The sequence below is a fragment of the Vitis riparia genome, chromosome 16 (assembly GCF_004353265.1).
Source record: "Vitis riparia cultivar Riparia Gloire de Montpellier isolate 1030 chromosome 16, EGFV_Vit.rip_1.0, whole genome shotgun sequence".
Classification (NCBI taxonomy): Eukaryota; Viridiplantae; Streptophyta; class Magnoliopsida; order Vitales; family Vitaceae; genus Vitis; species Vitis riparia.
This window is the reverse complement of record NC_048446.1, coordinates 9,810,028-9,954,206: the sequence shown is the minus strand read 5'-3', so window position 1 is coordinate 9,954,206 and position 144,179 is coordinate 9,810,028. Positions and strand designations below refer to the sequence as shown.

At 36.4% G+C, this 144,179-nt stretch overlaps 5 protein-coding genes across 5 annotated transcripts; 2 read left to right on the top strand and 3 right to left on the bottom strand.

Annotated features, from left to right (window-relative positions):
* Nucleotides 1–6,538: 6,538 nt before the first annotated feature.
* On the bottom strand, nt 6,539–14,143 carry LOC117933774 (C-type lectin receptor-like tyrosine-protein kinase At1g52310). The gene is made up of 6 exons (XM_034855304.1): nt 14,033–14,143; nt 13,597–13,696; nt 13,465–13,507; nt 10,979–11,386; nt 10,166–10,736; nt 6,539–7,307 (listed from the first exon to the last, which is right to left on the bottom strand). Exons 2-6 carry the CDS (start codon nt 13,675–13,677, stop codon nt 6,782–6,784), a joined length of 1,629 nt encoding a protein of 542 aa, XP_034711195.1. The 5' UTR covers nt 13,678–13,696; nt 14,033–14,143; the 3' UTR covers nt 6,539–6,781.
* A 12,507-nt stretch (nt 14,144–26,650) lies between these two features.
* Nucleotides 26,651–29,896, bottom strand: LOC117933018 (pentatricopeptide repeat-containing protein At4g30825, chloroplastic). The gene has a single exon (XM_034854363.1). It carries the CDS (start codon nt 29,765–29,767, stop codon nt 27,065–27,067), a length of 2,703 nt encoding a protein of 900 aa, XP_034710254.1. The 5' UTR covers nt 29,768–29,896; the 3' UTR covers nt 26,651–27,064.
* Nucleotides 29,897–41,466: 11,570 nt separating this feature from the next.
* Nucleotides 41,467–43,495, top strand: LOC117933489 (non-functional NADPH-dependent codeinone reductase 2). Its single transcript, XM_034854867.1, has 5 exons — nt 41,467–41,663; nt 41,770–41,945; nt 42,048–42,291; nt 42,793–42,972; nt 43,071–43,495. Exons 1-5 carry the CDS (start codon nt 41,508–41,510, stop codon nt 43,296–43,298), a joined length of 984 nt encoding a protein of 327 aa, XP_034710758.1. The 5' UTR covers nt 41,467–41,507; the 3' UTR covers nt 43,299–43,495.
* A 3,327-nt stretch (nt 43,496–46,822) lies between these two features.
* On the bottom strand, nt 46,823–137,773 carry LOC117932986. Its single transcript, XM_034854327.1, is given in 17 exon segments — nt 46,823–47,314; nt 57,785–57,877; nt 60,861–60,935; nt 70,401–70,466; nt 79,185–79,241; nt 89,334–89,449; nt 89,596–89,761; nt 89,764–89,883; nt 92,172–92,227; nt 92,493–92,590; nt 92,955–92,992; nt 93,217–93,331; nt 120,503–120,561; nt 136,030–136,063; nt 136,183–136,256; nt 137,438–137,521; nt 137,640–137,773. Coding segments are annotated over 16 exon segments (1,344 nt in total). The 5' UTR covers nt 137,766–137,773; the 3' UTR covers nt 46,823–47,314; nt 57,785–57,817.
* LOC117932985 lies at nt 65,172–65,924 on the top strand. Its single transcript, XM_034854326.1, has 2 exons — nt 65,172–65,384; nt 65,564–65,924. The coding sequence occupies exons 1-2, from the start codon at nt 65,354–65,356 to the stop codon at nt 65,902–65,904; spliced, it is 372 nt and encodes a 123-aa protein (XP_034710217.1). The 5' UTR covers nt 65,172–65,353; the 3' UTR covers nt 65,905–65,924.
* Nucleotides 137,774–144,179: the final 6,406 nt, after the last annotated feature.

Sequence of the window (144,179 nt, the reverse complement as noted above, 5' to 3'; positions counted from 1 at the left end):
TTTGCTTACAAAATGGTTTCGTCAGTAATTATATTATTTCCTGACAAATTGAGTAATTTTGTCACCAAATAATGTTATTAAATTGTGATATTAATAAAGAATATTAATAAATAAGTAGATTATTTATACTATGAAATAATACAATATATATTTGTTGACACTTAATATTTATACTATAATATTTTATTTATATAAATAATAATAAAAATTAAGGATCCACAAAATTAAATACTAGAATGTAGATTTATTTAAATTTAAATGTTCTATTATGAAATAACAAAAATGTAAATTCTTTAAGCAATTAATATTTATAGTGTAATATGTTATTTATATTTATATATATATAAATAATAACAATAGATAATCCAAGATATGTAAGATTACATCCTATGATATCAATTTATTTAAATTTCAATATTATTATATGGTGCTACACATACATAAATACTACTAAATGATTTTTATTATATTAGGTAAAAGTTATCCATACAAGTCCAATGTAGTATTAAATTTATGTTAGCTATGAATAAGTAAATTTATTCAAAATCATACCTTATCCACTCAAGAAGTAAATTTATACTAACATTTAGTTACCTAGTTTAAATTAATAATTTTTTTTTAATTATTACTTGGTTTTTAAATAATTGATCAGAATTAACTTTCTCAAATAAATTGTCTAGTATCTATAAAAACATTATACCTACATAAAATTCCAAATATTATTTATGTGTACGAAGATATCATATATTATTAATAAATAAATAAGTATAAGTTAAATATTATATGATATAATATATTGTAAGTACTATATGCCTAGCTCTATTTTCATATTTACAAAATAAAAAATGTCTGATATATATAGCACATATGAAATTCTATATAAATATAAAGTTTTTTTAAAAGTTTTCAACCACATCTTTATTAATAATTGGTTATTTTATTTTTTATTGATCAATTATATATTTATTATTTTTAATTATTAATTACTAATTTATCAAAATTGATCAGTTATTAAGAATAAAATCTTAAATTATACCGCAAAATAGTAACTTCTATGGCTACTAACTTGTAAAGGAGTTTTTATACTTGTATGCATTTTTAATCAAATATTTAAAACAAATGTAGTTATAAAAATAATTGAAATATATCATAAATTATTATATGATTTATATTTATAGTGTTTCATTATGTTTGATATTTTTGTTTGGAATAGATGAGAAAGGGAAAGAAAAAAAAATGATGTAGAATCCTAATTTCATTTTGATCATTATTTTATTAATGTCAATATGAGTATTACACTTTGGCATTCTCCTAACATTGTCTTTCAATTATACTTTTATTTTATATTTCAAATTTATCACTTTAATCCATAAGTCTGGAATTGAATTTATTCTAGCTATTAATAAACTATAGTCCTCTAATTTGTTCTCATTCAACATTAGGTTTGTTTAAAGGTGACAAAATTTGATATGACTTGTCAATATGACTTGAATCTAACACCCTTTCATGATTTTGGGTTGAGTATAATTGAGTTCAAGTCAAATTCATGTCGACTATGGAGAGTGACCTTAAATAATATAAGGTCCCAATTCTGATCACCAATTGGTTTTCAGAACAAATGGGGGCCTTGTCATAAAATACTCTGTGGTTAAGCGTGCTGCAGTCAAAGAAATCTTAGGATGAGTGACCCACTGGGAAGTACGGAGCACCTCGATTTACAAGTGGTATCAGAGCTTGGTCACATGTTTGATGGGTGAGCTAGCATTGTGGGTGAATGGCGAAGGCCTGGGGCATGGCCAAGACAACTAACAAAGATGGTAGACTATCACCGACGAAATTAATTTGTTACCAAAAATATTTGGCAATAAAAATAAAATTCGTCGGCATTAAATATTGACGACTTTTGGGACAAATTTTATTTTTTTCGTGACAAAAATTCTTACTTTTGTCGATGAAATATTTCGTTGGAAAACACCTTCAATGACAAAATTTTATTTCATCAAGGAAAACTTTGGGCGACGAAATAAGATTTTTGTCATGAAACTTTTAGCGACGGGTCTAGGGCGACGAACAAGGCACGAAAGAATTTTCGTTGGGGAATGTTTTTGTAGACGAAATTTAGACTTTCAGTGACAAAATATTTTGTCGCTAAAAGTCAATTTTCTTGTAGAATTATCTTCTTCTTCTTCACCAACCCCAACTGCAATGTCAAGTAAATCGAGGTAATCTTTCTCTACAACTTTGTCATTTTTTGCTTCCATGTCACGTATCTTTAGTTTCATGTTATAACAATAGAAAACTAATTGTTGGAGCATCGGGAAAGCAAGCCAATTTCTTTGCTTTGTATGAATTAAGGCAAATGTGCTCCAATTTCTCTCACAAGCTGAAGACGATGCAATTTGCGATAAAACCTTGATGGTCAACCTTCTTAATGTAGGAGTATGATTTCCATACATGAACCACCATTCAGCTATAACCAAATAAATGATATCAATACTTATATTGGAAAGCTACAATAATATGCTAATGAAATGAATTATTAATTCACAAATAATACTCATTGGGAACCATTTCTGACCTCGAAGCAATCGTTTGTCAATCATCGAATCCTCTTTTTGCATCTCGGAATAGTATAATCTACATATTAAATAATTGAAAGTGAAAAAGTTGAGTAAATGAAATTCAATTATTTAATTTATATTATAACTCTAATAATTTACCTCATTTCCAAATTGACTAAGACCTTCTAATGTAGGATCTAATTTCATAAAGACTTCATGAACAGCTTGACGTAGATCAGGATCAGTACCAACTCCACGTTTATATTGAAATCTTGGATTAAGAAAGAATGCAACAATAGTAAAGTCGAAAGTAAAATTAGAATGTTATGAAATAAACATATTAAATACCAATAACTTTCGAAGATGAATAATACTTACCTGTTGCATGAAAATGATGTTTAAGAGTTCTATCCCAACGATCTGCGATTATTTCCAACACCCATTCTTTAGCATTAAGTCAAATGAGGTTCTCTTTCATAACTCGAATCAATTCGTACACAAATGGTATTGTAGAAACAACTTCTGAATCGACAATGCAAAGAACCGTGTATAGTGCCTCATATATTGACACTAGCTTTCCCAATCTCTCCCAGTACGCATGGTCAAACATAAGTTTTTCAACTTCTTTGCCAATTAATGTGCGACTTAAGTTGTGTTGTGCTCATTCATCACTGATAAACACTTTCTTCAAGTTTGCTTTCTTTTTCAAAAGACTGTCGAGGGCAATATAATTGGTTGCAAATCTTGTTGCTCCAAGACGAACTATGTCTCCACCACACACCTTCTGTATCTGCGCAAGCAACCAACTATGGTTATTAATGAAGTTGGTTATCTTTCGAGCCTTTGTAATCACATCTGCAACACTCATCCTTTTACCGATGTCTTCGAACATTAAGTCGATGCAATGTGTTGCACACAAAGTCTAATAAAGATTGTATTTCTTCATTAACAACTTCCCTGCCTTCACGAATGCCGACCCATTATCTATAACTATTTGTACCACATTTTGTTTGCCAACTTCCTTGATCACATCCTTCAATAAACCATATATGTATTTGTTGTCTTTTATATTATTTGATGCATCAACATATTTGAGGAAGATTGTGCTACCTTCTGAATATACCATGAAATTAATTATGCTTAATTTCATGGGCCCAGTCCATCTGTCACACATAATCGTGCATCCATAAGCCTTGCACTTTTCTTTTTGAATATAGACATAAGCTTCCATGTTTTTGTACTCCATATCCAAATACTTGTGTTTGATTTCATAAGAGATTGTGGTTCTATACCCATACCTACCATCCATATATAATTAAAGCATATAAGAACATTTGTGGCAATATACTACATAAATAGTAATGATATTGTTAAAATGAATACAACTTTTAAAATTATAGTAATTACCTGCTTGTTGTGCACCAACAATCATGTTTTTGAAGTGGTGAGAGTCTACTTTACTAGGCAGAACACTCTCATATATGAAGAACTTACTAATCAAACGTCCCATGGTTTCCTTGATGGCACCACATTTAAAAAGATTTTTCATATTTTTCTGTCTTGCTACTAAAGATTTGTATAATGAGGGTGCATCAGGCAGTGATGGATCTGAATATCTAACACTTTGCGATTTTCACATTTGCCTTGTTGGATTGGTTGGATGTGAAGACTCACCTATTATAATTATTAAAATTAAACATATATGTTAATTTAATATTATTGATAAAGTTGATAAGAAATAGTAATAATTCAAATTAATATTATACTTATTTTTCTTTTGCCTTTTACAAAATGTTCTTCTTATTGTCGATTCCATTTAGTAGCTTTTGATGCTTGAATCGCCTCTCTATAAGCATGCCACTCATTAGGGTGCATGTCAGTCGGATACATATACACATCATCATCATCACCACCAAGGTTCTCCTCATTGTCCTCATCAGTTACATGCCTATGTCTTCTTCCCATTGTGTCTCGCAATTCAAATCAAATATCTTCTATATCTACAGCTTTCTTCGCTTTTGTCTTATTTTTTTGCTCTAGAAGTCGTCTTATTTCTTGTTTCACTTCTGAAGGCACGTTAGGACACTTTTTTGTATTTGAATTAGGACCTGTATGTGATAGGTGAAATTGAAAACGAGTAATCCCACCACTCTTTATTGCCAACCCAGAGTAATTGCATACTGTTCCATTTTTGTTCCTTTCCATAGGTGTACAATATTTCCAACAAGGATCTCGACCCATGATACTGCTTCCACTAGCCATTTTCTAAAATTGAATTATGAAACTAATATCAAATTTAAAATTATTAAAGATAAAACATGTAAGAAATTTAATATTTATGAAATTGATAAGAACTAATAAAAATTGAAATTAAAATTAAAATTAAAATTAAATTACGCATATATGAAATAGATAAACATTACATTAAAATTTCAATATGAATTAAATTAAAATTAAATTAAATTAAATTAAATTTACATATTCATGAAATTGATAAGAATCATTACTAAAAAAAATTAAAATTAAAATTGAATTATGCATATATGAAATAGATAAACATTACAATTACATTTCAATATGAATTAAATTTAAATTAAATTAAATTAAAATTGCATGTTCATGAATTTGATAAGAATCATTATTAAAATTGAATTATGCATGAATTAAATTTTCATATGAAACTAAATATGCATATATGTCAAATCAATTTCCATTCCATATGAAATTTAATGTTAATATGACAAAATTTCAAATTAAATAATATCAATTAAACTATATATAACAAATAAAATTGAATTATGCATAATAAAAATAAATTTTATGAAAGGTAAGACATACCTTAATTAGCCTTGACTTAGAGTTAATCCCCTTCACCACCAAATTTTCAAAATTAAAAATTTTTGCTAGAGATCAAAAAAATAAAAATTTAGAGCAATAGAACAAGATCAAAATTTGATGTATGAAATGGAATGGAATGTGGGTATTTATAGGAATTTTTTTTTTGTCAAACTAACCGTTGGATGGTCAAATAGCCGTTATAAATTAATTTTAACCGTTGGATCAAATTTTGGTTCAAATTTCACCATTAGATCTTCATATAACCGTTGGAAACACTTCATAGCTGTTGGATCAAGTGAAGATTGATTTTCCACCATTGGATCACAAATCTGACCGTTGGATGCCTTTACAAATACACGAGTAAAATCTGGGTCATCAGATCCTCAAAAATTCAAATATGGTCGTTGGATCAAATTTCATAAGTTTTTTTAAATAAACAAAAAATCGTCGATTTTTCAAAAAAATCGCCAATTAATCGCGATTCTACCAAAAAATCGCCGATTAATCGCGATTTTATCGGCAATATATGGAGAAAATCAGCGATTTTTTGTACTCGTTCTCCGACTTCTCTACGCGTTCCACCACTCGCGATTTATCTTCGATTTATCGATGCTTCAACGATATTTTGTCAAAATATCGACGATTTTGCCAATTTTTTTACGATATTCCCGAGAATCGATAATCGGGGGCGAATAACGTATCGAGGCCGACCGATATCCAAAATTTTGACGAAATATCGACGATAAATTCCGACTTTTCAATCCGTGGTCTTCCCATAGTTGTGAAACTTCGTTTCTATAAGACCAAATAACTTATTTGTTATGTTTTACTTCAGCATATCATCCAAATGCAATGATTTCCGATAAACCAATTAGAGCAGAAGCCCTAGATTGCTTCTTGGTTCTCATTCGAGACCTTTTTCTTTTTTGCAACGCCAAGGTCCTAATTACTACATCACAAGGTCCTTATTTGATGACCATGATACGAGTCATCAAAATCGCTTTTGTCACAATTGTTTAACTACTTACCAAGCTCCACTTGATGGACGGTGTTTCAACTGATGCTACCTATACTTTCTTACCAGAAGCCAAAACCATTCTTGAAAATGCAGAACATTTGGGCCGATGCTGCACCAAAGCTGCTCCATAAGAATACAAGTCTTTCATATAATTACGTCAGCATTGAAACCATATTAGCATCTCAAACTTGTTTCTCGAGATTGTACTAAGTAATCGGCCCAGCTGAACTACCCAGCTTTGTTTCTTTAATATTTTCTAATTAACATGAAATGCTATGAATAAAAACTGGGTAGAAAACCCAGTGAAAAAATATTTCCAGAGGAAGGCATACAAAACAACAGGTTCAGGTTAATGGATTGAACTTTACTTGGCAATAGGTGGCTGAGCCAACTGTTGCAGTTGATGGACGACGTGGGACATTCTGGGACGCATAGATGGGACATGCTGTGTGCAGGCATACACAAGGTCCACTACCTTCTGAATGACACCAGCTTCTGGAATATCAGCAGAAGAAGAAGATATGAGAGGGTCCAAAAGCTCGGGATAGCGGTGAGACTGCACCAGAGGTGTGGCCCATTCAAATATACTTTGCCAACCTACTGAGTCAACTGCCTGTGCAGGCCTACGTCCACTCACAATTTCAAGCAGCAGCACTCCAAAACTGTAAACATCACTTTTGGTTGTAAGCTCATTTCTGTACACAAATTCTGGAGCAAGGTATCCATACGTCCCACCGGCCATTACTGTCCCCTGATGCATCACTTCCCAAGAAACAAACTTTGAGAGGCCAACCCCCATTAGGTGTGCACCAAACTCTTCATCAAGCAGTACATTACTTGCTCGTATATCCCGATGTACAACATGTGGCTTCACCTTGTCATGCAGAAACCTATTTTGAGACAAAAGCAGGTCAGTTGCCAAGTGAAAAACACAGGTGCGGTAATTAAATCACTACATCAGTAGACCTTGCTTTGCAATCACATGTATCATGACTTTGAAAAACATTAGAAAAGGGACTAACAATGCAAAGACCTCCACAATAATAAAATTCATAGTGGTGAATTTGAGTATGGTCACACTCCATTGCTTCATCATTTCCTTCTATTCTGGTCAAGGTTGCTATGCCTGCAACAATTAATAAACAGATTGGGAGCAACTTTTATTTATTCCATATGTCGATACATCAAACCTTTAGACTTGAACGAATTATGGTGCTCTTTTTCGACATGCAGAGTTACCCACAAAACTATTGCCAACTACAATAGCTTCATCAGAATCAAACCTTATTTAGCTCAAGGAAAAGGATGAAACATGTTGGAAATTTTGTCAAGATTATAAAGATGTTAGCCATAGGTTATTAAATTTCATTTATACCTATCAAAAAAAATTAAAGATGTATGCTACAGGTTAATGAGCATAATGCATCACCATATAAGTTGCATTCAACTACTTGGCAACTCTAGGAATGCATGAGGTTTGACTTGAAACTGATTTTTTTCTTGTGGTTGGGGTGGGGGAGAATGGGGAAAGTTGAAATTTGATGGCTTCATTTTAAAATCCATACAAATTGATAAATTATGAAAAAATTCAAATATTCTTAAATCTATGGGTTGTATATGAAATGAATCAAATATCTGGAATTGTGATTTTCCAATCATATGATTAACTTGTTATGAAAGTTCAGCTATTAGAGTGCTTATTAGAGAGTGACAATCAAGTTTTTCCAGATAATTTAGAATTGCCTTAAGCTGACTTTCAAGCGAACTTTTCTTTTTTCATACATAAACACACAATGTGCATGCTAAAGCTGTAAAATGGTTTGAGACTTACAAATGTGGTTTTCCACTCTTTTGTAAACTTGAGATGGTTTCTTGAGTTGGAACACCTTTCAAGAGAGAGAGAAGTTGAAAAGAGTAGGAATAGTTGAATAAGCTACTGCCTGAGTCATTTCTCCTAAGGCAAAAGTCAATATTTGGGTTTAAAGGGAATGGTCTTGAGGTATGCATCTGGTTTAAGTCTGCTTAGATTTCTTTAAAGTTTGGAAGTGACCCCTCAAGGGTGCTATCCCACCCAGTGTCCTAAGGTGAACTGGTCTAAGAATCACAGGCTAAAAGCAATTATTATATAAGCTGAGAAGTGAATGCAGAACATTGACTTCCCACCGGGAAGAGAATATGAAAAAGACAAGTTGGTAGACAGAGATGTGTTCCCAGCCAAGTGCTATGACAAGAGTGTGCAGGGGGATGTTTTAATCTGGTTGGAGGAGCAAACTAACATCATTACAGTTGAGGGGTAGTCAAATTAACACTTAAGTTCAAAATGGAGAGTTTCGGCCAAATGGACTTGTTAGAAAGTTCTTTTAGACCCTTTATTAACTTAGGTTGTTTTCTAATTGGGGAGTTAATGGTTTTACTGCAGCTATAGGAGTCTAGTGATTCAAAATTCCCTTATCAAATTCTTGAAGCAAATCATATACACCCATGCTTTGGTCACCTGGTTTTTGATTACCCTGTTGTTTGGATTCTAGTTTTAATGCTTTTATCAGGGACTAGTAAAAAGGCTGGTTGGAGGTATAACAACATTCAAACCAAAAATGATATAATTCAAAGAACTATAGGGAAGTAAGATACCCTTTGGGATGATCTTATCGTTAAACAGACCTTCAAAGACTCTTATCCTCACTCACTCATCTACACTTTTTATGGCTTTGTCCACATATCAAATCCCGTTCCTTTCTTTCCAACCAAATTTCTATGGAAATACAAAGTTTCATCTAAGGTCAAGATCTTTGTTTCGCTAGTAGCGCATAAGAAGGTACAATGACATGCCGTAGTTGAGACCTTTTAAATCCCTTAGTCCAAATTGATACACCTTATGTATGGGGAGTGGAGAAGCAATTGACCGTCTCTTTCTACATTGTGCAATAATTCAGGGGCTATGGCATAGATGCTAGGATGGATTAAATCCCACCTAAGAGCATATCTAACATCATGATCATTTCATATAAGGGTTTGGTGAGCTCCATTAGAGATAAACCCTTTGGCATATCACTTGTTTCACGTTGCTTTACATTATTTGACAAGAGAGAAATGCTAGAATCTTTGAGGATAAGTGGAGGATGATAGACGTGTGGGATCTACTTCACTTTTATTTTTGGACCTCTTGTTTTGTCACTTTTAAAGGCATTCATCTTAATGTTATTCAACTCAATTGACATTTGGTATGTAGACCCAAAGGGTTTGGATAGCAATGAGAGGAGCTTTATCCAGGTTTGAGAAGAGTATAGTTATATTTTGATAAGGTTTTTGCAATTGTGGGGAGGACTCTTCATCCTTCTCATGTACTTTTTATCTATAATTGATACATCTTTTGTTTCTAATAAAAAAAAAAAGATACCTATCATGGTTAATCCAATATTATGGAGATATTAAAGCAAGATGTTCTTCACAAATTCTCATCCCTAAAGTAAGGCGACTTAAAAATAAATGACCAGAAAACTATTTGAGCTACATGATTGGATCATCCTCCAGAACACAGTATGATTTACACCATATTAGAAGTTCCTTTTTAAGAATAATATAACCCACAAAAGTAAAAAAGAATAATATTTTATCTTTATATGAATCTTTTTCAGGAAAACAACATAGCTTCAAAAATGAAAGATAGAAGCAAACAGCATAAAAAGAATACCAGCTATTTCAGATCTATAGCTTGTTACTAAAGAGAGGTTTAAGGATTTATACGTACGCAATTCCTTGTGCAAGAGTTGTGGCAATTTTCATTCTCATGGCCCAATCCAAACTTCTGCCTCCCCTTGGTATGTGGTGTAGCCACCTGTCCAAGGGTCCATTGATTATAAACTCATAAACAATGTAGCGGTCACCATGGTCATAGCAGCACCCTTTCACAGCAACCAAATTTGGATGGTGTAGCCTAGCAACCCTTCCAATCTCAGAATAAAACTCCTTTTTCCTCTGGAAAGTAGACCTCTTCAGCCTTTTAACCGCCACCCTTGATCCATCAGGTAGAAGCCCGCTATACGTGCCACCTGTTTTGGCATCTCCAAGAAGCCGGTTTCCTTCACTGAAATTCTTTGTAATTGACCTCAGTTCCTCATTCGTGAAAACCTTCCATGAAGGGGGAACTAATGCAGATGCTGCTGGATTAGAGAGTTTGCGAGATCTTCTACGCCTCTTGCTACGCCTATATGCAAGGAGCCAAATCACAACAGCTAATGTCGTGCTGAGGATCAACCCACTAACAACTGCAAGGATAATAAGATATTCCTTGTGGCAGTGCATGTGGTAACATTTGTTCTCTGAAAGAAAATGGTAAAAAAAAATTCTCACTATGGATGATAAAATGAATTGAACAAACAATGAAAGACCAACACCTCAAGAATCTGGAAAATGAAATATCAACATGAACAACAATAACTTGGTTTGCAAAGGGAAAAAGAGAAAAATGAATTATATGGTAGCAAGAAGTTATGTAAAGCGAAACATGAGAATGTGATGGAGATGAACAAAAATCTGACTGTGGTATAAGTCAAAGGCATACCTATATCAATCATGCATATAGAAGCATGAGACATGTTGCATCTCTCACCAATGAGAGAAGTGGATCCATTTGTCACCAGTGTACAAGAATCAACTGAATTTTTTATGTGGCATGAAGAGTTGGTGCAATTGGGAAAGATTGATTCATTCCAATGTGATGTATTGTCAGACCACTTCCAACCAGCACCAAAAGTAGAGTTGACACGTCTCCCTCCAACCCAGCAGCCATTGTTGCTCTCACCACATAGATTTTGAACAGAGCTTAGTTCTTGGAATGATGTCAGTGCTGCCAAGTGTCCCCCTAAACTTTTACAGTAGGCCTCTGATACATCCCATGATTGAGGGTTTCCTATATGCCTAAAGCACTTATTCTTATCTGGGCCAGTGATCCAATCAGGAGGGCACAATGCTGTTGACAAAGGAATCAAAAATTTTCAATGATAATACTTGGAAATAACATGAATGATAAAAGATCAATTTCTATGTTTTCAGACCATCATTTCTGAATCAGTGCAGAATAATAGAGAGCAATTTCAGGTTTCTTCTGACAGATGTAAGTTTTTGGACACGCAATACCAGAAAAAGTTGCATCCAATAAGAATTTCATAGCTTATATTGAATTGAAAAACAAAAATGTAGGCAGAAAATGAGGGAACAATTAAATTCCACATTCCTTTAGATTCTGTAATCCAGTTGGTTTGTCTCAGGTGAAATTTGAAAGGAACAAAGGAACACTGACTTTGGCACTCTTTCTGAATCCCCTAAAAAGGCATTTTGGAGCAAGGGCATGCATAAACATCCATAAGGCTTTATCCAAGCTTCAACATCCAACAAGAGTTCCTTAAAGCAAGGAAGTTTAACTGCATTCTTTCAAAGCAGTGAGATGAACATAAGAACACCAAAGAGGCTGCTGTTTAATCCATCCAATAGGGATTTAGAGAAAGTTATAGGAGCGTTACAATAGCTAGTATGTCTCAAAATTGCACTAAGATGTGGGCTTTTTATTTGCACAAGCAAAAAAGGAAAAAAATGTGGGCCATAGTTTGTGATTCAACTGTGATAAGACATTCAAATTGGGCCATCGTGTCAAAATGACCTGACAAGAACATGTGTTCACTAATACAACCCTTCAACTCATTTAATAAATGAGGTAGTTCAAATTGTGTGTGAATTGACATAGATAGCCAGTTAATACTATTCTAACTTGTTAAACCCACTAACATGATTTTAACTCATTACACCTATTAGCACGATTATAACCCTTTTAGCCTATATAAAATTTTAAATATATAAAAATATTATTTTTAAAATACTGTTCAAGTCTTTTAACTTTCATCTTTTAATTTAAAATTTTTTTAAATCTTAAGTAGTTTAATTCTTTAATTTAAATTATAATATATTTAGTAATATAGAAAATAAATTTTAATTTTAATTTTACACGTGTTTATTATTTGATTTAATGGTTTAATTATAAAATATTTCTTTACAATGAAATAGTAATTTAGTTAGTTATTTAATTTTTTAGCTCTATGATATTTATAATTACAAAAGCATTTTAAATTTTGATAAATTTTAAATATATAAAACAAATGAATTTATATGAGTTGAACGGGTTATAAACAGGTTGGGTCATAGACGGGTTGGATTATAAACAGGTTATTTTGACACGATTAAGTGAATGAGTTAGACAACTTGAAGAGTCAAACCTGAGCAAGACCCAATCATTAAACAGGTTAACACAATTATGGCATGAACATGATTACACCTACCCTAACCCCCCAAAATTAGCAACATTTTCTAGTTGTATCATATCAAACTTGTCATCCCTATGGTACAAGACATGTGTTCTCCACTGGTCCTTGGTTCATCAGATTCTCAACCCTGAGTCCTTACTCTTGGATTATAACCAGTACTTTAGGCCTTCACATTCTCACTCAAAGCCCTTCAGCAAGTCAGGCACATGAACACACCTCCAGCAGTTGGGATCTGAATCGCAGACCATTTGGTACCTTGGCTTTCCTCTATTTTTTTTTTCTTTCCCAAATAAGAGCACTGATCTTTCCAATGATCTTTCCAATGGACTACTATTTTCAAATTTATATAGTATATTTTAAAATGAGGGCAAGGGCCTCACCCTGCAGTGCCAATTCATATGATGGTATCCCTTCAATCTGTTTCCAAACCTTAAACCATCACCTCCATCTCAAAGTAAAAGCTAAGCTAAATAGATTAACACCTTTTTTGTGCCAGTGTCCAGTTTACTGCTAGTAAAAAAGTGAAGGCTAATCAACACAGTACCAATATTCTGTGTTGCAAGCACAAACGAATGATGGCTTTCCAAGTTGTAGGATCTACTTTTGCGGCTTTGCCACACCCCAAAACAAGGAATTACTCTATAGAAGAAATATAAGTAACTACAACTTATATTTTTCTAATGTACCAAATAAGAAATACTAAAACAAAGAACGAAATAAGGATAATTCGTACCTTCCTTCCTAGACTCAAGTGACCGCCGTGATTCATGCAAGATCTAAAAGCCAAACTCAAGTTTCAGTATATAGTCAAAACAAGAGACGGAAATTCATGAACTTGCACATAAACCACATCCAATTTGCTTACAGCATCTGAGGCACGGAGCTGGAATACAAGGCAAGAAATCACCAGCAAAGGAAACTGCAGACGCACCAGCTTCCCTTCCATGAAAACAATTTCATAAACCCTAAAAGTAGAAACCAACAGCAACTAATAAGGTTGTACACGGAAAGGAAAATCAAATTTTCGGTAAGGATTAACAGAGAAAAACAAAAATAAAATTCTCAGTTCTTGCTGAGAACCAAGGAGATGAAAAAGAAAATGAAAAATTGAGCATAAATGTAGAAATGCCATTTCCTATTCTACTTTGAGCAGTTGATAAACCTAGAAGGATAAATATGGTTGATGATCGTACACAAACCCTAACACTCTTGTAGTTGTAGGACAATTTCTATCAGTTTTCACACTTTTCTCGGAAAGCAAACGGAAAATAAAAGATGTGGTCGGGAACGAGTATTCTGACCGTGTAATGGCTCAGCCCGGTCTCATTCCTCTTTGGAATTCGGTGACCCTCCGACTTGGGGTCTTGACCAACTGAGTCACTCCCGCAAAATATATTTGCAGATGCTTCAGTTGAATTGGGCTGATCGAGGCCTATTTTTGTCTTCTTATTTTTCCTTTCCAAGCCCAAATCCACCCATCGAAAAGAGTCCGAAATCAGTTATTCAGATTGGTACCAACATAAATGTCCTTGTGTCAGCGCGTGTCAGAGTTTGGTGGTGAATATTTATTTAGAGGATTTCAGTCTTGTTTCGTAGGAAGAAAGACTTTGGATTTACTTAATTTTTTAAAACCTAATTAATCCTTTTTTTAATCTATTTTTTTAGATGACTTTATTAAATAAAAAAAGAATATAATTTTAATATAGAATTTACATAAAAAAAATTTTAAGAAAAACCATTTTTTTTTTACTTATTTTACCTTATTTTTGTTTTTTAAAAATTTGAGGAATAAGGGTAAGAAAATATAATAGAGAGAAAAATAAATAAATAGATTTAAAGCTAATAAATTTACATATTTATTTCAAGTATATTTAATTTATTTTTCTTTTCATATAAAAATTCAATAATCTAAAAATATATAAATTTTTAAATAATTTTTATTATATATTTTTTTTTTGGTATTTTTAATGGTAAATCAAATATGAAAAAAATAATTTTCTTTCATTCTTTTTTAAATCAAATAAACTTAAAGTTAAATTAGAAAAATTTTGGGAATTTTAAAAATATTAGAAAATTTTATTTATTTAGATTTCTTATTGTAACTAGTCAAAAGAAAAAAAAAAAAGTAAGGTAATAAGAAAACCACTTCGACGTGGTAAAGTCTCATCTTGTGTGGTGGCCAAAGTGACAATAGTCACATTGAACCCTTGAATATGTTCAAAGATCTCAAATATGTGTTGAAGATCTTGAAATGATCTTCCAATTTTGGGGAGTAAAAAGACATAGGAAAGGAAATAGGTTATAGACATAGGACGATTAGAAGTACTTATTTTGATTCTTATGAGTAGAAAAAGAATTTCAATATTCGAAAAGGAATCTAATTTACTATTTACATTCTAAATAAAGGAGCCTTAGACGTGAGTTAGACGTGAGAAAGCACTCGTAAATAACAAGCAAATATCAATGGTGAATGCATTTACATTCATTATAATATATTCTTATTCCCTTTGGGTGGTAAAGAAAGGTGGTTTATCTCGTGAGATGGATGAGGTAGCATGTCTAACTAATCTAGGAATTGCATAATAGACTAATGTTCCAAGATGGCTTGCGAATTTTTAAAATATTTTATAAAGAGTTAAAAATATATATATTATATTTTAAATCATGACTATCATTTGTTTACATAATATCAATATTTATGTTATTATTATATTTATGTATTTTTTTATAATAAATAATTATTTTCACTCTTTCATTTGTTTCTATAATATTAATATTTAATCTTATTATGCTCATTTATTTTGATAATAAATAATTATTTGCATTCTCTATTTTTTTTAGATAACATTAATAAATGATATTACCTTTAGAAAATCCCTAAAATACCCTTTACTATTAAATGAAAAAGCTAACTAGTCATCCCACCTTTCTCATTTTTTTTTTCTCTCTCTCACCCTTCTCTCACCTATTTATTAATGGGACCAAGTTGAATCATTTTTCTCCATCAAATTGAATATGAAAGAATTTCTCAATCATTTTTCTCCATCAAATTGAATTTGAAAGATAAATGGTTAAAAATTATTATTGCGAAATGCATGTTTGAAGTAAATAAACTTTTAAATACCCCATCAAATATTATTCTTTTTTTCCAAACTTACATAATATATATTAAATATTTTTAAATACCTTGGAAACTTTCATAATATATAATAAATATTGTTATTTATTTCAAACTTATATTATTTCTCGTATATATTAAACAATTTTTAAACACCTCATAAAATATTAGTATTCTTGGTTTGTTGTAATTTGCAAATTAGACATCATCAAATATATATATATATATATATATATATATATATATATATATATATATATATATTTTGCAAACTTATAGAATATATAATAAACACTCTTTAAATACCTTAGCAAATATTTTTTTTGTTTCTTACTTATAAAATAATAAATATGTTATAAATTATTTCTTATATATTAAATAATTTTTAAATACCTTGTAAATTTTATTTTTTTTCTAACTTGAAAATTAGACACAGTGTTTATTACTTCTCATATTATTTTCGTGTTTACATTATTTCTAAGATTAATTTACCAACCTTCCAATAATTTTGAAAGTGTAAATAGAGTAATGACATAATTAAAGTACATTCAAAATTTCTCCATTCCAAAATTACTTCATTGCTCCCCACTAATCTTAAATATTTTTTAAATAGAGATTTAAATATTTAAAACCATTAAAATAAATATTTTCTTATTAAAACAATTTTTTAAAAGTAATAAGATAAAAATCATGAAATCTTCAAAACTATAATTACAACAAATATTTTTAATTTTAAAACTAATTTCATAATTTAAATTAATGATTTAAAAAAATAAAAATGTTACTGTGGACCCCGCATTTCGGCTCATGCGTTTCCCACTCGACGGCGAGCTCGATTTTTGTTTCGAAAAATGATTTTTATTGGTTAAGAAAAATGACTTGGAGTCGCCACTTATTTTTGTTTTATTTTTAAAAGGGTAAACAAAATAAGAAAGAAAAACTCTAAGTATGACTCCTTAATTTGGAAAAGGCAGTCTACGAAAAACCGGATTGGGTTCGGGAATTAGGTTACTTATCGGGAAGGTACGGTAAAAACCGTAACACCCCTCTAAGCCCCTAAAGTCAGGTCTCTACTAATAAAATGAAGCAATCATGACAATTGATGAGGGAATTAATGAATACTCAGAGTGATCATGCACATGTGAGAATCGGGACATGCATAGACAACAATTAGAGGGAAAATGGGTACATACCTGGGCAACGATCCGCCATGCGCTATCAATAGAGGGGTTAGTGCACAATTTAGGAATAATTTCTAGCATGCATGTCAGAGGGCAGGATAAATCAATCATGTATCATAATCAAATCGATCTATTAGTCAATCAATCGATCAGTCACATATGTGGGGCCCCCACCAAAACCCGTTTATTTTGCATGAATTAATATCACAGATTCCATTATTCCGGAATTATGAAGAAAAGATTCATGCTTGTTAAAATTAAGAGGAGTACAAGATTATTTGAAACCCGAATGGAATTAAAACAGTTGGAGAGAAAACTAGATTTTCTTGAAATTTATTTGAAAATTGGAATATTGGGAATTGAATTTAAGAATTGGAATTTTGGAAATTAAATTTGAAAGAAATTGAAAATCTTAAAATTATTTGGGAAGTAAAAATTGTGAAAGTTAAATTTAAGAATTTAAGTTTTAGAAATTAAATTTAAAAGAAATTTGAATTTTGGAAATTATGAGAATTTGAATTTTGAAAATTAAATTTAAGAATTGGAATTTTAAAAATTAATTTTTGAAAGAAATTGGAGTCTTGGAAATTGAATTTAAGAATGAAAATTTTGGAAGTTATTTAAATGTTGAATTTTTAAAAATAAACAAATAAATAGGTGAGTAAAATGATAATGATTAAATAAATTGATATGAAAATTGAAATTTCGGAAATTGGAATTTAGATTTTAAAAATGGAAATTTATACGATTATTTGAAGATAAAAGTTTTGGGAATCAAAATTTTGGAAAATTAAAATAAATAAATAAAGATAGAGAATTAAATTGGAATGTTGGTGCACACGCGTGAAAGGAAAAAAACAAAGGCAATTTAAGTGGAGGAAAACAGTAAAAAAATTAAATTAAATTGGGTTAGGTGGCTGCAAAAGAGAATGGGAAGAATGGAAATGAGTTGACCAAGTTGGGGCCCTCATTCCAAGCTTCACTTCTCCACGTGTTCAACTTCCTCTTGTTCTCCTCCCTTCCTCTCAGCTACCACAAAAATGAAGTGGCCTTCCTCTTAGCTTCTTCTTTCCCCTCAAAACCGCTCATCCATGGACATAACCCACACGAACCAGCAATAATAATAAGGGAATTCACAGCTCACTTTTAGTAAAGGCCACTCAGCATTTTCCGTTCTTAGCCTCACAACCCAACAATGAACTCACCAATTTAAAATAACATGTATGGCAGAAAAAAAAATGTAGGGTAACATGAAGCATATGAACCCATAAATGTTATAGCCTCAAGTGAAATCACAGAAAATGAGAAAATGGCATAGCAATCACATTCAAATGGTGAATGAAAGCTAAAACAACAAGGCGAATGCATGAATATGAAAATATAATGAAAAACATGAACAGAAGAAGAAAGAAAAGAAAAAAAAAAAAAACCACAAAGCACGCACCTAGAAAGCTCTTTTCCAGCAAAAATCTGTGAGAAAACCCTTGAGTTCTTCCCTTCTCCCTTTCTCTTTTTCCCTAGCCGGTTCCTACCTTCTCTGACAAGTCATCACCTGCTTCCTTTGCTATTCATCACATCAGCAGCATGGCTTCTCTGTCTCTTGTAGCTGGTCCCACGCATGGAGAGGGGTCCCCCCCACACTTCTCGGGTGCTGCCAGCTCCTCTAATGCTATATATATAAAAAAACTAAATACCCCTTGGCTCTTCAAAAGAGGGTCTACAGATTCATAACACAAAGCAAAAGTATCTCACTGTAACAATCTACTACAACACCTTGAAAATCTTGTGACAAGAGTTAGATCTTCATCAACACTTTGAGATGGAAGTGTCATATTCTTATGTATGTAGTGAAGAAAGTAGAAGTGTCATATTAGTACCGAACTCTTAAGAGAATTTTGCCCTTAAAGTTGCTTAGGACGATAACCCTATTAATCCTATTGGTTCCTTCAAACCATGGTAAAAAAAGGTTGGACATAAAGATAATAGATGGTGTGATTATTGCCATAAACTAAGACACACAAAGGTGACATGCTGGATGTTGAATGGAAAGCCATCAGTTGGTAATAAAGGAAACAACTAGCCTTTTAAAAAGACTTATCAAAGTGTTATTGAGAACTCAAAACCAAAAAGTGCTACTCAATCCTTGGAGAAGGCTCTTTTCACTAAGGATCAATTAAAGCTCTTGTATAAGATGATGGGATATACTAAGAATTCCAATAACTTATCCTCCCTCCTCGCATAATTAAGTAATATCCATGCAACCCTTAATATTCTTGAAAAATCTCCATCTAAGCCCTAGACCATTGATTCGGAGGCTTCAAATCACATGACCAATGAAACACATCATTTTCTAACCTATATAATCCATGCCCGAAAAAAAAAAAAAAAGGTAAAGCCACAATTGCAAATGGATCTTCTATCCACATTAATGGCAAAGGTTCAATTTATCTTTCTCCTTTATTGCCTTTAAACTTTGTTCTTTATGTACCTAAGATTGCTTGCAATTTATTGTTTATTAGCAGGGTGACAAAGTCCCCTAATTGTTGTGTAACTTTATATCCCACTCATTGCATTTTTTCAAGGCCTAGCTATGAGGAAGAAGATTGATAGCGTTGAATAGAGAGAAGGATTGTATTACTTAAGTCCTAAAGCCAAGAAAACTACGTAGGTTCATCTTTCAAAGATTGCTAATAATAAAGAAAAATAAGTTAGGTTGTTACATTATAGATTTGGTCATCCAAACTTTGTCTCTTAAATTACTATTTCCTCAATTATTTATTGATTTTGAACTTTCCAAATTTCGATGTCAAGTTTGTGAGTTGTCTAAGAGTTATCATGTTCCTTTTCCTTTGAGCAATATAAAATATGAAATTCCTTTCTCTATGATTCATAGTGATGTATGGAGACCATCTTAAGTTGTTTCTTATTTAGCCAATAAATGGTTTGTTAGTTTTGTTGATGATTGCACTAGAACGACATGGATATACCTTCTAAAGGAAAATTAAAAATTTTCTCCTTTCTTCAAAACATTTCATAAGATGATCTAAACCCAATTCCATACCAAAATCCAAGTGTTAAGGATCGATAATGGCAAAGAGTATTTCAATACTATTCTAGATTCATATCTTCTTGAAAATAAGATTTTACATCATTCTTCTTGCAATGATACATCCCAACAAAATATAGTGGTTGAGAGAAAAAATAGGCATTCATTTGAGGTAGCTAAAGCTTTGATGTTTACAAGAAATGCACTCAAAATTTACTTCACTGATGTTGTGCTTATTGTTGTCTATCTTATTAAGCGTATGCTATCAAAGCCATAAACATGAAAAGTTTTATCAATGTTCTTAAGTGCCATTTTCCCGATGTTAATGTTTTTGGTTCTTTTCCTCTTAAAATATTTGGGTGTGCTACCTTTGTTCATATTCATAGTCGGAAAAGGTTTATTTGTGGGAGATACTATAGACTAGTGGGAAAGTTGATTTATTTGTTGCATACTAAACCCGTTATAGCATACACAGTAAGTGTGGTAAGCCAATCTATACATTTACCAACAAAATGCCACATGTATGTTGTTCAAGGGATTCTTAGATACTTAAAAGGCTATTCCTAGAAAATGATTATTATTTAAAAAAAAATGATCATCTTCTTGTTGAAGCATACACAAATGCAAATTAGGTATGTTACAAAAAAGATTGAAGATCAACATCAGGTTATTACACTTTTTTAGGAGGAAATCCTGTGACATGGGGGAGTAAAAAATAGCTTGTTGTAGCTAGATCAAGCATTGAAGTTGAATTTTGAGCCTTAGCACGAGGCATATGTGAAGTAATATGGATTAAGATCCTATTCAAAGAATTGCATATGGAACTTAAAGACCCTATGAAGATTTATTGTGATAATAAAACAACTATTAACATTGAAGATAATCCAATTCAACATGATCAAAACTAAACATGTTGAGGTGGATAGACATTTCATAAAGAGTAAGATTGAAACTTGAATGATTTCTATACCTTTTGTGACTACTGAACAATAGTTAGCATATATTTTCACAAAAGGGATCTCAAGTATCACGTTTAACTATTTTGTTGGCAAATTGAGAATCCATGATATCCATGCCTCAACTTGAGGGGGAGTGTTAGAATATGTCATTGATTTTATATATTTTATTTTATTTTTATTTATTATATTCCATATTTTATAGACAAATATTAGATTTAGGAATAATTTTAGAAATGGTATATTTTTAGGATCTGATTTAGTTTCTAATTTTTTTGTACAATTTGTTTACATATTTCCTTTTAATCTTTCCATTGGAATGTGAATTGAGAAAATTTATTTTTCTTTGCAAACTTAAATCTCAATATTATTATTTTTTATTATTCCATCCCGTTACTCCTAACAACTTTTGTACTAAATCTTCATCGATGGCATCAAAAACTCCATCAAGTTGAAACCTTCCTTTTATTTATTGCTTACGTTATTATATTCTACAATCTCACACGCACAACCGTGGAATACATTTTTCCCCCTTTTTCTTTATTGAAATCTCACACATATAGCCATGGAACACATTCTTTATTTTTATTTTATTTTTCCGTTCACATTTTTTTCTACACCTAGCACTACCTATGCATCATGCCGCCATCCAATGAGCATTCATTTTTTTTTTTAATTTATTTAGGAATATTTAAAATTTTCCATTCTCCATCAATAAATTTACCCATCTTCATATATTTTTCAAATTTTTATAAAATAAATAAATTAAACCCTAATTCAGATTTATATTTTCCCAAAGAATATTTAAACTATTCAAAATTGTTTAATAAATCCAAACTACTAGTTTTAGAATCTTACTTAGAACAATTGATATTTAAATCCTAAATTCTCAAATCTTTAGTTCTCCATCCCTTTTGCCAAGAAAAATATAAAAATAGAAAATAGAAAATCTAATTTATATTTAGGGTTTTTAATGTGAAAAGACTTTTCTATCATTTTTAAATTAATTTAATTAATTTATTTATTTATAATTTATGATCTTACCCTTGCAATTTAAATTAGGGCATTACATTCTCCCTCAAGTTTAGTTTTCTAAACTTCACATACCTAAGTTTCAAAATAGGTGTGACCACCTATCCCTCATCTCTTCCTCTAATTCCCAAAGAGCCTCTTAAATACTATGATTACTCCACAAGACTTTTATTGACTTGACAATAGCATGACATAATACCTTGTCCATCACATCGATAATTTGAATGAGTACTTTTTCATAACTAAAATCCTTTGAATTTGGATTAAGCTCTAACTCCACGACATGAGAGAGATAAAAAACATAAAGTTGATACATGGAAAACATTATGGATCTTAGACAAGCTTGGGAGTAAAGCCACTTTATACACCAAAGTGTTGATCTTTCCAAGATTTCAAACGATCCTACAAACTAAAGATTGAGCTTCTCCTTTCTCCTGAATTTCATTATAGACTTCATAGGTGAAACATTTAAGAAAACATGATTACCAACCTTAAATGTCAAATCTCGCTTGCCATTATCAACATAATGCTTTTGTCTATTTTGAACTACTTTTAATCATTCTTTAATTAAAGTAACCTTTCCAATAGTCAATTGCACAAGTTTGGCCCTAAAGTTTTTTCTTTGACATCATCTGGCATGCCCCAAAACCCACTCTAAGGGTATGATGATCATTTCACACCTCAAGCCTAAAGGCTCAAAGTGGAAATGACACAAACATTCATATTGTATGACAAACATTGGTAATTACTAATTACCAAATTCCTATTTAGAGTAGTATGACAAAATTCTAAAATCTCTAAGTATCAACTTTTAAAAAAACCAATACATCAACCAAAGTGTTATTGCCCAAATAACTCTAAACTCAAAATAATTCAAACGAGAATTAAGTTTTAACATCTAAACAATGTCCAAAATAAAAATAATTTAAACAAATGTCCTAATAAAGCCAAATTTCCCTCATAACGGTCATTCCTCACCTAAACTGAGGTTACCTGAAAGATTATCAACAAAGGGAGGATGAACTTAAAACCCAATAAGGAACATTAATACAATTTCATGGATCAAACATTTTCAATCATGCTTGCAAATAAAAGATATAACATATACTTATTTTCATAAAAACTTTTGAGTTCAAAATACTAATACATTCAATTTTTTCAACAAAATTTTCTCATATCCATTTCAAAACAATTTCTCATATCCATTTCAAAACAATTTTTCATCAAAACCAAATCGAATACATTCAAAATATTTTTACTTTGGTTATCGTATGACAAATGGTGACTAATTAGGTGAGATTTCACAATTGAGTAACTAGTTTCAAATTTGTTCAATTTAAGGTGAACAAAACCAAATATCAACAATTATAACCCGTTGACTAGGGTCATAAGGTCAACTATTATAACCTGTTGACTAAGGTCATATAATATCAACGATTATAACCCGTTGACTAAGGCCATATAATATCAACTATTATAACCCCTTGATTAGGGCAATATAATCCAGAATCAAACATTTTATTTCATTAATTTAAACTTACAAAACAAAATATCATATCTCCTCAATTTTTCATTTTTTATAAATAAAGAAAATTCTCAAATATACTTTCCATACAAAACAGATATTTGATCCATGCGTAAAGATAAAACTAATATTTTTACACATTTCAAAATACAATATGAAAAGAAAATTATTTTCTTTTATAAAAATCTATATTAATTTCCTTTACATTGAAGAAGCGCTAAAAAATTTGAAGTATTTAACTTGATGAATTTACTCATCACCTAACATAATATCATACACAATTATCTAAACGTAAAAATTTGACAATCCTAAAAATATTTTATTTAGTATTAGGGATCCTAATTAATTTCTCATGCTTATATTATTACTATCAAATATTATTTTTAACTTCTTAAACAATAATAATATAATTTAATGAATTTCCAAATTTTTTATAAACTCATATTTCTTCCTAATATTATTTTAACCATTTATTTCTTTTGTATACTTAAACTAAATTAAAACTTTTATTAAAAACAATTACTATTACTATTACTATATTTTTTTGATACCTTACAACATCTAAACAGTCCTACTGTACGTCACTCACAAGCATCCAAATCACACAATTCTTATTATTATTATTATTATTATTAATTTCATTATTATCATTATTCTTATTAATCCCAACTATTATTATTATTATTATTATTATTATTATTATTATTCTCACATCACTTACAAGCATCCAAATCACACAATTATTATTATTATTATAATTAATACTAATATCGTTATTATCATTATTCTTATTAATCCCAATGTCTTCTCTTACTTAACAAAATATCTCATGCACTTTTAACAACTCCAACAACCCGACCAACTCTACTCATTATTATTTTAATTTATTCCACTACCACCCTTTGCCTCTCACAGTTATATATAATTTTTTTTTGTCACCCCAACACAGTGCCTCAAATCTAAAATCAAGAAACATGTAATTCTTCTTATTATTTTCTAATCCCTTAAGCCACATATAATCATATATGTATTTACTCATTTAATTTTTAAAATTTCATTGTTTAGATCTATTCATCTAAAAAAAAATTCGAATTTTCCTATTTTCATCAATGAAACAACTTATATCCATAATTTCAATTTTTTGATTTTAAAATAAATTAACTAAACTAACCATAATCTAAATTAAAATTTTATAAAGAATATCTAATGTGTTCAAAACTAATTGACGAATATAATATATTAATTTAGGGTTAGAATCTTACCTAGAAAAATCTAAACTTCAAACTTTAAACCTTCAAACCTTTAGCCCTACGTTTTTCAATTATCTAATTTTTGGTTAATAGAGTTTTCTGAATAAAGAAAACAAAAGGAAAATCTAATTTATACTAAGGATTATTAATTGTAAAATGACTCTTTTACATTTAATGAGTTTAATTAATTAATTTATAATTTACAATTTTGCCCCTAAAATTTATTTTGGGGTGTTACATCATCCCAACAAATAGGAGACTGGCATTTTCTATCATACAACCCCTTAAAAGGTGTTATCTCAACACTAGCTTAAAAGCTATTAGGGCAAACTCTACTAAAGGTAAGTAATCATCCCAATTACCTTTCAAGTATAAAGCACAAGCTTTAAACAAATCTTCCAAAACCTAAAATTAAAAAAGAAAAAAAAAAGTCAAAGTTGAAAAAAAAAAAAAAAAAACCAATTACGTGGCATCATGACTTGCAATATTGGGAAGTATAGTTTCAGACCCTTGTAAGGGTGTCTAAAAATATAGTTAAGGACCCCTTAAAGATGTTCGGAATTATAATTTTGAACAATGTTAAACTTTAAAAGTATTATGGTTATTTCATTAAGGATTAATTTTATCAAAAAAAAAAAAAAAAATCTAGATTCTCATCCATATATCTCTATATTTGGAGTTCGCTTGATAATGATTAAAGAAAGCGCTTCTAACATTTTTAACACTTAAAATTTTTTATCTTTCAAGTATTAGAAAAACTAAAACTACTTACAAGAATCACTATCAAACAAACTCTTAATGAATACAAATATAACCTCTCCTAAAAAGGAACTAAAAAACACACACAAATGTTTGTTCAGACATTGCTCTTTGTGCATCTCATTATATACTCAGCTCTCTACTTACTATGTGTCTGCAATCGAAATATGCTGTTTAACAATAATATTGATTATGGCCTGTGTAATAATTTTTTTAGCCTAACGCTCTATAAAACATGCTAATACAAGAAATTTAACATTCCTCTGACATTATAATTAGGCAAGCAAAAAAGGAAAAAAGTTTGAAGATATAAAAAATGTCTGAGAAACTGTTGGTTTTTTAAAAGATATTTACTTAATTTAAGAGGTTTTTGGTTTTTTGTTTAGTTGTCTATACCAAACTCAGTGACAGAATTTTTTCTTTTTAAGTTATTTATTTATTTGTGATTCGTAATTTTTTTGTCTTTAACTGGCTTTAATCCTCTAATTTATTGGAATCTTTTTATTGATTATTTTTTATATCTATTTTTTGTTTCAGTTTTATTTGTTTTTACTCATTTTATATCTATTTTATTTTCATTTATACTAACAAAATTCAAGAAGAGAAAATTTTATAATAATTTTATTTTTTATTTTTTTTAAAAAGGTGATTATATATTATACAATTTTAAATTCTATTATTTGCTGAAGACACAGCTCTGCCCATTTGCTATAGCCTTATTCATGACAGTAAAATTTGAGCTTAAAGTTTTCTTTTTTAATGGTATGTCATTATTAAGATGGGAAACTCTGGTATTTTTCAATTTTCAACACATTGATCATCATTTCTATCCTCTTTGTTTTACAGATTCTTCCGGTTTCTGATTTTCAACATCTATTTTTTCCTTTGTGTGTGCAGAAAATCAGTGGCCATGCTATTGTTTGTTTCATTTACTATAGCTTTATCAACATTGTTCTACCTAGAAAGCAATTAACATGAAATAGCTTACAAGTCCTTTACCTGCAAAACAAGGAAAACAAAAGGATGAACAAGAAATAGGTGATACAACATAGAACTTTATAGCTTACATGGCTAAGAATACAAAACCCAGTCTCATATGAACTCAAAAGAGGCTCTCTTCTTTTTACAAATATTTTTGGCCAGGATTGAGGAATTCAAGCTATGAGTTCCAAGTTGTAGAATTACACATCTAAAATAGTATTTATGATGCATTTAAGAACAGAAGGTCTATAAACAAAAGTTAGAAGAATATTATGGTATTACTATCAACCTTTATCATGATACAAGTTACCAATAGACATATAAACATTCAACAAAAAAAAAAAAGGGGATAGAGAAAGGGAAAAAATCAGCTTCTCTAGATACATACAGAAAATACAATACCTTGAGTAGCAAAATTTCCAGGGATGTTTGAGTAGGAAATGTTCAATCTGCTTTTCGATATGGAGGCAAATTCGCTGAAGATATCACAATCCCATCTGCTTCATCCATAAGGACCACTTAACAGCCTCTAAAAACTCATCGTTTTTGCGCAGTGCATTGATGAGATTAATGTAGGTTATTCTGTCAGGTTGGATCCCATTTTCTCTCATTTCCTTAACCAAAACCACAGCATCTTCAACCATTCCTGCAATTCCGTATGCCTTTATCAATGTGTTATAGCTGCACAAATCAGGTCCCAGCCCAGATTCTTTCAACTCTGTCAGAACATTAGCAACTTCTTCAATCCATCCTTGCTCTCCATAAATATTGATCATAATGTTGTAAGTATAGTGGTCGGATGCACAACTTGATTCCTTCATTCTCCTCAAGACACTTCTGAAACTCTCTATTTGGCCTTCTTTCCCGTAGGAATCCAACATGCAATTATAGACTTCAAGGGAAACTGAAAAGCCATTAAATTGCATTTGTCGAACAGTTGATAACATTTTCTTTAAGTCTTTGCTTTGCCCATAGGCAGCTATAATGGTATTGTAAGAAATAACATCAACCAAGCCTCGTTTTCTGGCCAGCCAAAGCACCTTCCTAGCCTTTTTGAAAAGCCTGGATTTTCCATAAACATCAAGCATAACATTTAAGGTAATGGTATTGGGAGCAAACCCATGTAAAAGCATCTCATCAAAAAGCCTGGAAAGTTCATCAACTGGCAAAGCACGTGCACAGCAGTTTATGACACAGTTGTACATTTCAGAATCCCAAGTGACTCCCGTCTTCAAGATTCTATAGTACAGATCTTGTAATTTATCCAACATGCCACATTGTTGATAAATTCGAAGCATATCACAAAACAGGTAGATGTCTGGAACAATGTTCTTTTGTTCATCCATTGTTTCTAGAACAGAGCAAGCATCTTTCAAAGACCCAGATTTTACATACATCCTTACAACAATGCTAAAGGCAATCATGTCCAAGGAAATTTCTGAAGATTTCAACTTCAGATAGAGGTTCTCTGCATCAGAGAATCGACCCAGGGTGCTGTAAATGTCAATCATCGTGCACATGATGTGCAAGTTTGGCTTCTTGTTGGGCATTTGACTGTATATCTTAACAGCATTTTCAAGACGACCCAATTCCTTACAGGAGCAAATTACCAAATGGTACAAGTTATCCTCAAAGATGGTATCCTTCCACTGTTTTTCCTGTAGGACTTTTATAGCATCATCCACCAAACAGTGTTTCACATATGCCATGACAAGAATTGAGCACGATGTTTGATTAACAAGAACATACTCATAGAAGGAACCTTTCAAAATTAGAGGCACTCTGTCAATCCTTCCAGCTCTCTCATATGCTTGTAAAAGGGTACCGAGGACAGAAGAATACTGGCAACCTATCCTCTTCATATCATCAAGAGTTCTGGCAGCATCCTCTCCATCTGCATACTTGGCTTGCAAGTTTATCATTGTATACAAGTTTGATGAGTTAGGTTTGAATCCCAACCGCTTGAGTTCATTGTAATACCATTCTGCCTCCTTATAATTTTCAGCACGACCCCAACCTTCAATCATGGACCTATAAGTACTTTCATCAGGCTCTAGTCCAACATTTTTGAGGTTCCTGAATATATGTTGAGCAGCATCCATATTGGATGCTTTCCCATACCCAGTAATCAACATGTTGTATGCAACTATATTTGGTGAAAACCCAGCATTCTGCATTGAGAACAGTACCCTTTCAGCCTCCTGTAGCTTCCCTTGTTGACTATAAGCATTAAGCAAAACCAACCAATTCTCCAAATTCAAAATCACCTTATCTTCTTGTATGAAGTCAATAACCTCTTCTGCTTTATCATACAAACTCATTCGGGTGTAAATTGTTATCATTGCTGAGTATGCAGACTGACATGTAATTCCAAAGCTCCTCATTTGAGAAAAAGCGTACTCTGAATCCGCAACATTCCAACCCTTCTGGTACAAACTCATGACCATACCAAAGGTTGCAACATTAGGCCGAACCCCATTCTCCAACATCAATCTGAACCACTTGGTACCCAACTCCACATGCCCCTGTTTATAACAAGCATAAATAAGTGTGTTGTAAACTTGAAAATTGACTTGACAATCTGAATCACCATTCATTTCCCAAATCATCGTCTCTGCTGCATCCCAATCTCCTCTCCTACCCAACACCCGGAGCGCCAAATTATAAGCACTCACATTCCCTTCCAATTTTCCATTTTCCCTCATCCACTCAAAAAACTTCATGGTCTTGCTATCACTACACCTCTCTAGCCCTTTCAAGATGGCATTACAACGCTCAACGCTCAACTCCGGCCCAATACCATATTCATTCACATCTATTTCATCATCAAAATGATTCACAGATTTTTGCTCTTCATGTCCATTATCATTCCTTATAGACCTAAATTTTGAATTTGGGTCTCTTCTCCTTACTCTCTTCACACCCTGAAACCGCCTCCAGATGTCATTTCGAAAATTTGAGCTTTCCAGAATCAAATTCTCACTACCTGAATCCTTATTCCAAGTTTTTATATTATCAACAACGGAGTTAGAATCCGAAGTGTCCCAAGACTCGGCCTCTAACCGAGAAAGATTGATGGGTTTAACCCTAGCGAAAGAATTGATAATGGGCAGAGATGGGTTTACAGAGAAATGAAACTTGTTGGAATCATAGGTATCAACAGAAACGGAAAACTTCAGGGAGGCCATAAATTTGGGTAATTCAAAGGAAATGAGAAGGAAATTCAGAAATTTAAATGCAATGATTTACATACCTAGGGTTCCTAGGTTCAGAAGATAACGGAGGTGTGAAGCAGTGGAGGAAAATTCTCAGCTTTGTCCCACTGTCTGTCTTCCTAATTTAGATATTTAATGGTCCATTCCGGACTTTCGTAGATAATGTAATGTTTGTGTTAAATTATTTACACTATTCTTATATTTGATTTCTTTTAACATTTAAAAAAAAAAATTGAATTATACATAGATATTGAATAATAAGCTTATGCTTCTCATCAATTTTCGAACAATTTTTTATTTTAAAAAACAAAAGAGAAAAACATGTTTAATAATAAAAAAAACTGTTTTCTATTTTTTATTTCCTATTTTTAAAAGCATTTTCATATAATATTTTTTATTGTTTTTAATTTTCAAGAACTATTTTAAAAAATAATTATATAAACATATAAAATGATTAAAAATAAAACGTTAGATGTAAAAATTAATTTTAAAACATATTTAAAAATAGTAAAAATAGGTTTAAAACATTTCGGTTCCTAAATAGGCTATTATTTTATGAAACTTCAAAAAATAATTTTGAAAAATTGTTCTCCAAAACTGTTTTTAGCACTATTTTTTATATACAATTACTAAATATGGCTGAATTTGCTCTAATAGAGTCGACTTACAAATAGAATGAAGGCTTCTACTCCCCTATAACAAAACTATTAACTTTTATCAAGAAACTAGGTTTGTTTGAATACATTTATTTTTTATTTTTAAAAATAAAAATTTATATAATTTTTTTTATTTATAAAAAACAACTTTTATGCACAAAAATACACACTTAACTTATGTGTTTACAAATTTTAAATTTCGGATAGTAAAATTTTATTAATATCTCAATATTTTTAATTATTTTAAAAAAAATACTATATATTGCAACATAAGTTTTTAAGTACATTTTATGTAGAAGTTCTATTCAAAGGAAAAAGGGAAAAAAAAAAAAAAAGAAAGTGCATCTAAATAGATACTTAATATCGAGCGGTTTGTTAGCTTTACAAGACAATAAGTTGGTGGATGATGGAGGAAAACAAGAGGATGAAATGAGAGAAATGAAAGTGCTCGATGACGACGACCAAATTTGTGATCATCTTTAGTAAAGCTCCTTTAATACCATCTTTTTCCTAATCATAGAATATTTTGTATTAACTTACAAATTGACTAGAAGAATAATTTGAGACAGAATTTAATAATTTCTCTCAAAAATCAAGGATTTTTTTTTTTTTTTTCAAAGAGTGACGTATAAAGTCGATGAAGTTTTTTTTTTTTACTTAAAACATATAGCATGCCGTGATAACATAAGGATAAAATATAAGTTTAAAACTAAAGATAAATCTTTTTAGTTTTATGAACATATTCCCACAAATACCAGAATGAAAAACATATGAAAAAAATATCCAACACTTAAATGTCCACAAGGAATGTTTGAAAGTTGAAAGAGGAAAAGTTGTCCAACTCCTAAATTCCTACAAGGAACATTAGAAAGTTGAAAGAGGATGATGAAACGTTACTTGGTGAGTGTTTGAATGTCTTGAAGGATATTTGAACATCTTGATGGACGTTTGAACATTTCCTTTAGGCATTTGAATGCTTATCCCCACAAAACATTTGCAGACTTCGTTTTCTATGCATTTGTCCAAACCAAACCCAAGTTATTTTTAGTCATTCCTTAAACCTTAATAAGTCTAAATATTTACAAGCCTTAAGATTTATTAATTCCAAAATTTCTACCGTTGATTGAGAAAGGAAAAGACCCTTGGAAGAATGATGGATTTTTCACACTAGCAAATGGAACCAAATTGCTAACCTAAAACTAATGCATTAACAATCTCTCCCTTTAATAATTTTATAACAAATTAATTGTACAATGAGGCACCCATACTCTCATAACAACCTCAGTGGACCAAATTCTAAAGTAGTGTCTTAAACACTTCTTATGTAGCAAACTCTTATCACCTATAAGCTGCATACACATAAACAACACATCATGAAGGATAATGCATGAAAAGAGAAAAAATTCTCTACCTATAAGCTACAAACACACACACACACACACACATGTAAACAACACACCTGCAAAAGGCAATGTGAGGCAATCTATAGTAAATTCTCATATATTATATCATGTCATCACTATACCTCACCAAAAATGCTTAATAATGTCACAATATCCCTACTTCCCCTTTTGGTCACAAAAATGACAAATAAGAAAAAGAAAAATTAGAAATCTATAATAGTAATGAAGAGTAAGACAAACAATAAAGGAAACTAAATAATATAGTATAAATGGAAAATTATCCAAGGACATCATAGTATCCAAATAAGAAAAATACACCACAAATAAAGAGAGTAAAAGACATCACTATGAAAAAAAATCTCTCTCACTTAAAGCAACTACATCAAAATATCAAATCCCCTATGCTACTTCTAGTGGTGGAAATGGCCAATAACTCGATCTAGGCTATGAAGCAACTCATGAATCAATCACAGTGAGGCATCCCTCCACACCTTTCATCTTGATCTCTATCGAGCCTAAATAGGAGTCAATGGAGGTTGTAGTAACAACAATAACATCCACTATGTGAACTATTGACATAGCATATCCAGGATGGAGGGATTCATAGTCGGTGATGTGGGAACTGCAACTAAAGCATTAGTAGAACTTAACCAAGTGAAAAAAATACATTGCTCCTTGACCATATCCTCCAACATGAGCAAGTGAAGATTGAATTAGTCTATTAGAAGGTTATATCTCATTAGACCTTGCTTGAAAACTTGGATCTCATCCTCCTCATTTGCCTTAGCCTCATGTGCACTATATGACTCAAATGCTTAGACTAAGAGATATGATTGATGTAGCTGGCGAAAAACTACTAGTTCATGTTAAAACTCAAGCACATGCTCTAAGAGAATGTAAGATATCAAAATAAAAAAAATGATAATCTACCAACACGAGTGTCTAAGTTATTTGACCCAATAACATCTAAAATAACACCCAATGTATGTCTCTCTCCTTATAATAACATAGTGAATAAACCAAGCAACATGGCAATAAACTTGGGTATAATGAGAATTATGATATAGGATATTGCACCCAAATGTACCTAAGAACTAAGCTAACTTGACCACATCAATCGAGGGAATATAAATAGACAAGAGATGAACCTCCTTATAAAAAGAATGAGCCACAACCTCACACTTAGTGGGTGAGAGAGTTGAGACATGAAGAATAATGGGTTAAGGAATCCCTTGGTAAAGTTTAATACCTAAGATCGAGTAAATCATCCCTAGAGTCACTATGAAGGCTAAACTATACATTGAGATGCTAAATTGGACTTTGAGAATGTACTCACAGATTTGGCATAGAACATCTAGGTATAATAAGGTTACATAACCCTCGAATAAAAGTAAGGGCTCCAACCATTTCTTATGATAATATAGGGAATAGTAGTATTCTCTACATAAAAAAATGTCATTTGGAACTCTCACTCATCATATTTCTTGAAGAACCAATCATAAAAAGCAGTCTTATACACTATGGAGCTAAATTAATGGATTGAAAGTGTTTGAATATCTCGAAAAATCCATTCTAAGCACTACATCACAAGGTTGTATGCAGTTATCTTCCTAGGGACACTAGATCTAGATAATAGAAGAATTTTTTTCAAAAATATTTTAGATCTACGTGCTAAAAAATATCACATTTGATGTGAATGTTTTCAAATCAATTCCAATTGATAAAGATGATCTTCCATTCAATGGTCTCTTTTGGACCTTAGCACTAGAGAATTATGGAATTCTCTTTCTAAGAATGGAGGCTCGGGCTTTCTTTCTAGAAGATGGAATGGTTGGAAGCCCTAACCCTAAACTCGAAGGGGTTTATATAGACATTTGTTTAGGCATAAGTGGCTTAAACCCATCTTACGCTTGGGTTACTTAATTTAGCCCATTGGGTTCTAATTATTTAATTAGCTTTGTTATGCTTCAATGAACTAATTAGTTTAATCCACAAAGAGCATTCATAAGTGTGAAACCAAGGTTTGGTTAATCTCGGTTTTGATGATAAGAAAATAAGGTTTGAAACTAATGATTATATTTTAAGTATGATTAGGCAAGAAGATTTCCAAAGTGACAATCACAAAAACAAAATCAAGGTAAAAGGAAATCCATAAGAAGAAAAAGACTTTAAAGAAAAGTATTTTTCAGGACCTTAGTTTCCTAAGGATCTCTTTGTAAGGTTGTTGGTGCACTAGGTTTTTCATGCATTACTTTATTTATTTATGCACCAAAATCATCCAACAATTATTTTGTTTTAAATCTTTTAAAATTGGATGATTCCATGTTTTCAACTAAAACCTTGTGTCAAATGTTTTTCAATCTTGTTTAAAAGGTTTTAAGTTGAAAAAGATGGTTGTTGAGCCAAAGATGGTTCAACCGATTGAACCGGATGAGGAATCGGTCAATCAGTTCAGCTCAACCAATTGAAGGGTGCAAAAACTTTCTCTGTCTTCCAGAACACTTGTTCAACCGATTGAGGTTGAACTTCAACCGATCAAGGGGTTGTCGAGGTCCAACGATCACCTACCAAGCATTAAATGCTAACGACTAGCCAACCAGTTGATCCCCAACTCGACTGGTCAAATCCCCAATGGCTAGTTTGGTTGTTTTCCTCTATAAAAAGGCTCTAATCTTCATTGTTTCAAGAACTTAACCTTCATAAACATTTCTTGAATATATTTGAGCCTTGGGAAAGTGTTTTTGAGTGCACCATTATTCTAAAACTTGCATATCTTTAGTGCACCATTCAATCCTAGTTTTTCTTATACATTTGAGTTTAAAGTTTTGAACTAGGATTTTGTGAGAATATTTCCTATCTTCATTTGTAAATCTTTGAGAAGAAAAGTCTAAGTGTGAGGTATCACTTAGGGAGTCTCAAGTGCGGGGTATCATTTGATTGGTTGTTCAAGAGTGAGGTATTTTTTGGAGATTGTAAAGGGTGTTTGAAGCCAAAAGTCCAAGATGATTAATTTGAACCATAATCCAATTGTATTACTTGAAGGCTTGGGTTGGAAACCATGAATTAGTGGAACTTCAATCTTGGGATTGAAGTTAGAAGAAAGTGGATGTAGGCCGAGTTACACTGGACCACTATAAAAATCTTGTATTTGCATTCTTTCTTCCCTACTCTTTTACTTTATATGCAATTGTTTTTATATTGTTTTATTATATATTTGCATATAATTGTCTATTGCATTCACATACTTTAAATTTGCAAAAATAGACCATCACCCTATTCACACTCCCTCTAAGGTGATTACCTTAGGTTGGATTAGCATAATTTTTCTAACAATAAGCTCTTATGTAATCTTATAAATTTATTGAAATACCATTATACACACATGAATAAAGAACTTATATATCTTTCAAATAATATGCCACTAAGGAAGAGTAGGGACTACTAAGACCTGTAGGAAAATTCTAGCTTCTTTAGAATTCAATTTTGAAATTGACTCAACATTTTCCTATGAAGAGTCAATTGCACTCCAATATCATATTCTATTAAATCAATATATAAAGCTTGAGTTTGTAACCTACTAACCACTACATGCAAGCTCCTCATTAGTTGGTGTCGGTAGTATTGGCATCTTAGATCTAAGTAACAGAAGCAATACCAATTTTCAAAATTTGATCTTTAGTGTTAAAATACTAACCTTTAGGTTTTGGATGTTTCCAAACCATAAATTGGAAGTGTTGAAGATGACCTTGAAGTTGTTGGAAGTCTCGTAAACCCATGATTTTCCGCCCGATGACTCAACCTTGTTCTTTGCACCCTTTCGGTGGGGAGGAAGAAGAATGAAGGCTATGGTTATCTTTTTCTCTTTAGTTGATAGAAGACTAAAAGTGTTGGAAACCCTAACCTCTAAGGGGTATTTGTAAGGTTCCTAACTTGGCTTAAGTGACTTGATCGCACATGGGCTTTAGTCACTTAGTCTAACCTAAATTGGGTCCTAATTGATTAATTAACCTAACAGGGCCTACCAATTAATCAATTAGTCTAATTCAAAGACCTTATTTACTTACCCCTATGCGGTTAACTAGCTTAATTATCAAAATGTCCTTATGCATAAAAGTGAACCTAGAACAAATTCGACCTTCATAACTTGTACTACAAGGTATGTGAGCTCAGAGCGGGGACCACTAAGACTAATAGAAGTACTGGCTCCCTTAGAATCCAATTTTGAAGTTGATCCAATATCCCACTATAGAAAATCAATTGAACTCCAACATCCTATGCAAATAGCAACGAGACACTATGTGCTCAAGTTTATGACTTACTATCCATTGCATTTAGTCTCGCTATGAACTTATGTCCATAGTTAATAAGGTGAAAGTTATCAACCTTTCAAGACTGCTTCTATTATCCATGAGTTACAGATTTTCCTATTATGTGTTCAATTGACATGTCTTAGTTCTCAAAGAGCCTATATTAAGTTTCACTCAAGGAACTACTATGACCATAGTTTTCATGAACACACCTCCTTAGGATTTCCTAAGGGGACACTTTGTCTCAATCTCATGAGATATCATGGTGTCTCTATTGAGAATATCTATTGTTACCGATTTCCATCAATAGTGACTTAATCCATTAGGAATATGTGATCAACTTACAATCTCACCTGCAAGTCAAAACCACTAATAACTTAACACAAACTCAAATTTTTCTCAAGGTTGAGAGAAACAACATAATGAAGCAGCTTGGTGAGGTCATGACTACTTGATAGCCTTAAGTCATGACTCACTGTAAGTCTTATCCAATGTGTAATAATACACATTAGTGCACTCACCATCGGAAACCTATCCCAATAGCCAAGATTAGTCATCCCTCAAATTAGGAGGTTGTGCATTACAGTCTCTAATGGGTTGCTTAGACCTACAAATCGGCTATGAACAAGTCATCTATTTATAAGGAACCTAGACTTGGATCTTTCGTGCAACTCCTAATGCACCAAAGTCATGTATAATGCAAAAAATGCAGACAAGAATGCTTATAAAGCATAATGCAGACAAGAATGTTTATAAAGCATAATGCATGAAATAAGGATAAATAAAAGGGAAACTGAAATATCATTAAATAAAAAATTCTAAATTTTATTAAATTATGTCATACTTTTAAGAGCTCTATCCTAACACATAATTTAACGAGGTAAATGATATACACCTCTCAAGATTATCTCTATGACCTTTAAGTATCAAATACTTCATTATATAATCAATTTACATACTTTAACCCACTAAGAGCATATGATAAGTTTAACCAAAGGAATTACTATGACCATAAATTTTATGATTACATGCCCATAGCATCACCCAAGGGGGACACATTGTCACAAACCTATGAAATATCATGGTGCCTATCTTGAGAATTCCTGTTGCTACATGCAGTAATTAATAGTGACCCAATCCATAAAGAATATATGATAAGTTTAAGGTCTCACTTATTGGTTAAAGCCACTTAAGGTCTCAATACTACCTCAATATTCTTTCAAGGTCAAAGCTTATACAACATAATAGTTTAGTAAAGTCATGACTACTTGATAACCAGTATTATAACTCACCATAAGTCATGTCTAATGTATGATGATACATATTAGTGCACTCATCATGGGAAATTCATTTTGATGACATAGATAATTCGTTCCTCCAATTAGGAGGTATTGCATTATAATCTCATATGGATTGCCTAAGTCCATGAACCAACTATGAATTGTTAGGACATCGTCCCCTTTCTATCTCTTTTATGTATTGACATTGATTTGATCGTTCAGCCCATACCATCTACATTATATATGAATTGGGTGCATTAGGAGTTGTACAAAGGATACAAGAGTCATGAGTTCCTTACAAGATGATAAGTTGTTCATAATCGGTTTATGAATTTAGGCAATCCAGTAGAGATTGTAGTGCACTATCTCTTAATTGGAAGAATGACTTGTTTTGGCCATTAGAATGAGTTTTCCATGGTTAGTGTATTAGTGTGTATGGTTACATATTGTACATGACCTACTATGAATCGTGACATAAAGTTATCAGATTATCATGATTCACCAAACTATTATATTGCATGGACTCTCAATCTTGAAATGATATTGAGTTTGTGTTGAAATCAATATGAGACTTTGACCTATGAGTAAGACCCTAAAGTGGTCATATATCCCTATAAATTGAGTCACTATTGGTAGAGTATTATGTCAATTGATCACATAATATGAGAATTTGTAACTCAAGCATTGAAGAGGTAATCTTGATGGGTTGATAACACTAACATGCTAGATTATAAACACTAATTCATAGAGAGTTTGCATGCAATGAATAGTAGGTCATAAACCAAACTTGGTCTCATTGTAATGCAATAGGATACTGGAGTGTAGTTGACTCTTTTTAATGGAGTGTTGAGTCAACTTCAAAATTGGATTATGAGGAATTCAATATTTTCCTATGGGTCCCAATGGTTTCCACTCAAACTTCTATTTTATGGTGGCATGATTATAAGGGCAATTTAATAAAAATGCTAGGTTTCACTAGATCTTATGAATTGTCCTTTTGAATTAGTAGGTTGGGTTAATTAATTAATTGGAACTCATTAAGGCTAATTAATTAGGACCTAAGTGTAACGATTAGGCGACCTAAGCCCAATTTGGGCTTAAGTCACTTAAGCCCTCAAGGACCTCTATATAAACCCCCTTAAGGATTTAGGGTTTAGGCTTTTGCCACTTTCACCATTGTCTTACAAAGAGATGAAGCCTAACCACCATCTAGAGAAAGAGAAAAGTTCACCATTCTCTCATGCTAAGACCTATGGAGGGAGAGATTAGTGGAAGATAATTGGGTAAACAAGTTCTATGATGACCACCATGGTTTCAGAGTCTTCATTGGAAGGAAATCGATATGAGAACATCCAGATACCAAGTTTAAACTTTCTCCTGTAAATCTAATATTCTTTTTGGTTTTTGAAGCCATAATATTCTAATATGTTAGATATAGAGAAACTTAGGATAGATGCATGCAACCTTCAAAATCCAAGACCAGGGAGAGTACAACCAAGGGAACTACCTTAAGTCTTATGAAGAACTTCCTAAGCTAAACGACTTTCTTTTCAACTTTAGAAAATGCAACATATTCGACTTCTATAATAGAGTCAACAATGTAAGATTGCTTCACACACTTCTTTAATTAACAACCACACCATTTTATGAAACATTATATTCATTGTTCAATCTATTATGTGATTAGGACATGTTAGTAATGTACTTGATTGGCACACATATATGTTCACCATATTGTTGGGATTGTAGATGAAAAGGTATGTGAGCAGGCAAAGGAATGGATCCTTGGTTCCTTATTGTGTGGGTTCTTATCGATCATATATTATCAGTTTTATGGCCAATGTGACTTTTGAGTATATCATAAAGTAGAGGGTTGGTGTATGCTATCTTGGTGAGGTCACTTGGTCATGAATAATTCGACCTAAAGGAACATGTTCAGAAAGCAATTAGACAAAAAGGCTAAATGACATGAAGGCAAGAGAACGATCATTTAGTAACAGATCCTAATCTTATGCTCATTGTCAACAATTATGTTACACCAAGGGTATTGCAATATATCATCATGAGCAAATCGTTGAATGCATGAATGAAATATTTTTTCAAATGGATCAAAAAAGATGTTTCATCCGGAGTGACTAAATAGGTGCAAGGCATAATGAGACTCTTTTTCAAATGAACTATATTGGTTTCATGAAATTTGGTATAATACTCCCACATCTGTATTCTCTTAGTCATTGTAAGTGGAGATGAAAATTGAATAGCTAAAAAAGATGCATGACAATATTGTGGCTACAATGAGGGAGTAGAGACGTTAATGATCATATTTTGAAGGGACACTATTCTTAGTGAGAAAGTCACTGGTTGAGAGCCAGAAACTAAGTATCATCCTAGTTGGATGAGAGTCCCAAATTTAAAATCTTTAGATTTTTCTATAGATATTAGAGGTGGAGCTTGTCAGGCAGTATTTGAGTATGTCATGAGGAGTTCATCCTTATTTCATAGGCTCTATAAATAGTAATCTCTCTTTCTCTCTAAAGCATGAAAAGCTGTGACCAAATAGAATAGCTAGCTTTAGGGGGTGAGTCTTCAGCAAGAGAGTCCCTTTGTGATTTTCTTTGTGAGGGCTTTTAGGTGGTGCAAAAACAGTGCATGAACCATAGCATCAGTGGTCTGAGTATTATTGACATCATTGGGAAAAGCGGCACAAACGGTTCAAATTCTAGGAATTTGCTTTTCTTAGAACCTTCCTTAGAACATTATGACTAGTATTAGAGATGATGCCAGAGGTGTACCTTGGTGGATGGATGATCTATTCAAGTTTAGAACATAAAGCTCAATATAATGTTGGATCTGGGGTTGCACAGCGCAGGACAAGTGAAATACCAATAGAAGCACGGAAGAAGCATCATTTGTTGGCATGGGAAACTAAAATATAGACAAGACTAAGAAATTAAAATGGAAGTATATAGGGCCGGTGCATATGATTGAGATGATAGGAACATGCTAAAATCCTTCTTCCACATGATAGGATTTTTTGGGTTCCCAAGTCTTCCCAATCAATTTTATCATAATTGATTACAAACTTACAATTGTATCTTGGAGGATTTATCTTGAGGTTAAATGATGGACCTCACTTGAGAGTTGTACAATCTAAAATGCAAGTGAAATGATGAGATCTCAAAACAAATCTTACATATCCAATACAATATAAGATTTGAGGGTAATTTCATATGAAGTTGCAGACAAATTTAACAGTCCACATGGAGTGTAAGGTTGTTAGGCGACTAGTATGAGAATCAAGCCCTAATCCAGTGAGATCCATAAGAGATGATGGGCAGAGATACAAAAATGCAAGGACAAAATTGGTCCTTCATGTCCTTCCCGTGTACCCTTTCCAAAGTCAACGTAGTGGGTTTTAAATAAGAGAAACCATCCTAGCTAATTCAATGCTCATTAGAAAAATTATCAAAAGTCAATTGTGCAAAGTCAACCAAAAAAGAAAGTTTGGTTTTGAGGAGTTATACATCACAATCACATTAGTTACCAGATATTAAATATTTTTCTCTTCATAATAGACCTTTCAATAGCTTAAAAAATGAAAAAGTCGGTCCTTAGTCTATTTGAATTCTAAAAAAATATAACCATAACAAGAAAATACATGAATTTGACCAATAGGGGGAGTGTAGTTGCCATTACTGATATATACCACCTTCATCCTCCTCTCTTTCTCTCTCTCTCTCTCTCAACCAGTTGACTTTATTGATGAATTTTGAGTAATTTAATAAAGAAAAAAAATCAAAAAAGAAAAAGAACCCCTGGTTTAATTATAAAGGAATCCTTTGAAGGAAGGATAGAGGCATGCCATGAAATCCCAGGGGACATGGAAGATCCCATGCCTTGATACGTAGACTTCAATAATTTAAACCTCCTTCAGTTCTTTCACGATTATAATGCAATTTAATCAAATGTTCTGTATAATGAATTGTCTTGAGAAGACAGTTATGTAAGTTGACTTTTTGTAGGTGTATATATATAGACATGTAATCAAAGAGAAGAGTCATGTGTAGATGCTTGGTGGGTTGAAAAAAGAGAAACTGAGGATGAGGATGAGCAACGAGGTGCAGTTGAACTGTGGGATAAAAATACCCATCATTGGATTTGGCTCTTACAGCTTCCACAACGATAGAGAGAAAACTGAATTAGCAGTCCATATGGCTCTCAAGGTATATAATCTCATACAATGCCTTCTTTTTTTGTCTAGGGATTTTTTTTTTTTTTTTCCTTTTTGGAATGAATTAAACTGAATATATGGTTGTGGCACACGTACAGATGGGTTACAGGCACTTTGACACAGCAAAAATATATGGGTCTGAACCTGCAGTTGGAAAGGCTTTAACAGAGGCGATAAGGGATGGAAAGATAAAGAGAGAAGAGGTCTTTGTGACATCTAAGCTTTGGGGAAGCGACCACCATGATCCTGTTTCTGCACTGAAGAAAACCTTAGAGTAAGCTAATGCATGCATGCATATGTTTACATATATATTAGAGAAGTAAGAAGTAAGAATGGATGAAATGTACAAGATTAATATAAATGTATGGGTTTGCAGGAGGCTGGGGATGGAATATTTGGACATGTACCTAGTGCACTGGCCAGTGAAGTTGAAGGAGTGGGCATGCTACCCTGTGCCAAAGGAAGATGACTTCGAGCAATTGGATTTGGAGACAACTTGGAGCGGCATGGAGAAGTGCTTGGATTTGGGATTGTGTAGGGGCATTGGTGTCAGCAATTTCTCCTCCAACAAGATCCAACGCCTTTTGGACTTCGCCTCGGTTCCTCCCGCTGTCAATCAGGTTCCTCCTCTTTCACATTTCATTTTAGCATGCATCAAGAACCATGCCAAATGATCCCATATAGATTTTTGTTCCATTCATCACGAATGAATTATTGTGAGTCTTTGAATTTTTTTTTCCCTTATGGCTTTGTACATGCAACTAAATAAAGAAGCTTTAAAATTATCAAGGTCAATTTATAGATATAAATTAAATAATATTGAATTTGAAAATGACAATTTTAAAAATCAGATGTAACATAGGATGGCATGAAGCATTGACCAAGAGATAAGTCAACGGAAACAGCCAATAATGATAAATCACAAACCTTACGTTATATACATTCCCATTAATTTTTATGAATTGTCTTGATAAAGTTTCAAACTGCCAACTGTTCCTTCATGTTTGGTTACAAAACCACCTCTTCAAGCCAGCAAAGGTTAATGGCATGATATTGTTTATTATTTTTATAATCTTGGTGGTAGAAAATATGATGATGAGATGAATTGAATAATAAAACAGGTGGAAATGCATCCAATGTGGAGGCAAACAAGGCTTAGAGAGTATTGTGCAGAGGAGAAGATCCATGTGAGTGCATATTCACCCTTGGGTGGCCCTGGCAATTTATGGGGTTCTACTGCTGTGGTTGATAGCCCCATTCTTCACTCCATTGCCCTCAAACACAATGCCACTCCTGCTCAGGTACTCTCATTACAAATTTACAACACAAGAAGATTTCATCACTCTTCAGTTCTTACTTACATCTCTCTTCTCTTCATCCTACTCCTGCATCTATGAAGGTTGCCCTAAAATGGGGATTATCTAAAAGGTCAAGCGTGATCGTGAAGAGCTTTAATCAGCAAAGGATGGAGGAGAACATGAAAGCCCTTGATCTCAAACTGGACGCCCAGGACTTGCTTGATATAGAGAAGTTGGAGGAGAGGAAGATCATGAGAGGAGAGGTTTATGTTAATGAAACAACTAGCCCATACAAGTCAGTTCAAGATCTGTGGGATGATGACATTTGATGACACAAACACCTGCTATTTCACCATATATTGTTTTCCTTTTCTTTCATGAACTTGTCATGTAAATGTGGTTTCCCATCCCAATCCCATTAGGTTGTGTTGCCTCTTAAGGCTGTAACTATAACTACCCTTATTTTTTTTTTTTTTTACTCAAGTTATAATTAATATATAAATGGTTATCCCAGTGGCATGAACAATTATACTTTTCCAACAAACAGGAGGAGGGTTACGGATTAAGAGTTGGATGTCTCATGGCATCTTTCACAATTACAGGGCTCTCCATGATTGCTTTCCTTATCCCTCAGAGATTGTGGAAGGATCCTCAGGCCACCATGGCAATAATGCATTAGAATTATTAGAAAAGCAAACACAAACACAAAATAACAAATTTTGGGATCTGTTTTGTAACTGTTTTGAAAAATAATTTTGAAAAACGGTTTTTAAGAATAATTTTTGAAAATTGTTCTTTAATGTTCTGTAAAATAAAAATATATTTGGAAACTTAAAATATTTTTAACCTGTTTTTAATATTTTTAAATATGTTTTTTTTTAAATAATTTTTATGTCTAGTGTTTTATCTCTAATCATTCTATTATAATTATTTTTTAAAACAACTCTTAAAAAATAAGTAAAAAAAAAAAAATTAAAAATATCATCTAAAAACATGTTTTTTGTTTTTAAGAACATAAAATCGAAAATAATTTTTGGTTACCAAAGATGTTTTCCTATTGTTTTTGTTCTGAAAAATAGAAAACTGTTCTCTGTACCAAACAAGCCCTTAGCTAATTTCAAAGCTAACAAATGATATATGTGCATGTATGTAGCAGTAGCTAAACTAACCACAACTAACAAAGCAATAGCTTACTAAATTAATTCTAACTAACAAGCTGCCTTAACAATCCCCCTCAAACCCAGAGTAGTTAAGCTCTGTACCTTGAGTTGGGCTCTAATTTTGTAAGTGCATCAATGGTCTAATCAAGCTAAGGAACATGTCATATATCAATCTTTTTGTTTTTTGTTTTTTGTTTTTTTTTAATAAACTTTTCTCTCGGTCCAGCTCCATATGTTTTGTTCTTGTACGCAACACTGGGTTTGGGTTTAAAGATTGGGTCTCAGGACCACATTACTGGTGGTCTTGAAATTAAATATTTTAATTCTGATAGCAAAGACTTCTGATAGTAAGACTTCAATATTTGGCGTCAGTGCCCAATCTATAGATTGTGAGCTACTTCTTAGAGTGCGAGGAAACTAGGTTTGAACCAAAATAAACACATAACCTAATGCAGATCACCTATCATCTGGGTTTGAAGCTCAATCAGCATCACCAAACCCAGTAGGATCAATAATAGGTGATTTCCTAAAATGTAATCCATATTCCAAAATCCCTTCCAAGTATCTAAGAGTCTTCTATTAACATTATATGCAATTTCAAGTCAAGTGATTGATGCATGATGAAATGCACCAAACATGGTCCTATTTATGCAACCACACATCTTGTACTGGATCACTTCTAACAGAAAGTTTTAGCCCACTGATCATTGGAGTGTTGGGACCCCTTGACATGAGGTGACTTTATGTAATCTACAAACCAGATGAGGTGTAGACGGATCAACAAACCCCTCTGGTTCTTCCATGGAGACCTCTTCCAGTAAGGCCTATTCAAGAAAGCATTGTTTACATAAAGTTGATGTATAGACCAACAGTGTGAACAAGTTCAAGTGAACATAATTCTGATTATAATATGATTAACCATAGGGCTAAACATTTCATTAAAGTTGAATCTTGCTTACTGATGGAAACCCTTTGCGAAAAACCTTGCTTTATACTTCTAAATTGGATCCATCTAAATTCTCGTTTACTTTAAACATCCATTTACTGCTTTTTTTACCAGGTGTGGAGCAACCAAAGACCAAATCTAATTTCATAGAAGAGCTAAGAACTCATCCATCACTAGAGCCCCCCAATGCTCTTGCTGCAAAACATAAGAAATACCTATAGGTTTTGTTGCTGCAAGTAATACCTTAGGCTTAAAAATCCCTGACCTAGATCTGGTTATCATAGCATACCCATTGATAGTAGCAGCTTGCTTTTGTACCTTAAGATTAAGAGCTAATTCAATAGAGTCAGTAGCAAAAGTAGGAGGATCTAAAGCATAATGATAAGGAACAGAACTTATATGAACTGACATATTTTGCTATTAACGAACATATTGGACATTTTGAGAAGGGAAGGGAGAGCAAATAAATCTGAAATAGGTGTTGTTGGAACATCAATAGATTGTGACTGTGACCAAGATTTTCTTAGTGAAGCAACTAAGGTAGGAATAATAGTGGGTGGAACACCTGTAAGTCCAGGAGTAGTCATTGATGTATTATGAAAGCAAGACTGCGAATGTTTAACAAAAAGAAAATGAAAACTCGTCAATATAACATCCCAAGATATAAATAAAACGACCATTAGGATCAAGACATCTATAACCTTTGCAATTCAAAGCTATAACCAAGAAAAGTACAACAGACTGATATATACCAAAGTTTATGTTCATTAAAAGACCTAATACCAAGAAAGCAAGCACCCAAACACTTTTGAGCATCAAATAATACGGTTGTGTTTTGAATAAGACCTGCAGGGGAGACTTGTTACCAAGGATTGCTTTAGGAAGCCTATTTGATAGAAAAACAGTGGCACGAGAACCCTCATTTTGAAATTTAAAGACATACATGCAATGACTAAAAGAGTAAGTCCAAATTCAACAAATGAGGATTGGGTTCAATGCCTTTTTGTTCACGTGCATGAGGACAGGAATTCCTATGTATAATGCCATGAGACTCTAGATAATCAATGAAAATATGATATTCAACTCTGAAATTAATTTGAATTGACTTGATTTTGAGGCCAAGCTATAACTCAACTTGAGTTTTGAAATTCACAAAGGTTCGAAAGGTGTCTAATTTATTTTGCAAGAGATAACCAGAGAAAGTATCAGTATAGTGAATTTTTGCAACTTGTAACCCTTAATTGTTGCAAAAACTTGTCAGCACCAAATCAAGAAATTATTATTATCGAGCTTCACAGAAATAGAATGCATTAAGGAAAAACATAAACATAAAAGAACCTGAAAATGGACTTTTCATTGAATTGAAATACAGATTACAATCTGACCTTAAATAGCTCTTTCAGTTGTAACAATCTTTAACCAATTTCAAAGCTAACAAATGGCATGCACATGTGGTAGTCGCTAAACTAACTCTTAACTACCAAAGCAACAACTTTCTAAACTAACTCTTAACTACTGCCTTTACAAGAACCATTGCCAAGAAGGTGGTCTGAGGTTCTTTCAGCCTACATCCCACTGCCAGTTTTAGGCATAAGGAAAGCAATTCTGAAGGTTCATTTTTGTGTCACATTTCAAATAACACCAGATGCCCCAAGGGCTAAAAAATGCTACGTCTTGAATATTGACTGATGTTAGAAGGGCTAACAACTTATACACCACTTTGAATCTCTTTTAGTGATAATGCCAGTGATTATAATTCTATATGTTTGTATAAATTACTAATGAAGAGTGAGCATAATAAAACTAAATGCATTTCAAGGAAAAATGCAACCAAGTCATAAACATAATATGAAGTTAAGCAAAAATGCAGTCCTTCAAAAAGTGATAATTTATCTATCCATATTCCTAGGTCTTCTAAAATCCCCCTGAAATCAGGGATTTGGTCTGTCGAATGCAGCAGCTGATAAGTTTGTGAAGTTTCAGGTTTTGCTGTTAGAATAGTATAGGGAACAATCAGTGTACAATGGTCTTGCATTATGGAACACTCCTTCCAAAAGTAGAGACTTCCAGTTGTACTATGGAAGTCAATCTTACAAGAGGCGCTGGCCTGGTCCTCCAGTTTAACTTGTTTGGGGATTGGCTTTCTGGAATTTTAATCCTTCACGGTTGAGCAGGTTCACCCACATGGTTGCTTTCAGCACCCTCACTGGTTTCAGAATACAGAATTCCAAAAGCTTATCTACATGGGGAGAAGGAAAATATCAGAGAACAGATGACAAGAAAGAGAATAAAATTTAAAAAGTTGGTGACATGCTGGCCTTGCCAAGTTGGATCATAATTAGATCATGTTGAAGATAGCATTGATAGCAAGATTGAGGTGCCCAATTTAAACAACAAAAAGCTGCACAGGTTGGTGGGTCTTGGTTGAAGGAAAAATAATGGTTCTGGTGTCCTGGTACAGTTTATTGTTTAGGCTCACTGAAGGGTGCTACTACCATCCTTTCATAGGTAATCTTTTCTTTCATTTTTTTTTTTCTTTTTCTTTTCCTCTTTATCCCTTGTAACATGGGATTGTATATGAAAACTCCCTTGTCCCGAACCCAACCCCTTGCTTCTTGAGCCAGGCCTCAAGCTGCTGTCTGGCAACATGTCAAACCAAACATAGTTTCATGCTAACTGATGGGCCTGCTTAAATTTTCTTGTTCTTGTCAACTCTAATTCAATAACTACTATAACATAACATTCAGTAACATCATATTCAATAGAAAATGGGTCTTGTTGGTCAATAGCATAGATTTTAAACTCATAAAACATATTGTGTATCATTTTTCTATTTTTCCATATTATGATCTTATCATATCATGTATTATAAATGAACACACACACACACACAATGAAAAATAAATAGAAAAATTATGCATAACATTTCTCATCTTTCTTTCCTTACCGAAAAAAATCTGCAAAAAACTAATATATTAAGTAAATGCATTACTTACCATCATTTTCAATGCAACTTTTAAATTATCCCAATGATAATTCTCCAATATCGATTTTTAAAAACTGTTTAAAAATGGGGTAGTAAAAGATTTTTACTGCTTCAAATTTTAAATTTTTTTTAAAGTAATTTTTAAGAACACAAGGTAAACTAATACTTTTTGTATAAGAGTTTCTACTTTTTATATAAGAGTTATTACTATTTTCCATTTTTAAAAACAAAAAACAGGAAGTGTATTCAATCAAGCCTTATTTTCAATATTTCATGTGATTTTAACAACAGGTATATAGCTTGTATGTAGGATTATTTGACCCTTCTCTCCATTTTATAATCAATTTCTAATCTTAAATTACATTTTAAAAATTAATATAATAATTCTTTAAAAAAAGAAAAAAATTGAATTTGGTTTTCTACATAAACCATGAAAAATAGTTAAAGGTGTATGTCTTGTTATATCATTGCATTATAGTACCATGTATTGTATTGTATATCAAATGTATTGTAGATATGCTTTAAGATAAAATAGGGACTGACCACAAGTATTAATTTCCCTAAAAAAATGTATTGCACTATTGTATTATATCATATATTGTACTTAACAACTATGGTCCATATCACATAGTTTCTAAGGTAGAGCTCATTTGAAGTTGTTTGCTTGGCATAAAAGGGTTTGATTTGAGCCTTGTTGTATTTTTTCCCTTTTTTCTGGAATGAATCCTCTTTTATTTATTTGCTATTTAAAAAAAAAAAAAAAAACTAACATGCAGTCGTAAAGAACTTAGACTATGTTTGGCTGATTGGATAGGATAAAATAGGATATGTATATCCTAAGATATCATATCCCATTGGATAGGATATGCATATTCTAAGATATGATTTCTGTTAGATAGTGTACAGTTATTTAGGTTATTTACTTTTCCTTTTCCTTTTCCTTTTCTTTCCTTATTGTATTGTGGGTCCCACTAACATGTATATATATACCCAAGTCTAATATATATTATGAACTGTTTTTCAATAACAAAAATTAGGGATTCTCCCTTTTCTCTCTTTTCACATGGTATCAGAGCCTAGTGTCACGGACTTAGTCGTTCACTAAGCTCATGCGGCACTTAGGCAAGTCAAGACGCTTGATCTTGCTAAGTCAGCCTTGATCCCCAATGCTTAGCTTGCTCGGCTAAGACACTTGCGACTCGAAAGCTTAAGAAGCTTAGTAGGCAACTCCTTAAAGAATGGAAGCTCTTTATTATTTAAAGAAGTCTTTACAAGTGCTTGGAAGCTCACTTGCTTGGTTAGGAAGTGATTTGGGTGGTGCCTTGGCCAAATGAGGGTCTCACCTATTTATAGGCACCAATGGAACTATCTGGAACCTTGGAAGGTTCCTTACAAATCAAGAATATTCTAGAACATCCTACCCTATTCTATGTACAACCCTATGTACAAGAATATACAAGAGATCTTTAGAATCTTCTAGAAAGCCTTGGACTCCTCTCATGCCTTCCACCATAGTGTAGAGATGTGTGGACATCTCTAGGCATTTCTAGAACCTTCCACACTCTTCCCACCAATGGCTTAGTGTAGATGGCTCTAGGAGTCTTCAGAAGCTTCCCTTCTCCTATATAAGCCCATGGGGAGGGTCATTTGAAGCATCCTGTGACACTCTCCCCCACCGATGCCGTCGACGTCCTCGTCGTTGCCTCATTCTGAAACCTCTCGATGTGTTTCCAAAACTTTCTCAAGGCATCTGCATGTTCTCAGCTTACCTGCCTCTTAGGTAGTCCTTTCCATCGGACTAGATACTCTATCACAGGAGGGACCCCTTGTCTCCTGGTGACCCGTTCAGCTAGGATATTCTTCACCTCCTTCTCCCGTGAGGCTCCATATGGATGCAGACCCGTGCGCTTTCGATGCTTAGAGTGCTGCTTCCTCTTACCCATTGAGTTCACCTTTCCCTTGGTGACCTCTTCCATGTGTGTGCGGGCTACCTCAGCTCGCTCCCCTTTTTCCTCCTTTACTTGCACCCCTGCTAGTAAGGAGGTCTTAGGCGTACTAGGCTTCGGGTTGAATTGGAGGGCACCTAGTAGCTGCATTGAGCCCATATGTGCTTCGTCCTCCTGCTCCCTCTCCTCGATCATGGCACTAAGCGCCTTCCTCTTTGGACAATCTCGTGCCCAATGTGGACCGTCACATAGGAAGCATTTGATTTTAGGCGTGAATTCTTTCCTTTCTGCCTTACCCCTTCCTCCTCGGACGTTAGACGTCTTGCCTGATCCATTTTTAGGAGCATTGTGGTCCCTTGGAACCTCGTCTCCCCCACCCATGGCATGGCTATCCTCCAAAGACTCATTATTGGAGGAGTTTCCCCTCTTATAATCCGTTAAAGACTCTGCTACTGCCATAGCAGTGGCTAAGTCTTGAACACCTCGGCGTCTTAATTCCTGCTCGGCCCACCCTTGCAGGTTATCCATGAAGTTGAATAATAACTCCTCCTCAGTCATGTTAGGAATCTCAAGCATGAGCGAAGAGAATTCCTTGACATAGTCACGTATCGAGCCTGTGTGCTTGAGACGCCTCATGTTTTTCCTAGCCAGGTAAGCCACGTCCTCGGGGTAGAACTGCCACTTGATCTCCCTTTTGAAGTCCTCCCACGTCTCTATGGTGCAAATGCCTTTCTCCATATCGGCAAACCTTCGACGCCACCATAGAGTAGCTGTGTCAGTAAGGTAGAGGGTTGCAGTTCTTACCTTAGCCGCCTCATCCGTCAATACGATAGCCTCGAAGTATCGCTCCATATGCCATAAGAAGTTATCCAACTCTTTGGCATCCCGTTTGCCACTGAACCCATGTGGCTTCGGCACCTCCACCCTAGATGCCTCATGTGTGGCCATGACCCGTGCCGACACAGCAGCCTTGTAGATGGCCAGCTCTTGCCTAACCTCCTGGTCTCGGGACTCCATTCGAGTGGCCAAGGCCTCTATCCTTAACTCCATGCTAGCAAGCATGCTCAAGACCTTTCCTTGGAAGGACATGAACTCCTCGTGTGACACTGGCTGAACTTGTGAGACTTGCACCCCCTCACGAAGGTCTTGGATCTGCTCCCTTAGATCCTCTAAGCCCTTCTCCATGCCTTGCTCGATCAAGTCCAACCCCTCCCGAGTGTCACCCATGGCTAGCTCCACCTTGGCTAGCCTTGCCTCCATGTTAGCAACGGCATCACGAGATTTATCCTTCTTGCCTCTGCCTCGTGCAGCAGGCTCGGTCTCCCTCCCACGGGTTTGCTCACTAGACTCATCCACGTTGGAGCCTGACATGCTTCCTTTACTATGCCCACCTCGTAACCGCGCTTTGATACCACTTGTCACGGACTTAGTCGTTCACTAAGCCCGTGCGACACTTAGGCAAGTCAAGACGCTTGATCTTGCTAAGTCAGCCTTGATCCCCAATGCTTAGCTTGCTCGGCTAAGACACTTGCGACTCGAAAGCTTAAGAAGCTTAGTAGGCAACTCCTTAAAGAATGGAAGCTCTTTATTATTTAAAGAAGCCTTTACAAGTGCTTGGAAGCTCACTTGCTTGGTTAGGAAGTGATTTGGGTGGTGCCTTGGCCAAATGAGGGCCTCACCTATTTATAGGCACCAATGGAACTATCTGGAACCTTGGAGGGTTCCTTACAAATCAAAAATATTCTAGAACATCCTACCCTATTCTATGTACAACCCTATGTACAAGAATATACAAGAGATCTTTAGAATCTTCTAGAAAGCCTTGGACTCCTCTCATGCCTTCCACCATAGTGTAGAGATGTGTGGACATCTCTAGGCATTTCTAGAACCTTCCACACTCTTCCCACCAATGACTTAGTGTAGATGGCCCTAGGAGTCTCCAGAAGCTTCCTTTCTCCTATATAAGCCCATGGGGAGGGTCATTTGAAGCATCCTGTGACACTAGGGAGAAAAAAACCCTAATTATTTCTGGTTTATCCGTGAATCCATTTTGGGAAATCTTTCAGTGACCGTGTTTCATTCCGGTCACCTTTCCCATCTCCTAAAGCTTTCCGATCAACCGTATCGCCGTCAGAAAACCCTCACCGCCGGCGACTTTTCCGGCGAAGTCCTTTTCCGACACCGACCATACCATCAGGTGCACAAAGAGGAGATCTTCAAGTTTTCTCAAAGCACCGGAGGGAGATTCTCAGCCATGCGCCGGCCACGCGCGTTTCTTCTCCGACGGCCTGAATCTCACATGTTGGCGCGTGAGGGTGCGTGGAGCACTTTCCGGCCATGTGCTTCCACCTCCAGCCTCGCCTGACGTCGTCTAGCCACTCTCCATCTGTGCTTGTGCCATTCGAGCCCTGCAAGTGCATTTTTTGGGTTTTCATTGTCTTCGCCGGCCCTCCAAACAGCCTTTCCGGCGACCTCTGGTGACTTCCTCTCCACCCCGAGCCCTGCATGTGTCTTAGGAAGTGTTCTTCTACCCTTCCAGTAGTGCCACATTTGTTTTTCTTTACTATTTGGTCTATCACAACTGTGGATCCTCGGTTTTTCTTCTTTTAGCCGCAATCTGAAGTCGTATTAGGGCTCTCTTCGATCCAAACATATTTCGTTCTCCAGATAAGTAGATATGGCTACTAAAAGTTCCACTTTCTCCTCTGTCATATCTGGATCTCCTATGATTATTTCGGAGAAATTGGTTGACAATGAAAATTATTTGTCTTGATCTGCCTCTGTGGAGCTTTGGTTTATGGGTCAAGGTTATGAGGATCACCTTGTTACGCAGGAGGCGGATACCCCTGAGGTTGACATATTACAATGGAGGAAGATATATGCACACTTATGTAGTGTGTTGTGGCAATTAGTTGATCCTAAGATTCTGCTTCATCTTTGAGCTTACAAAACATGCTTTAAATTTTGGAATCAGGTGAAAGGGCTATACACGATATCCAACGTCTTTATAAGGTGGCTTCTTCTATTGTCAATGTCAGACAACAAGACATGGATTTATCTACTTATATTGACCAAATTGCCTCTCTTAAGGAGGAATTCTTGACCGTGATGCCTCTTACTACTGATGTTGGGGATCAACGAACACAGATTGACAAGTTCTTCATGGTTCTTACGCTTATTGGCCTCCGTCTAGATTTTGAGACCGTCCGCGATCAAATTCTTGGCAATTCCTCTGTTCCATCCTTGGATGATGTGTTTGCTCGCCTCCTCCGTATCTCCTCCACTCAGACTTTGCCATCTGATAACACTTCAGATTCTTTTGTGTTAGTTTCTCAACCTAACTCTCGAGGAGGACGCAGTGGTAACCGAGGTAGAGGCCAACATCCTCATTGCACCTATTGCAATAAGGTTGGCCACACTCGTGATCGGTGTTATCAATTACATGGGCGGCCTCCCCGCACTGCCCATGTGGCTCAGTCATCTGATCCTCAGTCGCCTCAACCTCCCAGTTCCTCCACATCTCAGGGTATATCCCTCATTGACAGTGAGTATGATGACTATCTCTGCTATAAGGCCACTAAGTTAGCTTCTGTTGCTCCTGTTGCCCAAATTGGTAATGCTTCTGCTTGTCTTACCCACACATCTTCTCTTGGACCTTGGATTCTAGATTCTGGCGCTTTTGATCATATATCTGGTAATAAGGATCTTTTCTCTTTTATTACTACTACCTCTGCCTTACCTACTGTTACTTTAGCTAATGGTTCCCAAACTATGGCTAAAGGTTTTGGTTTAGCTCATCCTCTCCCTTCCCTACCTCTTCATTCTGTCCTTTATGCCCCTGGTGTCCTTTTAATTTTATTTCCATCAGCAAAATAACTCGCACTCTTAACTGTTCTATCACTTTCTCTAATAAATTTGTGACCTTGCAGGACCGAAGTACGAGGAAGACGATTGGCATAGGACGTGAGTCTCAAGGCCTCTATCACCTCACCTCGCCTTCAACTCCTGCAGTTTGCATTTCCACTTATGCTCCCCTCCTCATCCACAGTCGCCTGGGCCACCCTATTTTATCCAACTTCCAGAAAATGGTCCCTCGTTTTTCATCTTTGTCGTCGCTTGTGTGTGAGTCCTGTCAGCTTGGGAAACATAATTGTGTCTCGTTCCCAAAGCGTTTGAATAATTGGGCAAAATCTCCTTTTGAACTTGTCCACACTGATGTTTGGGGTCCTTGTCGAATCGCGTCTACTTTAGAATTTTAGTATTTTGTCACTTTCATTGATGACTATTCTTGATGTACTTGGTTATTTTTAATGAAAAATCGAACTAAGTTATTCTCTATTCTCTAGAAATTTTATGCTGAAATCCAAACCCAGTTCAATATTTCTATTCGTGTTTTGCGTAGTGACAATGTCAGGGAATATTTTTTTGCACCATTTACTTCATTTATGTCCCAACATGGGATCCTTCATCATTCTTCTTGTGCTCATACTCCTCAACAAAATGGGGTAGCTGAACGTAAGAATCGACATCTTGTTGAGACAGCTCGTACTCTCCTTCTCCATAGTAATGTTCCTTTTCGTTTTTGGGGGGATGCTGTTCTTACAGCATGTTATTTGATTAATTGTATGCCCTCATCTATATTACACGATTAGATTCCTCATTCCCTTCTTTTCCCTGACCAACCACTTTATTTCCTTCCTTATCGTGTTTTTGGTTGTACTTGCTTTGTTCATATTCTCACTCCTAGACAGGACAAACTTTCTACTAGAGCCACAAAATGCATCTTCTTGGGATATTCCAGACTTCAAAAGGGTTATTGTTGTTATTCCTCTGAGACTCATCGCTACTTTCTCTCCGCTGATGTTACTTTCTTTGAGGACTCATCATTCTTCTCCACCTTTGAGTCTCTTCCTGTTTTTGAAGTCTTACCCCTTCCCATTATCTCCCAACCTGATGCAGTGCCTTCTCGCCCACTTCAGGTTTATCATCATCATCATCGTGTCGTTGTTCCTCCTTCTTTGGCCGAGGTACCTGCTGACTCACTTCCTATCCCTTTGGCTTCTCCTGCCCCGACTCTGCCTCCTTCTACTGACTTACCCATTGCTCTTCGGAAAGGTAATCGATCTACTCGTACTTCTCATCCCATTTACAATTTTTTTGAGTTACCATCGATTATCTTCACCCTATTTTGCATTTGTTTCTGCTATATCTTCTGTTTCTCTTCCCAAGAGCACCCTTGAGGCTCTTTCCCATCCAGGCTGGCGACAGGCAATGGTAGATGAAATGGCTGCTTTACACTCCAATGGCACTTAGGATCTTGTTGTTTTACCCTCCGGTAAATCTACAGTTGGTTGTCGTTGGGTCTACACAGTTAAGGTTGGCCCTGATGGTCAGGTTGATCGCCTTAAGGCCCGCTTAGTTGCTAAAGGCTATACTCAGGTTTATGGTTCTGATTATGGTGACACTTTCTCTCCTGTTGCCAAGATAGCTTCTGTTCGTCTATTGCTCTCCATGGCTGCTATGCGTTCTTGGCCTCTTTATCAATTAGATATTAAAAATGCTTTCCTTCATGGGGATCTTGCTGAGGAAGTTTATATGGAGCAACCACCTGGTTTTGTTGCTCAGGGGGAGTCTGGTTTAGTGTGCAGGTTACTCCGTTCTCTATATGGCTTGAAACAATCTCCTCGAGCATGGTTTAGTCGTTTTAGTACTGCTGTTCAGAAGTTTGGCATGTTCCGTAGTACAGCAGACCATTCCGTTTTTTATCATCATAACTCTTTGAGGCAGTGTATTTATTTGATAGTTTATGTGGACGACATCGTCATTATAGGCAGTGATCAAAATGGTATTCAGAAACTAAAGCAACACCTTTTCACCCATTTTCAGACTAAAGACTTAGGGAAACTCAAGTATTTCTTAGGGATTGAGATAGCTCAATCCAATTCCGGTGTGGTTCTTTCCCAAAGGAAGTATGCTTTAGACATCTTGGAAGACACCGATATGTTAGACTGTAAACCGGTAGACACTCCTATGGATCCAAATGTCAAACTTATATCAAGACAGGGAGAGCCTTTAGGAGATCCTGGGAGATATCGACGACTTGTAGGTAAACTGAACTACCTCACCATTACTTGTCCAGACATTTCTTTTCTTGTAAGTGTTGTTAGTCAATTCCTACAGTCACCATGTGATAGCCATTAGGATGCTGTAATCCGCATTCTTCGATATATCAAAAGCACACCAGGCCAAGGTGTGTTATACGAGAACAGAGGTCATATCCAGGTTGTTGGTTACACAGATACAGATTGGGCTAGCTCACCCACAGATAGACGTTCCACTTCCGGGTATTGTGTTTTTATTGGAGGTAACCTAATATCCTGGAAGAGTAAGAAACAAGATGTAGTGGCCAGATCTAGTGCTGAAGCCGAGTATCGAGTTATGGCTCTAGCAACATGTGAACTCATATGGTTGAAACATCTTCTTCGGGAGTTGAGATTAGGAAAGGATGAACAGATGAAGCTCATCTGTGACAACCAAGCCGCTTTGCATATTGCATCCAATCCAGTCTTCCATGAAAAGACCAAACACATTGAAGTTGATTGTCATTTCATTAGAGAGAAGATCACACCAAGATGTGTAGCGACTAGTTTTGTCAATTCAAATGATTAACTAGCAGATATTTTTACTAAATCTCTCAGAGGTCCTAGAATTAAATACATTTGTAACAAGCTTGGTGTATATAACATATATGTTTCAGCTTGAGGGGGAGTGTTAGATAGTGTATAGTTATTTCGGTTATTTACTTTTTTTTTTTTTTCCTTATTGTATTGTGGGTATCACTAGCATGTATATATATACCCAAGTCCAATGTGTATTATTAATAGTTTTTAATAACAAAAATTAGTGATTCTCCCTTTTCTCTTTTCACAATTTCCAATGGGATATAATATCATTGGATATACATATCCATTATATTTTAAAGTAGCATATCCAATAGGATATGTTATATTATCTTATATTTATATTTAATTTGTGAAATGAATAAAAAATAATTTGAAATATATATTATTTTCAATGTTTAAGATAAAAATTATATCACATTTAAATATTTTTAATTTTAAAAATGAAAATTTGGTTATATTTAACAATATTCATGATTAAATTATTTGAACTTTACAAATAATTTTTTTATATTACATTATTTAATATATAAAAATAATTTATATATCATATATTAATATTTTTTTTAGTTTTTCCTTTTTTAATCATAAATTTAATTTGTAAAATGAGTATTTTAAAAAATAAAAAATTGATAAAAAAATTAATTTATCATACATAGGATATCTATCTCTCATATCTTACCATGAGATTAACATATCCCATGTAAAAGGGATAAAAAAAAAGAGGGTGGATAATATATCCCATCACTTATCTTATCCTATGTTTGGTTGAACATAGGATAGGATAAGTGATGGGATAACTTATCCTATCCCATCACCAACCAAACATGGGATAGGATAAAATATCTCATCTCTTATCTTATCCCATGCTATATCTGGCCAACCAAACATGGCCTTAGAATTTTTTCGTCCCTTGACAAAACAATCTAGTGCAATCATTTTAACAAATCAAAATATCCTCATCAACGTGCAGGAAAATCCATGCATCTGAACTAGCATGCTACCTTCCCCTATCTAAGATGTGATTGGAATAATGTAACATTCTCAGAGTAATCCATATTTATATCAGTTTTAGAGCCAATACATGTAATTCATACCTGTCGCTGATCAAGCTTAAACCTGCATGTAATCTAGGTTTCAGCTTGCCTACTACTTTCACTGGACTTGGATGAAATACCTTGCTCAATACACTGGATGGAGAAAACAAGTGCCAGGAAGAGTATGAGAATGATAATATCAGTAAGACTAAAAACAAAGAGAACGAGAGCACTAATATACACTCCGAAGCAACTGAGAATGGTAAAGAGAGAACAAAAAAAAAAACCAAAAAACCATAAGACAGCTCTGTTTATAAGAACAGTGCCATCAACAGCTAAGAAGTTACAAGTTTTAACCATTTATGATACCTCAGGGTAGTTCCTGTACTAAATATGAATCATAAAAGTATTTGTGGTTTTCTTGAGTTAAAAAATGCAATACAAGTATATTTTGTGCAGCCTGTTGTATGATTAAGGGGTGTGTTAGCTAAATATATGCCATAACAACTATTTAATGTAGAAGTTTTTCCCAAATGAAAATAATGATTCAGGGCGCACTACCATCTCTTCAAATCAATGGCTGGAAAATATAATGGCTAGTGTTGAGAAAGGAAGATCCCAATGATGACATGCATGATGCAACCCATACTTTTAAGATTCCTCAATAAGTCTTTGGAGAAGAAACTTTTTCCCCCTTTTCTTGACAACAGGAGTTTTTCCTCTAACATTACAATAGATTTGGGCTCTATAGCATAATATAAGAGCTCACTACCATGTTTTCATACCTTCTCCACAGTTTCAAACTTGACCACAACATCTTAATTTTCCCTGCCTTTTTTAAGGTCATAAGCATGTATGTGTCACCACAAGCGGGCATTCTTTCTATGCATGGCATGATGGCAATCAACATGGCAATGCAGAAACAATAGCTTACATGACCAATCTTTTACTGCATTTAAAAAATACACTGATTAAAGAGAATGCAACTGCTGAAAATCAATTTCTTTTCTTTTAGTATGCAAAAGAACCAGAGTGGAGGCAACCCATGGACATAGACGTATATTTGAATCACACTAACAACTTCTAACGAGTGAAAGTTCCTAGCATAAAAGATTGTTTTTTCTTAAAAGGTGGATTCAGCTTAAATCTCCATTTGATGACCAACCACCACCTCCATTCCATAGACTACAGCTAACCTGAGGGACAAACTACCTGACACCTCCACTGTGCCAAAAAAATCCTACCAAAACTCATTAAATTCCCTCCATGAATTCAATACCCTTGAAAAAAGTGCTATCTCATGGTTTTCTTAAAAGTATAACCATTGGACAATCTGAAAACCACAGCAGGCCAGATTCCATCTATAAGCCCAACACAGAACACATGTAGGCTATACTACTCCTTACAGCCCCAAAATCAATCACTCAATAAAACTTAATTAACTGTGTTTATAGCTGTACAAATTTGGTGAATCACTTCCCCTTAGAGATGAGCCCAAAATCCACTTAATTTTATGTAAACCCCACCTCCTCCCTCACCCCATAAGAAATTCTACTGCATTTAACTAAATCCATAAAAAATTATTAAAACCCATTTGAGAGTGAGTCTGGTTAAAGCACTTTTTAATCTGTAGAGCTTTTGTTAGTAGTAATTCTATTATAAGTGATTTTAAGGAAAATCACTTAATATTTAGATATAAACAAAGCAAGTGCTTTGACAATATTTTTGATAATGTTATATAACCAAAAAAAAAAAAAAATGATTTTTAGAAAAGTCACCTAACAAGTGATTGTCTAGAAATCACTGTAAGTGATTTTCTAGATTTTTAAAAGTTTTTCAAACACCTGATTTCTATAACAAAGCACTTCCAAACATTAGGAAGCAATTCTAACACTCTCAAAATCACTCCCAAACAAGCTCTAAGTTTCCCTACTAGTGGATTTCACAAGATTCCCTCACTTGATCAATTTTAATGATCAGTCACCACTTCTACAGAAGCAACAAAAGTCAATCTAGAAAACAAACTATCATATGCGCACCAAGAATCCTCCCAAGACTGATCTTCAATTCTATCCATGAATCTGTCCCCTTGAACTTGGAAAAAACATGGGAGAATCCAATAACCCACAGAAGGCCTGATTCTATGCTCAATAATAAATGTGTATACTCTTCCTATTTACCAAAGGATCAAAATAACTACTCAACAAGTCTGATGAACTACGCCAATAGCCCTAACACTCAGCCTCTTCCACTTGGAGGTGAGTTCTGATTCATTTAGTGTTATTTAAAACAAACCCCAAATAAAACCATTACTAACCACCCTGTCCACGCCAAATATTGGCAGCTATAATAATTGTCAACATTGGGATGTACAATGCAGAAAATATCCATGCAAACTTTTCCAATGGCTTTTGAAATTACTACATCAAATATTTCCCTTCCGAACAGTTTCATCCAAAATAATCGATTCTCATGCTATGAAACATTTTAAGGTTGAAACATGTGTTAGAAGATTTTCATAATCAACATTCAGACTGCTCTTTTTGCAAAGTCAAAACACATTCCAGAAAAGCAAAATTTGAGCCTCTTCTTCAGTACCAGGATTGATGTGAGGGCATCCACTCTCTGAGGAGGCACATCTTGGACACAAGCATTAAACCAAACCACAATGTTTAGAAAAGAAGAGATACATGGAGTGTAAAGAAGTCACTGTGATCTTCGTGATTATTACTATCTGGAAGAAGAATAACTCCGTTCCATGGTCCCAGAGAAAGCTGTCATTTCTTTCATTCAAGGGTAGAGGACATGAATGAGAAAATAGAATAACTAATTATATTCACAGGAGGGTGAATGAAAGTAATGAAGATCTAACATTCTATATTTGTTTCCAACCCAGCACAACTGGCTTCTACTGTCTAGTGATGACAAACTTGGTTGGCTTTGTGGATTCTCATGTATAGGCACAGGTTTACAGTGTTTAGTAGCAGTTTTGTTCTTCTGTGTAGGCCCTGTTTAAACAAGGTGCATCAAAACACTGATGACCAACCCCGGGGGTGGGGCGTTGTTGCACAGAAGCATCAGCCACATGGCCTGGAACACACAGCATTATGGAAAAGTTATTAGAAGACGAGTATACCTGAAGAAGATAACTATGCAGCCAATCCAATGTTTGTGGGAATGTTGTTGCTGATATATTTACAACTGTCAAACCCTGTTCAACAACAAACCAAAAAAGAAAGAATAAAAATAAAAAACTTTATAAGTCGCACAAAGAGTAGCCTATTCTGTTCATTAATATTTCCTATTGAAAGGGCCTTTGGCATACATTGCCTAAATATGGCTAATATGGCAAGACATAACAAGACAATTTTTCTTTTATGGGCAAATTAGAGATGTATACTGATAAAAGAAGACTAGAAAAAGAAAAGTTGTAACCTTAGAACAAAGGAAATATACAGGGGCACACTAAGAGCCAATAATAGAAACAAAAAGAAGCCATACAAACAGCCTAAAAAGACCTACTCCCCAAGCAATATGTAGGAATATTGATAGAATCATGACTTATTTCATTTTTCCTTGAACAGATTGTGTAATGGTCTACAAATTATTTTATATTCCTAAAAATCAGATGTAAATAGAATAGACTAGTTGCATTTCCTTTCTTTGGTCCAAAGAGAAGGCAATTCTGTATGTATCATATATGTGTACTATTCAGAGGAATGATAGACCAGTTTCCATTTTTCAGCCATTATGGTATCATAGAAGGTTGATACCTAAGTTTTTCTCTTCTCCATTATTGCTGAGAACACCTTCTCTGTGATTAGCCTTCATCATTGATCTAGTCCTTGGCCTTGATCACCATTTCATTATTAACCTGGACCTAATCTTCTCTCATGTTATCCCTTGAGAATGTCAGAAACCTCTGAAACAGTTACTTTCACCAATTCCACACTCAATCCTAAACTTTTTTTCTACTGGAAATCCTACTCTGAAAATTACAATTTCAAAATTGAATCAGTTCAATTTCATGACATAGCCCCAATCAGCCAAAATATTCTTGAAAAGCAAAAGGACAATGAACTACATATTAGGCAGCTCATTTCCACCAACTGATGATCCTTGGCCTGAGACCTGGGATGCAGAAAATTCAATGGGTGATGTTCTGGCTATTGCACTCTATTCAGCCTGAAATCAGTAAGACCTATCTCATACTAACATTCACAAAAGACATCCGGGAGGATGTCACTCATATGTGTTCTAAGAAGACGGTTGCTAGAATTGGATCCATGAAACAAGGTACCAAGTCTATCACAGAATATTTCAATATTCAAAAAAGGACTTTGGCTAGAATTGAATCTTTATCAAGATGTGGAAATGGGGTGCACAAAAGATACAAAGAAGTCAAAGGATATGATGGGGAAAGAGGGACCTTCTTCTCTCTATGAGAGAGGTATTTGCTTATGTTTGAGGGGAAGAAGGCTGAAAGAGACTAATGCTTTGTAGACCTGAGAATCCAACCTCCTAAAGCTTTGCATTGGCAACCTCAAAATTTGCTTCATCTAATAGAAGGAAACCTAGAGACAAGGATGACCTTGGCAGCCTCAACAAACATCTATACTCAAGGAATCTCTAGAAACTTTCCTGAACAAAAATGATGTGGAGAGATTGAAGAAGCGGTGATTCAGTTGGAAAATCCAAACTCAACCACAATTCCTATTCCATAGCCCAAGCCAAATAGGTAATATTTACACTTTAAATACCTCCAAAGCAAGTTGTTCCCACACTAACTGGTAATTGACACGGCTGAAATTGAGTGGTTAAAGAAGATACTTGCACAGGAGTTTGAAATAAAAAAATTGGAGGACCTCAGATATTTCCTTGCAATTCAAGTCTCGATCAAGGGAAGTTTGTCACAAAGAAAGTATGTCTGAAACCCCTTGAAAGATGTAGGAATGTTGAGATGCAAGCTAGGAGATGCACCAATAGATGTAAAGGACAAAATTGGAGCATCAACAGAACATACTGCAGTTAATAAACTAGTTGGTAATTCAATTGGCACATACTAAACCTAATATTGCATTTAGTGTTGTAGTTAGTTCATGCATGCTCCAAATGATGAACACATGAATGTGGTGGTAAAGATCTTGAGATATTAAAAAAGGACTCAAAAGTGTCTTCACTAAAAATAGTCATCTAGAGGTTGAAGCCTACTATGATGCAGATTAAGCAGATTCTATAAATAATAATAGATCTACTCTCAGGTATTGTACCTTTGTTGGAGGAAATTTGGTGACTTACAGAAGAAAAAAAACAAGTTGTGTTTAGATCAGTGTTGAAACAAAGTTCAGGTCTATGACATAAGGAATTTGTGAACTAATGTGGCTAATGTCTCTAATTAAGGAACTCAAAGTAGGTAGTGTTGGGTCTATGAGGCTGTATTGTGACAATAAAGCAACTAATAACATAGCACACAACCAGGTTCAGCATGATAGAACAAAACATACTGAGATAAATCAACATTTCATCAATAAAATGCTAGATAATGGCCTATTTGTATACCATTTGTCTCAATGAAAGAACAATTTAAAGGCTTTCTAAAACAATTATTTCAATCCATGATCACCAAGATGGGAATGATGGACATATTTGAACCAGCTTAAGAGAGTGTTGAGGATATTATGTTGATTCTGTTGTTAACAGTGGTTGGTTGAAAACTAAAGGAATTAGAGGATGATGAAGGTATTGGTTGAGAGGAAGACTTTCCTGATCAGGTTGGAAGGTGAGCAAGGAGGCGAATGGTGCTCGATAACAGAGAGAAGTAGAGGCTCTGTTTTCGCATTAGGTTTTGAAAGGGAAGCTGTTGGGTGGTTGGTTGATTACTTGACGAAAGCTTTAACTTTGAAGAGTCATATGGGGTTCAACAAAAAATTCAGAGGAAAAAGCAGGGTGCATCTGATGGAAGTTGGCTTCAACAACCATGGAAGGTTTATTAGGATCTCGGAGTTTATTACCAACAGAAAGCCTTCCGTTCTGATCATTCCTGAGGGTGACAAGGGCAGAGGTTGGGAGAATATAAAAAATGCGTTATTGTCTCTGTTGATGGCCCCTTATCCGAATGTAATAGAAAAGGGAAGGAATATAAGAGGGGAAAGCTGGCCTCACAAGTACGAAGGATCGATGCACAGATCATTTGCGAAGGTAGTCAGTGATGAAGGACCAAGAGGAGGTGGTCTAGTTCCAATTGGGAGATGGGCGCGAGCTGTGGTGTGTGAAAGCAAGTTTGACAGGGAGAATTGGGCTGAGGTTGGAAGATCAGTGGCGAGAAGCTTAGGGAAGAAAGGCGTTGTAACGGTAGTACCCATTTCAGATAGAAATGGTGTATTCTTTGTTGAAACAATCGAGGAAGCCATATTTCTCCATGATTTGAGGATGATAAAGGTTGGGGAAAGGAACTTCATTCAGTTGCGAAGATGGTCGCCGAAGGAGAACGCGGAAATAGACGGGAAGTTTAGAGAAGGCTGGATCGAATTAAGGGGCTGCCATTTCACCTATGGTCGGAGGTACACCTGAAGAAGATTGTGGAGCAATGGGGACAGTAAATGAAATCGATTGGCGCATGCTGAAGCTGTTCGATCTCAGAAGGGCGAGGTTAAAGATCGCAATGAGGGATAGGGCAATCCTTCCAGCTCTGATAGAAGTGTCTGATGGGGATTGGGTGTTTACAGTCGTCGTCGTAGTGGTCGGAGATGAAGAAAGAAGGAGAGGTGGCGAAAAAGGTGAGTCGACTCGGGTGGCTGTCGCTTCTCACTCGGGGACAGGTGGAGGAAGACGAGGGGAGAGTGGAAGATCAATGGCGGAAGAGAGATATCGTGTCGGGGAAGACAGCAGACAAAGGAAGGAGGGAGAAAAGGGTAAGGCTATGCTTACCTCAGCCGGCAAATGTGACAAGGGCTACCAACTCCCGTCTCAGTCTTGTTTGAAAACAGATGGGATGGACAGGATCGAAGTAGCAGGAGAAAAGTGGGCCGGAGAAGACGAAGATATCAACGATGTGGGCTGTCGGGCCTGTGAGAGGAGGCCCAGTCGCTGGCAAGGCCTGGGCTAAAAGTTGATACAACGGGCTGCAAGCTTAAAGGCCCAATGGGTTGGGCCTAAGCCCAGAAGGGTCCACTCCATTTGAGTCTGGGGCTTCGTTACGCAAGGAAGAAGACTCGTCTTCTGCAAACGAGAAGGGGAAATCAGACCCCGGACTCCTCGAGGTCCAGTCGAGCAGGATAGCGAAGAAGAAGGCGATGCAAGGTTCAAGGAAGCTGTGGGCAACCTTCTTTCCCCCAAGCTCAGAGCACCGACGGGGAATACGGTGCAGCAGCGAGCCCATTTCGCGCGGAAAACCAAGGTGGATAGCGAAGAGGACTTAAGGCAGAAGATTCAGGTGCCGAATCTCAGGCGAAAAGAGATTTAAGTACAAGCTCTCTTTTTTCTCCTCGATTTCCAAGGATTCATAAGAAGAATTTAGGGGAAAGGGCTTCGGAGCCGAGAAAGGAAGAGATTTCGAACAAAGCTTCATCTGACGAAGATATGGAAGGATTTTTGGGCTGAGTGGGGTCTGTTCCTCGTGGCTCAGCAGCCATGGTTATGCCTTCTTCGCCAGAAACCAGAGGTAAAGGGCCTAACTTGTTGGGAATTGTGGTTCGATGGTTGTGGAGTCTCTGGAGGTAACTCCTTCACTTTTTCAGTCTTCCCAGCAACTTATTCCCTCTTCTAGTGGCTTCACTAATTTCCTCTTGAACCCTTCCGTCCCCATTCTGAGTCCTTCTACCCCCATGCTTCCCGTTTCAGTTTCTCAATCTTTGGCTCCTACGGAAAACCGAGTAAATTCCAAATCTTTTTTCAAAAGAGTCAACGATGCTTTCAAAGGTCAAAATCCTGTTGATATCCCTATTTCAGAAATGGAGGTGACCCAGCCTGCTTGTCCCAACCAGATGTGTGAGAGCGTCAACCCTCTCTCAGTTTCCAGTCAGGCTGCAGTTAATCTGGGAGCCATTGCGGGCTCTCCTCCGAGCGAGTTCCAAATAGAAGGACTATCCCCTAGGAAAATGGCAAAAGTACGTGAGGTTTTAAAGTCTCTGGATATCAAGGTATATTCCAGGAGGAAGAGCAGATGCTCTACAGGATTGTGAGACCAACTGGATTTGGTCCGGGATCAAGGTCAGAGATTTTATATGAAGATAGTCAGTTGGAATACCAGGGTTTGGGTTCTAAGAAAAAGAGAAGGGTGGTTAAGGATTTTTTGAGATCAGAAAAGCCGGATGTAGTGATGATTCAGGAATCTAAAAAGGAGGAGTGTGACAGAAGGTTTGTGGGTAGTGTTTGGTCAGCCAGAAATAAAGATTGGGCAGCCCTTTCGGCAAGTGGGGCTTCGGGTGGGATTTTGGTCATATGGGACTCTAAAAAGTTGCGTAGGGAGGAGGTAGTGTTAGGCTCATTTTCGGTCTCAATCAAGTTCGCGTTGGATGGATGCGAATCTTTGTGGTTATCTGCAGTTTATGGCCCAAACAACTCAGCTCTAAGGAAGGATTTTTGGGTGGAGCTTTCAGACATTGTTGGGCTCTCTCATCCGCGTTGGTGTGTGGGCAGTGACTTTAATGTTATAAGGAGAAGTTCAGAAAAATTGGGTGGTTCTAGATTAACCCCAAGAATGAAGGATTTTGATGACTTCATAAGAGATTGCGAATTGATAGATTCACCTTTAAGGAGCGCATCATATACTTGGTCAAACATGCAAGAGAATCCAGTATGCAAGAGATTAGATCGCTTCTTGTACTCAAATGAGTGGGAACAAGTATTTCCTCAAAGTCTTCAAGGAGTACTGCCAAGGTGGACTTCGGATCATTGGCCGATTGTTTTGGAAACCAATCCATTCAAGTGGGGACCAACGCCTTTCAGGTTTGAGAATATGTGGTTGCAACATTCTAGTTTTAAGGAGAATTTTGGAAGATGGTGGAGAGAGTTTCAAGGAAATGGGTGGGAAGGACACAAGTTCATGAGAAAATTACAGTTCGTTAAAGCCAAATTGAAAGAGTGGAATAAGACTTCTTTTGGAGAGCTAAGTAAAAAGAAAAAAGATATATTATCTGTTTTAGCTAACTTTGATTCCTTGGAGCAAGAAGGGGGACTATCCCATGAACTTTTAGTCCAAAGAGCTTTAAGAAAAGGGGAGCTAGAGGAGTTGATTTTGAGAGAAGAAATACATTGGAGACAAAAAGCTAGGGTGAAATGGGTAAAAGAAGGGGATTGCAACTCAAAATTTTTTCATAAGGTGGCCAATGGCAGGCGAAATAGGAAATTTATCAAGGAGTTGGAGAATGAAAGTGGTCTAATGTTGAATAATCCAGAGAGTATAAAAGAGGAGATCCTAAGGTATTTCGAAAAGCTTTACGCGAGTCCTTCTGGAGAATCGTGGAGAGTGGAAGGCTTAGATTGGTCCCCTATTTCTGGTGAGAATGCGTCTAGATTGGAATCCCCCTTTACTGAAAAAGAGATTTATAAGGCCATTTTTCAGATGGATAGGGATAAGGCTCCTGGGCCGGATGGCTTTACCATTGCAGTGTTTCAAGACTGTTGGGAAGTGATAAAGGAGGATATAGTGAGAGTGTTTGCAGAATTCTATAGGAGTGGAATTATCAATCAGAGCACCAACGCTTCCTTTATAGTTTTGTTACCCAAAAAAAGCATGTCAAGGAGAATCTCAGACTTTAGACCCATTAGCTTGATCACTAGTCTTTACAAGATAATAGCCAAAGTGTTAGCAGGGCGACTAAGAGGGGTACTTCACAAGACTATTCATTCCACTCAAGGAGCCTTCGTGCAAGGGAGACAAATTTTGGATGCAGTTCTCATAGCCAATGAGATAGTGGATGAGAAAAGAAGAACAGGGGAGGAAGGAGTTGTATTCAAAATTGACTTTGAAAAGGCCTATAACCATGTGAGTTGGGATTTTTTGGATCATGTGTTGGAGATGAAAGGGTTTAGTCTTAGATGGAGGAAATGGATGAGAGGTTGCTTATCCTCGGTTTCTTATGTAGTCCTAGTGAACGGTAATGCGAAAGGGTGGGTTAAGGCATCTAGAGGTTTAAGACAAGGCGACCCTTTATCACCTTTTTTGTTCACTATAGTGGCAGATGTATTGAGTAGGATGTTATTGAAAGCTGAGGAGAGAAACGTCTTGGAAGGATTCAGGGTGGGTAGGAACAGAACAAGGGTATCCCATTTACAATTTGCAGATGATACCATTTTCTTCTCCAGTACTCGAGAAGAGGATATGATGACGCTTAAGAATGTTCTGCTAGTGTTTGGATATATTTCCGGTTTGAAAGTTAATCTCGACAAAAGCAACATCTATGGCATTAATATTGAACAGAATCACCTTTCTAGGCTGGCCGAGATGCTTGACTGCAAGGCTTCTCGGTGGCCTATACTTTACCTAGGTCTTCCTCTAGGAGGGAATCCTAAGGCGAGTGGCTTTTGGGATCCTGTGATTGAGAGGATATCAAGGAGATTAGATGGATGGCAGAAGGCGTATTTATCTTTTGGAGGTAGGATAACTCTCATTCAATCTTGTCTAACCCATATGCCTTGTTACTTTCTCTCCCTTTTTAAGATTCCCGCCTCTGTGGCAGCAAAAATTGAGAGAATGCAAAGAGAATTTCTTTGGTCAGGCGTAGGGGAAGGCAAAAGAGACCATTTGGTTAATTGGGACGTTGTGTGCAAACCGAAGTCAAGAGGGGGTTTGGGTTTCGGAAAGATTTCTATGAGGAATGTCGCTCTTTTAGGGAAGTGGTTGTGGAGATATCCTAGGGAGGGTTCTGCTCTGTGGCATCAGGTTATCTTAAGCATTTATGGTTCTCACTCCAATGGCTGGGATGTCAACAATATTGTTAGATGGTCTCATCGTTGTCCTTGGAAGGCCATTGCACTAGTCTTCCAAGAGTTTTCCAAATTTACTCGGTTTGTGGTAGGGGACGGGGATAGAATTCGGTTCTGGGATGACTTGTGGTGGGGGGATCAACCTTTGGGAATACAATATCCAAGATTACTTAGCGTAGTCACGGATAAAAATGTTCCTATTTCATCAATTCTCGGATATTCCCGTCCTTTCTCTTGGAATTTCAATTTTCGCCGAAATCTTACTGATCTTGAGATAGAAGATTTAGAAAGCCTTATGCGGTCTCTTGATCGTCTACACATATCTCCTTCGGTTCCAGATAAGAGATCATGGTCCTTATCTCCTTCAGGTCTTTTCACAGTCAAATCTTTCTTTCTGGCCTTATCCCAATATTCTGAGTCGCCTCCAGTGTTCCCTACTAAGTTTGTCTGGAATTCTCAAGTCCCTTTCAAAGTCAAGTCCTTTGTCTGGTTGGTAGCGCACAAGAAGGTTAATACTAATGACTTGCTACAATTGAGGAGACCCCACAAAGCACTTAGTCCCGACATATGTAAGTTGTGCATGAAGCATGGAGAAACAGTAGATCACCTTTTCCTCCATTGCTCTTTGACCAAGGGGTTGTGGCACAGATTATTTCAGTTAGCAAAGATGGATTGGGTTTCCCCAAGGAGCATATCTGACATGTTTTTTTACTAATTTTAATGGTTTCAGATCTTCTAAGAGAGGGGTTGTTTTATGGCAAGACGCATGCATCGCGTTAATGTGGGTGGTGTGGCGGGAAAGGAATGCAAGGATTTTTGAGGATAAAGCAAGTAATTCAGGGTATCTTTGGGATTCTATTCGTTTTTTGGCTTCTCTATGGGCTTTTTGTTCTAAGGTTTTTAAGGGGATACCTCTTAACGTGTTACAACTTGATTGGTTAGCGGTGTGTAAATAGGCCGTTAGTCTTTTTCTCGTTGTATTTCTTATATTTGATTACTTGTAGTCTTGTTTTTCTTTGGTGGGAGGATTTCTCATCCTTCTAATTGTATCTTCTTTTTATCAATATATTCCGTTATCGTTTCCTATCAAAAAAAATATTATGTTGATTCTGTTGAGAATATTATGCTAATTCCTGCTGCAAATGAGAACTAATCAAAGATATTTTCGTGTTGTATTCCAGGAAATCAAAATGGAATTAGTATAGGCTAGATGTTTTTCCTTGTTTAGCTCTACTTAGTCAAACTATTCCTTATTATTTAAAGCATTGTACTCATTCAAAAAAGTTAGAAAGAATTTTTCCAAAGCTTTCTTCAATATGTTTGCTTGAATTCAATTAAACTAAAAAAATGACAGTATTGTTTTTTAAAAGCAATAAAAAAGGAAAATGATAAATATTAAGAATTGATTTTTAAATAATAAAATGATTTATTTAATTTAAAATTGATTTTTATATAAAATTATTTAAATTTTAAATATCCATAATTTAGTCATTACACATGTTCACGGCAATGTAATAATCAGGTTTTGTCAAACACTTAACTGTTGCTTCTGAAACCATTATTTACCAAATGTTCAATTGTTTTTCATCACAGTTGATTTTTCATTTACCATAGCTAAAAGTGAATTCCTAAAAGTTGCAGCAATACCAAACTGAGCATAGCTACTAATTGTATACAACAAAAAACAGAAAACTTGATGACAACTCAACTTCCATTATTAGCTGAAAGAAATATCCATCAACAATGATACCTGGGACTTGAATGAACAAAGATAATCCTGGATTGTTTTTAAATTGCTTATTAGCTTATCCTTGTCCTGTAAAAGGCAAGAAAGGAAGTTACATTCTGGTTACATACATGTAAGTAATTGCGCAATAAAGGAAAATGACATGTAATCAACAATGGAACAGACAAAATATGCTTGACTAAATATCCAACTCAGACATAAAGGAATATCGCATATAATCAACAACACAGTCAAATGAAATAAAAGGGATTGAAATAATCATCATAAGCATTCAAAGGTAAAAGAAAACATCTCTGATGAGAAACAATTGTGTACAGATCTAGCATACACACAAAATTTGGAATGCAGGATCTAATGACCACAGGAAATCTTGTTATGAAAACACAATTGTCTAAAATACAAAAAACTGCAATAAAATTGTCTAAATTATTGAGAACTCCCAAAATTAACAAAAAATTTCTCATTAAGCCACAGTTTGTTTCCATGTGAAGAAAGTTTATAGAGAATTGATAAAATAGCTAACTATATTTGTTTTCTCTCTCTTCAATCTGAAATAAGAAATTCGTTGAAATGATAATGTCTGATTGGTGCTTGATTTTGTTCACATTCATCACAGCTTTAGCATTAAGTTTGACCAATTAATCAAGAATAATTGAGCTTGTTGAGACTAAAATTGAGTAATTAATATTGTTCTATTGTAGGTTAATAGGTGTATAAGGCAGCCTTGCACCTATCTTGACAATGTTCATCACAAGAGATAATTCACGTTTTTCAGATCTTAAGTCTTTAGTTACAAACTTAAAAAACAACCACAAGCAACACTATAGGGACCTGTTTCATGTAGCTGTAGCTTACAGTTGAGTGTTTCTTTGAAGAAGATCTATGTAAATGAGAGGTTCACATTTAAAATGTTAAAAATTTTGAAATTTGGAATACATACTAAGTATTCTTAAACGTCTAAAACTCAGCTTCACTGAAAGGAACTCTTGGGCTCCAATCTCATTTATTTTAGAGTACTTTCAGGTGTGAGGAAACATGGTGTAATTGACTTTAACAATCACAAAGAGCTTTTAGGTAATTAAAAACTGCATCAACCTTGGACTTATAATACAATTATACCCTTTTATTATAGAATCTATTGGATCCTAATATTTTACAAAAGAGTACTCTTAACATTTTTTCAAAGTTGTGTGAGGGAACAACTATATTATCCCCTGTTATTGTAGAATCACTTACAACTTCATTATCTCACCCGATGATTCTTATGCACACAAAAACTCAAAATAAAAAATGATATATTCAACATATAACAAAGTTCACATGCACATAACTCTGACCCTGCATCTAATTTTGGGAAGTTGCTGCTTCCAACACCACATGTCTATGTCAAAACATTGCACCTGAGCACATGTTCAAAAACACACCCTTTTACCCTCTCAACTAATGTTATGAAATGGAACCAAACAGGCTGACAAACTGGGTTAGATCAGCATTGACCATTTTCCTGCTTTTAATTGAACCAATAAGCAAAATGTGGGGTAAAAACCAGTTTAGAGGGAAAAAATTTAAAAACAAAAGTAATAATAATAAATTACAAAAAAAAAAAAAAAAAAAAAAAAAAAAGAACAGGAAAGAAAAAACAGGCATACTGATTGAGCAGGAAATTTAAACAAGAGCATTTTGAATTTCATTATGAATGTGAAAAAATAAAATAAACTTTCAATTGTGAAATGAGGAAGATAATGTGTTTGCAGAACTTTATATAATTTCCAATCATAGCAGCTATATTTTGATTTGCGTGCTGCCGTGCTGGAAAACATTTCAAACCATATTTCAATAGGGGGAGAAAGCAACGCCCGCCCACCCCCACCAACACAACACAAGACCTACCACCACACACAAAAACTGGAAAAAAAGAAAAGGAGTGAAAAAAACCAAATGCCAAAAGCTTCCAAAGCCCAAATCAAGTAATAAAATTAGTCCTAGTTAAATATCTAGCAGCAGCATACACCATAATAAGAAATTTCATCTGTGCTTCATTATTTGCTTAAATAAAGGTAAAATGATTTGCTTTAAAGTAGGAGGCCTGGGACAGATGTGTAATGCCTATAGGGAGTTAGGAATCAGGCTCATTGAGTGAAAGCTTATTTCTAACAAACTTTGGTAGAGATTGTTTTCCCTAAAAGGTATCCTTTCATTGGCTACTAGAGATTTTTTTTTTTTTTTTTTTGGATAGGTAAATGAGAAAATATATTAAAAAGCACTAGCAAAAAGGCACAATAAAGTACATATCGAAGTATACAACACACACCAAAAGGCTAGCAAGAGAGAAAAGGAAAAACCAACCACCCTAAAACCAACCAAACCACAACATCCTAAAACAACTGGACTCTCCTTAGCAGGAAACAACAATGTTAAAAGCACAACCCACACCCAAAAAACCCCTAAAGCCTAGCAAGAAATAGAGAACGCATCGGAGACCTTCTAAAGCATAAAAACTGGAACCCAATTGGAATCAAAGAAATTGACCTCAAAAAGAAGAAGATTAGACCCCCAAAGCCCCTCCCCCTTACCTTGACCAACAGAAAAGAACAATCGTAATTGCCTGGGCATTCAAGTTTTAGGATCTCCCTCTCCAAATGAGTAGCCAAAAATGATTTCTTCTTTCCACCTACGACCTTAACCCCACAACCTTTTCTTGACTCTATTTTCCTGAGAAGGGAGTTAATTTCCTTTTCAAATCCCACCACAGGCAAGCCCAAAAAGTTGTTGAAAGTAACTAACTTGTTGAGGAGGCTAATAGAACCGAGCTTCTCCTCCTCTTAAACCTTACCAGTTTGCAAAGCTTTGCTAGCCTCCAATTCCACTTCCCTAACTGCCAAATCCTTACCTAAGGAATCCTTTGCTGCACTCCTTGTGAAGAACACCAACCTCCCAACTTAAGGCATCAAATTTAGCAGTTGGAGGCTCAACCTCGGAGACCCCAAGAAGGCCTCACTATAGCATCACACTTTGCACCGAGGAAAGGAGACCTAGTCGAAGGAGGAAGAGTGGGGGAAGATGTTGGAAAACAAAATCTTTTTAATATTTCTTTGAAAAATTAGTACAAATATATATATATATAACTTTCAAACTTGTACATTAAATGGAAATAGAATAAGACGATTGACCTATTCCTAAAACTCTTCCTACAAATCCTCTAAATTACAACTTCCCTAATTTATATAGTTAACTAATTTAAATATACAGAAGATATGAACAAATTTAGGAATAAATCAAGTCAACTCCATGAAATTAAGAATAATTATTGGATTCCAACACTCCCACTCAAGCTAGTTCAAAGATATCTTTTATTCCCAACTTGCTAACCATAGAGTTGTATGTAGGATTCTAAACACCCTTTGTGAAGACATTAGCTAGTTGTAGTTTGGATGCAACAATTAAATTAAGAAAATAAAAAATCGAAAAATAAATATCCATATCATATTAACAAAAAATATGCACATGAGAGTATTTTTTATTTCTTTATTTTTATTTAGTAAAATTTTCATGTCAAAATAAAATATTTATTTCTTTTATAAAAAAAAACCAATGAGAGTTATGAGACAAGAACAGAAAAAAATGCAAAAAAGTGAAGAAAAGACAAAAATACCAAGGTCCTAGCAAAGGTACGTCCATTTTTCCTCCTCATCTTTGTCTTCTTCACTTCTTCACATCACAACGGAGGCTAGGGCAAAATTTGGGGTGTCTTCGGGTTGAAAACAACTAGAAAAGGGGGTTGGAATGAGATCTTCAACCGTATCGCCGTTAGAAAACCCTCACCGCTGACGACTTTTCCGGCAACTCTTTTTGGCAACGTCCTTTTCCAACACCGACCATACCATCAGGTGTGCAAGGAGAAGATTTTCAAGTTTTGTCAAAGCACCGGAGGGAGAATCTCAGTCACACGCCGACCACGCGAGTTTCTTCTCCAACGGCCTGAACCTCACGCGCCGGCGAGCGAGCGCGGGTGGAGCACTTTCCGGCAACGCGCTTCCACCTCCAGCCTCACCTGACGCCGTCTAGCCACTCTCCATCTGTGTTTGTGCCATTCGAGCCCTGCAAGTGCATTTTTTGGGGTTTTTGTCTCCGCCGGCCCTCTAAATAGCCTTTCCGACGACCTCCGGTGACTTCCTCTCCACCCCGAGCCCTACACATGTCTTAGGAAGTGTTCTTCTACCCTTCCATTAGTGCCACATTTGATTTTCTTTACTATTTTGTCTCTCATAGCCGCGGATCCTCGGTTTTTCTTCTTTCAGCCGCGATCTAAAGCCGTATTAGGGCTCTCTTCGATCCAAACATATTTCGTTCTCCAGATAAGTAGATATGGCTACTAAAAGTTCCACTTTTTCCTCTGTTATATCTGAATCTCCTATGATTACTTCGGAGAAATTGGTTGGCAGTGAAAATTATTTGTCCTGGTCTGTCTCTGTGGAGCATTGGTTTATAGGTCAAGGTTATGAGGATCACCTTGTTACGTAGGAGGCAGATATCCTTGAGGTTGACAGAGTACAATGGAGGAAGATAGATGGACAGTTATGTAGTGTGCTATGGTAATCAGTTGAATATAAGATTCTGTTTCATCTTCGGGCCTACAAAACATGCTTTAAATTTTGGAATCAGGCGAAAAGGCTATACACGAATGATATCCAACGTCTTTATAAGGTGGCTTCTTCTATTGTCAATGTCAAACAACAAGACATGGATTTATCTACTTATATTGGCCAGATTGCCTCTCTTAAGGAGGAATTCTTGACCATGATGCCTCTTACTACTGATGTTGGGGATCAACGAATACAGATTGACAAGTTCTTCATGGTTCTGACGCTTATTGGCCTCCATCCAGATCTTGAGACAGTTCGCAATCAGATTCTTGGCAGTTCCTTCGTTCCATCCTTGGATGATGTGTTTGCTCGCCTCCTTCGTATCTCCTCCACTCAGACTTTGCCATTTGATAACACTTCAGATTCTTCTAGATGAGTTTCTCAAACTAACTCTCGAGGAGGACGCAGTGGTAACCGAGGTAGAAGCCAACGTCCTCATTGCACCTATTGCAATAAGCTTGGCCACACTCGTGATCGGTGTTATCAGTTACATGGGCGGCCTCCCCTCACTGCCCACGTGGCCCAGTCATCTGATCCTCAACCGCCTCAGCCTCCGAGCTCCTCCACATCTCAGGGTATTTCCCTCACTGACAGTGAGTATGATGACTATCTCCGCTATCAGGCCACCAAGTCAGCTTCTGTTACTTATGTTGCCTAGACTGGTAATGCTTCTGCTTGTCTTACCCACACATCTTCTCTTGGACCTTGGATTCTAGATTCTGGCGCTTTTGATCACATAACTGGTAATAAGGATTTCTTCTCTTCTATTACTACTACCTCTGCCTTACCTACTGTTACCTTACCTAATGGTTCTCAAACTGTGACTAAAGGCATTTGTTTGGCACATCCTCTCCCTTCTCTACATCTCACTTCTGTCCTTTATACTCCTGAGTGTTCCTTTAATCTTATCTCCATCAGCAAAATCACTTGTACTCTTAACTGCTCTATTATTTTTTCTGATATATTTGTGACCTTGCAGAACCGGAGTATGGGGAAGACGATTGGCATAGGACGTGAGTCTCAAGGCCTCTATCACCTTACCTCGCCTTCAACTCCTGCAGTTTGCATTTCCACTGATGCTCCTCTCCTCATCCACAGTTGCCTGGGCCATCCTAGTCTATCCAAGTTCTAGAAAATGGTCCCTCGTTTTTCATCTTTGTCATCGCTTGCGTGTGAGTCCTGTCAGCTTGGGAAACATACTCGTGTTTCGTTCCCAAAGCGTTTGAATAATTGGGCAAAGTCTCCTTTTAAACTTGTCCACATTGATGTTTGGGGGGTCCTTGTCGGACCACGTCTACTTTAAGATTTCAGTATTTTGTCACTTTCATTGATGACTATTCTCGATGTACTTGGTTATTTTTAATGAAAAATTGAGCTGAGTTATTGTCTATTTTCCAGAAATTTTATGCTGAAATCAAAACCCAGAAATCCAAACCCAGTTCAATATTTCTATTCGTGTGTAACACAGTGACAATACCAACGAATATTTTTCTACACCATTTACTTCATTTATGTCCCAACATGGGATCCTTCATCAGTCTTCTTATGCTCATACTCCTCAACAAAATGGGGTAGCTGAACGTAAGAATCGACATCTTGTTGAGACAGCTCGTACTCTCCTTCTCCATAGTAATGTTCCTTTTCGTTTTTGGGGGGACACTGTTCTTACAGTATGTTATTTGATTAATTGTATGCCCTCATTTGTATTACACGATCAGATTCCTCATTCCCTTCTTTTCCCTGACCAACCACTTTATTTCCTTCCTCCTCGTGTTTTTAGTTGTATTTGCTTTGTTCATATTCTCACTCTTGCATAGGACAAACTTTCTGCCAAAGCCACAAAATGCATCTTATTGGGATACTCCAGACTTCAAAAGGGTTATTGTTGTTATTACTATGAGACTTATCGCTACTTTCTCTCCGCTGATGTCACCTTCTTTGAGGACTCAACATTCTTCTCCACCTCTGAGTCTCTTCCTGTTTCTGAAGTCCTACCCCTTCCCATTATCTCCCCACCTGATGCAATGCCTTCTCGCCCACTTCAAGTTTATCATCGCCGTCATCGTGTCGCTGTTCCTCCTTCTTTGGCCGAGGTACCTGTTGACTCACTTCCTATCCCTTCGGCTTCTCCTGCCTCGGCTCTACCTCCTTCTGCTGACTTACCCATTGCTCTTCGAAAAGGTAATCGATCAACTCGCAATCCTCATCCCATTTACAATTTTTTGAGTTACCATCAATTATCTTCACCCTATTCTGCATTTATTTCTGTTATATCTTATGTTTTTCTTCCCAGGAACACCCCTGAGGCTCTTTCCCATCCAGGCTGGCGACAGGCAATGGTAGATGAAATGGTTGCTTTACACTCCAATGGCACTTGGGATCTTGTTGTTTTACCCTCTGGTAAATCTACAGTTGGTTGTCGTTGGGTCTACACAGTTAAGGTTGGCCCTGATGGTCAGGTTGATCGCTTTAAGGCCCGCTTAATTGCTAAAGGTTATACTCAGGTTTATGGTTCTGATTATGGTGACACTTTCTCTCCTGTTGCCAAGATAGCTTTTGTTCGTCTCTTGCTCTCCATGGCTGCTATGCGTTCTTAGCCTCTTTATCAGTTAGATATTAAAAATGCTTTCCTTCATGGGGATCTTGCTGAGGAAGTTTATATGGAGCAACCACCTGGTTTTGTTGCTCAGGGGGAGTCTGGTTTAGTGTGCAGGTTACGCCGTTCTCTATTTGCTTGAAACAATCTCCTCGAGCATGGTTTAGCCGTTTTAGTTCTGTTGTTCAGGAGTTTGGCATGTTTCGCAGTACAGCAAACCATTCCGTTTTCTATCATCATAACTCTTCGGGGCAATGTATTTATCTGGTAGTTTATGTGGACGACATCGTCATCACAGGTAATGATCAAAATGGTATTCAGAAATTAAAGCAACACCTTTTCACCCACTTTCAGACTAAAGACTTGGGGAAACTCAAGTATTTCTTACGGATTGAGATAGCCCAATCTAGTTCCGGTGTGGTTCTTTCCCAAAGGAAGTATGTTTTAGACATCTTGGAAGAAACCAATACATTAGACTGTAAACTGGTAAACACTCCTATGGATCCAAATGTCAAACTTATACCAGGACAGGGGGAGCCTTTAGGAGATCCTGAGAGATATCGGCGACTTGTAGGTAAACTGAACTACCTCACCATTAGTCGTCCAGACATTTCTTTTCCTCTAAGTGCTGTTAGTCAATTCCTACAGTCACCATGTGATAGCCATTGAGATGTTATAATCCGCATTCTTCCATATATCAAAAGCACACCAGGCCAAGGTGTGTTGTACAAGAACAGAGGTCATACCCAGGTTGTTGGTTACACAGATACAGATTGGGCTAGCTCACCCACAGATAGACGTTCCACTTCCGGGTATTGTGTTTTTATTGGAGGTAACCTAATATCCTGGAAGAGTATGTAGTGGCTAGATCTAGTGCTGAAGCCAAGTATCGAGCTATGGCTCTAGCAACATGTGAACTCATATAGCTGAAACATCTTCTTCGGGAGTTGAAATTTGGAAAGGATGAACAGATGAAGCTCATCTATGACAACCAAGCCACTTTGCATATGGCATCCAATCCAGTCTTCCATGAAAGGACTAAACACATTGAAGTTGACTGTCACTTCATTAGAGAGAAGATCACATCAAGATGTGTAGCGACTAGTTTTGTCAATTCAAATGATTAACTAGCAGATATTTTTACTAAATCTCTCAGAGGTCCTAGAATTAAATACATTTGTAACAAGCTTGATGTATATAACATATATGCTTCAGCTTGAGGGGGAGTGTTAGATAGTGTATAGTTATTTCAGTTATTTACTTTTCTTTTTTTTCTCTTATTGTATTGTGGGTCCCACTAGCATGTATATATATACCCAAGTCCAATGTGTATTATTAATAGTTTTCAATAACAAAAATTAGTGATTCTCCCTTTTCTCTCTTTTCACACTTCTTATTAGGGAGCTTTTGTGTATGCCCAAGTACAAGTTTGTTTTTCCTTTTCTTTTTGAAAAGGAAATACCTTCCTTGCACACTTGTTTCCATATTATTTTATTTGTTAAAGAAAAATATTCATTGCAACCATTAGAACTTGATGATTCTGAATACCTGGAGCAAGCATTTATCACTGAATGTACGAGTTGAAATCCACTCCTCTAGCAATGCCTGCGCAAGACAGAAGCAACTCAATAAAATGTTTCAAGATTGAAAAGCACAAAAAGATATCAACGAAAGAATAGTATATTCCTAATAAAAAGAAACTATTTTAGCCTAGGTGCATTAAGAATATTGTGATTTTATATATAATTATGATTTTGTCCCAAAACCTTAAGCCTCAAGGATTGTTTTCGCTCATTTTCATTCCCTTGCATTAGCTTTATTCTTCAAAAGAATAGAGGCAAGCAATATTGTCAACCATGGAGAAAGGCGTATATGGAATACTTTATCCTCTATTTTTCTTGTGCAAGTGAATAGAGAAGAAATAATTTTCTATAGAACAAAAAAGACAGATTTATAGATATGGACAACCCATTATTATTTGTTCCTAAATAAACTGTCATGCCCCAAAACCCACTCCAAGGGCATGACGATCATTTCACACCTCAAACCCGAAGGATCAAAGTGAAAACGACACAAACATTCATTTTGTAACTAGATGGTTTCCAATTACCAAATTCCTATTTAGAGTAGTAAAATAAATAAATTCTATAATCCTCAATTCTCAACTTTAAAAACTAACACATCAACCAAAGTGTTATTGTTCAAATAACTCCAAACTCAAATAATTCAAATGGGAATTAAATTTTAACATATAAACAATGTCCAAAATAAAGTTTGAACCAAAATCCTAATAAAGAAAAATTCCCTAGCCTAGCCATCACTCCTCGCCCAATCTGAGAGTACCTGAAAAATTATCAACAAAGGAACATGAGCTTAAAGCCCAGTAAGGAACATCAATACAATTTCATGAATCAAATAGTTTCAATCATACTTATAAATAGGAGATATGGGGTACAATCATTTCCATAAAAACATTTGAGTTCAAATATGCTAATACATTTTAAACTGTTTAACTAAATATATTCATATATATCAAAACCATTTCATATCCAATCCAAATCAAATACATTTTAAATATTTTTGCTTTGGTTATCATATAACAAATGGTGCCTAATTAAGTGAAACTTTACAAATGAGTAACTAGTTTCAAATTTGTTTCATTTAAGGTGAACAAACCCAAAGGTCAATAATTATAATCCATTGACTAGGGTCATAAGGTCAACTATTATAACCTGTTGACTAAGGTCATACAATATCAACTATCATAACCCATCGATTAAGGCTGGATATGTCAACAATTATAACCCGTTGATTAGGTCCATAAAAATGTCAACAATTATAACCCGTTGACTAGGGCCATATAGTATTAGCTATTATAACTTGTTGACTATGGCCGAAAATTTCAACAATTATAACCTGTTGACTAAGGCCATAGAAACTAGAATCAAACACTTTATTTTATTAATTCAAACTCACAAAACAAAATTTCATATCTCCACAATTATGATTTTTTTTCATAAACAAAGAAAATGATCAAACATATTTCCCATGCAACATAGATATTAAAATAATATTTTTACACATTTCAAAATACAATATAAAAAGAAAATTATTTTCTTGCACAAAATCTGCATTAATTTCTCTTACCTTAAAGAAGCACTCAGAAACCTTAGAAAATTAATCCCGAAGAATCCACTCTTCACCAAACATTACATGAAAAAAAAAAAAAAAAAAATCTATTACTATTAACTATTTATCTAAAATTATAGGTTCGAAAATCCTAATAATTTCCTATGTTATGTCACCTATATTATTTTTAACTTCTTAATCAATAAAAATTTAATTCGTGAGTTTCTAAATTCTTATAAAGTTGGTTTCTTTCCAAGATTTATTCTTAATATTATATTAATTTATTATTATTATTATTTTTAAACTAAATCTCTCAAAAATATGTTTTTCTATTTATTGCATTAAACTATTATTATTACTAATATTTCATTTATTAGCTTAAAACTAAATATTATTATTTTTATTAATTTTCATATTCAATGCATAACCAACCCATTACCCTTCTAACTTCACATTCTCTTACCTTTTGATTATTATTAATACTACTTTCCTCCATAATCAGTACACAATTTGGCTTTTGTTTAATATTAATACTATTTACTTCCTTTCCTAGGTCAACGTGCAGGCCTTTCCTTGGCCTTTTTTTTTTTTATTTATTTTTTTTCAACATACCTAATCCTTCCTACCTACACACATCTTTCATCTGTTTTTTTTTTTTTTTTTTTTCTCTTATCTCAAAAGTCCAAACTCTTAACCTCCATATTCACAAGTTTTATGTATTTTTCACATCCAAAACTATATAATTTTTTTGTTTTTAATCTAGATCTATTCATTTGAGTAATCAAAATTTGTCAATCTCCATTAAACGAACCCTAATCAAAATTAAGATCCTCCAACAAATTTTTAAAATATTCACTATTTAACGAATAAAAAAATATTAATCTAAAGGTTAAAATCTTACCTGGAAAACTGATATTTAACCCTAAACCTCTAATTCTTCAGTCCTACGCTACCCTACATTCCTCGATCTTTCTAATCTCCATGTAAAAGGGTTTTCTAAATGAAAAAGATAGAGAAAATCTAATTTATACCTAGGGCTTTTAAAAGCGAAAAGACTTTTCTACCCTTTATTAAATTAATTTAATTATTTTAATTAATTTAATTCTTTTAAATTATAATTTTACCCCTAAATTGGGTTTGGGGTATTACATAAGCTATCTCTATCAATCATTTATGAAGAAAATCAAATTTTCTCCTTTTAAATATGCAACACTATTTGTGCCTCTCTCTACCCAAGTCTCCATAACCATGTGTCTCAAAATATATCTCCATTTAAGTGCACCAATCTCCTGAACCCCAATTCCCAATATTCCTCCACATGATCTATATTACTAAACCAGAATTGCCTCTACAACTTGTCCAATCAATCTGCAAAAGGAACTGGAGTGGTGAAGACTAATAAAACATAAATGATAGGCTAGAGACCTGTTTTTTGTAATGATAGTCATTTCCCTCATTTTATAAATTCTATTTATCCCAAAACACTATCCTCTAATATAATATTTCAACAAAAGTCCAGCACCCACTCAGCCTTGAGAAATAAACCTAGTAACAAACCTAGATAACATAAGGAGAACCTCATACACACCCCAGAGGTGAATTTGCAAAAGAATGAAATGCCTAACCCCAAGAATCAAACTCATCCTCCCTAAGCCATAGGACTCAACTTGTCACCACCACCCCCATCCATTAATGCACCAAAAAAAAAACAGTAAATATCCACAAGGAATCCCACCTTCCTTTACCAAATAAAAATAATAATAATGATTAAAGAGATCTATTAACTAAAATGAAGAATCCAACCATGAAACTAAGTTTATTGGATTCAAATGTAAGTATCTAGGGGTCAGATTCTTTTAACTCTAAAATTTAGGATGCAAGAAATTGGCTAAAAAGGATCCAAAACTTAAATATGGATACAAAGACATACAATAAACTTCAAGCAAGGTCAAAGATAGGTTTAAAGGGTCAAAGGACATGGAAGAGGATCATAATGAAATGGAGGATTTTTTTTTTAGGAAACGACAAAGGAATATATTGATAAAAAGGATGTACAAGAGAAGGATAAGGAATCCTCCCACCAAAGAAAAACAAACTACAAGGAATCAAATACAAGAAAATACAAAGTAAAAACAAGCAAACTCTCTAAGTTAGGCCAAACCAGTGGGATTACACACCCCTAACCAATCAAGTTGTAACACGTTAAGGGGAATCCCCTTAAAAACCTTAGAACAAAAAGCCTAAAGAGAAGCAAGGAAATGAATAGAATCCCAAAGGTTTTCTAAATTCCTTGCTTTATCCTAAAAAATCCTTGCATTTCTTTCCCGCCACACCACCCAAATTAAAGCAATGCACGTAGCTTGCCATAAAACAATCCCTCTCTTAGAAGATCCAAAACCGTTAAAATTGGTAGATAGCATGTCAAAGATGCTCCTTGGGGGAACCCAATCCATCTTTGCTAACTGAAATAATCTGTGCCACAACCCTGTCGTCAAAGAGCAATGGAGAAAAAGATGATCTATTGTTTCTCCATATTTCATGCACAACTTACAAATATCAAGACTAAGTGCTTTGTAGGGTCTTCTCAACTATAGCAAGTCGTTAGTATTTACCTTCTTGTGTACCACTAACTAGATAAAGGACTTGACTTTGAAAGGGACTTGAGAATTCCAGGCAAACTTAGTAGGGAAAACTGGAGGCAAATCAGAAAATTGGGATAAGGCAAAAAAGAAAGATTTGACTGTAAAAAGTCTTGAAGGAGATAAAGATCAGGATCTCATATTTGAAATCGAAGGTCATAAATGTAGACGATCAAGAGACCGCATGAGGCCTTCTAAATCTTCTATTTCAAAATCGGAAAGGTTACGGCGAAAATTAAAGTTCCAAGAGAAGAGGCGAGTAGAGCCGAGAAGAGGCGAGTAGATTGAAGAAACAGAAGTATTTTTATCCGTGACTACTCTAAGTAGTCTTGGATATTGGACCCCCAAAGGTTGGTCCCCCCACCACAAGTCTTCCCAGAACCGAATTCTTTCCCCATCTCCTACCACAAACCGAGTAAACTTGGAAAACTCTTGGGAGACTTGTGCAATAGCCTTCCAAGGACAACAATGCGACCATCTGACTATAGTGTTGGCATCCCAACCATTGGAGTGTGATCCATAAACGCTTAAAATAACCTAATGCCACAGAGCTAAACCCTTCCTACGATATCTCCACAACCATTTCCCTAAGAGAGCGAAATTCCTTATGGAAATCTTTCCAAATCCCAATACCCCTTTCGCCTTCGGATTACACACTACATCCCAGCTAACCAAATGATCTCTTTTGCATTCCCCAACCCTTGACCATAAAAAAATCTCTTTGCAATCTCTCAATAATTGCTGCCACTGAGGTGAGAATCTTAAACAAGGAGAGGAAGTAACAGGCCATATGGGTGAGACAAGATTGAATGAGAGTTATCCTGCCTCCAAAAGATAAATACGCCTTTTGCCACCCATCTAATCTTCTCGAGATCCTCTCAATCACAGGATCCCAAAAGCCACAAGCCTTGGGATTCCCTCCCAAAGGAAGACCCATGTAGAGTATAGGCCACCCCAAAGCCTTGCAATCGAGCAACTCGACCAACCTAGAGAGACGATTCTGTTCAACATTAATGCCATAAATATTACTTTTGTCAAGGTTAACCTTCAGCCCAGAAATATGCCCAAACACTAGCAAAACACTCTTGAGGGTCAGCATATCCTCTTCTCGAGTGCTAGAAAAGAAAATGGTATCATCTGCAAATTGTAAATGGGACACCCTTGTCCTGTTCCTACCCACCCTAAAACCCTCCGAGGCATTTCTTTCCTCTGCTCTCAACAACATCCTGCTCAATACATCTGCAATTAAAGTGAACAAAAAAGGGGATAAAGGGTCTCCTTGTCTTAAACCTCTAGATGTCTTAACCCACCCTTTAGTGTTTCCATTCACTAAGACTGCAAAAGATATCGAGGACAAATAGCCTCTCATCCATTTCCTCCATCTAGGACTAAACCCCTTCTTCTCCAACACATGATCCAAAAAATCCCAACTCACATGGTCATAAGCCTTTTCAAAGTCAATTGTGAAGACAACTCCTTCCTCCCCTGACCGTCTTTTCTCATCCAATATCTCATTGGCTATGAGAACTGCATCCAAAATTTGTCTCCCTTAAACAAAAGCTCCTTGAGTAGAATAGATAGTTTCATGAAGTATCCCTCTTAGACATCCTGCTAACACTTTGACTATTATCTTGTAAAGACTAGTGATCAAGCTAATAGGTCAATAGTCTAAGATTTTCTTTGACATGCTTTTTTTGGGTAACAAAACTATGAAGGAAGCATTAGTGCTTTGATTGATAATCCCGTTCCTATGAAACTCTGCAAACACTCTCACTAGATCCTCTTTGATCACATCCCAATAATCTTGAAACACTGTGATGGTAAAGCCATCAAGCCCCGGTGCCTTATCCCTATCCAACTGAAAAATGGCCTTAGAAATCTCTTCTTTAGTAAAAGGGGATTCCAACCTAGACGCACTCTCTCCAGATATAAGGGACCAATCTAAGCCTTAATCTCTAAGACTCTTCAGAAGGGCTCACGTAGAGCTTTTCAAAATACCTTAAGATCTCATCTTTGATTCTCTCTGAATTATTCAACACTAGGTCTCTTTCATTCTCCAACACCTTGATATATTTCCTATTTCGCCTGTCATTAGCCACTTTATGAAAAAATTTTGAGTTACAATCCCCTTCCTTAACCCATTTCACCCTAGCTTTTTGTCTCCAATGTATTTCTTCCCTCAAAATCAACTCCTCTAACTCCTCTTTTCTTAAAGCTCTCTGGACTAAAAGTTCAGGGAAGAGACCCCCTTCTTACTCCAAGGTATCAAAGTTAGCTAAATCAAACAGGATACTTTTTTCCCTTTCATTTAGCTCTCCAAAAGAAGCCTTATTCCACTCTTTCAATTTGCCCTTAACAAATTGTAATTTCCTCATGAATTTGTGACCTTCCCACCTATTTCCTTGAAACTCTCTCCACCAACTTCCAAAGCGCTCCTTAAAACTAGGATGTTGCAACCACATATTCTCAAACCTAAACGATGTTGGGCCCCACTTGAACGGATTGGTTTCCAAGACTATCGACAATGAAATGGAGGATTTTCAATCTACTATTAATGAAAGTGATGATAATTTGAATTTCAATGATATGATGATAAAGTCTAAAGCTTTTCGAGGATGTTCATTCTCTTGTTTTCTTTTTTATTTTGATTATTAGATGTTTGGGAAATTAAGATATGCATTTGAACAAAATGAATTTATGTAGAGAATATGATGCTTCTTACGATATGGGGTATCATTGTATTTAATATTTTGAACTATTATTACTATCTTGTTGACTATAGAAGACACCATGAGGGATGAAAAATTCATAGTTAATTGTTGAAGATTATCTTAAGTATAAGATTGGGTGACTAAGTACTAGGATTAGGTAAATATATGTATGCCCTTTATCACCTTGCTATGCTCATATTATTTCCTTCTTTTCCATTTTCAACTCAAGCAAAAAAGAGTCCTATTGCCTTGGCATGACCTTTTGTCTTTGACAACACAATATCTAGTGCAACATTTGGAAATCATATAACAATTTAGACATGGAGCTACATCTTGAGGTGATACAAGAACTGGATCTTTATTTCTTTTGACTAAGCATACACAACGTCATTCTTCTTAGCATCCCTTTAAAACAACTTGGTAAGAATGAACAAAGGCTTTCTTTTTTAGTTTCAGCAACATTGTTTTGCTTCACTTAATGATGTACCAACGTCAACCAAGTAAATATGTGCAAGAAGCATATGGATAGCATCACACCATATGAATCATTACAATGACCATGAGAAATAGAAACCAAATATTGGTTTGTTACCAAAATAGAAATACCATAATCCATGCTACCTTACAAGGTTAAGGATGTTGCTTCATGGGCAACTTGAAGCTTGCAATGGTAGCTTTGGATGCTACATTTATGCAACTGCCCGCACTGATGGAGGTAAGCTACTCATCTTCACTTTTTTGTTTTAATGCAGGAAGAATACGTCTCACCAGTTTGTCTTTTTTTTTTTTTTTTTTTTTTCAATGAAGAAAGATCATTGCTTGCTTCTTGAAAATCATCAGTCTCTAAAAATATAAAATCCACAGAGGGGAATCCCCACAGTTTTGATCAGTCAATTCTGTTTTAGAACTCTAATAGTTTCTAGTTGCCATGGTAGGGTCCAACAAGAAGTTCAATGCAAACAGTTAAATTTTTCAATGCTATATAAGTTCTTTTTTCTTTTTTCTTTTTCTTTTTTTATGAAGGTAAATGACATAGCAATCACAAGTAAAAATGGAAATTGAAAATTGGGGCGAGAAAACATGAAATGGGCTGAAACTCCAAGAATATATTAAGGGACTTCTGAATGCCCTTCAGCATTTGAACGCCCCCACTAGGGGAACGTTGAAACACAAACCCACCCCACATGCGATTATTTTTTTCGATGAAATCACAATTTTTTTTAAAATGCTTAAAATTCCTGTTTGGTAATTTTGCACTTCCCAAATCCACTCTGAGTAAGTCTTCTACAGTTTCTCTCATAAAACCCAGTTTTTGAACTTATAACATTGATGCATACATTGAAGATATAGCCATTGGTCCACCCCAATCTTTTAAATCTCAAATCTTTCAGGAACTAAAATATGTAAGTCCTTTCGGTGGAAAAGCAAGGTCTTGCCTCAATTTGCAAGCCTAAATATAGGATTGGGGTGATTTACCAAGGAGTATTAAGTGTTGCATCAAGAACATTAAAGAAGCATATAGGTACTGACTGGTATAAGATCCTAGGAATACATGCATCCAAACCAAATAAAACTGTGTACCCTCTTTTCATATTCAGTGGATTTCATCTGTGATCATTTGACCAATGGGTCTTACACCTGTAAGGTTTCTACCAAGACTTGTAGGTGGTCCATAGATATCTTGTATATATCATTTTAGGTTAATTTTCTTGACATTCCAATTATTCTTGGTTTGAACAAATTGATATTGAATTAATTGGAATACAAATAAATTGGATAAATTATAAATTAGACATTGAAAAGCTTAGACTACCTATTCAACCTCCCCTTCCCCTCCTAATTCTCTAGGTAGTTCCGTAAAGAATACACTTTCAGAGATAAAAGAGATCAAGGATGCAAGAGAAAATAATTCTTGGCAATCACACTAAGGAAAAGGAAATTACACCTTTCAAAGAAGCTAGGTAGCTACTAAAAACACTAAATAAATTTGAAAAACCTACATAAGTTTATATAGACTTCAAAAAATTACATGAATTTATATAGACTTTTATTTATTTATTTATTACGTAATAAGACTAAGATGCATTTCCCAATGGGAATATGATTTCCTTCCTTAATTAGATTAGAATCTAACAAAACCATGTACCACTAATCATACTCTTCCAATAAGGGAAGTTCTATTTGTACACCTTTGAAGACTAAATCTATACCCTAGTTTTTTTTATATGTATAAAAAGAAAAAGAAAAAGAAAGAGCATGTGAAAAGACAAGGTTGCCCTCTCCCCAAACCTCCACTTTCCCCACTCAATCTCTAACATTGCAGCCAACAAAAAGCTATGCTATTGCTCAAAGCAACAAAATACTCCTCCCTCAACCACATATTTCAAAATTTGAAACGGGCTCCTCCCACCAAAACAACTCTCAACATGCAAGAGAATATCAATGTAATTAGAAGTTGACACCAAGTGCAAACTTTGGATCACCTATTAGATCTGCAGCGACCTGAGAAATCCTCCTACCTAGAAGCTAGAAGAAAATAAACAATTGTGGGTATTGAGGCCACCCAAAACATCCCTCCCTTCAAAGGCATATCACAAAGGTGACAAGACTTGTTACACTCTTAGTAAGTTCCATAGCAGCAGAAATCCTCCCCCACGAACGGATCCTGACATCACCCTCCTACTGCTATCAGCTCCTCTTTCAACGCCCATCATCATTTCATGCATAGACTCCTAGAAAACCAAAGTGAAACCAATTTCTGCATTTCTGGAAAGATGAGGAACTGAACAGCATCCCACCTCTCAATCTGTATTGGCATTCTACCATCTCCTTCCATACCTAAAGTTCTCACCATACCAGTGAGCACAAATATTTTTAACCATAACCAATATGCCAAACAAAACAAGAGGGACTAATAATGATTTTGTTACTAATGATAATGTAAGTGGGAAAAGGATATCAAGCTTGGTGATGGTCTTTCTAATTTTCTTATTTTTCTGATATCATCTTCTTTCCTCTCAATTTCTTTGTCCTGTCCTGATATCCCTCTGTTTTAAAAACCCTGCTTTAGAAAAATTTAACTCTTTAACTTACCTAAGGAACTGAATGAAATGGAAGGATGAGTTCTCATTGAACTCAATATGCTGTGTTCAAGTAAAAGCAACATTAAACAAACTATATACATCACAAAAGAAAATTGTTCAAGAATTTAACCAAACCTTATGGTCAAATTCAGCCATCTTCAGAACTATAGGTACAATTATTGGTTCAGCAACAGACTTTTCCTTCCCAGCAGGAGGATTTGTATCTGTCTCTGGATCTTTAACAGCTTCACCTACATGCCCAGAAATGCAGTTAAAGAAACAACCATCCTTCCAAGTTGCCCTCTCCACTGACTTTCTAGTCAAATGAGGTACAAAAAACAATTTCAAGGGGCTAGATGAAAATTAATGTGTTGGCAGAATAAAGAATGGAAGATACCTTTATTCTTAGAAACGTGTCCTTTTAAGTTAATTGATTCCAGGAAATCTGAAACTTTATCCACTTGGTCAGCAGATATCTTGTCTTCTGCCTTTGTATTCTCAGAAGCATCATTGCTATTTTTACTCTGTCTTGCACAAGCATTTTCAAAATTATTTCCATTACCTTTGCAGTATTATCATCTGACTTCACAGATAGAGAATTTGGCTCTTCAACTTTTGCGGTCATGTTAGTTGATAATTTACTATCATCATCCATCAAGTAGATGCTTGGATCCAAATGTATTCCCTGCCATCATAACAAAACCAATCTGCATCAGTCTCAATAAGCACACAAGTTTCAACATATTTCTAGTATAGATTCTTTAAGACAAATAAGATAATGCAACAGACATCCTTTGATACTTGCAACACTGGTAAAATTAGATATGGTGATACAGTTTGCATACCCCCAAAGAATCGTAAACTTTTCTCTTCTAGGACAAGTTGTGAGGTTAGTGTTTTAGAGCTGGCTTGATGGCAACATAAGATGTTCTGTATTTGAAACCCAAAAAATAAATGACATAGAAAAGAAGTTTGGTAACATGCTTTCAAAAATTGTTTTTGAAAACATTTTCTGAAAATGGACTATCTTTAGAAAACATTTCAGAAACACAAACACAGTAAATAATTTGAACACAATCCAAAAACAGACATATTCATTGTTTTCATTTTTGAAGATGAAAATGTTTCTCAAAAAACCATATTCATATCTGCTACCAAACCTGCCCTTAATTATTTTCGCTTCTAAATTTAGAATTAGAGGAAGCTATCCCTTTAGGGCTGTACTTCCCTTTAAATTGCTGAAGTCTGGCAAACAGCAGCCGCAAGCTAGATGTATGCACTTCCTGCTTCAGCTCAATGAGTGGAGATTCTTATGTCTGAGTTTCCATATATATAACCAACTGGATGTCTTCTCATAGAAGGTTTTCCCTACCTGATAATTGAGATCTGCTGAGATTAACATTCTTTGTTTTATGTCTCTATATAATTAAACTTCTCTTGCTTTAGTGCAAAAGATGGCTGATATCATACTTTAGCTAGAACTTTCATGGCTGACTGCCTTTTAGGTTTATTATCTAACTAAAAAGAAAAGTACTAGTCAAGGACCAAAGCGTGATCTTTCACTTCTGCACCTACCCGGCATAGGAAGATGCATGATCTGGGCACAAAGGAATCTAGGTGGTGAATCAGGTTAAAAGTGAAAGTCATCAAAAAGTATTGGAATGCTCTCGAAACCAAATTATATTCAGCAAGACAAACGAGAGATGGAAATTTGTGTGTAGGGTGAAATATGGAGATCTACAAAGGAACACCAAAAGCAAAGGCAACTCTCTGTCTCCCAACCAACACTGGGGGGCATAAGCATGCGGAGCAAACAGGAATAGATACCTAATGACCCATGCCATAAATGACAATTTTTTATAGTTGATCTATGCGAATCAGGGCCCAGCTAACATGTAATTAAGCAGCTACTCCTCCATAGAGTTGTAGAGGTGGGAGTTGTCACCAGCAACTGGTATGTACAACTAAGCCCACCCACCTCAACAAGCCCGGAACTCTAGTCACCTCCAACAATTTCTAAATGCTATGTTCAACTATGCCCACCCGCCTACCACAAGGAAGGGGGGATTTGTAGAAAGAGCTCCCTCTCTACCTGCCTTCAACGTGTGCCTCCAACAATTTCCAAATGCTATGTTCAACTATGCCCACCTGCCTACCATAAGGGGGGATCTGTAGTAAGAGCTCCCTCTCTACCTGCCTTCAACATGTGTGTGTGTGTGTGTCTATATATATATATATATATATGTATGTATATTACATTGGCGATATTGCTCCAAATGCACTGGGCCTATTGCCAAATACTTCTAAGGGACTTATCAACTTCAAAAATAAAAGTAAGACTCAAGGAAGTGAAGTAATTAAGGTAAATATTTTCTATTTATTCTCACTTTCCTAAATTTTAAGGACTTATAAATCTAGACTACCTAGGGTTCATGTGTTGATATAAAGATATATTTTAATTACATAAACACATAAGAAAAATATAATTTTCCCATTACTTTTTCTATGTTCCTAAACTCTCAAAACTCTTTTAAGTTGAATCTTGAAAGTTATTTTAATGGAAAGACAAGATTGGTCTGTGGCATGCCTTTAGGATTGAGGTGGAATCCACTAAGGACAATGAGGTGCCTTGGAAGAAGGTTGCAACTAGGCCAAGTAAAATTGCCTACTTCTTTATTGGTGAATTTTACCGAGGCCAACTAGATTCATGGTTTTACCTTATGAAAGAATTTGAAGAGGATTTTCACATATATCACAAGTCATCTTCTTTGTCCATTGCAATTATTTTTCCTTCTTTACAAATATTAACAATATCTTGATTCTCTTTTCAACAGTAAATTAAGGAAGAGGGACCAACAAGCTACTGACAACTGAAAAGTAAATAATGAACTAGACGAAACATCAATAAGAACCCTAACAGAGCACAATGTAATATAAAGCCATAATGCAAAAAATGAGGAAGACTAACTATACCTCAATGATAATCGGCTTTCCATCTTTCATTGCTTTCTTCAAATCACCAGCCAAACCTAGAAAAGAGGAGAAATCAAGTTCCAAATATTTTGCAAAACAAACTGATGAAAGATCAACACTTTTAACAGGAAAATGAGTAAAATGCAAGGAGTTTCATCTAGGTTGTTCATCTATTTGCAGGCACACAATGATGGGATTTTGGTGCCTAAGAGAGAAGAGGAAGGGGGGCTGGTCGAACAGTAGAGAGAGATAGAGAGAGATTTAGGGAAGGCGTCAAAAAAAGACTCTAGAGAGATTACACTCTTCCATTTCTATACTAACCTTTGCGAACAATTCTGCATTGTCTACAAAATTCAGTGATTAATTCCTCGGAGGAACTGAATTCTCTTGCCCATACAGGAGTAGATGCCAATGGTGCACTGAATTTAACATAAAGAATAACTTTTTCAGATTAATGCATCCACTACCACTAGCATTATTATCATTTGCCTACATTAATTATTACCAATAACTTTTTTCAAACACATCCATTAATTGCAAACATCCCTTACAGATTCTCTTAATAATAGTAAAGCTTAATAAGGGCTCATCTCATACCAACATGGGAACAAAGCTAAGTACTTCCTTGGTCATGTTTTTTCAGTTCAACATCCTTAGCAAGAAGGGAAATGTAGTTATTCATGCCAGTTATTTATATTTGGAAATCTAAATTTTATGAGTAATAAACTTCTTGTATTATAAAAAATGTATGTATGAAAGAAAGAAGCTAAGTTTGCTACATACTCTGTTGAGGTGCGCAGTAATTCATACACCATATCTGTCTGTAGAATAGAAAAAGATAGATGATAAAGGCATCAGTACAAAAATAAGACACAGCTAATAAATACACAGTGCATGCAAGCATGCACAACCACACACTCAAGGCAGACACACATTCACAGGATATGGGTGCAGGTGTGCACACACAGGCACACATGTACATTCACACAAGGATATGAGTGAGAGAGAGAGAGCATCGCTGCAGAAATATGTAAGACAGGCTCACCTGTAAAACATTCGGCAAGTTCAGCCTCTGAGCAAGTTGCGTAGCGATGGTAGACTTCCCAACACATGCAGTCCCACAAACGAGAATCACCAATGGTACTCTTTGATGATGAAATCTAATAGGAAATTGAAAAAGAAAATTCACATCAAAATACAATGCAGCATCTTATAGCATTTCCTCATTTCCTTGTTCACCCTTATTGAGTTATTTAAAGTATAGATTAATTAAAAGAATAAAAAGACAAAGTGGGTTTAAACCTCTTATGGACATTATGAACCTAAATCTACCATTAATGACTTCCCACTTAAGAGCTTGTGGTTAGAATGCATAATATCTTGACCAAAATTACAAATCAAATCTATCTCTAAAAGTGCATGCTGGAGAAGACTCATTTGTAAAATCAACACAAAAGGGACACTTTCTCAGGTATGGCCAAATTCCACACCTTTCTTGATGGAAAAAGTTCCAACCTATTGGAAGGAATCATTTTGATAAAGACTTAAAGGTCCAGCTCTTCCAGGAGCCACTTCTGATCCTCCAAATGAAAGTTCATCTTGGACTTGTTCCAAGTATACTAATAACCACATTTCTAACACCAACCAAAAGAGTTAAGTTACATTCACAAATGAGTTCAAAGTTACAAACCCAACCCCCCCACCCCTATTTCATATCCTTTAGAGTATGATTCTCAAGAACGTATAAAGGATGGATGAGACAAATGATATGAACTAGAGCTATGGCACACTAAACCAAATAGTATCTAGGCCTGTTGTTAGGAATAACAAATTTGGATCTAGAAGAAAAAGGAGCAAGTGAAAGAAATAAAGGTTCAGATATCCCTACATCCAACCATAAGTACTAAGGTCAAAGCCTATTCCAACATATGTTGGGAAAGACACCATGATGGATACATGGAATTGAAACTAAACAAATTGTAGGAGAGAGATGGAAAGAATACAAGATAAAAATTATTTTCCTTAACTTCTTTCTATACAGAGACTCACATATTTATATAAAAAAAATCCTAGCACCTATATAGGAACTTTCCTAACTTAATAACAACAAATCCCTGTGATCATGGGATTACCTAATTCTCTCTACAAAATGACGATTTCACTAACTTCATTCTTCCACACTCTCCCTCAAGCTAGTGAATAGATGTTTTCCATTCCCAGCTTAGATACACTTGATTAAAATTTTGTACTACTTAAAACTTTTGTGAATATGTCTGCAAGTTGGTGGTTGATATATAAATAAGGAGTACAGATCAATCCACCATCTAGTTTCTCCTTGATAAAATGTCTATCAATTTCTATGTGTTTCATTCAATTGTGTTGCACTAGATTATGTGCAATACTAATTGCAAATTTACTATCGCATTAAAGTCTTATTAGCCCATCCCATTTAATCTTCAAATCCTCCAAAATTATCTTCAACCATAATAGTTCACAAACTCCTTAGGTCATTAGTTGAAATTCTGCTTCTGCACTAGACCTTGCCACCAAACTCAATTTCTTACTTCTCCATGTCACCAGATTCCCACCAAGAAATGTGCAATACCTAGTAGTTGATCTTTTATCAACCAGAGATCCAGCATAATCTGCATCTGTGTATGCTCCAAGTACTAGTCTGGAGCTTCTTTTAAATAGGATGCCTTTTCCTGGAGATCCCTTAAGGTATTGTAATATTCAATTAACAACTTGCAGATGAACCTCTTTTGGATTGTGCATGAATTAACTAATCACACTCACAACATATGCTATATTCGGTCTTGCATGAGAGAGATAAACGAGTCTTCCTACCAAGCGTTGGTACATCCCCTTATCTACTATAGTATCTTCCTCAGCCTCTCCAAGCTTATGATTAGGATCTGTTGGTGTGCTTACTAGTTTACACCCTAACTTCCTTATTTCCTTGAGAAGGTTTGTTACATATTTCTACTAAGAAATACAAACTCCTTACTTAGAATATGCAACCTCAATTCCTAGGAAATATTTCTATTTTCCTAACTCTTTAACCTCAAATTCCTTGGCCAAGCATTGTCTCAAAGTATGCCTCTCTATTTCATCATTTCTTGTTATGATGACATCGTCTATATATACCAAAAGAGTTGTAACCCCTTTTGAATCTAAATGCTTGATAAACAATATGATCTCCCTAACTTTGTTTGTATCCCATGGTTTTCATCACTTTTGCAAACCTTCCAAACCATGCCCTTAGAGATTGTTTCAACTCATAGAAAGCTTTCTTCAGTTTACACACCTTTTTAGTGGTAGGTTCACTGCCAAATCCAAAAGGGACTTCCATATAAACTCTTCTTCCAGATCTCCATTAAGAAATGCATTTTTGACATCAAACTGTTGTAGATCCCAGTTATAATTTGCTGCTAATGATAACAAAATTCTAACTATGTTCATGTTGGCAATCGGAGCAAATGTTTCTAAATAGTCCACACCATATGTCTAAGTGAATCCTTTAGCCACTAGTCTTGCCTTATACCTTTCTAATGTCTCATCTGCTCTATACTTAACAGTATAGACTCACTTACATCCCATTGGTTTTTTTCTGCAAGCAAATCTATCATCTCTCAAGTTTTATTCTTTTCCAGGGCCACAATTTCTGTATTCATGGCTTGTCTCCAATTTTCATTAGATAAAGCCTCAGCTATGGTGGTAGGAATATGAATATTATTCAAACTTGTGAGAAAACTCTTATGGGATGGAAGGACTCAGATTTGAAAAAATACAGAGGAAAAAATAAGGAGTGGAGAGAATGGTGAGGACGTTGAAGGTCTCTGTGGAGAGGAAGACCTTCTTGGTTAGGTTTGAAGGCGAGTACGGTGGTATTTGGTGCTCGCTTACAAAGCACAGTAGAGATTCCGTTTTCGCCTTAGGCTTTGAGAAGGAAGAGGTTGGCTAGTTGATCGAACATTTGACGAAGGTCATCGAGTTGAAGAGTTACATGGGTTTCAACAAAAAATACAGAGGAAAATCTAGAGTTCATTTAATGGAGGTATGCTTCAACAACCATGGTAAGTTTATAAGCCTTTCGGAGTTCGCCTCCAACAAAAAGTCAACTTTCCTAGTAATACCTGAGGGCGAGAAGGGTAGGGGCTGGGAGCAACTAAAAAATGCATTGTTTTCAATGTTGGTGATCCCCTCCTTGAATATAGCTGAAAAGGGAAGACAGCGCAAGGTTGAAAGCATAAATCACAAACATGTGGGTCCTTTGTACCGGTCCTTCGCGAATGTAGTCAAAGAGGAAGGACCGAGGAGAGGAGGCCTTGTTCCAATTAGGAGATGGGCGAGAGTTGTGGTGTGCGAATGCCCTGCTGATTTTGTTAACTGGGCTGAGGTTGGCCATGCTCTGGCAAAAAGATTAGGGCAAAAAGGTGTGGTGACTATCGTCCCTTTCTCTGGCGGAAAAGGTTTTTTTTTGTAGAAACTATAAAGGAAGCTATCTCTCTCCAGGAATTAAAGATTCTCAAGATTAAAGGAGGGTATACAACCCATTTGAGAAGGTGGTCACCAAGGGAAAACTTAGAAGTTGTGGGGAAGTTTAGAGAAGGATGGATTGAATTATGGGGACTACCCTTTCAATTATGGTCTGAGGAACATCTGAAGAAAATTGTGGGGCAGTGGGGGACGGTGACAGAGATGAATTAGCGAGTGTTGAAATTATATGATCTTTGCAAGGCAAGGGTGAAAATTTTAATGAAGGAACGTTCAATTCTTCCCGCATTGATCGAGGTGTTAGATGGGGGATGGGTTTTTACAATTTCAGTTGTAGTGGTTGGAGTTGAAGACGATAGGCGAGGTAGAGAAATGGGTGACTCAACTCGGGAGGATTATGAGCCTCACTCGTGGACAGGTGGCAGAAGGCTGGTTGAGAAAGCTAAATCAACGGCTAATGGATGGTCTTCTGCTGGGGCAACTGGCAGAGTGAAAGAGGGTGGAGAAAGTCAAGAGAATGAAGATGAGGCTGGTTCCAACCCTCCTATTCGCTCAATTTGAATTCAAATAAAGAGAGAACAGGGCCTATTGGGCCAAAGCAGGTTGGTGAAGTTTGGGCCTGAGGGGACAAGACCCACTCAAATGATGAGGAGTGGCATCAGGCCTCTAATGCAATGCAAAAGAGAAGGGCCCAATCTCCTCATAAACCCAAACCATTGGTGGAAGCAAATTTAGGCTGGGAGAGGGGTGTTAATTTAAAAGGCCCGTTATCGACATTAGGCCAAGAAATGGGTGGAAAACAGCCCATTTATGAGAAGGGCTCTTTACGCAGAGAAGACTCCTCTGCAATGGGAAAGGGGAAGTCAGTCTCAAAGGTCTTCGTTTCTCAGCTGAGAGGTTCCGCGACGAAGTTTGGTTCAAAGAAGCTGTGGACTACTCTTATCCCTCCAATCCCTGGATGTCGACAAGGGGTTCGAAGTCGAAGCTAGCCTCTAACGCATGAGATTCCATCTTCTGTTTTTGTTGCTCCTCCAAAGGACGATGCTTTCGAAGCAGGAACACAGATGGAACGAAGGTTCAGTGTGAGTCCTCTTACTTTTAGTTGATCGTTAGGGTTCCAAAAAAGTTGTTCGGGGGAAAGGGCTTCGTCGACAAGAGGAGACGCAGATAATCAACAAAGGTCTTCTCTTAAGGCTTCTATACACTCAAAGGGGAAGGAGAAATTGCGTAAATCCTCTAACGTAGAAGACAGAGCAGGCTCTAAGGGTTTCAGGGGCTTTATTCATCATGGCTCTTCAATCATGGTTTTTCCTTCTAGTCCAGTAACCAAAGAAAAAGGGTTAAACTCTATGAGGACTTGTGGAATGATAGTAGTGGAAAACATTGAGGTATCTTCTTCTCCACATTCTCAGTCATCTTTGTCAATTCCCCCACCTCTGAGTCCTTCTATTCCCATTCTTCCCAGTTCAGTAATTCAATCTCAGTATCCTACGAATTCTCAAGTTGTTTCTGAAATGCTTTTCAAAAAATGACGATGGTGTTTTATGTCAAGATTCTGTTGGCATTCCTAACCTAGATGTTGTGGAGTCTCGGTTAGCTTGTCTGAACCAAATGTCCAAGGGTATTAACTCCCTTAAGACCATGCCCAGCACGCCTATTGAGGCCCCCCAACCTGGTTACAGTTAGCCAAGGTGATGCTGAGTTTTCCCCTGTGGGTAGGTTCCAAATAAAAGGTCTTTCTCCCAGCAAAATGCCTAAAGTTCATGAGGTCTTAAGTTCTCTGGATATTAAGGTGTATTCTAGGTGGAAGAACAGGTTCTCCACAGGTATTTGAGATCTGTTGGAACTGGTATGGAGGTTTAGGGTTAGAGAGGTTTATCCATGAAAATCATCAGTTGGAATACTAGGGGTTTGGGATTTAGGAAAAAACGAAGGGTGGTTAAAGATTTTTTCCTGCTTGAGAATCCGGATGTTGTGATGTTTCAAGAAATAAAAAGGGAGGTGTGTGACAAAAGGTTTGTTGGTAGTATTTGGTCAGTTAGGAATTAAGGAGTGGGTTGCTCTTCCAGCATGTGGGGCTTCAGGAGGGATTTTGATTATTTGGGACTCAAAGAAACTTTGCAGTGAGGAGGTGGTAATAGGCTCCTTTTTTGTCTCAATCAAGTTTTTGTTGGATGGATGTGGACCCCTGTGGTTGTCCTCAGGTTATGGCCCAAACAGTTCCTTACTTAGGAAGGATTTTTTGGTGGAGCTCTTAGACATTTTTGGCCTCTCTTTTCCCTTATGGTGTGTGGGCGGTGATTTTAATGTTATAAGGAGAATTTCAGAAAAATTGGGAGGCTCTAGTTTAACTTCTAGCATGAGGGACTTTGATGGATTTATAAGAAATTGTGAATTAGTTGACCCCCTTTTACAGAACGCCCCATTCACTTGGTCAACCATGCAAGAGTCACCTGTGTGTAAGAGATTGGATCGGTTTCTTTACTCAAATGAGTGGGAGCACTTCTTTTCTCATAGCCTTCAAGAAGTTCTTCCTAGATGGACATCGGATCATTGGTCGATAGCTTTAGATACCAATCCTTTGAAGTGGGGTCCAACTCCTTTTAGTTTTGAGAATATGTGGTTGTAACATCCTAGTTTCAAAGATTGCTTCAGTAGTTGGTGGAGAGGTTTTCAGGGAAATGGTTGGGAAGGTCATAAGTTTATGAGGAAGTTACAATATGTTATAGCCAAATTGAAAGAATGGAATAAGGATTCTTTTGGAGTGTTAAAGGAGAGGAAAAAAGCATCCTGAGTGAAATAGTTAACATTGATGCAGTTGAGCAAGAAGAGGTTCTTTCTCCTGAACTTTTAGCTCAAAGAACTTTAAGAAAAAGGGAGTTGGAGGAATTAATTTTGAGGGAAGAAGTTCATTGGAGACAAAAAGATAGGGTGAAATGGGTTAAAGAAGGGGATTGCAATTCAAAGTTTTTTCACAAAGTGGCTAATGGCAGACGAAATAGGAAATTCATCAAGTTTTTGGAGAATGAAAGAGGTTTAGTGTTGAATAATACTGAGAGCATCACAAAGGAGATTTTACTTTATTATGAAAAGCTCTAATCGAGTCCTCCTGGAGAATCTTGGAGAGTAGAAGGCTTAGATCGGTCCCCTATCTCAGAAGAGAGTGCTTCTGGGTTGGATTCCTCTTTTACTGAAGAAGAGATTTCTAAAGTCATTTTTCAGTTAGATAGGGATAAGGCGTCGGGGCTTGATGGTTTTACCATCGTAGTGTTTCTAGATTGTTGAGATGTGATCAAAGAGGACTTAGTGAGGGTGTTCGCAGAGTTTAACAAAAGTGGGATTATTAATCAAAGTACCAATGCCACCTTCATTGTTCTTTTGCCCAAAAAAAGTCATACAAAAAAATTCTAGACTTTAGACCTATTAGCTTGATCACTCGTCTCTACAAGATAATAGTCAAAGTTCTATCAGGGCAATTAAGAGGTGTACTACATGAAACTATCCATTCTACTCAAGGTACTTTTGTTCAAGGGAGACAAATTTTGGATGCAGTTCTTATAGCCTTTTCAAAGTAAATTTTGAAGACAACTCCTTCCTCCCTTGGACCATGTGAATTGGGATTTTTTGGACCATGTGTTGGAGAAGAAGGGGTATAGTCCTAGATGGAGGACTTGGATGAGAGGTTGTTTGTCTTCGGTCTCTTATGCAATTTTAGTGAATGGAAACGCTAAAGGGTGGGTCAAGGCAACTATAGGATTAAGACAAGGTGATCCTTTATCCCATTTTTTGTTTACTATCGTCGCTGATGTGTTAAGTAGGATGTTGTTGAGAGCAGAGGAAAGAAGTTTGTTGGAGGGCTTTAGTGTAGGTAGGAATAGAACAAGGGTGTCCCATCTGCAATTCATAGATGATACCATCTTCTTTTCTAACTCAAGTGCGGAGAAAGAAAATAGCTTGGGATGTGTGACAAACAAAACTGAATAAGGGTGATTCTTCCTCCTAAGGAAAAAAAAAGGCTTTTTTCCATCCATCCAATCTCCTAGAAACTCTTTACAACACTGGATCCCGAAAGGAGAGCGAATTTAGATTCCCCTTTAAAGAGAGACCCAAATACAATAAAGGCCAATCAAAGACTACACACTCAAGCAGAGATGCCAACTTTGCGGTCTAGTCTTGGCTAATGTTGATTCCCGAGAGAGTGCTCTTATTTAAATTGATCCTTAGCCCTGATAACTGCCCAAACACCAGCAAAATTAACTTGAGAGAATGCAATTCCTCAAAGGATGCTCTAGAAAAATGATGGTGTCATCCGCAAATTGTAAATAAGACACCCGTATCCTATTTCTGCCCATTAGAAACCCCTCGAATAAACCTCTCATCCGCTTTCACAATCAATCTGCTTAAAACATCAACCACCAAGGTGAAAAGAAAATGGGAGAAGGGATCTCCTTATCTAAGCCTTTGAATGCCTTCACCCACCCCTTAGCATTTCCATTTCCTAAGATTGCAAACGTCGTTGAAGATGAGCATCCTCTCATCCAGGACCTCCATCTTGAACTAAACTATTTTCTTTCATGTACATGGTCCAAAAAATCTCAATCAACATGATCATAGGCCTTTTCAAAATCAATTTTGAAGACTACCCCTTCCTCTCTTGATCTCCTTTTCTCATCCACCAACTCATTAACAATCAGGACAACATCCAAAATCTGCCTCCCCTCAACAAAGGCACCTTGAGATAAAAAATGGTGTCTTGGAGGACTTTACACAACTGCCCTGATAGAACTTTGGCTATGATTTTGTACAAGCTAATAACCAAACTAATGGGTCTATAATCTAATATTATGCTTGTTTGGCTCTTTTTTAGCACTGGAGTAATGAAGGTAGCATTTGTGCTTTGATTGATAACTCCATTATTGTGAAACTCTAAGAACACTCTTAAAAGATCATCCTTAATCATCTCCCAACACTCTTGATAAAAAGCAATTGTGAAACCATCTAGACTAGGGGCCTTTTCCTTATTTAATTGCCACACGACATTGTGAATTTCCTTTTTTGAAAAATGGCGATCCAACCACTCGGCACTTTCTGTTGAAATAAGAGACCAATCCAGACCTTCAATCCTCCAACAACCACCTAAAGGCTTGGTAAATAACTTCCCAAAATGGTTCTTAATCTCCTATGAAATACTCTCGATGTTATCTAAGATTACCCCATCTTCTGTCACCAAAGATTTAATGTATTTCCTATTCCTCCTACCATTGGCCACCCTATGAAGAAATTTTGAATTACTATCCCCTTCTTTTATCCATTTGACTCTAGATTTCTGCCTCCAAACACCTCTTCCTTTAGCAGCACATCTTCCAACTCCCCCTTCCTTAACGTCCTCCCTGCTGCTAGATGAGATGAAAAGTTCCCTTCTTGTTCCTTTTCATCCAAACCCACTATGTCCGAAAGAATAATTTTCTTTTTTTCTTTTAAGTCTCCAAAAGACACCTTATTCCACTCTTTCAATTTTGACTTAACAAATTGTAGCTTTTTCATGAATTTGTGACCTTCCCACCCGTCAACCCGACACTCATTCCACCATCCACCTAAAATATTTTTGAAATCTGAGTGAAACAGCCACATATTTTTAAATCTAAAAGGTGTCGGCCCCCAGTTAAAGGATTGGTATCTAACACAATTGGACAATGATCCGACGTTAATCTGGGGAGAGCTTCTTGGATGCAATAAGGGAAGTCTTACTCCCAATCTCTAGAAAATAAGAATTTGTCCAATTTTTTGCAAACAGGGTTTTCTTGCATATTAAACCAAGTGCAGGACACATTCCTTAAAGGCGGATCAATTAATTCACATTCTCTTATAAGATCATCAAAATCCCTCATGCTTGAGGTTAATCTGGAGCCTCCTAAATTTTCTGAGATTCTTCTTATGACATTAAAATCCCCACCAACCCACCATTTTGGAAAAGTTAAACCTGAAAGAACTTGAAGTTCCGACCAAAAATCCTTTCTAAAGTGTGACGAACTAGGACCATAGACCGAAGAAAGCCAAAACGACCCTTCTTCCTCTAACTCCAGCTTGACTATTACAGAGAAAGATCCTAAAACAATCTCCAAGCACTTAAAACTCAAAGCATCCCAAAAAATTACCACTCCTCCCAAAGCCCCACTAGCTAGAAGAACTGCCCCATTGTTTGTTTCTGACCTTCCACATGCTACCCACAAGCCTTCTATCACAAAACTCCCTTTTTGTTTCTTGCAACAAGACAACATTTGGATTTTCAAGACAAAGAAAATCCTTCACTACCCTTCTTTTCTTAATGGAACCGAGACCTTTAGTATTCCAACTGATAATTTTCATAAAAACTGAAAAACCCCGAAGACACCAGAAGACTAAATAAACTAAAGAAAGTTAGGGGCAACAGAGGAATTTTTGTTCTTCCTTCTAGAATACACCTTTTCCACTAAGCAACCATTGCTTTTGGCTAAATGAACTCCATTCTTATTGTATTTAACATTGACATTCAAAGTACCCAAAACCAACTTAATTGAAGCCATTTTTGAAGGAGAGAGGCCTTCACTAAGGAAATCCTCCATTTGAGTAGAACTTGCCTCCCAAGACAGACACCTCACTAGGGAAGAAGCTCTACTAGGGTTGGTTTGAGAAACCCTAAGAGAAGGAATAGCCTCTAACTCTTGGTTGGGTTTGACTACTAGGGACACCACACCCTTGGGACCGAAACAGACCCCACATGAACTAGAAAGCAACTTATTAACCACTGAAGAACCAGTTGACGCAGAGACAGGACAACAGGAAGACCTCAAAGGGGGGGTCGAAGAAGGCACTGAACGAATGAGATTGAAGAGAAACAACAAGGGAGAAAAGAGAAGAAGACACCTCAAAAGGCCCCTCTAAAAACCAGCCTTTAGCCAAGGAAAGTGGAGTAGAAGACTGTACCTGAATGAGACACCCACGGTGTTGAGGCCCATCTCTGACCTTAGCCCCATCTGGACTATCCTCTGAGCTCAACGTGAAAGGCCTCGAAGCTCTCTCAGCCTCCTCGGTCAGCCTTTGAAGAAATGATAGCCTCACTACCTCCTTTTGAGGAAAGCTCTGTATCTCTCTTCCTAGAAAAAACTCAGCTTTCAAGGAAAGTTTCCACTCTTAGGACCGAAAATCTCTGTTCGCTTCAGCATTCCTAGACAAGGGGCTTTACAGGTTCTCGCCTAACTGCTACCCGACTTCATGGTTGGACTGTGGTGGGATCTTGGAGCACAAATGTTCTTCGAAGAACTTCCTTAGACCCGTCGCCCCCCACGACCTTCATCACTTTGAAACTTCTACCTTTAAGGCCATCCAAATGGGTTTGGTCTTCAGAGAGGAGAGAAAACAACCCACTGTCTCTACTGCAACGTGGGCCTTCTCCAAAGCGGGCCTTGCCTTCACTGGGCCGTCCTCCAAATGTCTTTGGTCCAATACCTAGGAACCTTTTAAAAAGCCTGGGCTTTCCTTCACAACTGGACCTAATTCTCTCCCTGTGCAAGCTTCTTTTTCCTTTAAAACAATCCCCCACTTCACGAGCCCATTTGAATTTGAAATTGAAATGATGTTTGAGACCAACGAGAGTGGGTGGCAATTGTTCCCTATAAGTCTCCTAGGCTTGCCGCATGTCCTCCAAGCCTATGAAGGTCCCTGCATCACGTCATTTTCCACTGAAGCCAACTCGTTTTTGCAACGAGTTAACTCGAGTCTTCTCCATTCATCTCCTTCTTCCCCTCCGATGATTGTGACTGCAACTGTAAAAACCCAAGCACCATCTATCATCTCCAACATCACCGACAACACCACATTTGGATTCATTTCCACCTTCACTTTAACCTTTTGTTAAATCAATAAGCTTTAAAGTATTACAATTCACCTCTGTCACCTTCCCCCAATTCTTCATGATGAACCATAACTAGTTTTCATTTCACAAATGGAACGGGAGCCCCTACAACTCTATCCAACCCCTCCTAAATTTTCTAAGAACCACTGTATTTTCTCTTGGCGACCATTTCCGTAACCTAAAAACCATTCCTCTCGAAATCAATCTTCTTCACACCTGAAGCCATTCCGCTCTTTCAACTAAATCCACAAAGAATACACCTTTGAAGGCTGAAAAAGGATTTATGGAAATCATTCCCTTCACCCCTATCATTCTCACAATAGCCTTACCTACAACACCCCAATCTTGAACCATACCTTGGCCTTCACAAATCACAGCCCTAGCCCACTTTCCAACTAGTAAGAGAGCTCCTTTCACTGGACCCTCTTCTTCCACCACTCTTGCATAAGACCTATCTCCAAACCACCTTACCAGTTCTTCTATATTTTTCACCTTTGATTCCACCTCCTCTGTTCTCATAACTGAATGAAAAAGGATCTCCGACATAGAGAAAATCGACTTCCATAGAGCTTCCCATCCTCTACCTTTGACATCTTCAGGAACAATCAGGGAAGAAGATTTTCTATTTGTGACGAACTCCGAAATTCTAATGTATCTTCCTCTGTTATTGAAGCAAATTTCCACCAAATGTGTTCTCAATCTACCCCTGAATTTTCGAATGAAACTCCGAGATTGTGGCAACTCCACAGCCTTCTTCAACTGTTCTAAAATCCATACGATTTCCTCCTCTTCAAAAGTCACCGAGAAAACATGCCCTAGAACCTTGTTTGTAACTAAAATCCAAGGACCCACATGGATGCTTTCAAATCTAACCTCAAAGACCTTTTTCTCCACTTCAAAGCGTTGCATGGTCTTGGGCTCCTATGCGGATGAGCTTTTTTGCTTGGGAAGCGTCTTGGAACAGAACTTCAACCATCGACCAGCTCAAGAAGAGGGGATGGAATATGCTGAATAGATGTTACTTGTGTAAAGAGAAAGAGGAAACTAATGATCATTTAATCTTGTTTTGTAAAAAGGCTACAATGCTTTGGAGTTTGATATTCTCCCTTTTTGGTGTCCAGTGGATTTTACATTCTTCAATTAGAAGGAATTTGCTTGGTTGGCATGATGCCTTTGTGGGTAAGAGGAGAGAGAAGGCTTGGAGGGCTACCCCTTTATGCTTAATGTGGACCTTATAGAAGGAAAGAAATGAAAGAGCGTTCAATGATAACGAATGGTCGAACCAAGCTTTAAAACATTCCTTTTTGTACACTCTTGTAAATTAGGCTAGGGTGTTTATAGAGGATCATACTTTGTCTATGATTGCCTTTATAGAATGGCTATATGTCTAGCTAGGGGAAAGGTTTTTTGACTTCTTCGCCTAGTTTTTTTAGCGTTCTAATTGTATACTTCATGTGTACTATTTTTGCCATTTCTAGGCGCTTCTAATACAAGCTCTACTTACCTATCAAAAAAAAAATTACAACAAATCCCTTTGTTCATGGGATTACCAAATTCTCTCCACAAAATCACAACTTCCCTAATTTCATTCTTCCACACTAACATGTTTAGACATGGTCACCATGTTCATGTGTTTTGGCATTCATTTAAGAAACCCTTGCTTGGGAAGATGAGAAAAATATTGAATCACCTTCAAGGCAAGGTATATGCTTCTTATTCAAGTTCTTTTTTTTTTTTTTTCTTTTTTTTTTCTTTTTTCTTTTTTTCTTTTTTGGTTTCTTTTAGGAACAAACTAATTTAATAATATGAATTTTAAAATGCAAATAAAGGATTTCTCATCCTTCCAAAATATCCAAAAGTTGATCAAAAGAATATAACATGAACTTGTACAAGTTATAGCAACTCTAGACTCCTCAAGGGAGGGGGAAAAAAAAAACCCTCTACCAAAGAAGCATGAGGCTTGGCTCCTCATTTTGCTAAAAGATCATAAAGGATATTAGCTAAACAAGAAGACCAAAAGAAAGAACAGCCCAAGTCCCTAGCAAAACCTAGAGAATTTGGAAAAGTCACCCATCATTACCTCTATGGCCCTCCCTAGTTCCCTTTTGATTTATATACCCAAGGTATCAAAATAGCATAACCCTTTTCCACCAATAAGTTAGAAAGACAAAGAGCCCTAGGCTATAGGAAACCCTCTCAAAGGAGCAAAAACCTCTACCTCAATGGCGAAACCCTCTCTTGTAAATTATGAAAAAGCTCTCTCAACTATACACCATCAAATAATCTAAGTTGCCCGAAAGCATATGCATTGAACTACAAATTAAATGAAACTACTATAGGTGAAATCCAAAAAAGGAAGAAAATCAAGTTATAAAAACATTGAGAGAAGTGCCCTCAATAGTTGTAGTAGTTTTTTTTTATGAGCCTCAGAAGTTGTAGTAGAGACCCAAAAAGAGGAATAAAAACAAAACATGACCCAAATAATCTCTGAAGTCCTGCACTTGTTTTTAAAAATCCTTGCATTTTTCTTCCACCAAGCTATTCAAATCAATGTAAGACAAACAACACGTCCAATTACTCTTAACACTAAGAATACTCCCAAACCTTTTAAAAGAAATAGTCATCATGTCACTTAAACTTCTAAGATACACCTAATCTAGGCCAGTTAATCCAAATAGCCAATGCCATAGCCCCCAAAGTCATTGGACACTATAAAGGAATGATCAATTGATTTACCACTTCCTAAACACATAATGCAACAATATAGAGTAAAGGCTTTGTAAGGCCTCCTCACTCATAGCAAGGCATTGACATTAACCTTCTTGTTACCCATAAACGATGCAAAGGCCTTAACCTTAGATGAGGCTTTAAATTTCCAAATGAAATTGATTAAAAAAAAAAAAAGTTGGAATCACAAGTTTAGATAGACTTAAGAAAGATTTTACTGCAAATAACTCTCAAGATATCAATAGTTGAAAGGGATGTTGGGCCCCTCATTTTCTAGGGCCCTAAATGATTGGGAGCTAGATTTGGTGGAGTGTTTTCTTTTGAGTTAACAAGGGAGGAGCGTGTGGGGGGAAGAAGAAGATAAAGTGATTTGCATAGGATCAAAGAATGAGAAGTTCTCTGTTAAAGCCCTATACTCAACTTTGGAGACAAAAAGTACAATGTCATTTCCTGCTACTGTGATTTGGAACTCATGGGTTCCCTCGAAGGTGGGTTTTTTTTCGCTTAGGAGGCTTCTTACACAAAGATTTTAGCCTTGGACCAATTAAAGAGGATAAGGTGGTTTTTAGTAAATAGATGTTTCCTTTATCTTGAAGAGAAAGAGACCATTACCTACATTCTTATCCATTGTGTCAAGACAAGTGTTATGGAATCTTTTGTTCTCCTTGTTTGGTGCGCTTTGGGTTCTTCCTTCTTCAATTAGAGACATGCTCTTAGGATGGCATGATTCTTTTGTGGGGAAGAGGCAAAAAAAGGTGTGGTGGGCAGCTCCTCTTTACTTATTTTGGACCATATGGAAGAAAAGAACATAAAAGCTTTTTGAAACAGTCCGTTCAAGGCCTAAAATACGGTTTCCTTTGTAATTAATGGGATTGGTCTAGGTTGTTTTTAAGTTCTGGTCCTTCTTTAATAAGTAGATTTTGTGGATTGGGTGGGTTCTTTTTGAGGGGGACGCAATTTTGGTTGGTCTCTCTCCTCTTGCTTGTGCTTTTAAACGGATCATTATATACTTCTTGTGTACTTCGAAGTGTTGTTTTGGCGCTTTTTGTCTATAATACATGCTTGCTTTACTCATCAAAAAAAAAAAAAAAAAAAGTCTCAAGACATTAATGACCAAACTCCCAAATTTAAAAAAGAATGCAAAAAGTACACATGAATGAGAGAGGACATGAGAAATTCAAGATCCCTAATTTCCAAAGTAGTAAGCGTACAACAAAAATTAAAGTTGCAATACATAAAGGAAAAGGAGAAACCTAGAATGGATGAAATAAGAGAGTTTCTAACCTTAACTACTTTTAAAAAGTTAGGAAATTGACACCAAATTGATTAATCTCCACAGCACATGTTTTTCCAAAAATGAATCTTCGCATCATCAGACAAAAAAAAAATGAGTATGACTGGGTAAGTCCAAGAAAACTGAGCAATAGTCATCTAAGGGAAATAGTGTGACCACCTGAATGCAATGCAAGCATCCCAACCATTCAAGCATGACCCATAGATAATCAATACAATGTTATGTCATAAAGCATCACTTTTCATAGGAAACCTTCATAGTGACTTCCCTAAGAAAGCTTTATTCATCAAAATAATCTTTCCAAAATCCAAATCCCCCTTTCTCTACTTTAGGCCTGCACACTCAGTCACAACTAATCAGACCATATCTCTTATCCTCCCCTACTCATGTTCAAAGAAAATCTCTTTATAATTTCTCAATCCTAATATTGATTGGAATCTTGAACATAAAAAAGTAACTAGGGATGTGAGACAAACAAGACCGCATGATAGTTGTTCTACCACTTGAGCACAAGAAAATTTTCTTCTCAACCATCCAATCTTCGAGAAATCCTATCAATTACCAGGGCTTAAGATGTAACAACCTTAAGTCTAGTAGGAGACCCAAATAGATAAGACTCAATCAAAAACTTTACATTCTAGCAAGGTAGTCAAATTTATGATCTAATCTAACTGGTATTGATTCCTAATAAAGTGCTCTTATCTAGATTTATTTTAAGACTTGAAATGTGCTCAAAACTTAACAAAAGGAACTTAAGATTTTGAAAATACTTTGTACTAGGTCTTGAAAGAAGATGTTATCTATAAAACACAAGTATGAAACTAGTTCTACTTCTTCCTACCAAAAAGCCTTCCAAGATGCCACACTACTATGCTCTCAAGAAAAGTCCACTTGAAACAATAGTTGTAATCATAAAAAGGAATAGGAAAGTGGATCTCCTTGTCTTAACCCTCTAGTCGCTTTAACATAAACTTTAGCACATCCATTCACTAAGCCTACAAAACAAATTGAAGAGAAACATCCCCTTATCCAAGACCTTCATCTCAAACTAACTCTTTTTCTTTTTAATGCATGTCTAAAATACCCCAACCCACATGATCATAGGCCTTTTCAACATCAATCTTGAAAATTGTGCCTTCCTTAACTAATTTTATTTTCTTAAGCACCATTTTATATGCTATCAATACTACATTTAGAATTTGTCTCCCTTCAATAAAAGTTCACTAAGACAAAACTTTGCCTACAATCTTAGACAAACTTGCCACTAATAATAGGTTTGAAGTATGAAATTTAATCGGTTTGACATTTTTTAGGCACAAATGCAATGATACCAGCATTTGCGCTCTAATTAATGACCTAACTCTTGTGAAACTCTAAGAACACTCTCAATAAAATCCTTCTTAAACACATCCCAACAATCTTGATACAAGGCTATGAAGAAGTAATCAACCTCTAGCGCGTCTTCCTTGTCTTGCTAAAAGACCACTTTATGAACTTCCTCTTTTGTAAAAGGACAATCCAACCAATTACAATCTCTTCCAAAAGTAGAACCAACCCAACTCTTCTATCCTCTTAAGAATCTTCATGAGGCTTACTATATAACCTTCCAAAAAAACTCACAATCTACTTTGAGATTCTCTCTTGAGTACCTGTGTCAACCCTTCTTTATTCACTAACGATTTAACAAAATTCTTGGTTCTTCAACCACTAGCCACCTTACAGAAAAAAATATGAATTGCAGTTCCCTTCTTTCACCTATCTAACCCTAACTTTTTGCCTTGAAAGCACCTCTTCCCTTAACAACAAATCCTCCAACTCCATTTTCCTTGAGGCCCTTAGAGCTGAAAGCTTAGGAGTCAAATTCCCTTCCTATTCATAGGAGTCGATGTTAACCATGTATTTGAGAATAGTCTTTTCCTTTTCCTTCATATCCTTAAAAGCGACTCGTACCATATCTTCAATTTTGATTTGACAATTTGCAACCTTTTCATAAACCTATGACCTTCCCACCCTTCCACTTAAAACTCACTCCACCACAAGCTAAAATACTCCTTGAAAAGCACCTCCTATTTGATTAACAAGATGAGATTTGTGCTTTTCAATCGTTACTTCCAAAAGGAAGTCTCTTTCCAACTTCACCATTTTAGCAATGAAAGCAAAGTCAAAACAAATGAGAGAAAATAAATAGGTAGTGTTGATAGCATTTCTTGAATGAGAATAAATTTTTCCCATCATAGATAAAGTTCTTCCAAACATGAAAACAATATCAAAGAATTTTCACTACCATTGGCATCTAAATGGAATACTAAGATACATGGTGGATAGATATTATCATACAAGAAAAGATTCCAGAGCACTCACAATCCACTCTCATGCATCCATCAGGGTTCCAATGATTCATGTAACACCTCATATCTATGTATAATCCTAAGTGGCATGCTCTACGATGGCCTCATCCGAGTTACAATGTTCCCCGCTTGTTGTATGCATAATGATGCTCATTGATTGCAAATTTTACCTACATTATAATATGGCTAGAATCCCAAATAGAGTGGCTATGAGTTAGGCCAACCACTAAAGTTAGCGGAATAAAACTAAGCCTAAACCAGGTTTGACTTAACAATAAAACTAAATTCAGAAAGTCCTAAAGTAGGACCCAACTCTATTCATTTATCCTAAGCATGGCCCACTAAAAGAGAATTATCTAGAATGAATTGTTAACATCATAATTTAGCGTGTGCACATTGACTTGTATCTCTAGTGTCCAAAACTCCCAGCCGAAAATTTCGAAAGACTTGAAAATTCCATCCAAAGCCAACCTTACATGCTTAAATGGAAACCCCAAGCCCACTGTTTTGAACATCACTAGAATCATGAGTGCTACCAATATTTCAAATATCAAAGGGTTCCACATAAAGCAGGCCAATCAATTCATTTCAACAAAAATTTTGGGCAAACATTAAGAAGTGACAAAATATGGATGAGATAACATATTTCACTCTATTTTGGCGTCAAATTGTCAAACGATACATTTATAGGAAGGACAATACAACATATTAACATCTCGTCACTATCATTGATATTTCTTCAATAACTCAACTAGAAATACATTAAAGGCATACTAGACTTAGTAGGTGATCAATGCTAGCCACATAAGTACACTTGAAGCAAAATGGGAAGCTAGAAAATAAATGTTTTAAAACAGAAAATTGGAAAGTCACAGCTGTAAGTCCATGTTCATAGATTCAGTCACTTTTAACAGTTCTAATCTAGCTTTTGACTTTCTTTGAGAAATTTTTTCTTTTGATTTTTAATACTGCTTAAACTATTGATTTATTCTAAAAAATATTCATCAATTTATGATATGTTCAATATACCATCAAATATTTTGGTGCATTATTTTGATATATGATAAAATGCAAGTGAATTTTGTACAAATAAATAAATATAATTTATGTTCTATATGAATACAAATCCATCAAAATAAACAATTAGTTTGTATAAAAATGTTTGTTATAGGATGTAGAAATCCAAATGAAATCTAAAAACAATTGTGTGCACAGTTGTGTTACAACTATAGTTGTGTTATAGTCGTATCACAGATGTAGGCTACTGTCATATAGAATTTTAATGCTAGCAGAAGATGAGGGAGAACGAGCGAGCTCGTGAGAGCGGCGGTGATGAGGGAGAAAGTCGAGCGGAGAATCGGAGAAAACGAAAGGGGAGTAGTTTTTGGGTGGAGTTGAAGGTTTTTGAAGTCGGAGTTGAGGAGAGAAAAGGCAAATCCTTTGTTTTCATCGTGGAAAGTAAGAGAGGGGTTTCGTCATGGGTCCGTCTGGGGCCGGCGAGTGTAGGGCTTCTTCTAGAGGGTCTATACTAGTGCATCAAGGACGGGAAAGAAGGAAAATGGGAAAAGGGATGGAAGGAAAGGGGGAGAAGCTACTCTCTGGTGCGAGACGTCAACAGTGCGGGATGCTTTCTCCGATTAGGGGTTGTCGACTTGGAGAAGAAGAGATACAATATATACATCCTGAGAGGCAGTGAAGAAAGGGGGGGATGGTTGGCAATGGCGGAGAGTTTACGTAAATTGGATGTCTGTTTTAACAAAAAGGAGTGTGAACAGGAAGAGAGGGTCTCGGGAAGGTCTTATGTTGAAATGTTAAAGAGGTCGTGGAGCAGGAACAGCAAAATGGTCAGAGTGGAGGTAAAAGAAGAGGAAATAAACAAAAACTTGAGCAGATTAGAACATTGTGTAGTCGGAAGCTAGAACCTTAGTTTAGCAAGAGGAGAGGACTTGGAGAGGTTGGGGTGGCTAATGGCAAGTTCTTGGGGATTGAAAGGAAAGCTAGGGTTGGCAAGGTTGGGGAAAGGACGGGTTCTATTGGAGTTCGAATTTGTGGAAGAAGCTAGACGAGTCCTTATCTCTAGGAAAAGGTCGGTGGGAGTGATTCAGATGGGATTGGAGTTCTGGAACCCAAGGTCTGGGTGTTTGGAGGAAGGGGAATTAAGGAATCAAGCCTGGGTGAGGATTCTAGGTCTTCCAATCTCGTTGTGGGTTCCGTCCATTTTGAGAAGAGTGGGGGAAGTGTGTGGTGGGTTCTTAGCCATCGACCCACTAACGAAGAGAATGGAGGAACTATAGTGGGCTCGGATTTTAGTTAAATCGAACAACGAAGACTTGCCAAGCTCGTTGGAGATCAGGGTAGAAAAGGCGACCTATCACCTCTCCCTGTGGTGGGAGGTCTTGCCATCGCTGAGGCAGAACACGGAGAACTGTAGTGGGTCAACTGATCGTCCAAGTGGAGAGGTTAAGGGTGAAGTTGATGCACGCGTCGGCCCGCGAGTGGAAGAGAGGGCAAATGCGCAGCTCGAGGCGCAGTTCCGGTCAACGGATGGGACTAGAGGGCAGGTGAACTGGGCAGGTATTGAAGCGATTGTAAATCGGGTCCAAAATGGGTCGATGACTCGGCCTTCGTTTGACTTTTCAATTGCTGGGCCGTCTTCGTCTGGCCTTGTCGTCGGTCCCGAGGGCTCGAAGAGGGCTGTTGGGCCTAGTTCGCAAAGCCCATCATTAAAGGAGGATGTGGATGGGGGCGTTGGGCCAACGTCTGGGCCGTCATGTTCCAAGGGTAAGGGGTGGGCCGCCATTGAGGTGAACGCGTCGCCTATTGAGCCTTCTTTCCTGCTAAGGGAAAGCCCTGGCCGGTCCCAGGCCCAACTTACTGCAAGTGGGCTTTCTTTGAAGGCTCGGTCCTCAGTGTGCAACTCGGAGCTTGAGTTTATTAAGATGCGAGAGAAGGAAGATTGAAGGAAGCAGCAAGTGGATTTTCACCCCACATTGATAGACCGTGCGCTATTGGAAGAAGCCTCAAGGTATGGGTCAGATTCTAATTCGTGGGGCTTAAGGGTATCAGGGTCTTCTCCTCCTAATTCTTTTTCTTTTGGCCAGACTCCAGAGGGGGAGTATTATGACCATTCTGGGGTGTTAAGGGAGGATATTCAGGAAGATAAATTGGTAAGCATCCCAAACACAGATGGGCAAGATGAGAATGGCAATGGTGGTTGGAACTTGGTTAAGGTTAATTGTGTTGGATATTCGGCAAGGGATTTGGAGTGGGGGTCAATTCAGTCTAAACCCCAGGAAGTAAGGGGTGAAAAGGAGGGTCATTAGGAGGAAAGCGGTCTAGCTAAATTCAGCCCTTTTTTGGGGTTCTCAACTGTAGGTCTGGAGAAGGAAATCCTGAGTTTCTTGGTCAAAATCAGAAAAATGAGGGAAAGGATACACAGTAAAGATCTTTTGGAGAAATCAAAATTTGAAAGGTAGCTCAAGAGGCTGGAGTGTTCAATTAACTATGAGGGGGAATCTAGGAAGAAAGGCCCTCTTCAGGGCAGAAGGAGTCAGCTAGCGGATGTACAATGAAACTAAAAATTTTGAGTTGGAATGTGAAGGGAGCGAATGACAGTTCCAAAAGGAAGATAATAAAGTCTGTCATTAGAAAACAAAAAGTGGATTTGTTGTGTATCCAGGAGACAAAGATTCAGGTTATGTCTGAAGGGGTGGTGAGAAGCTTAGGATCAGGGAGATTTTTAGACTGGAGAACCTTGGATGCTACTAGGGTGGCAGGGGGCATTTTGATTTGTTGGGACAAAATATCTACAGAAATTTTGGATTGGGAGGTGGGCCAGTTTTCCATCTCCTGCAGATTCAGGAATGTGAAAGATGGTGTAGTCTAGGTATTTATGGGAGTCTATGGTCCTTTTTCCAGAGAAGAAAGGGAGGGCTTGTGGGAAGAGATTGGGGCGATTAAAGGAATTTGGAAAGAACCCTAGTGCCTAGGGGGTGATTTTAATATTATCATCTCTCAAAGCGAAAGGAGTAGACAAGGGAGAATTACTTCAGCAATGAGGAGATTTGCTCAGATTATAGACAAATTAGGGCTTGTTGACCTTCCGATGCAAGGGGGATTATTTACTCAGAGCGGGGGCCTTAATAATCAGTCCTGGGCCAAACTGGATAGATTTCTCGTGACTCCCAGTTGGCTAGACCAGTTCAGTAGGGTACTCCAGAAAAGATTACCTCAGCCTACCTCGGATCACTTCCCAGTCCTTCTTGAGGGTGGTGGTCTAAGAAGAGGGCCCTCCCCTTTCAGATTCGAAAATATGTGGCTCAAAGTTGAGGGGTTTAAAGATATGCTTCGTTATTAGTGACAGGGGATGGTGGTTAGAAGCAGTGCTAGCTATAGACTGGCTGCTAAGTTGAAGGAGATGAAACATAATCTAAGAATTTGGAATAGGAAGGTGTTCGGGAGATTGGAGTGTAATAAAGCTGCAGCCCTCCAACAAGTGGAGCTCTGGGACCTGGTGAAAAGGGAAAGAAGTTTGACGGAGGAGGAAACAGTCTGTAAAAAGGAAGCCAAGGAGGGATATGCTAAGTGGGTGTCCATGGAAGAAACCCATTGGAGACGGTTATCAAGGGAATTATGGCTAAGGGAAAGGGATAGAAATACGGGCTATTTCCATCGAATGGCAACTGCGCATCAAAGAGTTAATTCCCTAGTCAAAATCAAGATAAATGGGGTGTGGTTATCAGAGGAACAAGAAGTGAGGGAAGGGGTAGCGAACGCCTTTCAACAACTGCTCTCAGAAAATTCGGATTGGAAGGCGAATATAGGAGGATTGCAGTTAAAGCAAATCAGCCAGCAAGAAGCGGAGTTGCTGGAGCTCCCTTTTTCTGAGTCTGAGGTCCTTGCTGCTTTAATGGATATGAATGGGGACAAAGCCCCAGGACCGAATGGGTTCACTATGGCTTTTTGGCAAAGCTGCTGAGATTTCGTAAATGAGGAAATATTGGATATGTTTAAGGAGTTTCATGAGCAGAGTTCTTTCCTTAGGAGCCTCAACAATACGTTTCTAGTATTGTTACCGAAGAAAGGGGGGCTGAGGACCTTAGGGATTATAGACCCATCAACCTTTTAGGGGGGGCTTTATAAATTGTTGGCTAAGGTGCTAGCTAATAGACTCAAGAAAGTGATAGGAAAAGTGACTTCCCCCTATCAAAATGCGTTTGTCACGGGGAGACAAATTCTAGATGCCTCTTTAATTGCAAATGAGGTGATTGATTCATGGCTAAAAAGGGGAAAGAAAGGCCTTTTGCACATTGGATATAGAGAAGGCGTATGACAGCATTAACTAGCAATTTCTGCTAAAGGTTTTGCAAAAAATGAGGTTTGGACCGAAGTGCCTGGGATGGATGTGGAGTTGTATATCTACAACCAAGTTTTCAGTCTTGGTGAACGGAGTACCAGTCGGGTTCTTTCCAAGTTCCAAGGGGTTGCATCAAGGGGATCCTCTTTCCCCCTATCTATTTGTTATGGGAATGGAAGTGTTGAGTGCTCTAATTAGGAGGGCTGTTGAAGGGGGTTTTATTTCTAGGCGTAGCATACGGCGAGGTAGAAGATAGGATGTCAATATTTCACACCTACTCTTTGCTGATGATACAGTCGTTTTTTGTGAGGCAAAGAAAGAGCACATAATGCACTTGAGCTGGATTCTCTTTTGGTTTGAAGCTGCTTCAGGGTTAAGGATTAATTTGGCCAAAAGTGAAATTTTACCGGTTGGGGAGATAGAAGAGGTAGACGAGATGGCAGTGGAACTAGGGTGTAGGGTGGGATAGCTGCCTGTAGTTTACTTGGGGGAGCCAAATAAGGCCTCTTCTGTGTGGGATGGGATGGAAGAGAGAGTGAGGAGGAGACTGACCCTTTGGAAACGTCAATATATATCCAAAGGTGGAAGAATTACTCTTATAAAGACCACGAAGCCTAGTATGCCCTTGTATCAAATGTCCCTTTTCCGCATGCCAAAGATAGTGGCAAGGAGGTTAGAAAAGTTGCAAAGAGATTTTTTTTGGGGAGGGAGTAATCTGGAAAAGAAAGCCCACCTAGTCAATTGGGAGGTGGTTTGTGCGGATAAGGAAAAGGGGGGGCTTGGCTTAAGAAAGCTAGCCCTCTTGAACAAAGCCTTGCTTGGAAAATGGTTATGGAGACTTACTTGTGTCAAGGAGGATCTTTGGAAGCAGGTGCTTATGGCAAAGTATGGGCAAGAGGATTTTGGTTGGAGGACAAAAAAGGCAAATGGGGCGTTTGGAGTAGGGGTTTGGAAGGATATTCTGAAGGAATCTGTTTGGTGCTGGTAAAATTTGGCGTTTAAAGTGGGAAAAGGCACCAAAATCAAATTCTGGACTGATCTTTGGAGTGGGTGTACAGTGCTGTCTCAAAGATTCCTGCATCTTTATGCTATGGTTGTGCACAAGAATGCCACGGTGGAAGAGATGTGGGACCAGAATTTCGGCCAAGGTGGCTTGAATTTAAGGTTCCTTAGGGACTTTAATGATTGGAAATTGGACATGGTTGGCAATTTGCTTCTTGATTTGAGGGGTCATAGGATTACTATGAAGGAAGACTCGGTTTTTTGGATGGAAGGAAGGAAGAAACGGGCAGTTTAGTGTCAAGAAAGTGTACAGCCTGTTGGCAAGCCCCATTGCTGCCGTTTTTCCAAAAAGTAATGTTTGGGTGGATAGAATTCCAACCAAAATTGCGTTTTTTGCGTGGGAAGCCACTTGAGGGAAGGTGCTTACTCTTGATAAGCTTCAGAAAAGAGGGTGGCAGCTTCCTAATTGTTGTTTCTTATGTGGGTGCGAAAAGGAAACGATAAATCATATTCTAATACATTGTACAGTGGCCAGAGTGCTGTGGGATATTGTTCTTGGTCTGTTTGGTGTTCAGTGGGTTTTTCCAGAAAATGTAAAGGAGGTTTTATTTAGTTGGAGGGGCTCTTTTGTGGGGAAAAAAAGGAAAAAGATTTGGAAATTCATTCCGTTGTACATTTTTTGGACAGTTTGGAAAGAGAGGAATAGACTAGCTTTAAGGAGGGGGGATATTAGCAATTCAGAAGCTTAAAAATTTTTTGTTTGTAATTTATGGGGTTGGGCTAAACTGTATATTGGAGAGGGGTCGCTCTCCCTTATAAGCTTTTTGGAATGGTTAACTTCTAGTTAACGGTTGGTGAGTTTTGCTTATCTTTTTTTGTTGCGAGGCCTTAGCTGCCTTGTATACTCTCTGTATGCTTTGTGGCCTTTTTGCCTCTTGTTAATACATGATGCGTTTATCTATAAAAAAAAAAAAAAATTGTCGTATCACAGATGTGTCACAACTGTGATACAATTGTATTTCAGCTGCTATGGTTGTATTTCCTATTCTGATTTTATTTCTTGATTTTATGAGAGACTCTCTCTCCTAAACTCAAGAATTAGATTTCTTTTTTAAGGAGATGGCATCAGCCATTCATGTATAAATATCGATACAATAATCAGTTTGAAAATAAGAGAAAAATAAAGAAGTATTTTTTTCTCCCTCAAATTTCTTCATAGGATAATCAAATTCTAGTTTTTCAAGAAAAATAATTTTTTTTCTTCATTTCATTCATTTTGGAGATATAAAATGTTTGTTGGAATGTATCTACATAAAATAAACAATCATAATGTTTGTTGGAACGTATTCATATAAAATGTTTTTCCAACTTTTTCCTTTATAAAACAAACAATTAATGAAATTCATAAAAGGCCTATAGGTTATGATTTTAGTTTTTCATTTATCTTAAATAAGCAATGAGTTTTACAAAGGACCCGAAGGTAATGAACAAAAGTACATGAGATCATATTTTTTCACAATAAAGAATATTTTTCCAATAATTAATTTGATCCCCGGCACCTAAGGGTCTTCCTCTCATTGTTATTTAGCTTGACTAATATCCGGTGTGTAAGCCATAAGGCTTAGTTTTAGAGAGGAGAAGAGAATTGTTTCAATTTCTATTTTATAGAGGTGTGTTAATACTCATGGAGGGCTGAGAGGTTTTATGTTGTATATCCTCATATGGGTTCTATACGGATATATAGGTCATTTTAGTGTTTTGAAAAGGGTTTAATCCTCCATTTTTTATATCAGTTTTTTATAAATTTTGGGAGGATTCCTCATCCTTCCAATGTACTTTCCTTTTTATGTTGTATATCCGTTAATACTCATGGAGGGTTAAGAGATTTTATGCTATATATCCTCATATGGTTCTATATGGATGTATAGGCCTTTTTAGTGTTTTGAAAAGGGTTTAATCCTCCATTTTCCTAATCAGTTTTTTTGTATCTCTCTCTCACTCTCTATATATGTGTGTGTGTGTGTGTGTGTGTGTGTGTGTGTGTGCGTGCTCGCATGTGTGTGTGTTTGGTCCCCACCATTGTTATGGATTACTAGAGAGTTTAATGCACTTATAAATCAATTGTATTTAAACATTTCACCTTACATAGATGGTTAAATAGTTAGGCAGCATTTGTTTCATTGTCTTAAATATTAATATACCTTAATTAAACTTAAATCTTAATAAAACTTAATATAGTTAATATTAAGTTGTTTGGTTTTATTAATGTTTGAATTCTATTAAGTATTAAATTCTTTATTTGTACTAATGTCCTAGTGTTGTTATGTGTTAAATAAATCATCTTTATCCTTACAAAAAATATTTATGTTTTTGTTATTTTATATAATTAACATAGGATATTTGAAGACTAATATTTTGAAAAGAAAAATAGTAATTTAGCATATTCCCAAATATCCCAAAATAACTCGATGAATTGCAATGATAGAAAAATTATAATAATGACTCATCTAAGTAGTTAGGAAATTGGTACAGAACAGTAATTAGGGTTTCAAATTATGTTTGGTTGTCAAGAAAATGTTCCAAATTTTTTTAGGTTAAATTTCATTGATTACGCAATAATTTCTACATGATACATATTTGGATCTATGAATTTAAGATTAAAATATGTTAAATTAATTCATCAATTTTTGGATTTCCGGTCAGGGTAATTAAAAACATTAATTAATTTGCAGAGTTCCAATTAGGGAAATTAAGAACATCAAATTCTAACTTTTTTATTTTTCAAAATTAATTGAAATTGTTGATTGTAGTAAATATTTAAAAAAGTGTGAATTATACTTTGGAGGAGAAAATGTATTTGAGTTGATGATAATTGATTTATTCCATTTTTAGTGTATTATAACTCTCACCTTTGAAAAAATGTAGTAAATTTATTTTTCATCCCAATTTTATGATTTTAATGTCGTTTTCTCCTGCAATTTATATTATATTAAACTATATATAGATATATATAATATTAAAAACAAAAAAGGTAGTTTGCCCCTGCAATTTTACCATACTAATACCCTTCAAGTCAGTAAGTAAATCAGCTAGGAGGAAAAAAATGAAGGCTTGATTTTAAATCAGTAGAACATATATTTAGTGATAAGGCATCCAAGTTAAATGAGACAACTTATAACAGGAAAAGGTCAAATTTATCCCAGAAATCTTACTGACCTGGTCATCATCCTATAACGGTTAATATACTCTTGTCCATAGCCACGTCGCTCCATCAGCTGCAAATAGAGTCCTATAAGGAGGCTTCTTGTAATTACTCATAAATTTTGGAAGTTTTCTAACGGTTTTCAGTGACATTTATTCCGTTGCAATCATATAAAAATAACACAAGCTTAAAGACTAAGCCACTCAGAGAGACATGAAAGGTCAACATTCTTCCATTTCAGAGATATCTTCACTTTTAGAGAGGGAAGTGAGAAAGGGAGAGAGAGAAGGGGGAGAGAGAATCGATTGCCTAATGTGGTAACAATTGATCAATTAGAGAAGACATTGTTAAATAGAAGCAGTCAATGTGTTTTAAATCACTAATGAAATTGCTGACTCCAACACATGTCCTCTCTCAAACTTTACCTGCTAGGAACTCTAAGAGCTCTAACATCCTTTCTTAAAAGACAAAACCCTCAAGTAAATCAAACTTTGCAACATCTTGGAGAATAGATGATTTCCTCTCACCTAGATCTCCAAACAAGATAATATTCCAAGACGTCAATTCAACTTTAACAAAGTTGGCTTTTGTATAAATTTATAACCTTCCTACCCTAATCCGAGCCTCATTTCACCATTTCCTTAGAATCTCCAAACCTAAGGTGAGATGAGTGCATGTATTCAAACCTGCAAGTCCTGGGGCCCCATCTGAGATTGCCACTCACCACAATAGGACGCAAGTCTAAATATGACTTCTGAGTCATATAAGGAGGTTTTCATCATTGGAAAACAAAAATCTGTAAAGCCATATACAAATTGAAGAAATTTTGACAATTGAAGAATTGTTTTCCTTGATCCTTATTCTCATCTTTAACTACCTGCATCAATTGTGCATACATTTATGCAAAACCATAAAAGCTCTATTTTCATATCCCAAAACCTATTTCTACCTTTAGGCCACCACCCAGACACCCAATACACTAAATTAGTTACTGTTAGGTGTTGATAGCCAAATAATAGGGTGACACCTAGCTATTACCAGCCAGCATGTGGCAAGGCAAAATTATCAAGGCAATTTGAAGTTCAGAAAACTATGGATCATTCATGAAATGAAATGTGGCCCACCAGGCATTTTACATAAAAATATGGCTAATAACCTATATTCCTCATGCATTTTGATGCTTAATACATGTCAGATCCTTGTTAGGGTTAAAGGATCTTGAGATATTCTAGAACCCAGTGGAGTGTTTTGCCTTTGTGGGTTGAATGGGGGCTAACTGAAATGGTTGAATGTCCTGAGCAAGTACCTTCCCATGCAGTCTTCTAAAAGGGGAGCAAATCAAACAACAGCATATATCCAATCTTAAATCTAATCGACCCTTGAGACATGTCAAAGCTCATTGGCTCATGCATGATCATCTTATCCTGAAGGAATCTCTTGGCAAACATTTCTTAACCTTTCCTATTAATTGGCATATCCTCAAAGAGGAGAGACCTTTTAGAAGAACAATTTCCAAAGCCTAAACAATTTCTTGGAAAAACTGAGGGAAAAAAGGAAAAGAGATCTTAGTAGAACCCTATTAAAAAGACCCAAAGAGATTGTAAGGTAGAGAACTCAAAGATGGTTCAGAACTATCCTTTTTCATTAAACCTAGCCACCTAAAAGCTTGAAAAACAGACTAGAAAATTCTTCATAATCCTTTGTCCTCTAGCTATTGCCACCCTACATATCATGCTCCATTCAATTGCCTCACTCTCCAGACAAGCCAAGTATTCTCAACTCTCCAAGTCATCTTATCACCTCACCATCAAAGAGCTACATCATCACTGTAGTGCTAGGTCATCATCTCCCCACACTCTTAAAATTAGCTGCTATATGTCAGCCTCCTCTAACAAAAGAACCCTTAATTCACCAGGAATTTCATAAAATTGTTTTTCAGAATTCCATTGACTATTTATGTTCAAAACCTTGTTGCATAAAACCCTAATAATTTTCTTCTATCTTTAAAATCATCAAAACCTTGGCATTCCCTAGTTCATAGATCTTAATTAAGTGATTGCAAACAGCATTATTCTAGAAGTTAAGAGTTGTTTTGAATCACCTCCCAACTTTGTTTCCACAAGCATTTGAATCTAACACAAAGGAAACGACCACAATATTATTGGTACATTGGGATATGCAATTTAAGACACAATTTTGTTTCATTCATTCTGACTTAGGATCTTTTGAGATTGTGTTTTACTTTCCATTGAAGACCCAAGTTTGCAGCATGATCAACCAAGATGACACTAGTATAGAAAGGTCCAAAAAAGGCAAATTAGGCTTAATAAAGCATGGTATAGACCAATGGTTTAAAAATTGCGCTAAAAGATTTTTAAAATTGTTTTAAAAATCTCCTCGAGCACTCTAGCACCAATGGTAGAATTCTCTAAAATTCTGGAGATTCATTTTTCCAATTTTTAAAAAGCTTTAGTTTTGGTAAAATTCCAAATCCAGCCCACCAGATTCTTTGGCCTATACCCTACCTAAAAAGGTTTTTGGTTTGATGCAAATCTTTTTAAAAACCTAATTTGTCTTCTCATTCCCGAAACTCTCATAGAAGATTGTTTTCGATTCTATTGGATTGAGAAGAAGATCTACATCCCCTCAAGCGCTAAGGTGAGATCCACTAGAAGCACATATGGTGCTGCATCACAGATTAAAAGTGTTGCGTAAGTGTTAGGGAGTAAGACATATGGATAGTTTTCCATAGGTAAAACTATGTATTGTACTTTCATATGATGGCTTAGTAATTTGAGATCTATAACCCCATGGTTTTTACATCTACATGTTGTGTAGGTGGTTTTCCACATAAAAAATCTTGTCTCTTTTGTGTTGATTATTCTTTGAGCTTCCCATAATTAAAAAGAGAGTTAAATAATTAAAGATATTAATTTTGGTTTAAAAAGGGTTCAAACACCTATTCACCCCCATCTAGATATTACTTAAACTAGATCTAATAACTTTCAATTGGTATCAGAACGGGAAAAATTATTAAAAATCAATTTTTTTTTCGATCCTACTAGATCTAGTTATGGAACAACAAAGGATAGGATCTTCCATTAATCATCTGCCCTATTTTGATGGTAATAACTATCCCCAATGGAAGGCCCGTATAGAATTGTTCTTGAAAATGAAAGGAGAACAAGTATGGAATTTAGATGGGGGCCACCATTAAAATTGAATGGAACTAGAAGAGCAATTAGAGAACTCAAGCATAAAAAAAGAATAAGACAAACTAGATAATGAGGGCAATGAGGCTAATGCTCGGGCTCTCTACAACATTTTTAATAGGGTTGATCCTAATGAACTTCGCAAGATAACCACATGTAAACGTGCTAAGGAAGCCTGTGAGACATTCTCTCAGTAACCCATGAGAGCACTGAGAGAAGATACTTGAGTCGAAAGTTATAAGAAAGATTTTAAGATCTCTCCTGAGAGATTTAGACCCAAGGACATGGTCATAGAGGAAAGCAAGGACATCAACTCTATGAGAGTTGATTAACTTGTAGGATCACTTCAGACCTATGAGTGTCCCTACTTTTTTTTAGATAAGTGAGCGCAAATATATTAAGGGGCGGAAAGCCACAAAGCATACAGGAAGTATATATAGCAGCCTAAGCAAAAACACATGAACAAAACACTCACCACCCCTTAAGGAACGGCAAGCCATTCCAAAAAACCTAAAAGCGAAGAGGACCCCTCTCCCATATACACCCTAACCCAACTCCACAAGTTACAAACAAAAGAATTTTTCAACTTCTGTATAGCTAGAGAGCCCCCCCTCTGAAAGCTAATCTATTTCTTTCCTTCCAAATCGTCTAAAAAATACACAACGGAATGGAAGTCCAAATCTTTTTCCTCTTTTTCCCCATAAAAGGGCCCCTCCAACTAAGTAACATCTCTTTGACTGTCTCAGGGAATACCCAATTAGCGCCAAACAAGACAAGGACAATCTCCCAGAGAACCCTTACAACTATACAGTGTAAAAGAATATGATTTACATTTTCCTCTTCACAACCACACAAAAAGCAACGATTTGGAAGATGCCAGCCCCGTCTTTGAAGCCTATCCAAAGTTAGGACCTTCTCCTAAGTAGCCTCCCAAGCAAAAAAAGCAACTTTGGTTGGGACCTTGTCCACCCAAATACTCTTTTTCGGGAAGGTGATGGCACTAGGGACTGTCAGCAGCTTGTAAGCATCTCTAATCCGAAAAACACCGTGTCCCCCTCCTTTCCATATCACTGAATTCTCTTCAGGAGAAATCCTCACGTCCCTCAACATATGAAACAACTCTCCTAAAGCGTCCAACTCCCAATCGTTAGAGTTTCTAGAGAGTCTTATATTCCAACCTCCTTGGCCAAGGCTAGAATCCCACATCTCATTTACCGAGGCGTTCCTTTGGGTCGCCAAGGCAAACAACTAAAGGAAAGTTTGGGACAGCGCCTCATTATCGCACCACTAATCAGTCCAGAAATTAACCTTGGTCCCCTCTCCCACCTTGAACTCTATATTATCCCAACACCAATACGACTCCTTCAAGATTTCCTTCCAAACCCCCACTCCAAACATTCTGCGAGCCTCATTAGTTCTCCAACCAAAACCCTCATAGTTATACTTCACCCCGATCACCTTCTTCCAAAGGATTTGTTTTTCAAAGGCAAATCTCCAAATCCATTTGCCCAACAAGGCCTTATTCAGGAGATCAATCTTCCGAATGCCTAGACCCCCTTTCTCCTTTTGGGTGCACACCACCTCCGAATTGATTAAATGGATTTTTCTTTCCAGGCTTCCCCCTCCCCAAAGAAAATCCCTTTGTAATTTTTCAAGCCTTTTTGTAACTAGCTTGGGCATTCGAAAGAGAGACAATTGGTAAACAGGTATACTGGCCAAAGTGCTCTTAATGAGGGTAATTCTCCCGCCCTTTGACAAATATTGTCTTTTCCAAAGGGCTAGCCTTCTTCTCATTCTTACTTCCACCCCGTTCCACATAGTCGTGGCCTTGTGATTGGCTCCAAGGGGCAGCCCCAAATAAACAGTAGGAAGGGCCCCCACTCTACACCCTATCTCCACAGCCAATTCGTCGATGTCTTCAACCTCCCCAACCGGAATTATTTCACTTTTAGCTAGGTTTATTTTAAGACCAGAGGCTGCCTCAAACCACGCCAAAATCCAGCTTAGATAGGTAAGGTGATCTTGCCTTGCTTCACAGAAGATAATAGTGTCATCAGCAAATAGTAAATGGGACACATTCATCTCCATCCCCCCCCCCCCCCCCCCCCCTTCCTCGAAGACTACAGCCGGAAATGAATCCCCCATCAACAGCCCTTCTTAAAAGCGCACTTAGCACTTCCATACCCAACACAAAAAGGTAGGGAGAGAGTGGATCTCCTTGGCGCAACCCCCTGGAATTGGAAAAATAACCTGCTGGCACCCCATTAACCAGAATAGAAAAATTTGCAGTTGAAATACACCACCATATCCACTCCATCCAACGAGCTCCAAAACCCATCTTGTGCATGACCTTCATGAGGGAACTTCCAATTAATGCTATTATAAGCTTTTTCAATATCCAATTTACAAATCAACCCTTTCTCTTTACATTTATGCCAGAAGTCAATCACCTCATTGGCTATGAGCGAGACATCCAAAATCTGTCTTCCCTTCACAAAAGCATTTTGGTCCGCAGAGACCACCTTGTCTAAAACCTTCTTCGGCCTATTGGCCAACACTTTGGCCAAGAGCTTATACAATCCCCCTAGCAGACTAATGGGCCTGAAATCCCCAAGGTCATCAACCCCCCCTTTCTTGGGGATGAGGACTAGGAAGATAGAATTGAGACTCTTAGCAAAGGACTTCTCCTCAAAAAACTCCTTGAACATATCCACAATCTCCTCCTTCACGAAGTCCCAACAAGATTGCCAAAAGGCCACCATGAATCCATCCGGGCCTAAAGCCTTATCTCCATTCATTCCCATCAGAGCAACATGAATCTCTTCCTCAGTGAATGGTTGTTCCAAGCCTTCAGCTTCAATATGGTTTAACCTTTGAAGATTCAGCCCCTCAATCTGGCACCCTCTTCCTTGCACAGTACACTTCTTCTTCTTCCCCCCCTCATAATTGACCAAACATTCAAGCTTTTTCAACTCCCTTTCGAATCTCGATTTCTCCAGCAGAACTTTGCTGTGAACTCTTTCCCTCCTCTTTCTAATTTTGACCAGGAACTCCAAGATATCTTTCTCTAATCCCTCTGTCGAGAATCCCAAAAACTTACTGAACCTAGCCAAATCACTTTCCTCCCAGCTTGCTTCCACCCATCCTCTTTCTTCTTGTGGCATAGACCGGGCAAGGCACAAAGCCTCTTTGCTCTCTTCCATGCTGTCATTATTGACCTCTATCAATTCCCAACACTTCCCTTCTTCCTGCTCTATAGACCCAGAACCGTTGCACGGTCTATGAGTAACCCCCTGGGTTATGTCCAAGATAGCCCTAGAAAGGTCATAAAACTCCCCCAAAGGAGTCCGACCAAAAATAGAAGAGGGGGAATAAGGAGGATCAGAAACCACCATTCCAAAGGAGGAAGGGGCGTTTTCATACCTTGCAACTTCCTCCAACATAGCACAGTTAGTCTTAGAGGTCCCCTCCGACTGAGTCTCCTCCTCAGAAAGCCTTCGCAGACCATCCTTCACCCAGAAAGGGGAAATACCAGCGTCTAAGCCCCTTATTGGGCTTTGGCCACTTACCAAAGCAGGATGGGCCTCCTCCACCTGGGCCCTAACCATAACTAAAGGAGATGGTCCTCAATTGTCCAGCCTAACCCTCACAGGAAGCCCCAAAGTCTTGGCCCGCTCAGTGGACTTCCAAAGCGACAACCCAGGATTAAACGGCCCATTTACATTTGGGAGGTCCGATAGAGGAGTGAGCCCAATGGGCTCAGAAACCTTAGACCGCCGAGAGGGCTCTGCTAGGCCCAACAATGCAAGCCCACCCGAACCTTGTGGCCCACCCGAAGGCCCGTCAACGCTCCGAATAGGGTCCATGACTTGCCCCGACCCGCTTGACTAACCCTGCGTCCCATCGGCAGGCAGCAACAGGGCCTCAAGCCTCGAACCTTCCTTCGCCTCCATCACGCGCTCGCTTGCGCGTGTACATGCTTCACCCCCAACCTCCTCTCCCGTTGCGACGGTCTTCCCTCTCTTACCTGCCGTCATCACTTTCATAACTGGCCTGACCTCCCACCATAGAGTTACCGAGTAGCATAGCTCTTCAACCCAGACCGCCACTGCATTGGGGAGTTCCTTGCCATTCCGCTTCACCAAAAGCCGAGCCCACTGTAACTCCTCCATTTTCTCCGTTTGGGAGTCGACTGCGAGAAATCCCCTGCACTCCTCCCCTATCCTCCTCAAAATGTCCCGCTCTCATAAGGAAAAGGGTAAGCCTACAACCCGCACCCAGGCTTCACTATTATTCTCCCTCTCCCTCAGGCATCCCGTCTCAGGCCTCCATTTCTCCAATCGAAGAAATATCCCCCCGACCGAGATACTTCCAAGTTTAGTGGCTTGCTTTACTTCTGTTAAAAGTTCAAACTCCATCAATACCTTGCCCCTCTCCATTTTTGCTAACCCTAGGTTGCCCTTCAGACTCCATATTTTCGCTAACTGGATCCCCCAACCTCTGAGGTCGTCCCCCTTTGCTACGCTAGGGTTCCATGTCCCAACCACACAGTGATCTAGTTTATTTAAGTTCCGACCCAATTCCTTCTTTGTGACCTCCACCCTTACTGTTGCTCTCTCTTTACCCCTCAACATATTGGTCACTTCTGCGAATGTCTTCGCCATGTTTGGCATCGAGCGTGGCCTTTCTTCCTTTTGGCTTGTCATTCCTCTGTCTGCACAGCCCAAACACCATAACGTCTCCACCATTGAGGCCCAACCACCCTTTGCTCCTCTTCCTTTGGGAATGAAGATGCTAAATCTCTTGCTCTCCAAATCCACAACACCCAGTCAGAGAAAGCAACCCCCTCTGTTATAGTCACGCACCAGAGAGTAAGCCCTCCCATTTTCCTGCCACTTTCTTACCCATTTAGCCGTCCTCACATCCTCAATGCTCAGAACCAGGCACTCGACGAATACCCCAAGACTCGCCGGTCCCAGCCTAATCCACGATGAAATCCCTCCTTTCCTTTCCACAATCGTGGCTTGCAGTCTGCCTCTCTTCTCCTCCACCTCAACCTCAAACGATTTCGATTCCACTCCAAAGCCACCCTTCTTAACACTCTTCCCAAGCCTCGCATGAACCTCGCCCTCCACAATCTCGGTCACTCTCGGGGAGTCTCGCACTCCTCCAACACTCTCACTCTCTCTCGTGCTCTTTCTCTCTCTAACCCTCTCTCTCTCCTCCATTGTCATTTAGAATCCTTAAAATTATGAGTGTCTCTACTTGATACTCAAAAGCCACAAGAAAACGCTTTTAAGTAAGGTTTTTAAGAATGATGGAAAAGAGATTGAAAACTTTAAGTTTGTAAGAATGGAAGCACTTACTTTAATGCTTAAATGAATTAAAGATACCATGAGATTTCAAAGAAGGCTCTTTACGAAACAAGACTCAAAGAAGGAAAAAAGAGTTGAAAATTCTTTTTAAGGAAAAGGAAAAGGGCTCCTCTAAGGGAAAAACAATTGAATGTTATAAATGTGGTGCGTTAGGACTTGTTTCTTCTAACCATCCTAGCCCTAAAGATGTTAAAACGTCTATACAAGCAACTTGGAGCAACACGGACTCAAATGAGAGCGATTCTTTGACCCCTAGAGACACTAGGTATGGTGAACAACACTACCTTGCTTCTATTACTTTAATTGGTTCTAATCATGATACTGATGGTGATTGTAGTAGTGAATTTAATCATAATACCTCCATAACTGAAAAGTGGTGTGAAGAGTATCAGTTTTATTGAAGAACTGCATCAAAGTTACTGTAGCTTATGAACCACAAAAAAACTAAGCTTGGTGTGTTCAATGAAGAAAAACCGATTCAATTTCTTAAGATTGAACATAAATCCCTTCTTGAGAAAAACAATGCTCTAACTCAAGAGATTAAACACCAAAATAAAGTAGGTTCTTCAAAAAATGAGATCATTCACCTTGGGACAAAAATCTTAAATGAAATAATTGACAAATGGAAGTCCTATGAAGATAAGAGAGGTCTTACCTACATGAACAAAAGCACTCTTGGGAATCAATAGGAATGAGGATCAAACCTCTAGGTTGGCATCAATGTTTGGTTACAACGTCTCTAACTGGCCTTTGTCCACTTAGGTCTTCCATCAGGTGGAAGAATAACTTCAATTCAATCCTATTTGTCTTATATTCCTAACTATTTCCTCTCTTTTTAAGATTTCATCATAAGTCATGTCTACAATTAAGAAATTGCAAAGGGATTTCTTTGGTCAAGGGTGGGAAAGGGTAAGAGAGACCACCTCATCAGCTAAGACCTAGTATGCAAGCCAAACACGAAAGGGGATTTGGGCTTTAGGAGGATTCTTTTTAAGGAATTGAGCCCTTTTAGGGAAAGAGCTTTAGAGGTTTCCAAGGAAAAGTTCTATTATTTGGCACTAGGTAATTCCAACAAATGGGATCCAACATTCTAGTCAAGTGGTCACACCAAACTCCCTAAAAGGCCATTGCTCAAATTTTTCATGATTTTTTTTCAGATTTACTCATTCTGTAGCAAGTGATGAGGTAAGAATTCATTTTTGAGAAGATTTGTGGCAGGGAATCAACCATTGTGTTCTCAATTTACTAGACTTTTCAGAGTTTTCATAGTTAGAAATCTTCCTATCTTAATTATCCTTAGTTTCTCTTCCCCTGTCCCTTGGAACTTAAATTTTTGTCATAACCCCAATGACTTGGAAATAAAGGATCTTAAAAGACTCATGTCCTTTCTAACCTATGTACAATTGTCACCATTTGTTCCAAAATAGTTTGGTCATTATCTTCCTTAGGCTTATTTTCATAAGTCTTTTTTCTTAGCCTTGTCCAATTACAATTTCTTTCTTTACAACTAAATTTCTATAGAAATCTAAAGTCTCGTCTAAAGTCAAAACCTTTGTTTGCCTAGTGGCACATAAGAAGGTAAGCACTAATGACATACTACAATGAGGAAGACCTTACAAAACTCTTAGCCTTAAATGGTGCATTTTATGCTCAAGGAATGGAGAAACAATAGACAATGGAGAAACAATAGACAATCTCTTTTTACATTACCCGATGACTTTAGGCCAATAGTAAAGGCTATTCAAAAATTATACAATTTGGATTTGGTTCCTCCTAAGACCACATGTGATATGAAGACCATCTCTTATATGGGTTTAGGGAGCTCCATCAGAGGCAAATCCCTTGTCTTTGGTTGATATGGTCTATGTGAAGAGAAAGAACCCTAGGGTTTTTGTGAACAAGTGGAGAACTTCAGAGACAATTTGGATCTAATTTATTTTTGTTCATCTTCAGTGCCTCTTTATACCATGGAATTCATGGGCATTCCTCTCAATGTTGTTTAACTTGACTGGAATTCAACGTGAGTCATAAGGGGTTTGAATAATGAGGAAAGGAGATTTGTTCTAGCCCTATCCAATCAAGATGATGGTATTCCTCATGGATATTAAGATGTATAAAACTTCATTCAATTGAGAGGTACTGTACTAATTTTTCTCTTATGGTTCTACATAAATGTACAAGTCTTACTAGTATATTGGAGTAGGTGAATCTTTCTTTTCTTTTCTTTTTTCTTTTGTTTAGCTTTTGTAAATTTGGGGAGGATTCCTCATCCTTATTGTGTAGTCACTCTATCCAGTTCTAATACATTCTTGTTTCTAATAAAAAATAAAATAAAATAAAAATAATAATAATAATAATAATAACACAAGTATTAAAAAAATGCAAAAAGATCGCAAGAGTATACAGGTAATATACAAGTAAAACAAGCAAAAAATAGAAAAGAGGGTATAGAAAAATACTCCCTCCCTCACCCAATACCCAACCACTCTATGAAATCAATCAAATGTGTATACCCATCACCTATATACATCCTAACCCACGTCGAGAAATGGTTTAGGAATAAACTTTTTAGCCTTTGATTAGACGATTCCTTACTATCAAAAAGTCTCCTATTTCTTTCCTTCCAAAGCATCCAAAAAATGCAAGTAGGGGCTGCTCTTCAAGCCTTATTATGCCTTTTCTCTATAAAAGTCTCCTTTCACCCTAGGAGGGATTCCATAACTGTCTCAAAAATAACCCACCGAACACCAAAAATGGAGAACCCATCTGCCATAGTAATCTCGCCTTGTCACAATGAAGAAGGATATGGTCTATGGTCTCTAACTCTGCTTTGCATAAAGCACATCTATTGGCCAAAGTCCACCCTCTTTTTTGAAGTTGGTCCAAAGTCAAAGACTTTCCCCAACAAACCTCCCAAGTGAAAAAACTCACCTTTGATGGAATCCAAGGGTTCCACACTATTTTTAAAGGGAACAGGGTTGTACAACCATTCTCTAACATAGAATAAAGCCCCTTAACAGAGAAAACCCCTTTGTTCCCACCCTTCCATACCACTCTATCCTCTTGTTCCCTTTTCACTAATCCTTGAAGTAAAGAAAGAAAGTGCTCCATGGCACCCAACTCCCAATCATTTAAGTTTCTAACAAAACGGAAATTCCAATTACCACCTTCTCCTCTATGCTCCCACAGATCAGCTACCCATGCCTCTTTGGAATTAGATAAGGCAAACAAGGACGGAAAAATCTCACATAACGGCTCCTCACTACACCACCTATCTTTCCAAAACTTCACCCTCCTCCCATTATCCACCACAAAGGAAATCATAGAATTAAAAAGCTCCCAATGCTTCTCAATCTCTTCCATACCCCAACTCCATAGGAATCTCTCACCACTCTTGCCCTCCACCCCCCTTCCTCCTCCCCAAACTTACCCTTAATGATTTTCTTCCATAAAGAATCTCCTTCACTTGCAAAATGCCAACACCACTTACAAAGAAGAGCCTTGTTGAACAACAAAAGAGAACGAACCTCAAGTCCTCCTGTTGACTTTGTCTTACAAACAATTGACCACTTGACTAAATGAACTTTCTCCTCTAAAGCCCCTCCTCCCCATAAAAAAAATCTCTCTGAATCTTCTCTAATCTCAATTTTACCAATCTAGGGATAGTGAACAAGGACATAAAATAGATTGGCAAACTGACTAAAGTGCTCCGAAGCAGAGTAAGTCTTCCCCCTTTTGAAAGGTAGTGTCTCTTCCATAACAAAAGCATCCTTTGAAAACGTTCTTCCACAACATCCCACACTGCCACAGACTTATAAGAGGCCCCCAAGGGGAGCCCTAGGTAAGAAGAGGGTAGTTTTCCCACCTTACAACCAATTTCTACAAGCCAACTCTTCCAACAAGTCCACCTCCCCTGCTGGGATCACCTTACTCTTTTCAAAATTGATTTTCAACCCCGACATGGCTTCAAACCACATAAGCAACCAACACAAGTGGGTAACTCACTCTTGAGAGGCCTCACAAAAAATAATAGTATCATCCGCAAAAAGGAGTTGAGAAATTTCCTCTCCATCACCCCCTCTTCCCTTAACCTAAAAACTCGAAATGAAACCACCCTCTTGAGCTTTCAAAATCATCCTACTAAGGGCATCCATAGCGATCACAAACAAGTAGGGAGAAATTGGGTCCCCTTGCCTCAAACCCCTAGAACTTTGAAAAAAATCCAAAAAGGGTTCCATTGATTAGAATAGAAAAGCTTGGAGAAGAGATACACCACTTTATCCACTTTATCCATTTGTGCCCAAACCCCATTTTAGCAAGGATTGCTACTAAGAAATCCCAATTTACATGGTCGTAAGCCTTTTCAATGTCAAGCTTGCATATTAAACCACTACCATTCTTCTTTAGCATTGAATCAATTACCTCATTTGCTATTAGCACTACATCCAAAGTTTGTCTTCCCTCCACAAAGACATTTTGAAAATCGGAAATCACCTTTCCCATTACTTTCTTCAGCCTATTGGCCAATACTTTTGTCAACCACTTATAGAGACTCCCCACCAAACTTATCGGCCTACAATCCTTGAGGTTGGCAGCCCCTTTCTTCTTGGGAATCAAAACCACAAAGGTCGTATTAAGGCTTTGAACAAATCTACCATGTTCATGGAACGTATTAAAAAAAATTCAACACATCGAATTTCACAAACTCCCAACTAAAACGCCAAAAAACCATCAAAAAGCCATTCGAGCCTGAAGCTTTGTCGCTATTCAATTCCAACAGTGCTCCCAGCACCTCCTCCTCCAAGAAAACCCCCTTTAAATTCGTCTCCTCCTCTTATTCCAACACCTCAAAAGATAACCCTTCAATATCAAGCCTCTAGCCCCCTTCTTCAGAGAAAAGAGATTTAAAAGCCCCCATTACTCCCTCTCTCATCTCCCTGTCACCTGTAAGCCATTCCCCATTCACTTTAATCTTGGCAATGAAGTTTTTCCTTCTGTGAGCATTAGTCATCTTATGAAAAAATTTAAAATTTCTATCCCCTTCCTTTAGTCATATTTCTCTTAATTTTTGTCTCCAAGAAACTTCTTCCATTAGAGCCCATTTTTTAAACTCCTCCCTCGCAAAATTTCTTGCTTCTACCTCGGTTGAAAATAAAACTCCTTCCCTTTCCTTTGCATCCTAGACAAGTTTAGGCGATTCCCTCTTAATCATCCCACTGAAATAGCTCTCCCAACCCTCAAACACTAGGAACCGATCCGATCTTGATTTTGAGCTATTGTTTTGACCTCCACACCAAGTAAAAGAGCCCCCTGCTAGTGGAAGGTCTCTTAATTCTAATTCATTGATAACATCTAAAGCCTCCTCATTTCCACATTCAACCTTGAGGTACTGGTATCCTCAACAAGAAATCTTACTACATTGAAATCACCTCCTACACACCACGGATCATTCCAAAGCCCCTTGATCGCCCCCAACTCCTCCCAAAGACCCTCTCTTTCCTTCCCGAAACAAGGCCCATATACCCCTGTAAACACCCACACAAAAGCATCCTCATAGTTCCTAAACCTGCAAAAGATAGAAAATTCTCCCACTTCCAAATCCAACAATTCTTAACACTCTAAAATCCCAAAACACCAAGATCCCTCCTGCAGCACCATTCACATTTACTGAACCCCACTTTAAGCAACTCCCCATACCTAGACTTCTAACAAGATTCATCGTCATTGTCTGAACCTTTGTTTCTTGCTAACAAACCAACTCTGCTCTCTAGGACCTAATCACTGACTTAATTAACTTCCTCTTCTCAGCATCATTTACCCTTCTCACATTCCAAGAAAGAATTTTAATAATCATTGACAAACTGACACCACAGCCCGTCTTTCCTTCCCCCTTCCTCCTCTTTTAGATATGTTAACATCATACTTAATAGAATTTTCCAACTTCTTAAATCCCCTCTCAAACTTCGAAGCAATCAAAACCTTTCTTCCTTTACCATACTCCCTTATCTTCACCTCTCTCCTCCACTTGATTTTTTTCATTAGCTTCAAGATTTCCTTTTCAAAACCCAAAGTCGACATGCCCAAACAATTGCTAAAAACTGCCAGAGAGCTTTCACTCCAATCATCAATCTTACTTCTCCCCTTCGGCGAAACTTCAACTACAAGAGAGGCCCCAGTCGTCTTTGTCTTCCGCCAAAACCATACACAGAGGGTTCACCTCCAAACCTTCAGCCTCATGGAGACTCCCTGACAACCCAGAAGCCCTCGATCTTCCAACCCCACAATCAGTCAACAACCCACCCTTAGACTGAGAAGGAGAAGAAGAAGAGCCCCTTAAACCCAAAAGAGAACCAAGGCTAGAGGAGGTACCTTGAAATCTCAACGCTTCTTCTAGCAACACACCATCAGCTGGGGCAGCCATCGAACCCGATTCCCCCTCTTTTTCACTTAAGGCAAAACCAAAGAACCTGTCCTTTAACCCCAGAGAGCCCTTTTTTAAAGTGGGTTCTTCCACACAGCCCACAAACAGCCCCGTGACAGGCCCAAAAGACTGTACAAGGTTGATTTGGAAAAGACATGAAACACAAAATTACTCTACACCTCCCGTCCATGTGGGCATGTATGTTTCTAGACCCATGTTGTATGCTAGTCCTATGTTCCTGACCAAGTTTGACATTAAGAAGCATGTTCATACATATCCAAAGTGAAAAATATAGTCAAACAATAAATAGCCTAATCGAAAGGTCATAATTACAGTGTTTCCAATTTAGGTTACTACATTCTTTTTTCTTATTTTCGTAAGTCTTTTTTTTTACCCTTATCCAATCCTAAAAACACAATTTCTTTCTTTACAACTAAATTGACTCAAAACCTAAGTAAAACCAAATCAAATAATATGAAAGAAAAGGGGCTAGGGAGAATGGCAACACTTATGCAGCAACAAATACAGCATACCTTAAATAGATTAGCTTCCAAATCAGATTGAGAGCTGCAGAACAATCAAAATAACATTACTTGAAGAAAATAAACCAGTGAACATACTAGATAAAATACTAATAATAAATATAAACTAACAAAGAAGAAGAAGAATGAGAGACAATGGCCTACACATCCAGAAGACTGTTGTCTATGAGCAGTTTTTTGAGTTCAAGAGCAATTTTAATGGCCACATGATTTGGGATCTGAAATCAACAAGTCATAATTACAAATTCAAACTCCACTCAGTAAAATATCATCTAGTTAAGCACAACTCATCAAAGCAAAAATTTTTAAATAAATAAATAAAAATGAAAATTAAATTTGTAAAAAGCCCATCCATCTTCACCCCGTTTTATCAATGGGGCACAAAGCAAATGAGGCATCTTGGTTAAAATTCATAACAGGAGACATAAAGAAAGAATACAACTCGTTCATTGCAATCAACTACATTTTAACTTTCTTATTCATAGAGCATCATATAGTGTAGCAAATTCCAAAGAAAATCCCAGTTTCATTAAAGACCCCACAAAGACGAATGACAAAAAGAAAAACTCAAGACAATCACCAAAGACTTGAATGCCTATGATTTAAGGAAGGATTCATACCTAGATAAAGCAAGCAGCAGAAAGGGATGTCCAGCCAATCACAACTATTTTATATTTAAGGCTTCATTGAGTTAAATTGATTTCAATGAAAAGAGTTTAAGCCAATGAAACCTTTTTATACTTAAACACACCTCACATATACAAAATTTTATTTTATTGATCAACAGAAAAAGCTTATTTAAAAGAAAAAAAAAAACAAAAAAAAGACGTAACAGACCAAATCTCATCATTCATACTTAGACTTGGTAAAGGCTTAGAAACTTTATAGTCTAAGACATGACAACAAGTTTTCAAGAAAAATATGTAGATACATACACATATATGCACATATAGATTTCTTTAATGGGTACTTCAGTACTCTTCTCTTTGCTCACAAAATTTTCCTATTACCATTCTTCTCTTCATTTTCAAAAACAGCCTACCACTACGCTGCTTTCATTTTCAAAAATTGCCCCTTCAAAAATATCAAGACCCCTTGCTAATTGAATGAAAATACCTTCAGCAACTAGTCACCACCCAGAGCTTAGACACAGAATCAAACCAAACCAAATGCATACCATGTGGCACAAACCACGCAGATACATACATAATAGAATGTAAATATATACATGAATTTGAACAATGGGGGCAAAAATTTGAACAACTATATAATTCAACAGATTGAACCATACATCGGAAATAAACCAAATTGATCTACATATTTACAAAAACCAGAGGAAAAAGAACCAGTTACAAATTATGATGAAGGTGAGGAAATTTTGAATCGGAAATGATCGTACCTTAGTGACAGTCAACATTCTGCTAAGCAAAAATCTGGAGAGGACGTAGTAGTGATCAGCATTATCACCCAACCACACCTTCACCTGAAAAGACAATAGAAAAACAGACAAAGAAAATAAGAGAGGGCACTTGGTTAAGAAAAAATGATGAAGAATTGATTTTCTTTTTACCCTGGGTTTTCTGGGGAACTAAACCAGGTACCTTGACGAAATCGTATTTGGAGGAAGCGTTCCGGGTGGAGAATCGAACAGGTGGGAGAGAGGAATCAGAGATGTCTTCTTCTGGGGTGTTAGGGTTTGGAACTGCCACTCCTTTGTCCTTCTTCATCCCCCTCCGCTGTCCTCCCTCTGAGTCGAGCTGTAAATGGGAAGCCAGCGTTTTATCTCTGTTTATTTGGTTAAATGGATGGCATAATCCACGAAACCTTTTCATTTTCTTGACCAAAAAAATATCCTTTTAACAAAAATACCTTCATTTATTAAAACTAATATTTATGTGAAAAATGCTTTTACTTATCAAATTCAAATACAAAAGTAATTAGATTTATAAATTTAAATTATTTGGTTCTTTTTAATCAATTAATTTTTATTTTTTAATTTCTAATCATTCCAATCCTAGCCTAGCCTAAGCCTAACTCATGATCACAAGAATGATTGAAAACTTTTGTGGGAAAAATCTGACCTATGACAAGTACCTCTTTCGGGTATCATGATGGATGGTTCTTTTCGGTGTTATTAGGTTTTGTACACGTGGAAGGTTAAACAATAAAGGGAAACTTGTGTTTTAGGACCCTTATTTATAAAAAAATATGATATTCAAACCCCAAGTTTTTGAAATATGGAAAGCAATCATTAATGGGCAAAATAATATGAGATTTGTGCACTTTGTGTTGAGTCAATTTTATCTACCCAAATTGCACTCGATGTCTTATGCATCAACAGCCAAATAGCCTCCACGTCATACTTTTAAAAAAAATTGTGAAAATTGATAATTTCATAAAGGCTATCCCTTTCTCTCTCTCTCATTTTAGCAAAAAAAAACCTTAAGTCAAGCGACATCTAACTTTGTTCTAAAAAATATCCATAGCCCTAATTTGCATTTTAGTTTGTCAACAACCAAATCTAATATTTTCCCTAAGCCGAAATCTCAAAAACTTGCCATTTCAGAAGGTCATTTCAAATCTAAATCGGTCAAAACCTTCACGTCCAACAAACCTAACTAATACCCATCTTCCCCAATTCTCATACTTTTCTGTTTTTCTCTTAACAACCTGATTAGTTGACATGTTTGTCTCTGAACGTATGGAGTAGCTGAAGCTGATATCCATCTTCCCAATACGTTGAAGTAAACCGAACGGGAGACATATCTTGTTTTTGCATCATCAAAGTTGGAATTTCGTTAAGGTTTCTCGAAACAGAATTGGAGTTTTCCCTCTTGTGTGTGTTTTTCAATTAATCAATCACATGTGAGTTTTCATTTACGGGTTTGTTTGGATGGTGCGAGCATCTTAGGGTTTGAAGTGTTTTATTTTGGGGTTTTATATTTAGCTTCATTTTCTATAGAATGAAATATAGGATAAATTATTTTTGGTTAAAGATATGTTCATATTTAGATAAAATAGATTATTATTATTATTATAATTTATTTTTTAATATTTTTTTTGCTTTCCAAGAATTCTGTTGTCGTCAGATTTTAGGGAAATTGGTTCATCTGTATTACTACTAGTCGATGGAAATTTTCTTTCAATTTTAATGGTATATATGAGAGTTACTACTAGCAACTAAACAAGTTATTTGCTTGGTCGTTTGTCATTGTTATTGCTTTACTAAATTTGAATACCGATTTCATTGTGTGTATATTGTTATTGTTATTATTTTATGAATTTGATTTGAGACATGATAAAATGATAACAGTAAGCATGTAAAAGATGAATGTTGATTACAAATTTGGGATGAAAAAGAAGTGACAACTTTGTGAAGTGTTGGTCATGCCTTAATTTATTTGCATATTTTATTTATTTTTGAATCGTTTAATGCGTTGTTGAGGTAAAAATTGGTACGTATTTTTTCTAAGTTATGTTTTTGGGACCATATTGCATTCCTAAGTCTTTAAATTTGAGATGAGTGTAGTTTTGTATTTGTCTTTTTATGAGTGGAAAATTGTATGGTATCTTTGTCAGAAAATTATTTCTGAAAACACTAACCAAACAGTATCTTTGCTTTGTGGGAAGTAAATGTTGATGACATGAACAAACTAATGATGGTTTATTAGGGGCAGTGATCATAATTATGGCTTTAATATATTCCACATGTGTTGCTATAATGTACAGTGAAAAAAAAAAAAAAAGATGTTGGAGACTTGTTTTTGGGATAGGCAGATCTTACAAGATGTAGAAGGCAAAAGGATTGAGACCACTAACTAAGGCATCCTTCAAATGAGAGTCTATACAGCTCAAACAAAATTTAGCCCTCAATTTGTCAGAAAATGAAATCAAACTGGACAAATCGATAAGACCTCTAAAGCCATGTAAATTTATTAAGTAAATTACTAAGTTAAAGATATAGCGTAGTGGTATGATAGCCAGATATACAAGGAGGTCTCCACAAAGTGGCAAACAATTTCTAAACTATTTGATACAAAATACATCTTTCTCCCTTGCCTTTTTAGGGGTAAACAGTGTTGGAAACATGTCAAGCACTGAAATTAATGCAAGTACAAATTTGAGTCATCAATAGGAAACTAAGGAAATAACCAATGAGACATCAGGAAATACCTGAAAATAACGTTCCTATTTGGGGAGCAGAAAGCCTTGATGTGCTCAACATCTGGCAAAGAGCAAACAACAAGAACAAATGAAAAATATCCCAAAATGCAAGGCAGCCTTCGTGGCATCTTTGTGGGGTAAAAAAATGTGGTTGTCTTTCTCTAAGTACAGGTTAGAAGCTTAAGTGTTCCATTAGCTGCAAAACCTAACACTAAGTTAAGCATATGAATCAACATTCATTGGCACAGGCCTTAGCATTTGGTCTGTAAAACCTAGTGGTGAAAGGATCGAGTCGAACCCACAACAGACAAAATAGGGTTGCTAAAATTAGAGACCATAGTATGACTACGGTGGGAATATTGTGCTTCTGAACTAATAATCCCTTCTAGAATGGGTATAGGTGAACAATCACATTGGATGAGAAAAACAGTGGCCTAAAAGACCTATAGCCATGGACAACTATTGAAAAGATCATAGAAACAACGACCCACAAGTTGATGAGAATCAATGTTGTTGGCAGGATCAGAAGTGATGTCCATTTGAATTTATAAAACTCGATGGCACTATTTTCATCATGTGTCCTCATCAATGTGCTTGACCTTGTATTTAAGCCTAGCATGACCTTAAACAAACCTTGGAAAATAGCAAATAAATTGGAAGATAGATCAGCAATCACCCAAAATTGTTGATTTCTCCACCACTCTTGAAGACTTACACCACTCCACCTACGCTCGAGAAACCCATGTGCGAAAATAGACAATACGACAACCATGAACCAGATGCTTGCCTCATAAGTAATCTGCAAATTAATAATAAGAGGAAAGCATGGTGAGGCATGGTTTGGCCTATGCAACCTCCCTTGAAGCATCTCAAATACTAGTTGCTTTCCCTATTTTTGGAAGATGAAACCCTTGTAGATTTTATTTAAACTAAAATTCACAAGTACAACAGTTCATTTCAAGTGCTAGTGGAAGTATATGGCTAAAATCAAGGCCTAAAGTAATATCCTATCTAAAGAGGAAGTTATAATATACCTTAATAGACTGCTAGAAACCTAAAAATTATTGGAAATGAAACGAAAATCATTTGAAGACAAGTTGGACTTTGAATGGAAATTGAATGGCTCACTATGAAAACAATGTATCTGAAGGTGCATAGCCATCAATAGAAAAGTCATAAACGTGATTGTGAAAAAATAAAATAAAATCATCAGAAAGAATGACCTTCTTATATGAAATTGATCTATCCCTTCTAAACCTGGATTAAACACAAACAATGTTATGCTTTGTGCTTAATGGTTTGTTGTATCTTATTGTTACTTTTGTCAATCGTTGCGGTTTGTAGATGTTTATGATAACCATTATGTTCATTATGGCAATAAGAAATGGTCAATATTGAAATGGGTCCGAAAAATAATCTTCTAATTTTATTGTTTCTTTTATTTCCATCAACGTAAGTTTGTCTAAAGTAATCATTGCTTTGTGCTTAGGTACTTTCATTTATATTGGAATGAGATGACTATGTTATGTAGAGCATAGAAGCAAAATTTAATCTATGAGATAACAGTGTGTTTGATGATAATTTTTTTTTCCTTCTATTCAGCCTAACAGAAGTATAGGCAGGTCATAGGAGAATAATAAGGATAATTGGATGCATGTTTCCATGGTAGCAATTTAAAGTGCTTCTGGAAATTTTACAATAATTTGTAATCTGAACCCCACGAAATGTGTAATGGAATTATGATGGACAGACATTTAATAGTAGGGCATGTCATGTAGTTGTTAATGGTGATAAAAAGCTTTATATAGTTGTCCAATTGGTGCATTGGAAATATTCCTATGCATGAATATTTACCTATGCAAAATATACATAAAGCATAAACAGGTTCTTGAGGATGGATGATGTTCATACACGACCGAAGTAACAAAACTAAGATAAATTGTTAGAATATTATTTTGTATTTAGAGGTAACACGTTTGAGTTATAAAAAGCTTCCATTACTTCCTATATTGTTGTTAATATTTATCGAGTAATTGACGGCTTACTTACCAAGGAATTTGAGTTAGGTTATAATTAACTGTGTTGAAAACTAAAAATTAGTTAAACATAAACGAACAATTGAAAAATCAAACTAAAATTTCGAACAGAATGTGCGAGCTTGGCATCAATTTGGTAAATCAGTAGAAAAATGGTTATCGCTTAGTATTAAAATTACAATTAGAGCCCACTTTGCATTGATTATACTGAAAGAGTTTTTTTTTTTTTTTTGCAGAGTTTCATTAGGCAATGTTGATGTGAATAACACTTATATGAGAATCAGGAAAATGATTCTAATAATGTTGTATAAAATATGTTGTATAAATATGCAAATATTTTTATTAGTAATAAATCACAACAAAGGACATACAATTGTAATAACGAAAACGACAATAGTATGAAAAACAAAAAACTTTTTATTATAACACAATATAATATGAAAAACTCCTTTAGAGTATCTAGTTTTTTAGCTTTTTGTGAGCCAATCAGGCAGAAATGCAAGCAGATCGGGAGTAGAAGATGTTAGAGTGACAAAAATAATTGGAAGCTACTATCAAGGTTCATAGAGAAGATGACTTTGCATTTTGGCTTGTAATGACGATCTAGAAATTACTTGGCAGCGACATACCTAATAAAAAAGCAATTAACATTGGTTAAAGAAAGTTGCAAGGACAACAAGGGGACAAAAAATGAAACAAGGAAACCCAACAAATGTGGAGTTCAAACCAAAATGTGCATATATGGAAAAAAAATTTCACAGTGGTGTATACCACATATATGTGTTATCGTATAAAATTATGTCATCATTATAGTACCAAATCATTGTATACATATCTTTATAGTAATAGAGAGATGTGGATGAAAATCTATATACAGGGACTACAGGCCATCAAAATTGGTTAGTCCATAATGCTTGGACATATATCTTTGTTAGTGTGAAATTATGATGGAATTGAATGTCAAGTGTTGGTCTTATGGATCAGGAATGTGCTACCTAGGATTGATAAACAACAAAAGTAAGGTAGTAGTCGTAAGGTTAACTAGGGTAGTCCCTAAGATGCAGGCAGATAGTACTCGTAAGGTTAAATAAGGTAGTACTTTAGACACATTAAGGTAGTACCTTAGGCACATTAAGGTAGTACCTTAGGCACATTAAGGTAGTACCTTAGGCACATTAAGGTAGTACCTTAGGCACATTAAGGTAGTACCTTAGGCACATTCAGGTAGTACCTTAGCCACATCAAGGTTGTAACTCAGATGCCATAAGGTATTACTAGGGGTGAAAAAGATGGCTAACCTATTGCAACATAACAATGCCATTCTCAATGAAGGAAATTGTCTATTCAGTGTAATTGCTTCATTTTTTATAAACTAGGTGGAAATTGAATGCCAAAGCATACATACTAAGGTTGACCATGGTTGTATGTTGGAATCACAAATTAACTACACTTTGGGAAACAAAGCCAATAGGAAAGTTGTGCTTGGTTGCACGATTCAGGTATTGAATTGTGGAGAGAAAGTGTTATAGTAAGGCAGTACCTAAGGGACATTTAGGTAGTACCTATGATACGTTGAGATAGTACCTAGGGTACATTAAGATAGTACCTTCAAACTATTATGAGTATATAACGTACGAAGTGACTAACCAATTAACAGAAAGTAATGCCATTATCGAATCTGTAATGGAATGAAAGAAATGTGTCTTCAGTTCAAAAGTGCAACATTTCTTCAGCATGCAATAAGGACAATAACCAATTCGCCCTTACTACATAACGAGTAGTGAGATAGCACCTATGATGCATTAAGGTTGAACCTAAAGTGCATGATGATATTCAGTGAAGTGTATTGGGGTAGTACCTAATGCACACATTCTAAATAATAAATTATTTGTAAATAATGTCATGGACAATTTAGGACATTGTGTAGTTAGGGAAGATGTT

What these genes read in the sequence shown, in the direction of transcription:
- LOC117933774 (XM_034855304.1), bottom strand. Translation starts at nt 13,677, where the DNA reads ATGGAAGGGAAGCTGGTGCGTCTGCAGTTTCCTTTGCTGGTGATTTCT. An exon ending in AGCTCCGTGCCTCAGATGCT is followed by an intron (nt 13,508 to 13,596) that starts GTAAGCAAATTG and finishes TTTGGCTTTTAG; the next exon opens with ATCTTGCATGAATCACGGCG. An exon ending in ACTTGAGTCTAGGAAGGAAG is followed by an intron (nt 11,387 to 13,464) that starts GTACGAATTATC and finishes CTTTGTCAACAG; the next exon opens with CATTGTGCCCTCCTGATTGG.
- LOC117933018 (XM_034854363.1), bottom strand. Translation starts at nt 29,767, where the DNA reads ATGGCCTCCCTGAAGTTTTCCGTTTCTGTTGATACCTATGATTCCAAC.
- LOC117933489 (XM_034854867.1), top strand. Translation starts at nt 41,508, where the DNA reads ATGCTTGGTGGGTTGAAAAAAGAGAAACTGAGGATGAGGATGAGCAAC. An exon ending in CAGTCCATATGGCTCTCAAG is followed by an intron (nt 41,664 to 41,769) that starts GTATATAATCTC and finishes GCACACGTACAG; the next exon opens with ATGGGTTACAGGCACTTTGA. An exon ending in ACAATGCCACTCCTGCTCAG is followed by an intron (nt 42,973 to 43,070) that starts GTACTCTCATTA and finishes GCATCTATGAAG; the next exon opens with GTTGCCCTAAAATGGGGATT.
- LOC117932985 (XM_034854326.1), top strand. Translation starts at nt 65,354, where the DNA reads ATGGTTATGCCTTCTTCGCCAGAAACCAGAG. An exon ending in TTCTTCGCCAGAAACCAGAG is followed by an intron (nt 65,385 to 65,563) that starts GTAAAGGGCCTA and finishes TTCCCGTTTCAG; the next exon opens with TTTCTCAATCTTTGGCTCCT.